The sequence below is a fragment of the Schistosoma haematobium genome, chromosome ZW, assembly GCF_000699445.3.
Source record: "Schistosoma haematobium chromosome ZW, whole genome shotgun sequence".
Taxonomy (NCBI): domain Eukaryota; kingdom Metazoa; phylum Platyhelminthes; class Trematoda; order Strigeidida; family Schistosomatidae; genus Schistosoma; species Schistosoma haematobium.
The window spans coordinates 63,210,400-63,340,740 of record NC_067195.1 but is presented as its reverse complement, the minus strand read 5'-3'; the positions used below and the strand labels follow the sequence as shown (position 1 = coordinate 63,340,740).

At 34.3% G+C, this 130,341-nt stretch overlaps 3 protein-coding genes across 3 annotated transcripts in view; 2 read left to right on the top strand and 1 right to left on the bottom strand.

Annotated features, from left to right (window-relative positions):
* The first annotated feature begins 22,665 nt into the window (after positions 1 to 22,665).
* Positions 22,666 to 92,527, top strand: PDZD2 (PDZ domain containing 2). Its single transcript, XM_051212002.1, has 10 exons — positions 22,666 to 25,787; positions 44,615 to 44,950; positions 64,481 to 65,120; positions 73,547 to 73,710; positions 80,822 to 80,972; positions 82,944 to 83,114; positions 85,964 to 86,334; positions 87,520 to 88,344; positions 89,397 to 89,536; positions 91,219 to 92,527. The coding sequence occupies exons 1-10, from the start codon at positions 23,880 to 23,882 to the stop codon at positions 91,319 to 91,321; spliced, it is 4,809 nt and encodes a 1,602-aa protein (XP_051072136.1). The 5' UTR covers positions 22,666 to 23,879; the 3' UTR covers positions 91,322 to 92,527.
* A 10,754-nt stretch (positions 92,528 to 103,281) lies between these two features.
* On the top strand, positions 103,282 to 109,521 carry JOSD1 (Josephin-1). Its single transcript, XM_051212001.1, has 2 exons — positions 103,282 to 103,614; positions 104,806 to 109,521. The coding sequence occupies exon 2, from the start codon at positions 108,333 to 108,335 to the stop codon at positions 108,912 to 108,914; it is 582 nt and encodes a 193-aa protein (XP_051072135.1). The 5' UTR covers positions 103,282 to 103,614; positions 104,806 to 108,332; the 3' UTR covers positions 108,915 to 109,521.
* A 17,552-nt stretch (positions 109,522 to 127,073) lies between these two features.
* The window catches only part of MS3_00004116 (uncharacterized protein), a 7,257-nt gene continuing 3,989 nt past the window's right edge, over positions 127,074 to 130,341 (bottom strand). The window contains exon 2 of the mRNA XM_051212000.1: positions 127,074 to 127,529. The gene's annotated coding sequence lies outside the window, so the exon portion shown is untranslated. The remainder of the gene's footprint in view (positions 127,530 to 130,341) is intronic.

Below are 130,341 nucleotides of genomic sequence, written 5' to 3'. Positions count from 1 at the left end.
AGCATTATAGCTGACAAGCAGAAATACGTGGAAGACCGAGCAACGACAATGGAAAAGCTGCAACAGAAGGAAATATGAGACGGCCATATGACTCAACGAAGAAACTAGCAAGCAACACATGGCAAGCCAGAGAGACCGGTCAAGGACAAATAACGCAAGCCAACAACAGATTGAGGAACAGAGGAACAGATGGGGGGAACACTTTGAGGAACTCTTAAATACACCAGCTCCATCGAATTCACAAAACATCGAAACAGCTCACACAGACATCCATATGACTGTTACTCCACCAACGACGAAAGAAATCAAGATGGCTATAAGACAAATTAGGAGTGGGAAAGCAGCAGGACCTGACAATACACCACCTAAAGCATTGAAGTCACAAATAGAAGCAACTGCAAACATGCTCCACGTTCTATCCATGAAGATTTGGCAGGAAGAACAAGATATCAAAGAAAGGAGATCTGAGCAAATGCGCAAACTACAAAGACATCACACCATTATCGGTAACAAGAAAGGTTTTCCACAGAGTGTTGCTGAACTGCATGAAAGATTCAGTAGCCATCCAGCTTCTAGATCAATAGACCGGTTCCATTAGGATTGGTCGTGCACAGACCAAATCGCGACACTACGAATCATCGTAAGACGATCAGTTAAGTGGAACGCGTCACTACAGATCAACTTTCTTGATTATGAGAAACAATTTGATAGTGTGGATAAAAGAACCTCATGGTACCTTCTTCGACTCTAAAGAGTGAGTAGTTGACAAGATCGTCAACACCATCCGGAATTCATACGACGGCCCACACTGCAGAGTAGTGCATGGAGGACAGCAGACAGATGCGTTCAATGTGGGGATCGGAGTCAAACAAGGCTGATTACTATCCCCCTTTCTTTTTCTTCGGCTGGTCGATTGAATTAAAAAGACCTCCACATCTCAGGAAAGCACGGAATACAATGGACAGCTTGGAAGAAGCTAGACGATTTGAACTTCGCGAATGATCAAGCTCTTTTATCCGATACAACCAATAACTGAGATAAAGACAGTCAGTGTATCAGTAGCCTGTGCAGCACTAGGTCTCAACATCATAAAAACGGAGAAAGCGAAATCCTCAAATATAACATGGTGAACACCTACCTAGTCACACTTGATGGAGAAACTCTGGAAGAGATAGAAAGTTTCATGTATCTGGGTAGCATTATCAATGAACAAGAAGGATCCGATGCAAATATGAAGGCATGGTTTGGCAAAGCAAGAGCAGCATTCCTACAGCTGGATGGCATGTAGTGACCTACTTTTATGAAGAGAACGCGTTCGGTATAGTGGAAACAGTTGTTATTACGACCAATTGTACCAGTGATTGTTTGGCTGTACCTGTTTGTTTAAGTGTAGTAGAAACACACATTCCTCCGTTGTCTGTGACCTGAAGAAGTATGGTCTACTATTATATTAGTACTGCTCTAATAATAGACCTAATCCTATAACTGTAGGTTTGCCATGCTATAACTGCTTAATCTATAAGATCATACATGGAAGCCACATCGTCGTCTATACCAACTCACTGCATCGTAACAATTACCAATAAATGATAGAGGAAAATCTTAGGCTAGAGATGGAACAATATGTTTAATATGGATAAACGATATGAGATAACATTCAGCGGGGACCACGCCTGCATGGCCGAGTCATGATATACGATCAACTCCAATTAACTCAACCCATTATTCCCGCCTTTTCCATCGTTAGGTATTTCTCCGCGTTAAATATTGAATATCTAGTTTCCGAGTAGTCTCGTGTTTAGCTTTGAGGATTGTGTGGTTATGGTCCAATGCCACTACAGACCTTGCATGAACTCGTGTACGCTCAGTAGTCCCGCTTGTAAACTTTGGCGCGATCTCGGCATTCTTTCGATACCATGAGATTGTCAACAAATACATCTTATAACAGTCTTCAATTACCTCCTGATATTTGGTCTACGGAGGGATATTACCTCGTAATTGGCACTTAGTATTCCTGTAGTGGTGATCATAGTCAACCGCGACTCGACGCCACGCTACAAGCATATGGAACTCAAAACAACCATCTAGAATGCAATATCAAAGTCAGAATCTTCAATACGAACGTCAGGACAATTCTACTGTATGGGGCTGAGACTTGGAGAACGACGACAGCTATCATGAAAAAGTAGAAATATTTTTTGACAGTTGTCTATGCAAGATACTCAATATCGGATGCCATCAGCAACAACCTACTGTGGAAGAGAACAAACCAGCTTCCAGATGATGAGGAAATCGGTGAAGATGCCGCAGGTATTCGGTTAGTGGTTTCATAAGTGATGTGCATTTCGGCATGAACCGCCTATAGAAACTCACAAGGCCGTTAAACGTGCGTACGTGCTTGATGGTAGTCGGTTCTGGGTAATCCAGAATGGCCACCACTTTGCTTCTAGGGGGTCGAATGACTTGCGCATCTATAGTGTGTCCTAGGAAGTCTAATGGATCAGTTCCCATTCGGCATTTCTGAATGTTTACATGTTTTTGTAGTCGGTCGAAAATAAGATTCAGATTTTGGAGGTGCGATTTCCTGTCCAAAATTGCTGTTAGGCAGTCGTCAACATACGCATGTACGAAGTTGAGACCTTGAAAAACGTCATCTATGAACTTTGGAAAGTTTGGGCAGCGTTTCTTAGACCGAAAGGCATTCGCTAAAGTTCGTAGAGTCCAAAGGGGGTTGTGGTAGCGGTTTTCGGAATATCGTCAGTAGCCATAGGGATTTGGTTATACGTTTTAAAGACAGTTGTACCTTTCAAAGTAGCTGTCAAATGGTGAATGTGAGGCAACAGGTAACGATCGGGAATAGTTTTCGCATTCAATCGCCGATAGTCACCAGTTGGACACCAATCGTTGGTGTCCTTTCTAGGGACCATGTGCATATGGGGTGCACAAGGGCCGTTTGACGGTCGTATGATTCCTAACAGTATCATGTGACCAAGTCCGTTTTCAGCCAACCTGAGGTTTTCGGAGGCTAGTCAGCGTGCAGGTGGTCCTGTAGTCGTGGTGTGATGTGTAACGTTGTTGGTTACACACGGCAATTTCGGCTGTGGTTGGTATATCCCAGAAGACCTATCGCATGGTGGTTGATAGAATGGGTCTGTCGTGTGCTTAATTGTGATGAGATAGTCCGAAACGGGAAAAAGAAGTTACACGGACAGATGAAGTGGTATTTCCGTCTACTAGTCTCCGTTTGTGCATATCGATGAGTAGATTGTGGTGTTGTAGGTGGTCTATACCAGTGATTAGCATAGAAACATATGCAACAACGAAGATCCAGTGGACGGGTTTGAGTAAACCGACGTAAAGGTACCTTTTTACCATATGTGGTGATAGGCTTTCCGTTTGCCGTCTCTAAGTGTAAAACTGATTCGTGAAGCCAGTCGCTAGAATTTGCAGAAAGAACGCTAACTTCTGAGCCAGTATCGACGATGTAGCGAACTTTCGTTATCACATCTGTGACGTATAACAGACGCGTATATTCGTCGGCTACGGCTGCCGTTGATACGACCCGACTTGGAAGTTTCCCGAATTGTTTTTCGTGTCGGTCGATTTTTAGTTGAAAAAATTGCGGGGTTTTCTGCAATTTCTTGAGGACTTTCCACACTGGTTACGATACCTGTACCAGTCGGGGTTATCAGTCTCCCACAATGGGACGAAACAGCCGTGAAGTGCTTCCAGGTTTTCCACGCTGGTCTAGCTTCAATTGACTCATGATCTCAACCGTTGAAATAACGTGTAAGTGTATGACATAACTCTTTTATGTCATTCTGGGTCGCTTGATGCTTTTCTTTGACTGAAAAAACCTCGACGTTAAAGGATTTCGTTATTTCTAAGATGCGGTCGGCAGATGCAGCCAGCTCGTCTACGGTGTTGTTTTGAAGCGAGACCAACACAGCTTGCACCTATTGAGGAAGTTTGGATAAGATCGGTTGTCTGAATCGGCCATCGTCGAAAGTTCTTTGGCCAATGACCTCTCTCATTCTTAGCAACATGCCTGTCGCAGAACCGTGATGCAAGTCGATATTAGTTCTAACCTTAGTCGATTGGTTGGATCTCCGAGCTATAGGATAGATCGTTTCAGTGTTTCGTAGGGTTCCGTAACATCACTACTAAACATGCTAGGTGTTACGTACCTGTTGAATCCGCGCGGCAGTGCCTTGATTACTGCGAGGAATTGTGCACGTGTGTCGTTCACGCCGTGCTCGTGGAAGTCGGCTTCTGCGTAGCGGAACCAGGCATCGATGTTGTCTGGCCACAAGGGCGTTAGTTGAAACGAAGGTGGGGACGTAGTCTTTAGATTAAGTACCTTGGGTGTCTGTTCTGTCATGGTGCAATATCAAGTACGAGAATGAACGAGTGAAAAAAATATCAAAAACACGGGAAAAATATCACAATATATAAAAAATTAATGTAAGGCAATTAAGTACAGAATTCCAAAAAGGAACAGACTCACAGTTTATAATTTGGTGTACCAGATCACGTCGGGTTCATCAATTAAAATGCCACAGGTATTCGGAGTTTGACAATGCCTTAACCAGTATCACCTAATATGAATCGTACCCACCAATTGAAATCAAAAGACAGAAGCAAGGAGGTTCGAAGACATATTTGATAGGCTATCAATATATCGAGGATCGTCTGATCTAATCTGGCTAGTGATTGCAGGGGTTGTTGAACACGGCGTTCCCACTCGTGATCTGGTGCGGATGTATAACTGAGCGCCTTCAGCTAGCTAGTCAGCATGCAATGTCCAAGACTTACAGAGCTATTTATTTTTGAGATTTATTTACCGTTACATTAGGAACAGACGTTGGAAGTGAATAAGACATACATTGCGGAAATCACCAAAATGCATCACGAAGCTAGCTCTAACTTGGAGTCCGAAGGGGAACGGAAAAGATGAAGGCCATAGAACACACTGCGTCGGGAACTGAAAGCAGGTATGAAAATGATAAATAATACCTGGGAACAACTGTATTCCGTATTCAGGTTTTGTGTCTTTTTTATTACTATTTTAGAGATGCCACAAGTGTTTGAACTTTGACAGTGTCTTTACCAATAACACTTTTATGATGGAAGTATACCAAACCACTCAAATCAGAAGTCAAGAGTGAAGAGTTTGGAATCAATATTTTATGCCTAGTACGGAGTACCCACTCATGATCTGGTGTTCATGCGTAACCGAGTGCCTTCAGTTACTCTGTATCCAGTAAAACTAGTGGGGTCAGCATCAATGTCGAAAACTTACAGAGCTATTTAATAATGGGGATCTGTTTACCGCTACAATTTCCTTGAAATGACTGCTTTTGTAGTTGCATTTGTTCCTCAAGTGGCCATGCATACAGTTCCGAATAAGTGATATTATATTTGAATTTACTATCAGGTACTAATATGATCCTGGGGTTGAGGCGAATCTTGAAATGGATTGTATCGAGATTGAATTTTATATGTGCCTCATAACATATCTTGACCACGAATTTCATTTCGAGTCTAGATCGAAATTAAAGAAATGGAGAACAATGGGACCAAATGTAAACGTTTCTGTAATTCATAAACTGGAGAAAACCATTGTCATTATGAACAGCCTGGTTCCTGATTGTTGATAAAGAGGTTGAGAACTTATGTATCTCGCTCTTCTTCGTCTTATCGTCTATAGAAAAGGTCACATTACCGTCTTTAAAGGTTCACTAATGCTGCTCGTGTATCAGCCACTACTGGGTTACCAATCAGGATGCAACTAGTATTCCGAAGAATGATAGTTAGAAAGTTAAATATTTCGAAGTGACTTCTTATCTCGAATATGTAGCATATACTCCGAAAAATTCATGGGTAATGATGTTACTTCAGCAATATCAACTTCTTGGGGTAAGTAATTGACCATCTAAAAGCCCAGGCAACGAATTAAATTTAATCTAATCAAATGTTCCTTAGTTTAATAAATCACATAAAATAAAGAATATTCAGCATCCACTGTCATCCTTAATTATCAAGAGGAAATAAAAATAAATGGATTTTACTAGCCTATTTCAAGCCTGTCGAATATTAGTTTAGGTCTTAGAAGGCCACGTGGTGGTAAATTTGACACTGATCGATGTAATTGCACCCAAAGTTTGTTTCGCCGGTTGATAGTGTATTTCTTGTGTATATATCTTGTGTATTGTCCATTACTTTATTCTGCCTTCGTCTATTAATTGTGATACCTCCCACGTTCCACTTGAAATAGACTATATTTTTCAATGTTTTTTTTACAGATAGTTTGATTTTCTCGCTCGACTACTGAGCAGTGAACACTCTGAATACATATAGTTCTACTGAGTCGTCGTGTTAATTACTTGCACGCATAGATTTCGTTTTAGCAATGGCGTCTAGGGTTGGTCATAGACCTGAAGGTACAGATGGTGCGGATTTTCGTCATAGAGAACGAGTTTGTACTCAATACAGCTTGAGGTATGTTCATTTGTAGATATATTAGTACTTGAATAGCCCGTTATTGAAACGTCGCATCAAATTCGTTTATTTACTTCACCTAATGTTGTGGGTGCTCATGTTCGCTCGCCTGCTACCGGAACTATGCTTAAGACTTGGATTCCGAACAAGGCTTATGGTGGAAAAGGTAATAATAAACTTCATTCTGAGTACCTAATATAGTGGCCATTTCCTCAAGGTGAGTTATGGGAGTACGTCTGGCTTTTCGGTAGTATCTTCCCTACCCTATTCGGATATATCTCATTACAAAGAAGCCGAGCTGGATTGATGCGAGTTTCTCTTACTGGAACTGTCATTTTTGGTCTTGGCACTGTAGCTGTTGGATGCTTCACAAACGCATTCGAGCTGATGACATATTACCAAAGTCGTGTGGCTAAGCACTATTTCTATGAATTTCCCGTTGTCGTCTTGACCTACATATTTTTCTCATTATGTGTTCAGGTACATGGCTTCTCTGTCTATTTCGGTTACAAGTTATACTGTATCTGGTCTGTTAAGGTGCGCAAAGTGCGGTGATTGTTGTTCTCAGGCTCGTTCGCTTCACGGTGATCAATGGAAGCAGAAAGTATCCCCGCTTTCTGCATTACTTTTGTCGGGAACCTGACTGTTTTGAAAGGCCGAGTCTATTTCTTAAATGAATACAGTAGTTTCCAAATGTTTGTGTACAGTTCCTCATTAAAAAGTATTATTCAGTCTTTGTAATTATTCTCACATTACCTTAATCAGTCGTTATCAACTCTTTCGTATGTACATAGCTTTAATATATATGACATATTGACAGCCTCTGGTCAACAATCTTGTTTATTTCGCTACGGCTTAGTTCACGAATGCCTGGCTCCCATCCGAAAAGCATTGTATGACAACATATTTAAGTCATTCAAATTCATTTTTGGCGAACGGATTTGTAGATTACAACTGTTAGTTACTAGTGTTTAATGCTACTTTTCATCGACATAATGGATTATTGGCTAGCAAGATTAATTACTGCTTAGTTGTTCGTACTATTTCACTTGTGACTTCATCCTCTATGCTTAGTTTGGCATGAACATACCTTAGATATTTGAAAACTGCAGTTTGTTTTTCTGTAAATACATGGCAGTCCATTGTAGCCGATTAAATCACTATGCCACATAATAAGCACCTCTAGCGTTTTTTGAGGTTTCCTAACTTCAAAACTGTTGTGTATATGAAGTAGTTTGATCGCATCCATAAGCATGAGTCAGTCAGTCAGCTAAAACGTAGGACCAAGGCACATATATGCATAGGTCCAAGTTGCCATACCTCATTAACACAGCAAGATGAACACCGGATTCATAGAAGCAGTTAATTCAATGGTAGTAATATATAAACGAAAGATTGCATATAAGGATATAATACAGGAAGGAAGAATTAGTTCGTAGAAAGAAAGATATGGAGTGATTTTAATCTCTTAGTTTAAGAGAAGGCAGAGAGTGTATACACCTACGCCATTGTGATCGATTCTGAGCCATGTCACCAAGAGTCTCCAAACATTAGCTACGATAGTCACGTGGACCCCAATCAAATAGTCTGCATCTGCCAACATGGCTCCGACTAGAAGTTAGTGACTTCAAGCATTGATGCCACGTTTTGGTTTGGCCGCCCCTAACTTTCTTCCAACCATCTCCAACACCGGTTAGCATTGCACGTCGTGGTAATCGGTGTTCAGCCATACGTAACACGTGGCCCAACCATCTCAGTCGATGAAGAATCACAACCTCATCAACTGATTTACCATCATTCCTTAATACCCTGCACGTCTAACCTCACTATTACTTACCCGGTGATCCCAGCAGATGCGACCAATATTTCTAAGATATCTGTGGTCAAATACTAGGAGCTTACGAATATCTTCTACTCTTAATGGCCATGTTTCGCTGCCGTAAAGTAGAACAGAACGAACTAATGCACAGTATACTCGTCCCTTAATTGATAGACGGATATCTCGCCTTTGCCATAGGTGACGTAAGTTGGTTAAAGCCAACCGAGCTTTTCGAGTCCGTGCTTCTGAGGTAAACCATTCAATGATAGACACTGCCACAGAACCTCCCGGTCAACAGTCGAATGCTGCTTTTAAGTCAAGAAAGACCACCATTGTCGGACGCCGATAAGTATGTCTATGTTCTAGAACCTGACGAATGGTAAATATATAGTCGATGCAGCCACGACCAGATCTGAAGCCAACCTGATTTTCTCGTATTTGCAGTTCACGTGTCATAGGCGTCTTATAATTATTGAGGCTAGTATTTTAGATACTATATTAGTTAAACTAATCCCTCTATGGTTGTCACAGGATGATTTTAACCCTCTCTTATATATTGGGATGATAAGTGATTGTGACCAGTCAGATGGAATTACGTTCAACTCCCAGATCTTAGCTAAAATATTAGTCAACCTAGTCGATAAAACTAGATCACCATCCTTAAAGAACTCTGTAGCCAATCCATCTTCCTCGTTTCAGATTAGCTATAGCTCTTTGAACTTCGATAAGAGTCGGGGGGGACTACTTCAGTGTTCCATTCAGGCTGTTTGGGAATGGTAGGTAGCTGTAGAGTAGCTGAAGGCCAGCTGAACGGTTCTCTGAAATGTTCCGTCCATCGTTCTAAACGTTTGGGCTGAAAGTAGACAAATGTCGTCGTTTTAGGAGATCGTCTCACCTACACTTGACTTATTAATTCCAGTTTCTTTTATTAGTCTGTAGAGCTGTTTGGTGTTACCTACAGCCGCTGCCTTCTCCATCTCTTTTGCTTTCGTTGCATACCACTGCTCACGGTCGTTCCTTAGACTTTTGGTTAACCTAGATCTGATCTGCTTTCGTTCGTCATCGTGTTCGCAGCCTGATGGGATCAGTTGAAGAGATTCTATCAATACAATAGACTCACAAGAAATCCATTTGTTTAAATCACTAATAGATGTCACTGCTGTTTCCACAGCTGTTTTTACATCTTTGCAAGCAACATCTTGGTCAGCCTCGTTTTCAGAACTACCTAAGTGTGACCTCAGTTGTTTCTGGAACCTACTTTTGTCTTTCTCGTCAGAGTTCAACTCTAATGGGTCTTCTTAATGTGGTTTTTCTGCGTTCAGTGAGGCGCAAGCAAATGCGCACTCGTATTAAAGTGTGATCAGGGTCTAAACATGTACTCCATAACGAGCGGCAGTCTTCTGCCGAGCCTCTCCGACGATGTCTGAAACACTCACTTTGTGTAAGTCTGGTCATTTATGAAACCTATGTAGAAACTACTGTAATCGAGTAAATTTTATTGCTGATGTTAAACTATAAGCTTTACCACACAAATGAATATTCAGACAATAACTAAGTAATTATTTTTATCGAGATTCCTGCTAGATATTCCACCAAACAACGCATTTAAAGCGTGAATAAACGAATAAAGTTGGTAGTCTGACTCAGACTAGAGGATGTGATACGAATGATCAATCAAAGCATAAATCTCTCACAGTATGTAGAAAAAAGTTGATGAAGTACTTCGTATAAACCTGAGATAATTAAAACACATTCTTGTCTTCTACAGAAACATGAATATGAGCATTTACACATATATGTACACGTAGAACAGTGAAAATCATAGCATAATGAAATAACAAAGGGACAACAATAATTCTAAGTTTGTTTTCAACGCTGAAGTTATTGGTAGAAAAGCTCAGTGATTATAATAATTTGTTTAGTTCCAATTAACTAGAAAGTGTATTTAATAATGAGTGAAACTGTTGTTTTTGGCGAACACACTAAATGAAAAGCGAAAATTATTATGCTTACTATTATGGAGTGGTTTTGACAACAAAATGTCTATTAAATAGATACAAAAACTAATGCCGCAAACAATCATCTTAAATTACAACTTAAAAGTGATTGTGATGTATATTAGTCATGTTTAGTGAAAGGTGGATGTAGGAAGTAATTTCCTACACATGCAATTCTAAACTATTCCCTAGACTGTCGAGCAAAGTTTCAGCTTAGCTAAAGTCAGAACAAGTAAGCTATTTGGCTTGATAAACTCTATCTGTTTCTAAAACGTAAATTAAGACTTAGTATACAAAATAATCAATTAATCCAGATGTGGCATCAGTGCTTGAATTCACTAACTTCTAGTCGGAGCCATGTTGGCAGGTGCAGACTATTTGATTGGGGTCCACGTGACTATCGTAGCTAATGTTTGGAGACTCTTGGTGACATGGCTCAGAATCGATCACAATGGCGTAGGTGTATACACTCTCTGCCTTCTCTTAAACTAAGAGATTAAAATCACTCCATATCTTTCTTTCTACGAACTAATTCTTCCTTCCTGTATTATATCCTTATATGCAATCTTTCGTTTATATATTACTACCATTGAATTAACTGCTTCTATGAATCCGGTGTTCATCTTGCTGTGTTAATGAGGTATGGCAACTTGGACCTATGCATATATGTGCCTTGGTCCTACGTTTTAGCTGACTGACTGATTGAATACAGACTATTAAATAAGTAAAATGAGAGACACAAATAATATAGCGAACATTAACTAGAGCATAGGAAATATGAGTCAATGAACTTAATATGGTTCATGATAAACATAAAATTATGATTGATGAATAAGCAAAGCATAGTCAAACAAGGTCAAAGAAAGTTGATATGATGGTGGTAATTTCATGTTATCATTTGTAAGTTCGTTTATCGATTACACTTTACAGTGGACATATCGTATTTTTTACTATTCACTCATGTTTCTGATTTTTGATATAATTTCATGTCAGAATGGGTTTTGTGGAGATTTTTAGAAATTTCACAGGTTGGAATCATTAGTCAATTAGAGCTAGACCACCACGGAAAACCTGGAAGCACCGGACGACCGTCTCGTCCCAGCATGGGACTCCTCAGCAGCGCGCATCTACGATCCAGCACCCCGCGGGATTCGGGCTCAGGACCTACTGGTTTCGCGCGCGATCATTAGACCACTGAGCCGGTATCCAACGGTGTTAATGTCTAACCTCAACCAATCCACGAAGTTTCGCCACCGTACACCATTGTCTTCAGTGAGCTGATATCTCACATGATACTAGGACGAAACGGTCGTCCATTGCTTCCAGGTTTTCCATAGTGGTCTAGCTTCAATTGACTCATGATTTCAACCTGTGAAGTTTCTAAAAAATCTCCACAAAACCCATTCTGATAATAATAAACTGCTCACTAGTGACTGACTTCGGGAGATACTTCTGGAGTTCTAGTGAGAAGCCGTTACCAGTGGAGTTCAACCAGATCTGTTGTGAGATATCAGCTCACTGAAGACAATGGTGTACGGTGGCGCAACTTCGTGGATTGGTTGAAGTTAGACATTAACACCGTTGGATACCGGCTCAGTGGTCTAAGCCAGTACATCCTGGGTCCGAATCCCGCGGGGTGCTGGATCGTAGATGCGCACTGCTGAAGAGTCCCATGCTGGGACGAAACGGCCGTCAAGTGCTTCCAGGTTTTCCATGGTGGTCTAGCTTCGATTGACTCATGATTTCAACCTGTGATAGTTTCATGTGTTTTTCATAAATCCTTATCTATTTTTACTTCCTAGTTCGCTTTATTCCTTCCTGTAATGAACTTTTCCCCATCATTTGCAATAACCTTAACTTGTACAAACAGTGAAGACGGATCAGCATTTCCACTCGTGTGAAATTCCATGTTGAGACTTTTATATCCCTACCCTAAATCAAAACATAATCTAATAAATGAAATGAACAGGGATACGTACTAATGTCCGCCTACATATTTTCAATACACTTAGAGAACACCACTACTAAAAGCATCCACCTACACCGCAAATTTCATTTATTTCAAAATAAGACACTTCTTACCATTTCATGGTGTAATGATACACCGCAAATTTGAGTCCATACTTGGTCATAAAACGGAGGTTAACATTTTCCAATGTCTCGGTTACCACAATTAATCGAGTAGCTGTATTCAACTAACTACCGTGTAGGATGAATACAAAATAAGACTACATACACTAATTCCACCAATTAACACAACTACAAAACCTATACTAACGAATTAAGCGTTGACCATACAGTATAAAGATTCAGTTCTACAGAAATTTAGTGATAAAGTAGTTGTAAAATGTATACATGATTTCGTCAGTATTTGCTCACCTGTTTTGTAGGTACTGTCTACATCTGGTGAAATGATAATCATACATACTTAGCATCAGATAGAAAACTTATCGGAGAGTTAATCATCAAAGACTATTTGGTATCCTGGCACACTTACATCAAGGATCACTGGAAAATGGATTGGCAGGGCAAGTAGTGGTACTTAACCGAATAAAATGCTGTTTTATTTCGAGCCATGTCATCTGTTAGACATCAAGTGAATAGATTTCCCTTTTTTGAAAACTATCAACAGAACTGTTAGATAAGATACATTTAAGTCCATATGACGTGTACATTCTGTAAACACTGTTTCGCATACACTGATTTTAATCAGTTAATTACTGAAATTGACTGTTCCCCAAGTGGATGTACTGAAACAAAATTCAGAAACAATTATAAAGCTCTAAAAGTTTCTGAAATCTTCCAAGTCCCTTATTAAACAAAATGAATTGGCAGTTTAATAAACTTCGAGAATAGTTTCAAGGATAGTGTCCAGTTAAGATTAGGACTTTGGAGTGTTCATGTTTAACAGCTATTTGGAAAATGAAAAGTCTCTGGTTACATGACTGTTTACAGGTAAAGTGATGGCTCCAATCAATAACAGTTTTCCTGAAAAATTAAGGATATCGGTAGGTGGCCCACAATCTTTAGTGATTTTTTCAATGTTGTTACTTTCTTGCTTGCTTTTTCTACCCAAATTCAGTACGTAGTGTAACATTACGAATATAGCAACAATTTTTACTGTCTCTACTATTTAGTACTGGTTGGCCGATATACATCGAATTTCAGCTGCACCTAGACGGTTGCAACACTATATACTATGTACAACGCTATTTCCTCACGGAACAAGTAAACTAGACGACTGTACATTACACTTATGTTAATCCTTGCAAATTATTCAAGTGGTAACGAGACATAATGAAGACCAACCCAAAGTCAAAAACCTCAGACTTCGAACAATATGATTCGTGAAAACACTGAGCGTGAAGATGGATATTAGAAACTAACTTTTTTCCATTTGATCCAAAAAATGATAATAATGGTAAAGCTACTGTCTAAACAGAATTCAAATCCAACCACTCAACCATTTAGTGTGCTAAAAACTAGTGTAAACATTTTGAGTGATCTAATTTTATGAAGAGAGCGCGATTAGTGTAATGGAAATATTTATCATAATAACCAACCGTACCAGTGGTTGTTTTACTGTACCTTTTTAAGTGTACCAAAAAACAGAATTTTTCCCGGTTTGTGACCTTGAACTTACTCACATACGGTAGTTTCGCCCGTAAAATTTGGCACGATCTCAGTATTATTTCGATACGAGATCACCAACAAATATATCCTAGCTACAATCTACAACTGTTCTAATATTTATTCTACGGAGGGATTTAACCCAGAAATTGGCAGGTAATCGGTCTGTAATGGTGATCATAGTAAATTGAGACTCGACATCACCACATCTGCTGAGCCTGACGTGATGCCCTGATGTCGTGTATGTGGGGGATAGGGTATCTATCAAAACGTGTAACTACGTTTAATTCTCGGTAGTCGCCGCATGGTCTCCAGCTAACCCCATCCTTTTTGCGCACCATATGAAGAGGTGAGGCCCAGGGACTGTGAGAAAGACGAATAATATCAGTAGCTAGTAAATTGTCGAACTCACGTTTAGCGAAAGCTAATTTGTGCGGTGCCAGTCGGCGAGGTTTTGCCGTGACTGGGACTCTGCGGGTGATTATGCGGTGTACCACACGATTAGTCACCTATGGGATGTCCTCGATAGGTTTAGTTAATTGGGGGAATTTCTGGAATAAAGCGTGAAATACATGGTCACGCGAATGAAATACGCCTGTGATTCGGTACGCGTTTGTTTGAGCTTTAAAGCCCCTGAATTTACTGTTCGACGAATTATCGATTAGCTGCAGCCTACGTGAATCGACTAGTAATTCATAGTGTTGTAGGAAATCGATACAGAGTATGGCTGTGGGAACATCGGCGATGATGAACGTCCACAGGTGCTGTCGTCGGTTGCTCAGGTTGACCGTAAGCTGTCGTGTACCATAAGTAGAAATGACAGCCATTCGCAGCGCGTAGTCGAAGCATCGTAGCTCGAGGCTTACTGTTACCAATAAGGTACGACAGAAACTTGGGCACCTGTATCTACTAAGTACCTAGCTTTAGTGCGATAGTCGTGCACGTAAAATAAGCGACATCACGGCATCGCTCAAGGGCACTACTATTTTTTCTAAGATCGATCTGGTACGAGCATATCATCACGCCTATACTGATGATCTGCTAATCGTATCATCAAAAGTTGATGAACCTTATCAACACCTAACACTCCTATTCCAGCGCCTTTCGGATAATGGGATAACAGTCAACCCGGAAAGTGTGAACTTGGCAAACCTGAAATAAAATTCTTGGGTCACATTGTTAAGCAAGAGGGTATTTTACCTTGTGAAGACAAAGGACGTGCAATAATGGAATACACCGTACCGTCCACACTCAAAGAACTGAAAGTATTTCTCGGTTTGGTTAACATCTACCGGTGTTTCGTCTCATACGCGCAAAAACGGTTACGACTATTAACAGATTTACTTCGCGGTAATCCACGCGAATTGGAATTGAACGAGATATAGCGCTTTTGGTCGAGAACTGCAAGCAGCCTACTGTGCCACCAAACATTTCTGATACGCAGTAGGAGGTCGCGATTTCATCTTAATCACCGACCGTAAGCTTTTAACGTATGCTCTCCATACCAAGTCTGACTGCTACTCACTACGAGTGCGGAAATACTGAGTATATCTCTCAGTTCACGACAGACCTTCGTCACGTCGAACTATGTTGCCTATGCTCTGTCACGTATCCAAGTGAATGCAGTTGCTTTACCGGTGCTTGATCTCCCTGGTATGGCTGCCGCCCAAGCAAGCGACACCTCTTGTACAGAAGCACAACATTCTACATCCCTTCAGTGCCGGGAAGTACCCCTAGCTACTAACTCAGGTACTATCCTGTGTGGTGCTCCTACTGGTCTTCCCCGACCCATCGTACCCTTTGCTTACCGTGGTCTCTTTTTCGATGCTCTCCATGGACTGTCTCACCCAGGTATCGCAGCCACATTATGCCTCATCGCCGCACGATACGTCTGGCCGTCCATGAATAAAGATGTCCGTATGTGGGTAAAGCAATGCTTACAATGTCAACGACCAAAAGTGCACATGCATGTAGCTGCCCCCATGGACACATTCGCTTAGCCTAATGCTCGCTTCGATCACGTTCATATAGACATTGTGGGACCGTTGCCACTATCGAACGCGTATGATCACATACTCACGTGGATCGATCGTTTCAAAAGATAGCCCGAAGCTATTCCCAACACATCTATTACGGCGGAGACAGTTGCTCACCATTTCGTAGAACGATGGATAGCGCTGTACGGTTTTCCCTCGACTATCATGACTGACCGAGGACAACAATTTGAGTCCGAATTTTTCTCCTCTCTGACCCGGCTGCTTGGTACAGAACGCATACGCACTACCGCCTACCACACCACGGAGCACGAACTATTTTGGTAAATCAGACTACGTACAACGACTGTCTGAATATATGCGAACACTGCCTCCGGTGTCAACTCGAATACAGCATCGACAGGTCGCTCTCCCTCGAGATTTATCTACCTGTTCACATGTTTTCATACGAGTAGATTCGGTGCGCAAACCTTTGCAACACCCTTACGAAGGACCTTTTCACGTGATTCCCCGTCATGAAAAGACCTTCAAGGTTGACCGACACGGCCGCGTCGAGGTAGTCAGCATTGATCGTCTCAAGCCAGCACACGTCGATGACAGTGTCCTACCTGATAGGTTGAGACCCAATGCTAGACCCATCAAAGCTACTAGCGAGATCCCTATAACTACTTCAACAGACATAAGTAGCATAAATCACAATAGTATTGAATCATTGTCAATAAGCTCACATATGTTGGTGATCTTTATAAACCAGAAATCTCATCTCCCAACCGTTGTTGCTACCTTGACGTGGTGGTCGGGCTTGCCTATCCTGATGAAGCGACCGAGCTATACTGGCTGGAACAACCGTTCCTCAACGTCCTGCCATGTCAGACAGGTCGGTTGAAGAGCGGTAAGACTAAAAGCAACAAACCCAAGGTTCGAAAGCGAAGTCGTACTGATGACTGTACAGAGGTGTGACAGCAGTAAGGTGTTTCCTTCAGACAACCGGCATGACAGCGATGCTGCCTTCCCACAAGGAGGGGTGGGGTTAGAAAAGGTCGACCCTAAAAATGCACACCTCGCCCTATCCCATGGATATCCGTCTCCGGCGGTAAGGTCTCAACAAGTACGGAGCTAACACAAAGATTACCCATAAAAGGGTCGTGTGTGACCGACCTCAAGCAGTTGTCCATTGGGCACTGCACTGCGTTCACGCTCTCAGGTCACTAAGACCACCTCTAATCCAATTTCCTTTTCAGGCACCTCCAGAAGAGCCCTTTCACGGTGTGGGCAACCGGGAAGTGATAACCGCCCTCATACCTCTAACAGCACTCAAGACTACTGTATCCATAATCAACCTCCGTCTTCACTTCCTATTATTCCTCCTACATCGACTTTCACCTCTAAACATCCTTTTTCGGCTTCCCTTTCAAGTGTCACCATAGCCAACGATTCTGGTGCTCAAAACACTGTCCCAGGTCTACTGAAACCTCGCTCCATTGGAGCCTTCAACGTACGCACCCTATGTCAAATCGGTCAACAGGCTTCATTGACTAGAACCCTAGAATCTCGTACCATTGATGTATGCTGTGTCTCTGAAACACGCACACAGGATCCCAGTGTAGTCATTCACTTGAACTCACCTCAGCAAAACGGAGAGCCAACGAGATACACCCTCCGTGTATCTGGTGTCCCGACGGCCAGCTCTCGTGGACTGGCAGGAGTAGGGATAGCACTAAGAATGAGGACGGAACAAGCACTGTTAGAGTGGATCCCCGTTAACAGTCGTTTATGTGCTGTTCGGCTAAACGGCTCCGTAAGAACTCGGAAGGATAGGGACACACGTCGTTACCTTTTTGTCGTTTCTGCCTACGCTCCCAACGACTGCAGCTCAGATGAAGTGAAAGATGAATTTTACAGAAGGCTATCTGAACTTCTTCGTTGGAGAGGATCGGTAGAAGATTGTCGCTCATTCTGGAGTACCTGCTTGGACTCCGACCGTGCCCTGATACGGGCACGCATCTGCTTGAGCCTCACTGGACGCGAAGATGCCACACTAAAAAGACCCCTTAGAACTTAATTGAGTAGCGAGAAAACCAAAAGTAGGTTCCAGAAACAACTGAGGTCACACTTAGGTAGTTCTGAAAACGAGGCTGACCAAGATGTTGCTTGGAAAGATGTAAAAACAGCTGTGGAAACAGCAGTGACATCTATTAGTGATTTAAACAAATGGATTTCTTGTGAGTCTATTGTATTGATAGAATCTCTTCAACTGATCCCATCAGGCTGCGAACACGATGACGAACGAAAGCAGATCAGATCTAGGTTAACCAAAAGTCTAAGGAACGACCGTGAGCAGTGGTATGCAACGAAAGCAAAAGAGATGGAGAAGGCAGCGGCTGTAGGTAACACCAAACAGCTCTACAGACTAATAAAAGAAACTGGAATTAATAGGTCAAGTGTAGGTGAGACGATCTCCTAAAAAGACGACACTTATCTACTTTCAGCCCAAACGTTTAGAACGATGGACGGAACATTTCAGAGAACCGTTCAGCTGGCCTTCAGCTACTCTACAGCTACCTACCATTCCCAAACAGCCTGAATGGAACACTGAAGTAGTCCCCCCCCGACTCTTATCGAAGTTCAAAGAGCTATAGCTAATCTGAAACGAGGAAGATGGATTGGCTACAGAGTTCTTTAAGGATGGTGATCTAGTTTTATCGACTAGGTTGACTAATATTTTAGCTAAGATCTGGGAGTTGAACGTAATTCCATCTGACTGGTCACAATCACTCATCATCCCAATATATAAGAGAGGGTTAAAATCATCCTGTGACAACCATAGAGGGATTAGTTTAACTAATATAGTATCTAAAATACTAGCCTCAATAATTATAAGACGCCTATGACACGTGAACTGCAAATACGAGAAAATCAGGTTGGCTTCAGATCTGGTCGTGGCTGCATCGACTATATATTTACCATTCGTCAGGTTCTAGAACATAGACATACTTATCGGCGTCCGACAATGGTGGTCTTTCTTGACTTAAAAGCAGCATTCGACTGTTGACCGGGAGGTTCTGTGGCAGTGTCTATCATTGAATGGTTTACCTCAGAAGCACGGACTCGAAAAGCTCGGTTGGCTTTAACCAACTTACGTCACCTATGGCAAAGGCGAGATATCCGTCTATCAATTAAGGGACGAGTATACTGTGCATTAGTTCGTTCTGTTCTACTTTACGGCAGCGAAACATGGCCATTAAGAGTAGAAGATATTCGTAAGCTCCTAGTATTTGACCACAGATATCTTAGAAATATTGGTCGCATCTGCTGGGATCACCGGGTAAGTAATAGTGAGGTTAGACGTGCAGGGTATTAAGGAATGATGGTAAATCAGTTGATGTTGTGATTCTTCATCGACTGAGATGGTTGGGCCACGTGTTACGTATGGCTGAACACCGATTACCACGACGTGCAATGCTAACCGGTGTTGGAGATGGTTGGAAGAAAGTTAGGGGCGGCCAAACCAAAACGTGGCATCAATGCTTGAAGTCACTAACTTCTAGTCGGAGCCATGTTGGCAGATGCAGACTATTTGATTGGGGTCCACGTGACTATCGTAGCTAATGTTTGGAGACTCTTGGTGACATGGCTCAGAATCGACCACAATGGAGAACGTGTATACACTCTCTGCCTTCTCTTAAACTAAGAGATTAAAATCACTCCATATCTTTCTTTCTACGAACTAATTCTTCCTTCCTGTATTATATCCTTATATGCAATCTTTCGTTTATATATTACTACCATTGAATTAACTGCTTCTATGAATCCGGTGTTCATCTTGCTGTGTTAATGAGGTATGGCAACTTGGACCTATGCATATATGTGCCTTGGTCCTACGTTGTAGATGATTGACTATGGATAAAATTTGATTAACATTACGGACTGAACAAAGTACACATTATTTGGTGTTCAGTGATCAGTTGGTTGATGATTTTATGTTACTTTCGTAATATTCACCGAAAATTTGGGAATAACTCCCATGAAATTTTTTAAAATATGTATTGAGTAACTTTATGTTGTATCCTTCTATTTCTTTACGTATGAATGATTTACAGTCCATGGATTTATGCTTAATTAACTGTGAACCTTTAATTGACGGATCTGTTTCTGTATTTAAAGCCCTGTTTCTAACTTGCAGTATTTTGTCTCAACCAACTGAGTACTTGTATCTTTTAGTTTTTCATATTATGATCTATTTGTTAAAGGGGATGGCATTATTGTCTTCCTCAAAAAGACTTCCCTTCACGATAAAATGAAAATAAAGTCATTCACAGAGGTTTATTTCAGCGGAAACGCGTGTACAATATCTTCTTAAACTTTGCAGATTAAGTGATTGTGAACCCTGCCAACATTTATGATGTATACTGGCAAGGATTATTCAAATGTGAGTGAGATAGTTTTAGAGCTTATATAGTTGCATAAACTACGATATGATGTTGATTAGATCCTTAGAATTTTTCTTAATTTCACTAATTTTGACTATGTAACCTGCATAACTGATAAATTTGTAGAAGTTTACCGTGATGTTTTCATAGAGAGGTATTGTCCTTTTTCATATTCAAGTTCTCTATAAACTGGATTTAGTAGTATTCTAAATTAGCCTGACTTATCTATCACACACATCAACAACTTAAATTCATTTGCCCACAGTTGATTTAAGCTTTCAATAAACAATAAAGGGAAATATGTCTTCTCTGACTGTCAAGCAGTAAATTGTTATAAAACCTATACATTAGTCATTACTTTATTATTGTGCATAATTAATAATCTTAAAATGTTAATATTTATTAAATTAATTTTGAGAATTGTTTGTTCATTAGACCAAGTTAAAATGGAATTATATTTTGAAACTTCACTATGATATATTTTTTCTACTCACAAGTAGTATAATATCTTGCATTACAATACCAATAATTTATTGTCATCAATATCTATTAATATACTTGTAATTTGAATGTCAACTTTTTGTTTTATATATAGAACTGTATATCCAATAAAGTTAATTAAAGTAATACTATTTTGATATGACATGGTATTACATAAAACAACTTTTTTTAAAGCATTATTTTCATCTTTCTCTTTCACTATACGGATTTTCAAGTAAAAACTCAATAAAATTGTTATACATTATTAGTTGAGTAAGCTCTTAAGTAATTTTTATGTACATTAATCTAATAGTTTGGATCTTATATTTCAATCTGTTTTATTCAATTAATTATATATTTACATAAATAATTTTTTCGAGTACAGTAATATTAAATAATAATAATAATAATAATAATAATAATTTATATATTCCGAAAATAATAATTACAGGATTCACGCCAGTTTACAGGCATGATCAATTTGATATAAATAGTAACATTAGATGTACAGAACAAACATGTGATAGAAGGAAGTTTTAAGTATACTAGTTCAGTAATTGTTTAGATAGTACATGTATTACAGCGATCCAATGCATCAGCCGGGAGTTTTTATTATTTCTTAAATGGACAGCCTGTTGATTTATGAACGGAGTAATTAAGATCATTTCGTGTACCAGATCGAATTAATGATAATTATCTACAACTAGAGAAATTAAAACGAAAACAAAGAGCACGGAACAACAAAGCAGTAATTACCAAAATATATGAATCAGGTCTACATAAATGCGTGTGTCATGTGACACAGTGATATACTGTTTATGTTATTCAAATTAGTTCAAATTGCTAGGGACGGTGTTAACATAAAGTGACAGCAAGCAGGTGGTTTTACTTACAGAATGAACTAATAAAGATGGCTAAACATTTAAAGATCCTATAATATTACTTGTGGAATGAGATACACTTACAGGTGCTAGACCATTCAATGCATTTTCAGAGGAGCAATATGCATCGATGCAGCGAACATTTGTTATTTCCTTTTAATTTGTTTAATGAGCTATATTTTGGGTTACAGATATTTAGGTTATATACAAAAAAATGACAGTTAGTTATACCACATATATTAGGATCTATAAAACAAGTGACTAAAAGAATCCTTGTGTTGATTGTTTTAGGAGTATATCCTGTAGATCATTTAAATGTGTCTATGAAAGAGTCTTTTATACAGAATATTCTGTTATGTAATTTATCCCAGCATAAGGATTTAATTAAGCGATTAAAATTAACTTTCAAATAAATAATTTTTTAAATAACTTATATTGGTTTAATCTATTTAATTCATATTAGTTGACTAGACATTCAAAACTTTGCAGTTAATCTGATGTAGATTGAAACTGTTTATTTCAAATATAATTTTTCCTCCTTTTCTTAATCAGAACCTTAGTTAAGCAAAGAGTAAGGATTGTTGAGAATTCGTAATGTAGGACAAAACTGATATCTGACGAAAAATGACTTTCAATCGTTCTCTAGTTGAAGTAACGATGCAAAAAATGACTTGCAAACGACTTTACTATTAATGTAGACAATAGTTTTCAACTGCACTGATAAAGTTAGTCTTTTCGTATGCGGTTATTCCAAAAATGTAAGAAAAATGTAATTGTTGATTTTTCAGCACAACCGTTTTTAGTGAGAATTCTTTCCATAAGATATTCTGCTAAATAGAATTTGTAAGACAATAAACTTACTTTTCCATTCTTCAAGACCAGCATCATGATAACAGAAATTAAGTTTTGTGATTGAATTCGTATTTATTAAGACGATAAAGTAACATCAATACACGTATGAGACTGTTTGTATATGTTGGATGCGTATTGCATTTAGAATAAAAAAACTGATCAACTTAGGTAATTCTAATTTTGTGTTTCCATTTGGTAAACTTATTTTGATGTTTGTGTCAAGTAAGTGCGATTAATTTTTGCTTTTGAGAAATGTCGATCCCTAGATTCACATATTAACATTCACCACCTAGACGTATATTATCGAAATACTGAAATCGACATCTTGAATTACACTTGATGGTTCGAACCTAACTATTTAAAAGTTACTAAACCTTCTGTATTTTCGCTACAACGATTATATGCATTGAGGACTTGTATGATGTGGAAGATGTGGATTACTTTTATCCCTAACATTCTCATAACTAATTACCATTGTTTTCTATCCGTATTCGAGTAAGCTATCAAAATGTTAGATTTCTGGCTTAGTGACACAAAGCTTTTTTGGCTGATTCAATTTTAAGAGTTTCTGTGATTGACACAGTGAGATTTCTAATTTTTTCCTCTGTCTTAACTAACAACTCCGACGTACAAGTAGTTCTAAATAGCAAACTATTTTCAGTATATTGACCATAACTAGAACAGTGTAAATGTTTAAGTAGTAAAGATTAAGGACTGGGACATTTTTTTTGTCAAATGAACCACTTAGTTGATTATGGTTTCATGTATAGGAATTTTGTGGCAGTAACAACACCTATCCTAAAACAGAATAATCTTTCCAAATTAAAATGAGCAAATATTTAATTGTGACTTTTTAGAATAGATAATTACTTAATTTAATGAAATAGAAATTAGTGACTAGACATATGCATATGTGTTTCTTAAGGGAGTATAGTTTTATGAGTAGTAAGTACAGACAGACTATGACGAAATCGATTTTTGTTGTTGTGTTGTTAGCCAATGAGAGAACAACACCTAAGACCATACATACATACTGAAAATAAATATGTTAATGCGTAGGATGAACCATTTGTATTGTTTAATCACATCTTGACTAAAAGAACGCACATAAATATTTGGACAATTTGGTTAACGCCTGATTTATTGAAATTTATTACAAACATGGGCATAAAATAGCTTGTACATGAGGAATTTTATCAAAATCAAGGGACGATGTTCGAAAATCCCGCACATATGATATGGTCATTGATTCCAAAACTATTAATTGATTGATTTAATGGATTAGTCTTTTAATCATGTTAAACAGAGTTGCAAACCTTGGCTCGAACTCCCAAATTCCCCGTGGTAATACTTTAACTAACGAACGAAACTCAGAAAAAAAGAAAAGGTCGATTTTTCGCACATCTCGTTCAGCATCGAAATCGCGTCAAAACATATCATCATCTGCTATATGGAATAATCATAGTAGTAGCAACATTAGATATGATAATAGTAATAATAAAGACAATGAAATTTTTTCATATCCAAAGGACTTATCCTGGGAACAAATAATAACGAATGATGGCTTTAAAAAGCATTTTCTTAAAATATTTTGTGAAAAAGTACGTGAAGGAGATCATTTTAAAACTATAAGAATTAATGGTTCAACAACGGCAGGATCAGTTGTTAAAGAGTTAGTTGACAGTTATTATTTAAAATATGGGACACGTGATGATTTTTGTTTATATGAAATTATTGGACATATTCAACCAGTTCCATCCCCTCATTTATCAGCTACACCGATTTGGTCTTTCACTGAACGTAATACTCGTCAAATAGATTTAAATGAAAATATTATCTCATTATTACAAAACACTATTCCAGGTTACGGATTATGCCGGAGATTAGAACTCAGACCCGTAAACAATGACTATAATACATCTGGATCCATGTTTATGAAAGGAAGTAGAAGTGTAGATGGTTCACAGGCTAGTTTACGAGGTTCTGTTTCAACTTCTCAAACTACATTAAATTCATCAAGATCTTGTACACCTGTAAATGGAATTACACACTTCAAAGATTCTCGACGAGGTCGCGCATTTAGAGGACTACAAATTCCACATGGACCTTATTTCCTTTTATTACGTGGTAATCAACCAGATCGTGATGTTCTTTTGCATGATGTTACCAAGTTAATCATTGATAATGCAATGCAGTCATATATGACTGTTGGTTATGGGAAACACGTTGATATTCGGCTATATCCTACACCATCTGAAATGAATTCATCTGAAGGGGATTGTATTATTGCAAAAGTTGTAGGTTATAATGTACTGAACACATCAAATAATTCATCTAAGGAAAGCTTAGTATTTCTTGAACCATGGGATCAGGGTATGGATCCTACTGTTAGTTCTAGTGGTTCCGTGACACCTAATAGTTTTCATCGTATACAAGATAATATTGAAATTTATGTTAATGATAACTTGGTCAAACCATCTTGTTCACTAAAATTCCAAAGACAACAACTTCGTCCTGGTGATCTCGTCTTTTTTGGTTCACGTAAACGTGGTTATGTTTATTTATTTAAAGATCCAAGGTGTATACCTGACCATAAATTAGAACTTTCATTTACAAAAAATGATACTGGTAGTATTAATAATATGGAAATAAACAGAAATGTGAAAAATATCAAGACAAATGTATCCAGTGATAATGATATCACTCCGCGTTCATCAGAACACGACAGTTTGAGTGTTTATTCATCCTCTGTACTCGAAGATATGAAACAATACAAAGCAATTCCAGCATTAAATGAATTGGAATGGATAATTGAGCCATTGCTAGTTCCATTGAGAATTTCTGATTCAACATTATCAACTTCGGTGTCAACCTCTTCTCTGTCATCATCCATTTCACAGAAATTAATAAGTTTAGATGCATTAGGTGTATGGGATATCGAAACCGATTCAATATTAGAACCATGGAGATCAGCATGTTTGTTAAGTTTATTGATTAGAGCTATTGGATTGGTTAAATTACGCAATGACAATACTACTGTTACTACTTCTTCAGTCAACACTCATAAAAATATCAATAATATTGTGAAGAATGGTATCAATACTAAAAATCCAGGATTTAACAAATTGAAGAATAATTCTATTGAACATCTTTTTAAACAAATTACATCAATATTATCCAATTATCAAAAACGGGTCGAGTTGGTGAGTATTATGAGTAATTTTTTAAAAAAATTAATGATAGAAAATCGTTTGTTGGCAACATAAGTTCATTGTAGTTGTTAACCTAATGTATAATAATTAGTTTTTTTAACGTTTTGTACGTATTACAAGAATCAATTTAATAGTTCTTTAAGCTATTCATTCAATAAAAAGCAGAAGTTTGTAATAATAAAAATTTAAGCTTTAAGAGTAAACTATTTTGTGTAAATTTTTTCATTGAAATCTTTTGTTTGTTGTTGATAGAATTAATTCTTTCCACTATCGTTTTAAAGAAATACATTTATCAACAGTATTCAAAGAACAAAGTGAATACATTTCACATTCAGTAGTAATTTCATAGTCTAAATAAATAAATCCAGTTTGGATGTAATTTTCATTAGAAAACTATACCTAATGCAAGGAAAATTAGATTGAATAGTTGATGCTTTTGGTAGTGATGATTTCTTTGAGATGAATAGTTTAATTACAAAGCGTCTAATTCTAGTAGAAATGTATGTTTTAATTTCGTTACAAGCCATAAGTCAGTTGGTTTCGATAAAGATTATATATCCATATAATTGAAAACTATCAGGACTGACTCATATTAGGAAAATTAGTTAATTAACATGTTATAATCTGTAGTTTCAAGTAGAAATTTCAATCGTTAAGCTACAGAGAAAGATATAATGGTAAGATTTTAGGATGCTACTTAGTAAGATACTAATTTCAAAAGTTTACTGAATTTGTATTTATATATTCCTTTACTCTTCAACGACCATAGTTACGACTCCATGAATTATTTAATGGGATCGAACCCCTCATAAACATAGATTATCCGTACAGTTACTTGCTACTTGAAGTATGGCCTGTTTTATCAACAACTTGGATTTCAGCAAGTGTTTATCATTTGAATACCAGTCTTTTTGTTAGTAGGTAAAATCTGAAAGGAATGTTTATATGCTCTGTTTGAGTGGTGGGTGTATTGAAGTAAACAGTAATTTTCCGAGTAATCTTTATTTATTATGGAAACAACATTACATTTGTTCAGTAGCATCCTAAAAAACAGTAGTTTTCGTGCTCTAATCATAAAAAAGCGAAAAATAAATAAAAACATGGTTTAAAGAAGGAAGGTTAGTGTTTCGAAAATCAGGTTTCGCAAAATGTGGGTCATAAAACATTTTTAGGATTATGAATGGTTGTGAAATCTGAGAGTTCTTCAGAAACAGGTCAAATAATTTTCTTGGTTTGTTAATTCAGAAGCATAACAAATTTATGCATATTGAGATGAAATATAGAGAAATCTTACTTGTGGAAGGACTTAACTCATCTGGTTTACCGTTTTTGTATATTAACTTCTGCTTCAGTTACTGTGAGTCTTGCATGACCATCGCTTAGTTAATATTTACACAACTAACCGCATTTCAGCACAATGACTGTCCAGTCAGCTAATGTCCTTGTTTAGAAAATCCGATGATTTGATTGATCTTAAATTGTACTTTCTGAAGTAAAGCTGGTTGGAAGACTGTTTCTGTATGATTAAAAATTAGATATTACTTAGGGTTGACAAAGTGGATTGGATGTTTATTTTTACCAAATTTCAACTATAGCATTGTCAAAAAATCGTCAGCGGTACTCGATAAACGAACACGTACTGCTTACTTTGAAAACTAACTATAGTAGATTTCGAAAACATTTAGCGGAAATAGCATTTTGTCTCCGATATACTGAGTGTAAAAGAAGCAATCAGATTTTGTATACACTCTCTGCACACCATTGCAATTCAGTTCGATAACTCGGAAGAGTGAACTAATGGGAGATAAATCAGTTGGGATAAATTTTTTATTTACCAATTTCAGTGTGATGTTTGAAGACATTCGAATTACTGAAGATTCATTGGCAGAATTGTCTAGGATCAAGATGTCAGCTTCTCATTAATAATACTTTTTTTGACATTTTGGTTGGTAGTTGTTGTTCAACAAAGCTTTTCCTGTCTAACACTGTCATACAGTATTTTATGATTGTTACTCGATATCAGTGAAATTTCTGAGTTCGGTAGAGCAAACTAAATGAATCAGTCAAGTATATCCGTGGGTGAGTTACTATTTTTGGTAGAATTTTTCGTTACACAAGGTCATCACTTGAATGTCTATATCAAGGTCAGTGTGTCTTCCAATGAGTACGGATGAGAAGTAAATATTATTTATTTAAAAGTAGGCTATGCGGCCTGTTAAATCTTCTTGTATTCTTCTGTTGTCTTATTGAGTTGGTTAGATTTTGAATCATCCATGGTGCCTGAATGGATAGCAAATTATGTCAGTTTGTTAACCACAATATTACTTCAACTTATACCAAAGTTAAATACATGTTAATTTGTTTGAAATACCTCAGTAATTTGGATTTAATGTTTATTAAGAACAGATTGCACAAATCGATTATTATTTACCTTCATTGTATACTATAGATAATCAGTAATACCTCTCAATCTTAATATTGACGTATATTTTCGTTTAATCACGTATTCACTAACAAACAAAAAATAATAAATTCTGGTTGTTTCTTTTAATTAATAGTAATACACATAACATATATACTAATTTCATTTCTTTCTTCAATTAAATTGAAACATCTCACTTTAGTGAACTTGACATTTAATTGAAATACACAAAATATTACAATGTGTATTGTTCAGTAGCACATGTACACAAGTCTATGCTATAGAACATAATGAATTAAACATGATTTAGATTCTGACATTGTGTTTTGATGTAATAACCGAAATATATATATAATCTTATTTTATTTAGAAACGACTTATCAGACTTATTTTGATACTTGAGCAAGCTTAATTCTTGAAACGTCAGTAACATTAAACTATACACAAACAAGTGGTTGTGGAGATCAAAGTCAAGTTGTAAACTGTACTAGTCTCTTTTTTTTCCGAAGTAGTTGACCTAAGTGAAACGTAACATTAAAATAAAGACAATTTATTAAAGTGTATGATGAAATTAAAGAATGAAATATTTTAATGTGGTTGAAATGGGTGTTATTTACAAAGTAGTAACCGATCTTGTTTTTTTAGTTCTTAGCACTAAGTAAATATTATCGTCGAGTTACAATTAATTTAATGTACTAGAGAATGATAACAGTACGAATTTTTTGGAAAATATTAGTTTTCAACAAAACGTCATGTATTACCTGCTGAAAAATGTCATACAGAACAAAATATAAGTTAAGGATTTCCGGTCAATTAATTTCAACAGATTTAACATCAAGACAAAGTGCAACAATATATCAAGGCTAGTACTCGTACTATAATTTTATTTGTATAATTTATTAAATATTAAGGAGTAGACAGTGTAAAATTGTTTAATATTTAGTAACCAGTTGATGTATATAGACATTTCATACAACGCAGTTTCCATACTGTTTTTCCTTTTAATTGTTTGAGACGAATTTAAACTAAATATATCCTCAAGACAGTTGTGTATTTTCAATGCTTCTGCATACATTACTGTTATTCTGCTAAAAGCCTTACATCTTTTCTATTACTTACATATTTTACATCTGAATTGATGAAGCATTACTTTTCAGATAGATAAGTTCCAATATGTTGTATTATCGGTAATATGTTTTCCTGTTTTCAGAAACATGATAATGTAGTCATTTAACTAAGTTACCTATTTTCTTTAGATAGGTACGTTTGTATATACTTCTGATATATTTTTGCCTTACGTGACTGATAGGGATATATAATTTATAAATAAGAAATGCTGATTAGTTGTATACATTTATTATCTTTTTTTCTTATAACTAATGGACTTCACTAAGTTGAAAAAGTTTATTTTAATACGGAAATTTATAGGAATGAAAAACAATCCCAGAAAATTATCAAGGTCAATTTTGTCTACTTTGTAAATCGCATTATCAAATTTTAATAACATTCATTTACATTACAATTTGAATTATTTTATTCTCTCTTATTATAGCTTAACAGATAAAATATGTATGTTTTTGTTTTGAACAAGTGCTGATAACAAAAGACACATTTAAACAGCTAGATGATTCAATACTTACTTTAAATAGGAGTTAACTTTTCAGAGCTATCATCTTTAAACCTGGGTTCACTGGGTAAGTAATAGTTAGGTTAGACGTGCAGGGTATTAGAGAATGATGGTAAATTAGTTGATGTTGTGATTCTTCATCGACTGAGATGGTTGGGCCACGTGTTACGTATGGCTGAACACCGATTACCACGACGTGCAATGCTAACCGGTGTTGGAGATGGTTGGAAGAAAGTTAGGGGCGGCCAAACCAAAACGTGGCATCAATGCTTGAAGTCACTAACTTCTAGTCGGAGCCATGTTGGCAGATGCAGACTATTTGATTGGGGTCCACGTGACTATCGTAGCTAATGTTTGGAGACTCTTGGTGACATGGCTCAGAATCGATCACAATGGCGTAGGTGTATACACTCTCTGCCTTCTCTTAAACTAAGAGATTAAAATCACTCCATATCTTTCTTTCTACGAACTAATTCTTCCTTCCTGTATTATATCCTTATATGCAATCTTTCGTTTATATATTACTACCATTGAATTAACTGCTTCTATGAATCCGGTGTTCATCTTGCTGTGTTAATGAGGTATGGCAACTTGGACCTATGCATATATGTGCCTTGGTCCTACGTTTTAGCTGACTGAATGACTGACTCTTTAAAGCTTTACCATTGATAAGTTTATTTTTGCGACTGACACTATTTTTCATAATCAACATCTCTGCTTTGTTTGGTTTTATTTTTTCGAAACATTTCTAAAAACCATTATTAAAAGTATCCTTTTATCATAAATAATAATGTTTCTGATACATAATCCTTTGAAACCTTTGCTTAATCAATTATTGTATAGTTTAGTTATGTGTATGAAATCCCAAAGAAGGTCTATTAGCTAAAATGTGATCGGTTATTTCTCGTATTGTACTATTAATCGATCAATAGAAAACTTTACCTATTAGTGTTAAGAATTTATTAAGATAATACAATAAATATTTGTATATTATGCTTTATTCACTGGTTAAATAGTTTAAGGATAGAAACATTTATAATTTTTCTAATAGTTTCATTAGTTGAAATGTTTATTTATTTGGTAAAATTCTTATACATTTACCTTTCAAATTATTGTAATTATTATTAGTAATTTAATATAAATAGTGTTAAACTGAACTTTTAATTTTTCTTAAAAGTACTTTAATTAGAACTGATAGAATTGTGAAAACATATAAAGTGCTTATTTAATGCTTGAGTTATGTTTTCGTTAACTGTTTTTGTAGATAAGTATGGTAAACTATCAGATAACAATTGTAGGATGGTCTAAAGTCTCATGAAATATTTAGGCTTTCTAATAATGTTTGATAAACTTAAGCAATAAACTATTAGTAACAAAACCCTATATCCAATCATTCAGGGGGTTTTTCTTATACTATTATCAAAAGTAGTACTGGCTCAAGTTCACAGTAGTATAGTAGAATGCAGGATTGTGAAACGATAGTTAAATTAAGTCCTTGTTTGTGTTTCAGACGTTGTATGGTTGTACTATAGACGTAGTTATATTTCTTGCTAACTCCTGTTACCCCTCGTGGGAGCACAGGCTGCCCACCAGGATTCTCGCGTAGACAACTGTCCATAAATTTTCGTACTTTTTGATGATGGTTGTAATGGTACTCCAAGTTTCAGCTCCGTACAGTAGAACTGTTTCGACGTTCGTATTGAAGATTCTGACTTTGATATTGGGTTCTAGATGGTTGTTTTAAGTTCCACATGCTCTTCAGCTGTACGAATGCTGTTCTTGCTTTGCCAAACCATGCCTTCATATTTGCATCGGATCCTTCTTGTTCATTGATAATGCTACCCAGATACATGAAACTTTCTATCTCTTCCAGAGTTTCTCCATCAAGTGTGACTAGGTAGGTGTTCACCATGTTATATTTGAGGATTTCGCTTTCTCCGTTTTTATGATGTTGAGACCTAGTGCTGCACAGGCTACTGATACACTGACTGTCTTCATCTCAGTTATTGATTGTATCGGATAAAAGAGCCTGATCATTTGTGAAGTTCAAATCGTCTAGCTTCTTCCAAGCTGTCCATTGTATTCCGTGCTTTCCTGAGATGTGGAGGTCTTTATAATTCAATCGACCAGCAGAATAAAAGGAAAGGAGGATAGTAAGCAGCCTTATCTAAATTCAATCCTCACTTTGAAAGCATCTGTCTGCTGTCCTCCATGCACTACTCTGTAGTGTGGGCCGTCGTATGAATTCCGGATGATGTTGACGATCTTGTCAACTACTCACTCTTTAGAGTCGAAGAAGGTACCATAAGGTTCTTTTATCCACACTATCAAATTGTTTCTCATGACCAAGAAAAATGATGTATAGTGACGCGTTCCAGTTAACTGATCGTCTTACGATGATTCGTAGTGTCGCGATTTGGTCTGTGCACGACCGATCCTAATGGGACCGGTCTATTGATCTAGAAGCTGGATGGCTACTGAATCTTTCATGCAGTTCAGCAACACTGTGGAAAACCTTTCTTGTTACCGATAATGGTGTGATGTCTTTGTAGTTTGCGCATTTGCTCAGATCTCCTTTCTTTGATATCTTGTTCTTCCTGCCAAATCTTCATGGATAGAACGTGGAGCATGTTTGCAGTTGCTTCTATTTGTGACTTCAATGCTTTAGGTGGTGTATTGTCAGGTCCTGCTGCTTTCCCACTCCTAATTTGTCTTATAGCCATCTTGATTTCTTTCGTCGTTGGTGGAGTAACAGTCATATGGATGTCTGTGTGTGCTGTTTCGATGTTTTGTGAATTCGATGGAGCTGGTGTATTTAAGAGTTCCTCAAAGTGTTCCCCCCATCTGTTCCTCTGTTCCTCAATCTGTTGTTGGCTTGCGTTATTTGTCCTTGACTGGTCTCTCTGGCTTGCCATGTGTTGCTTGCTAGTTTCTTCGTTGAGTCATATGGCCGTCTCATATTTCCTTCTGTTGCAGCTTTTCCATTGTCGTTGCTCGGTCTTCCACGTATTTCTGCTTGTCAGCTATAATGCTGCTCTTCACTTGCTTGTTCGCTCTAGTCTATTTTGCTTGTGCATTGACCTTCTCTGTTCTTGTAGGGCTGTTGTTAATTGCTGTCTTCTTGTTCTTTGTTTCTTGAATGTGGTACATGGTTTCGATAGAGATCCATTCCTTATGATGATTCTTGTTGTGGCCCAGTACCTGCTGATATGTTGGAGTTGGTGCTTCGTCGATAGCGAGACTCTAATTTAGGGACGAGCCAATCAGAAGTGTTTGAGCAATTACAATTATTAGCCAATCAGAAGACTGCATAATGTGAAAATATATTAAAAGTAAGTAATAAAATACAGCTGATATTCTTCTTTTACACGATTTAAAAACTCGTATGTTAGCATCCTAACCCTAACTTAACACTAAACCCTAACCTTAACCCTAACCCTAACCGTATGCTAGCACCCTAATCCTAACCCTAAACCCTAACCGTATGTTAGCACTCTAATCCTAAACCTAAACCCTAACCTAACCCTAACCTTAACCTTAAACCCTAACCTTACCCGTAAACCTAACCCTAACCCAATGGACGAGTTTCTATTCCATATGCATTGTGAATTCAGAACCTCTGAACCTTAATCAAACCTTAACAAGTTTTTAAATCATGTAAAAGGAGAATATCCACTGTAATTCATTACTTTCATATAATATATTTTCACTTTAAACTAACTTTCTTCTGATTGGCTAATAATTGTCAAGGTCACTTAACATTCGTTCAAAGGTCGTCCTTAAATTAGAGTCTCGCCTCGTCGATCACTTTCTGATTGTCCTCCATCCTAATTTCCTCTTCTTTCAGTAGATCTAGTAAGGCTTGGAACCCGTTGTTGAGAGTTATATTGAATTCGTTGAGTTTGTTAGAATCTTGTGTGAAGGTTGTATTGAATCTTTGTAACGTTGTTTGTCCAGTCGTCTAATGCTTCTCTAGCTTCAGTTTCATTTTTTTAAACCGCCAGTTAGTGGTGATCTGAAGCTCTCCTGGTTCTCACGTCTTCCAATTACTTTGTGAACAGCTTACTGATTCAAATATGATCTATATTGTTCTCTGTGGTTTGGTCCGGCGCGATCCATGTGATTGTGTGTATTCGTTTGTATGGAAATATTATGTCGTATATAACTAATTTGTTGAATGCACATAGATTTTCAAATCTGTAACCATTCTCATTTCTTTCTCCTAGTCGGTTTCGTCCTATGGTATCTTCATATGCAGTGTTGTGCATTTCAACTTTGGCATTTAGGTCTCCCATCAGGATGGTGCGATCCTTTCCTGGGCACTTCGCTATGATGTCAATAAACATTAAAAAAGTGGATAGTTGCGAAGATAAGCTCACACAAAGTAGACATTCGAGGTCTTCTCTTTGTTATGGAACCATTGGTGAGGAAAGTTACACTAATTCAACGTATGTGAACAGTATTAAACCAGACGAATAGATCATGTTGAATTAATTGTTACCAACTAAGTGTTTTTAATAAACAAATTATAATAACGAATCATGAATATAATAGACGGTGATTTTGCACATATTATTAGTGTTGTTAGCATGAATTCGTACATTTTCTTGTTTATTGAATTATGGTACTTTGTGTATTTAATCAATGAAATTAGCATTGAGAAAACACTTATCAGTCATAGTTACAATGAATTTCAATATAAAATTTGATATACAATGAGAAATTGCTACAAATTGCTAAAATTCATTGTTGTTTGATATGTTGACATCTATAGCACACAGTGTTACTTTATCCATAGTCATGGCAAATAAACACGAGTTATTTCTTTATTCAGTTTATGTAAAATTTATTTCATTTATGTGTATTAGAATTTCTATGGCGAGGAAATGCACTGAATTTTTGCACTTGGGTGTATTCATAGGTGATTAAAATATTTATGTTAATAGTAAGATCCTAAATATAGCTTTTTAAGGTCAGATAAAGAGATGAGGCGTAAAATATATGGACACTGATGAGTCACTATAATGAAAGGAATGAAATTTAGACGAAGGTAACAATGGTATAGAGTGAAACGAAAATATTTTGTCATATTTTAGGACAAATATTTTGCAAAATCTTATGATTAGTCATTTTAATTAATAACTGTTATGTTAAGCAAATCACGTTTATTATTACGTGATCTGATATGTTTTATCAAACCTAAGTTTCACTATTGGCTGTCTTATTAAAGAGTACAAATAAGTCTGGTTGCTTAATTTACAACCGATCTTATTGTGTTGACTCTTAAGTCAACAATACTTTGTTGTTCTTTTTTAAAAGTTGACAGTTGTAATATGTAAAAACTTTGAAGTCATATGTCCATAGGTAATTGTACTTTAATCGACATTGAAATGACTATGATTATTTATAACTAAGATGAATACATTTGTAGACATAAAATTCCTTAGACTGAATGACCTTATTTTGAAGTACTTATTGTTTTAGCTCAAGAAACGAAACTAGCAAAGGACTGAGGAATGTAATTTTGAGCGTGTAAACCAAGAGAAATCTCAAGTTCTAGATCGTCTTCAGTTGAAGATTTTTTCATTCTAGAGTGATGTCAACTGGAGAACCTTTGAAAATTAGGAAGTTGTAAACAAGATTGTTGTTCGTACTATATTATGATTTGACTAAGAATGGAACAATGGATATTGAAAAGTTGGCTTAATGGTGGACTGTATTTCGTAAAACTTTAATGTCTAGGGTTGCCCATGCTCATTGCTGGAAGAACTAGAAAGGGATGGCTGAATTATATAGTCTATTTTCCATTGGTTCTCTGGTTGATGTTATTTCATTACGGAAATTATCTTTGACAGAAATACATCTTCGTAGTTAGAATTATATTTTGTTTTATTGGTGCTTTATGATACGCAAGTACTATGGAGGAATTCGCTACTCTTACTGTGATAAATAGGAAGCTTTTTTTCTGAATATTGTTGTATGAAATAGTTAGTTCATTAGTCATTGTATAAAATTCATTAAAATTTGAAATGGCTTGGATGATTTTTCCCATATTTAATTCTTTGTACTTGTTCCCCTATAATTATCACAAAAGTTTGATTTCATATTTGTTAATCTGTTCATGTCACTACAAATTAGGAATATAAAACCAATTTATTTGAAAAATATAATATGGTTATAAAATGTGCATAATCTATCTATAACATTATTTGTTAACTACAAAAATTTCATTTTGGAATTGGACCCACAATGATCATATCAGTAAAATATAATCGTCAACTAAATAAATTGAGTGGTGAAGAAGTAGTTTAAAACCAACAAATCATTATCTTAGTTCAACCTTCAGCCAATGGGTCTCAATTTTCAGCCGCCTTTTCTAACTACTTCGGTTTAGAAAACGGCGCAGTTTATCACTAGCTCACATATTTAGCTTGTGTACCAAAACCATGTATGTAAATTTGTACCCGGTAAGTGAAAATCGTTATTCTGTTGTTGTCCTAGGTGTAGTGTAATAGAATAGCAGCTTGGAAATTAAATCAATCGCTTTTTAACTAGTAGATAAAATAGTTTATTGCCTCCCAATATCTAGTTTGGTTTGGACAACTGATTGTGGTCATCAGACGTCTTTCACATACACACCACCATTGCGACTTGAAGCCGAATACATGAAAGTGGGCTTCATAAATGAGTTGTGCAAGCAGTGTGGATACAAAAATAGAGAAAAGTTGCGTGACACTATTTCAAAAGGAATGCTAATTAACAATATGAATCATCTCATTCTGATGCCGTAAAATGACACATATTTCACTGTGGATTTTTATTTTTCTCATTTATCTCTTTTATCTTGGTTTGCATCTCCTTTACAAACTTTGTTTCTTTATGAAAGGTGATAGCTAACAATCACTGTATGATTGTTAGTAAATTCCAAGCTGATTCCTAAATTATCAATAACTTTCGTATTAAATTATCATAATTTATGGTATGCAACTATTTTATACTTTTCAATGAATACTCTCATTTGGGTTAAATAATAAATTCACTAGTTTATAAATCTATTTGTTCAATACTATCGTATTTTGAAGTAAGGCAAAAAATTCATCAGTATTAATAACATTACAATAGAATACATTTAACTCTACAGTACCCTGCCAAAATGTATTTCACTAGGTTTATAATTATTGATTAGTAAATCTATGTGAAAGTACAAATGAAGTCATTAAAATGAAAAATTGAAAACTGAATAAAGAAAAGCAATACTTCGTCCTATCCAGCCCAAATGGTTTATAAAAAGTTAATCTCAATCCGGATAAGCTCATAATACATTTGATATCGATAGCAATATAAATACTATTTGGGTATCCATTGGATTTATTTGTGTGAATACCGAAATAAGCAGAAACAAAGCATCAAGGATTATATCTAATCATTAATAATTACTGATTATATATATATATATATATATATATATATATATATATATATATATATATATATATATATATATGGATTATCTGCCTTTCCTGAACCTCAGAAAGTGACAAAAATATACCCAATAATCACATTTGTCTATAATTATAAAAGTTTTCAAGTCTGTTTCAAGAAATAATTCCTCGACGATGAGCAGCCGGTGTTTTACATTATTTTTAATTTCGTAAGCTTTTAAGATGTATGCACACGGAAATTTTTATCAAATATAACAGAAATGAAGATTAACTCAAGACTTCCTTGGAGATTTCAAAACATACATGATTCTTTAACTATTTTTCTATGTCTCACATCTTTGGATTTCTACGGATTCCTTCAAAATGAACAGTATTTTACAGTGAGGCTTCTTTGAGCTCACAACTGTGTAACCCGAGTATGCTTAAAGTTTCTAATGTGAATTTATTCACTGCGAGGTTGAACAGGTGATTAATTATTCAACTGAAATGAGAAACATTAGTAACTGGCTTCGAGTCCAGCGGTTCAGGAGTTTAACAATTTGGGACGAAAACAGTATGTTGTGTTGTATTAGAGTGAAAGAATATTTGTCTATGAGAGATGTAGAGGTTTCAAAGGTAATATTCATCAATATGGTAACCGGTTTTTGCTTTGGAAGGTTAAAATAAACTCTTACAAATATATTAGTTCTATGTCGCTGATAGTTTATTCTTAATTTACATATTAAAAGTCATCTTTGGCTATTTCTGAGCATTATAATTTTATATGTCCAGGGAAACAATTAGAAACTAACATAAATTTTATGCAACTGATGTTATAGATAGATGTCTATCCTGATTATCTTCAAAAGGGATTCATAATTTAACCTAAAATGTTTCAACGTTAACTATATGTTCATTTTCATAATTGCAAGATAGATACGTGCTGATAGGGCAAGTATCCGTGTTTCCAATACAGTTACATATCCAAAATATATTATTATGTACGGAACCAACATTGTTTGTGACCATTCATACAGAATAATTATGTTATTATTGTTAATACCAGTAACATAAGTCTGTGTTCCTCTTCTTTTCGGTTTAATATTCAACTAGTTTTAGTGGAGTTTTGTTCTCTCGGCTGGATAGTTTGGTCGTGGTGGTGGTGGTAGTAGTAGTAGTCTACTTGAAGTTTGTGCTGATGATGTCATTCAGAAGAACGATGAAAGCTCCACGACCAAACCATCCAGCTCAGAGAATAAAACATAATCAAAATCAGCTACCTGAGCTACAAATCTTCATCATCTCGATATATATAACATAATTTAAATAAAACTTCTCACCATTTATTTAAATTGTTTGAAAAATACCAACTTTTTGAAATATTTGATGAAAATATTAAAAAAGATTATCAAGATGAAATACAGAATATACTATTTTCACTTCTAGTTTTGTCAGTATTAATAATAGTAAATAGTGACATTAATATGAATAAAATAATGGTTATTTATTCACTGACTGAAAACCTTTACTATCTAAATATTCACACATTTTTCTTTACTTTTACTATGAGTACATTTAGATTTATTTTGTGATAAGTTACATACAAAAGACAGTATTTGTATATAGTCGTCCTAGAAATTATCCATCTATATCATGTTTATGACTGATTCTTAAATGAAGTGAAATAACTCATTTTCCTGTCCATTCTATTTCAATCTATTTGTCTTTAATAAATCTATGCACATAATCATAGGTACGCAATTAGTTTACTATCAATGTGTGTCTTTGTTGTGTTTGTTTTTGTTACTGGAATAAAATATTTGTTAGATTAATTTCAACGTGTGAATTCTTACGTATTTCAGTCTAACTATTCATGACAATTTTAACTGTTAAATAATTTTGTAAAATGTTATTTTTTTTTTTAAAAAAAATAAAGGTATTAAGTTTTTTTATTTTCACTACAAGTTGATAATGGTTGTGTTAAATAAAATATGTTGAAAATATAACTTAATAAACTATGTCGTTACTACTTTTAAACTCCTCAACGATATCTCTTTAAACTGCTTGTGGGGATTTCAATTCATACCATTATGTTTTCTTGGGGAAAAAAAGAGAAATTTATCGTAGTAATCAATGGTTGTTGTCAGCATGACAACAGAATATGATGCTAACAAGAACAATCAACGTTAAATGGTTACTAGTGAGAAGCATTCCATCGACATCTTGATAGAGTAATATCTTGTAGGTGAATATGATAGTATTTATGTTATGGTGCGTTAATAAGCTATTGTGACTTGTTATTGATTGCAGAGTGGAGGATGAAAATACATCCTCTTTCTACTGAAAATGTTATTAGATACCAAATTTAAGGGTTTTCGACATTCCCATATACTATTTATTCTACTGAACAATCCGTACAAACTTGGAATACTTTTCGACACAAGAGAAAAAAAACAAGTGAAAATTATTCATTAGATTAAAAATAATATTAATGAATGAATTCATGAATTGATCTAAGCTAGGCCACCATTGAAACCTGGAAGTACTGGATGACCGTTTCGTCCTAATATGGGACTTGCCAACAGTGCACACCCACAATCCCGCATACCGGACTCGAACCCAAGACCCTCAGTTTTCCGCGCAAACGCCTAACCTCTAAACCATTGAGCTTGCCGGCATCCAACAGTGTTAATGCCTAATTTCAATAGATCTATGACCTTGACAAAGTACCCCCCTAGATGTCTTTCTGTTTTGTTTAAGCTATCTACCTGGGCATTAAAGTTACCTGACACGAGTACTATGTCTGGGAGTTTAGCTTTATGAAGAAGTACAGAAAGCTTTCTGTAAAATTCACCTTTCACTTCATATGAGCTGCAGTCAGTGGGAACGTAGGCGGAAACGACGTGTGTCTCTATCCTTTCGAGCTCTTACGGTGCAGTTTAGCCGAACAGTACATAGGCGACTGTCGATAGGGACCATTCTAATAGTGCTTGTTCTGCTCTAGTACTTAGTGCTATACATACACCCACCAGTTCATGAGATTTAGCCATCTGATCGCCAGATAAGCGGAGGGTGTATCTGGTCAGCTCTCCGTTTTTGTTACGTGAGGTCAAGTGAATGTTCAAACTAGGATCCTGTATGCGTGTTTTGGAGATACAGCATACATCATTGGTACGAGATTCCAGGGTCTAATCCAAGGAAAGGTGTTGGCCGATTTGACATTGGGAGCGTACGCTGAAGGCTCCAATGTGTAGTTCAGAGTGAGGTTTCAGTAGACCTGGGACAGTGTTTCGCATACTAGAATCGTTGGCTAGTGCTATTAGAGGTATGAAGGTGGCTTTCACTTCCCGGTACCTGAAAAGGAAAATGGGTTAGAGGTGGTCTTAGTGACTTGGGAGTGTGACCGCAATGCCCAAGGGACAACTGCTTGTGGCCGGTCACACTTGACCTTTCTGTGAGTAATTTTCATGTTGGCTCGGTACCTGTTGGGACCTTACCACTAGAGATGGGAATCCATGGGATAATGTGAGGTTTGTATTTTTAGGGTCGACGTTTTCTAACCTCACCCTTTCTTGTGGGAAGGCAGCACTGTTTTTATGCTGGTTGTCTGCCTTACTGCTGTCACACCTGTGTACAGTCAGCAGTACGACTGCGCTCTCGGACCTTGCGTTTTTTGCTTATAGTCTTACTGTTCTTCAACCGATCTATCTGGCATGGTAGGACCTTGAGGAACGATTGTTCCAGCCAGTATAGCTTGATTGGTTCATCAGGATAGGCAAGCACGACCACCACGTTAAGGTAGTAACAACGGTCGGGTATTCATTAATAAAATCACTACAATCTCCACAAATTCCCATTCTGATAAAAATAATATATAAATACATTCATTAGTATACAATTTTAAGTTCATTGATCAACAATGAAATTTGAGTGATTATGATATCTATCTGTCAACTGGTTATTTCATAACTCAATACGAACGAATGTCATACTGAATCGATCCGTAACTCGTCATGGTAACTGAGTTACTGATATGATATTAATACGAGACCATTATTTAATAATAAAGTAGTTCACAATCAGATCAGAAATTTATTTTAAATGTAAACACAATCTGGTAATAAATTTAGTTTCAAGTTTGAAACCGAGTTTTTGTTCTGAAAATGTTTAATGAAATTGTATTTAAAACATGAAAAAAATGTTAACTTCATTATTATCAATTAAAAATTATAAATAACTAATGATTCTGAATGAAAATTTTGAAGTAATCATGTGTTATTACTTTATTCTATTGGTTATGAATTCATCATACTTTATTCTATGTATTTAGTTTTACGAATGATAGTTGTTGTTCTCTATTGATCAATTTCTAAATGTTCCGATGTGTAAAATAAATGCATCGTTCTAAATAAAAGTAATACATTAATATTTTGGTTCAAATTCAAAATGCTGGATGCAAAACGATATATTTGTTCAAATAATCATCTCACAAATCACTTATTATAAACATTTAACGCCACCGCCAAATTCATAATTTATTGCAAATTCGTGAAATAAGCCTAAATTTGAGTACTTGACTCATAGCGATATTATTCATTCATAAAAAGTTTCCTTAGTACTACTACATGGGTGCCTAATTTGAATTAATTGAAGCAAGCTTTTGTGGTGTTTTACTTACTGTTTAAAAGTTGAGTGATTTAAAGCATCATACTCAAACCTTCTATAGTTTTGTGATAAAAAAGCCATATCAAGTACAGTGTGATGTATAATATCCTGGTCTCTTATGAACAAGGAAACAAGTTTATCATAATATGCTGATGAGGCAACAAATAATATAGGCTTATATCGATGCAGTCGGTATATACAATGTTAAAAGATTTTTGATAGAACTTATTAAAGAACATTCACAAGCTTTAAATAAAAGTGATGATGTGGAATACTACTGTCGGTGGATAGGCTTAACGGAATGAGTAATAGTTACTTATATGGAAGAAGTATATTTTAATTTTAATCAGAAATCTTATCCACATAAAGGTCAGTAGATTCTTTGAATTATTTAACATGTATCAGTAAATGTATCTAAATTTACTCTCAGTGAAAACGCGAAAAAATTCATTGATCCAGTAGGGTAAATGAAATAGTTCTTGTTGATTTTTGGAAGTATATGAAAAATTTCGCTTTCCATATATTTAAATTCTAACTTTGTTCGTATGTGAATCTTTATATGGCAGCCATCTTGTTGCTTTACATCTTCTGAATCAGTATTTTTTCACAGCAATGAAGCATCTACGTTTGTGAATATTCTAGGTCCTGAATTAATCTTGTGTGATCATGGATTGGCAAGTTTACTAAACTGACTCAGCTTTACTCAAAGTCATTTACCTATTGATTAGCTAAATGGTAGTTAGATGAAAGATAACATGTTCTCCACGTGGCTTGAAAGTCCTATGTTAGACCTCAATAGAGTTGTGGGTGCACATTTTCAGAGTCTCACACTAGGATGAAATAGGTGTCCAATGCTTCTGTTTTCACTGATTATCTAACTAAGATCAATTTCTCATATGGTAACTTTTTTAAATAAAGGGTTTCAAACCTTTCAGGATATAATTGTTTACCAAATCTGTGGAACTGTATTCGTAATGAGCGTCATTAATCATGAATTCCGTGTTCATGACACTGTCTTTGTTAGATTCAAACGTCTAAGATTGAAACTATGCTGTGCTATTAGTATTGTTCCATAGCATTGTTAATGCGTTTACTATTCAGAAGATTTTGGTTACAACTTTAGACATTCTATAGAAACTAGTTATCATCTAAATACTAAATGGAATAACTTTATGGCGACATTCTTTCATTTCACCAGTTAGGTAAAAGAAAATAATTTAGTGTTCTATGTTCAGGATAAAATAGCGTGAATCGATTTAATGATGCTGTCATGTGACGCTTATTAGTTAGAGTTCAAAAACTATAAGTAGTTAGTGGAAACTAAAAAGAGTTATTTTAAGAAATGGTTACCAATATCACATCAATAATCGTGTAGCACACCTTCAGAGTATCACGTGTGCTTTTAAAATGATGTTTCAATAAAGTCATAACAATACTGCATTATTATTGCTATCTTTATTGGGAAAACGTTATATTATCAGTTTGTTTTTTAACAAGCCATTTTGTTGATTTTTTTCCATCGTATACTAGGAAACTGTAATCATTCATTTTTTCGTATGTGTTTGACTAACATTCATTTTATAGAAGTAGGTGTAAAAAAGCACTTTTATCTCATATTATTATCCCTTTGTTTTATTTTCTACAGGCCTAGATACATTTGTCTTATGATCATTATTTATGTATTCTGTTCGTAAATATAGAAAAATATTCTATCATTAGCTAGCTACAAATCTTTAAATGTGTTTTTCTTATTGTATTCTGTTTAGTTTCAGCTAAATTGATATTTACATATATAAATTATGTTGCGTTTATGAGAATGGTAATTTTATTGATTAGTTTCTTAATCAAGTGTTTGATTTGTTTTTGTCTTGTAGAATCTCATCATGTAAATTGATTGATGGATACCATGTACTTTACATAGTTTTAAAAGTGTTTTTAACTTTGAAAATATATTAATCCATTTAATCATCTGTATGTAATTTCATAAACTGGAATTTTGTCACTCAAAAGAAATGAAACGGAGCACTATGAAGTCACATACATAATTGTCCTAGTGTGGGACACCTCAACAGTGCACATCCATGATCACACACACGTGACTCGGACCCAGGACCTCTGGTCTTTCGTGAGAACGCTTAACTTCTAGCCCACTGAGCTGGCCGGCATCGAACAATACTAATGTCTAACTTCAGTCGATGCATGGTCTTGTGCAACCATTCATTGATTGTCTGAGGTGAATAACTGTGAGCCATCCAGTACTTCCAGGTTTTCAATGGTGGTCTAACTTACATTGACTCGTGAATTCAATTGTTATAATACTAGAATCTCCACAAATTTCCAAACTTTTCTAAACCTAATTAGTAGATTATCAATTTGAAGCAGTAATATTCCTCTACAGAACATTATCACTTAACAAATAGCTCAATCTTAATCTACTGCATTTAGTATAATGCAATATAGTGAACTGTTTTATATGATAATGTGATTTCGAAAAAATATACAAGCTTTGAAGTCAATAGATATAAACCTAGTATTAAAGTATTTGGAATTTCTAACGAAATCTAGATATTCGTATCTGTCTGTTATGTATGTGTTAACTGAAGGAATCATATTTTCATTTTGAATCAATTTCACGATTTCAGTTTTCTTATCTACCATTTGTTTACAACTTTTTTTCATATAGACTGAATCTGGTCGAATAGTCTTCCAATTTTGGCTTAGTTTATTCTTCTACGACTTGGCTGTCTACCTCACACCCAATTGGCTTACACATGATATTAAATGTCCTTCAGTTGGTACAGTAGATGTTAAAGATAATAAATCCTCTTTGTTATCACAATCGACCACACCTAGTTCAGAAAATCGTCATCAGAATACTTTCAAATCAGATTTATCTTTAAATCATTTGTTCGGTGAACTGTCAGCTCCTGAAACGTTGGCAGAAATCGAAGAAATTAGAAAATTATCGTATACACTAGCTGACCAAATAATTGATCAATTAATTAAAACGACATATCATGTAAGTTGAAGTTAACTGTTTAGTGTTTTTCGTTTTGAGTGAATTTTTTCTTAATTAACTGGGTTTTTTAAAAAAGTATGAATGAAACGTATCCATTGGTAATTAACTTAACGGACAACTGAGGTATTGAAAAATGGATGTTTCGGCAGTATTTTTGTTTTTAATGACAATATACTTGTTAGAAAACTTTCAACTGTATTGCGCATGTATATTTCAATACGGACGCATGAGAAGATTTAGTTTGCATATCCTTCATGAATAATAATATAGTAGAGATTATCTCTGGAAGACCGAGCAACAAGAGACGGTTGGTTCATGTTTATTCTTGAAAACTAATTTATATATTTTTCAATTAGATATTTACTTCATGAGGTTTTCAGTAAGATCTAATAATTTAGAATGATATACTGTTATTTTAGTTACTTTATTAATCTGATGCTGAAACTATAATAGTTTGAATGGTAGTGAGCAAATATTCTGCAATCAAGAATGTATAAATCAATTTAATAAAAAAATCAGCTATTTTGAAATCATTGTAAATTGTACGTGACAAATTGTTTAAATATAAGGAAATATATAAAGGGTTATTACAGAAGGGTGCCATGAAATACATTGATCAAGAACAAAATGTACATGTTATGAAGAAATAGATGCAGGAAACCACGTATAAAGAAATAAGAAATACTAGACGATACAGTTGAGACAAAACACAATCTAGCCTGATTTCATTCAGTTAGAACATATGTTACCCGGTTTATAATAGAAATCCATCTGAAGACTGAGATTAACATCTTTTCTTCAACATTTTTCATAAAAAATTCCATACAGGTAAACTTAACTATTTCCTAGATATTATCCATAGAGTTAAGAAGAATAAGCAGATTTTAATTTGAAAAAGATGTTCAAATAATTCAACATAGTAAATAATTCTTTCAGCCATCCCACTTAATAGAGCTGTATTCACGTTGATATAACAAACAGAGTAGTAGTCTGAATTCACCTGGTATTGTTTGGCTTGTATCTTTCCATTGAGGTTTAAGACTGCAATTGATCTAGTCTATTGAAACACATAAATAGAAATATACAATTTAAAGTGCAAAATAGGGCTACGTAACGATTGCAAAGTTGAAGAACAAATTACAAGATGAAACCAAATGAATAAAAAATAGACTACTTTAATTGTTCAGCCATTATAAATACGATTGTATAGATTAAGAAAATGACATCATTAAAAAGAATATTTTCTGCGTTGAATTATCATTAATTCTTTTTTATTGACACAATGAATTGCTTTTATTATTTAAAGATTTTAATTTTTTGGATTTATTCTTCATTTTACTGACTATCTCTGCACCTTTCTTACGTAGTCTCCACTTCTGTAGATGATGTGAAATACGTGAATGCTGTTTTAAAACTATCGAAAATTGTATTTCACTGTATTTCACTGTGTCTGAAATACTTTTCATTCGATTGGTTCCTCATCTGAAGGTCACTCAATTTCAACAGATTGTGTACATTTTTTGACCGTTTAGAAAAAATATTAATTATATTTTTATAAGGTCAGTGTTGAAACTAGTAAAGTGTAATTTTTAAGATTATAATTGATTTTCTTTTCTGATTTTAGGCGCTTTAATAGTTCTACATTCATAGTCACTCCAATAACACACATACATACGTTAATACCAAGTTTAATACATTTCATTATAAAAGAATTGAACAGTACTTCCAACTAGTTAATATAGCAGTTAAATTTGAGAGTACGTAAAACATACAAGTTGATTCAGCAATTCTTCTAGTGTTTCGTTCACCGTTAATTTATAATTTGGACAATATACTGAGTCCAGTTCATGTTTAATTTAAAGTAACTGTAAAATTTATTCAACCCGTATGTTGGTCGAAAGTGAAAAAATAATTTTATCTCAGTTAGATCTTTTAGTCTTTTGGCAGTTGAAACAACATCAATGGGTCCTTTTAGGATTTATGGAAAAAACAAGTTTTTACCATACTTCCCCAAATCAGTACGAATATATATATATATATATATATATATATATATATATATATATATATAATATTCATTCGAGTCAATGAGGAAACCTGTAAGCCTGACCCGAATCATCCTCAAAGGGATTAGCGTTTTGAAAAATCAATTTGTTTAGACAGCTTACTTTGACCACGCCTAGCTCTTAATTGATTTTCAGGTATACAGACATAATAATAGTCCTGAAAAAAGTGTTTTATGTAATTTGATAATGACGGAAAGAAATACACAAAGTATACACGTTAGTTCGGTTGGTCACAGTCTAGTTTCCCATACTCCTATACTTAAGTTTATCATTCTGTTCTCTTTACCAATTCTGTCTTTAACGTTGAATCCTTCTATTTTTTATTGTATTATTTCATTATTGTTATTTCGGTTAAAGATGAGCTTAATTAAAATACAAACTATTGTTTAGTCAAACAGTCTTCCTTATTTACCCATTTTACTTTAATTCTACACTTTAGTATGTGTATGGTAAAAAAATGCATACGGTGTGAAATAGTATTAATAATTATCAACAATTATACTGACTTAAATAATTATATTTTTCTAGACGGATTGACTAACAGATTAGCCTAGTACAACAGTATCACTTGTAACTAGAATTTACTAGATATAATATGTTTGGGTAGCATTTAGAAATATTTATTTCATTATTCTGTTTACATCACTCTGTAAAGGAAACTCTCTGGGAATAAACGATAATAATAAATGTGTTGACGGTTGTGAAACTTTTATTATTCCGTCACTTTAAATATAACTCAAAACAGATTATTGATACGTATTCATTAAACATGATTCTAGTATCATACATTTTGATAGCTTATTTGGAAGCAAAGTGAAATTCTTGTTCATTAGTACTGACCGTATTAAATTTCGGTTTGATTTTAATAATCTCCATAGTTGATTAGTCTTACACCTCTATTTAAAAATAACTGACTTTCCATGAATGTTACTCAGTACGTGAATTCTGGAAACTGGATGACGTGGTTTAAGTAAACTTCCATTTATGTGATGGCTACCAAACTTGATCCCTATCAGATATTCTTTAAGTTTCCATCTTTCCCATAAACGTAACCCTGTTGACTTTCCATCAGTCCTATGACTTGTGAATTCTGTTATTAACTTATACAGAATGAAGTATAATATTAGTTACAATATAAATATCCATGTGTTCCCTCTTGAAGTTTGTACTAATTATGCTATCCTGGAGGAAAATGGGATTTTTACTATGAAACGACTAAACTAAGCAAACGCATCATCTACAAAATACGTTTATCATATTTGGCAAAACTACAAATCACCCAGAGATTGTAGTATTTATGTTATTCCATACTAACTGCACACATTAAACTGACTCATATCACATTGTAAATAATATATATGTAATCGCATGGTTTGTTTACTCATTTAAAAAGGTCACGTTTATTTGAATACCACATGTAGTACTGAGATAGTGATAAAGAACTTTGTACAATTAAACTGGAATATAAATCAAAAATTAAGTGAATTATTCAGATGTGTTACTATCTTGTGAAATTTAAAGAGCAAGAAACAAGAATTCTCAATCAATAAATACAGATATGAGATTAAATAAAACTAATACATAATTACTACAATCTCCACAAAACCCCTTTCTTATAATAATACATAATGATTGCAAACTTTGATTGAGATAATATTCAACTACGAGAATATCAAACAAACTGTTTAAGTCAAAGTGTAATCGCTCAATATTTACAAATGATGCATAATAATATTTAAAACAAACTTATATAGGTTTATTTTTACTATTCTTAATTAATTTAGATAGTTCTAGTCCTCATTAAAAGAAAACTTCTAATTGAATTCATTTCACTGATTGAAATTTGAATAATTTTAACTTTACACCGGGTAACTTGATTAGGGGTTTATTAAGTAAATAATCGAGATCAAAGTTTAAAAAGTTAAATGTGTTTTGTGCTATTTGTTTAAATTTTTCAGCGATGTTTAGGACTTCAATTGATCAGTCTTTTATTGGTATATGCGTATTCTGTGCAGATTGTCTCGATATTGCTTTAAGTCACAAGCATGATAAGCAAAGATGGATGGTGGGTAGCAGTGGAATCCAGGATGAGCATTTAGTCCTATTTGGAACTTGTCAGTTGGATGTACCTGCATTCCAGAGTTGATGTTCTCTTCGGGACTCGAACCCAGTACCGTTCGCTTTAAACGCCATCGCGTTATGAGTGTGGTCGAAATTAATTCTTTAATAAATGCTTTTTCATTCATATTGAAATTTTATATTTGTTTGTGTTCCATTTTATGTGAAGTGTGTTCAGAATTAACTTATGTTGTTCCAGAAATTGTGCTTTATCCAAAATCATATCTGGGCACTAACTAGCATGCTTATCTAATGGCAAAAGATCATTCAGTCACTACTTATATTTTTGAATATCTGGTCAAATCTGGTTAACTTTCTCCAAGAGAATCTTCATTGAAAGTTATTCATGAAGTTAGAAAAACTGGTTCTAAAGGAGGCTGGATAAGAAACTTAAGTATAACGGTCTAGGACTTCAGAAACAGTAAACTCAGTCCCCCTTCATTTAACGGTGGTTCTGACACTTTTTTCTTATGTTGTAAGTTTACGGCAACTCTCACATAATCGATTTCGATTATGGCTAGTTTTAGTTAAGCCTTTTTATTAACTTAATAGACAATGTTATCCGAATAATATTTCTTTACAGTATTATGATCACTGCCATATCTGTATAAACGTATACGATTTATCACATGACAGACTCTAGCTAAAATGCTGATAGCTTAAATATCGCCCGATGAATCATTCTCTTCCCCATGTGTATATGTACGCAAATCCTATTATCAGCCTTTGCCTAGCCTAGCTGCGCCTTGGTTCGATTCAACTATAAATTTGCCTCTGTATTCTCTCGTATACCCATATTCGCCTCTCTGCTTCAAACTCGCTCAATTTGCTTGCAGTCTTGTGATCTGTGCTATCCGCTAATAAACTCTAGTTGCCGCTTCTTATTGCTTTCTGATTTTAAACATCATCAAGGTTTATATTATAACCATTATGGAGGTAATTGATTAACGAAACAAAGTCACTACAAGTTGTTTTAAACATGTGCCTGCCACAATGTTATCTTCTTTATATTCATCAAATAGACAATCATATCTCTCTTTTATGCGATATTTTGATTTTTATTACTCTTTTAGTTGTTACATAACTTTCAATTTTCGAACAACGTTTGGTACCTTTGTTAAGAATGCAACCATTCACTTGTTTATTAAAGGCTATTATTTCTGAAATAACTATAAATACAGTTACAAAGATGTAGTAAATAATAGCGTCCCATAAGCGTTTTTGATCAATTTTGACTCGATGTATCCCTGATAATTTGAGTTTTAGTCATTCGAAAGATTTTAATTGAATTATTGAGGAACATGGATGTGTTGAAATTTCAGTCTCTGAAAATGTCATATATAATTGTGGCATATAGTATCTTTTGCATAATTGGTCTCCAACTTTTGTCATATTTCTGTCCAAAGTTTGAAAAATATTCACTTAAATGATTTCATTTTCTGATAAATAGTTTGTACAGATTTAATACTAGATTCATCAACCTGTTTTATTTAAACACTCCATTTTTGATAGTGTTAAATAGATAATGAAAGTCGAGTGATTAGAAAGTTATATTCAGCTAACAAAATGGTAGACTGAAAACGAAAATTGTTTGTCAATTATTCACCAGCAAGGTAAATAAAACAGAATTCATTTGACAAAGTCGACAAGCTACATGCTACGTAGATAGAATATAGTTTATATAATGATAATAGGTGATATGTTATATGCTTGTGGATATCTGAACACTTACTATATATGTTAGTTGTTGATTTACAAAAATATCGTGAAGCTGTTCGAATGGTTTGTACTTCATAGTTCACAATGTAACTGGAAAATAGATCTCAAAGGTTAATTTCACCAAAATTCACAATTTATTGGAGCAACTTACATTTTGCATATTTACTAAAGTAAACAAATTAAGTTCATGGTGTTAGCATTTATAACTGGTACAGATTCAGAAAGTTCAGTTTTTTTTGCCAACTCATATCACATGTAACGTATACAAGATATCGGTCTACAGAGAATTGGACAAGTTGACTGCTAAGCATTTCGTTCTATTCTACGATATAAGTATGAAGCATAATCATTTAAAAGTGGAAGACTCTGTTAGGTTACCGAAATTCGATAGATTCTTCTTGGTGGTGACCCACACTGTCACCGTAACCAGAGGTTGGTGACTAACATTGGGTGACTTTGCCCAAAATCGGTTGCAATAGATCAGGTGTATTTACTCTTTGTCTTCCTACAGATCCTGGGTTTTGAAGTCTTATAGTCATTACTTAATTTTTGAAGCTTCTATTGATACTGTTATTGATTGTTCTGTTTTGGAATTAAACTTAATAACTTCATCTCGCTATATCAATGTGCTATAGTAATTTGAACCGATACACATATATGCTACGTCTTGGGTTGCGAATGACTAACCAACGCTTGCGATTAATTTTTTATAGTGCAATAGTCTACAGTAGAGTACACTGTCGTTGTTTGATTGGCTAGATTTCAGCATACCTAGATCAAAGTATCATCGAGATGGAATCTTGAAGTTGAAAATAAAAATTAATGAACTCATCAAAGCACTATTTATAACAGATAATTTCATTTAGCATTCGTTTATCATAGTACCAATTTATGACTTGAGTACAACTGGAGATTTTTAACTACAGAATTTAAACTTAGCCCTTTGTACAACTTCTCTTGAATATGAGCTTTAAAAATTTGGTGAAGCAATTAATGTCTGTTATCCAGTTTTTAGTAATTATTTAGCTTTCATCACTTATGTTGAAAAAGTGTTTGAAGTTAATCAGAGTATCTAAAATTACCAAATTGCCATTTGATTCAACATTTATTTCATCTTCAATATATATATATATATAATAACCTTAGGTTGTCGAAATCATCATTTTCATATGGATTTTATTTCTCTAATGTCTATAACGATGTATACATGTTGTAAGCCATATATACTGCGCCATATTTTAAATATTTAGGTACATTGTTTTGTTGTTGATACACGCATATTGTCTACGTTATTATTTAGCTGTTTATTCAGCTTCAGGTATGTACACTTTTCAAGAAATCAGTACAAAAATGTCTACAAATGGCTTAGCTCAAGCTACACCTGACAAGGAATTATTATGAATTCGATTAGTAAATTGTAGACAATTAATAACCATTTATTTTTTCACTTTGATAACATCATAGGATAATGATTGGTATTAAAGCGAAAATAAGTTGAATGGCAATTATTGATATTTCCCATAATTAAGTTACGTTTGATTAATGCAATATCGTATGACGAAGAAAAAGATTTCATACCAAAAACTAAAGTTTGTTTATTGATTAATCAGTCAGTTAGTAGTTAAAGAGAGCAAGAACAAAGATTGGTGCAGAATAATGTGAATTCATTTTATTTCGTTAGGTTCTCATCAGCTGCTTACAACCTAAAATATTTGAAAATCCGTGTTATTTCAGTTATTGACATACTTATACATAAGAGGGTGATTAAGGATGAATATATGTATCATGATGTAGCGAAGATTTCGATAGAGTTAATGAGGTCATAAAAGTCGTTTGTTTCAAATAAATAAAGTTTAGGAGGGAAGGTTACAGAACATTGAAATAGCGATTAGAGCTCATGGAATTAAAAAAACACATTAGATGATTATATAATGCAGTAACTGAAAATAGATTAATGGTAATAAATAAGGATATGAATTGAAATCAGTCAGTTATGAATGATGTAATTTTAGACTTCAGAAGGAGTTGGAATGGTGAATGACGTAATAAATAAATGAATAAAGAGGGGGGTTAATGTTCCCAGGACAAAGAAAGATTTATTACTGTCTTTTTTTATACATAGATCTGGTTTTAGACGTTTGATTGCTATCGCTTCGGCAAATTTCAAAAGGCTTGAGTTTGATTTTTTGTTAATCACCTTGAAGGACTTCAGTGTATCGACTTCGTGTCCTGTGTAAAGGAGATGTCTTGCGATGCCACTGCTGAGTGCTTTTAGTCCGTTTGATCTTAAACTCTTCGGAATATGTTCCTTGAATTGGATGTAGGCTCTCCTTTTTGTTCTACCAATGTAACTGCTTTGGCAGATACACTTAAATTTGTATACACAGTTGGTGTTAGTAGTTAGTTAGTAGTTAATTATGATAAATTAATTCTGTATTTCATTTTGACTTATACAGGATCACTTTCCTGTGGGAGCATGTTAATGATGTATGTGTATATCTGAATTGATAATATAGAATTGAGATTTTTTAGACTCAATGAACAGTTCTTTATTTGACAGTCGGGGATAAATTTTCAAAATATTTTATTCATAATTAAATTATTTGTAAAGATTTTTTTAACCATGAACTGACATCAACTTAAAAAGTACTGAAAACTATGGACAGATCGAAATGAATTGAACATTTCTGAAGATTCGATATCAACTTTTCATGATTGTTACTGTTTTCAAAATATGAAACAACTCATTGTTGCAATAAATTAAGATCTAGTGGTTGGAATTTCGTAGCTTCTACTTTATTTATATGATTCTGTTACCCTTCATTTCCTTTTTTGTGAAAAATCTAATAGCTGTATGGAAAATATCTTTCACAAGACACTAATTTGTTATTTTTTGAAAATACATTAGTTGAGTAAAGAGCAATTAAACAGCTCCGTGATAATTCACAACACAGTGCGATAAATTAATAATTATCTGGAAATATTATTGTGATTTATTTTATATGATGATTCTAACACAAGTTTTATTCATTATAGAATAATTATCCATTCAGGAATATACAAATAGAAATCAGTTAGGACTAATATAGTTCACTTTCGTCCAATAAATAGTATCGTGAAATCTGGATTATAACAATAATTAAAGGAATTCTTTATCATTTTAAAATAGTTTACTGAAATAATGAATACGACATAAGACACAGTAATAAACATTAGAATTTGTTGTACTTTAGCGATGAACACAGAATAACCGGTAAAGATGAACTATCCATTTAATACAGGTAAATATGAAGTTAACATGCTATACAAAACAATACTGGTCACATTACGTGAAATAACACTAGATAATTTCATGTTTACGGAATTAACGAGATCTACAGAAAGTTACGGAAATAAGAATAATAAATAGATGTAGTAGCTTTTATTTAACGAAAGATATTTGAATTATGATATGTAGTAATATTATTCTAAAAAATAATTATTAATCAGCTATGAGGATCTGACTTTTTAGTGTAAACTAGTGAATTTATTAGATTTTTATACGGCATAATCAATCAGTTACAAACAGTCAGTCAGTCAGCTACAACGGAGGATCAGGAACATATTTCCATCGGTCCAAGTTGCCATACCTTATTAACGCAACAAGATGGACACCGGATTCATAAAAGTAGTTAATTCAAAGGTGGTAATATATAAACGAAAGATTGCATATAAGGATATAATACAGGAAGGAAGAATTAGTTCGTAGAAAGAAAGATATGGAGTGATTTTAATCTCTTAGTTTAAGAGAAGGCAGAGAGTGTATACACCTACGCCATTGTGATCGATTCTGAGCCATGTCACCAAGAGTCTCCAAACATTAGCTACGATAGTCACGTGGACCCCAATCAAATAGTCTGCATCTGCCAACGTGGCTCCGACTAGAAGTTAGTGACTTCAAGCATTGATGCCACGTTTTGGTTTGGCCGCCCCTAACTTTCTTCCAACCATCCCCAACACCGGTTAGCATTGCACGTCGTGGTAATCGGTGTTCAGCCATACGTAACACGTGGCCCAACCATCTCAGTCGATGAAGAATCACAACATCAACTGATTTACCATCATTTCCTAGTACCCTACACGTCGAACCTCACTATTACTTGCCTGGTGATCTCAGCATCTGTGGTCAGATACTAGTAGCTTACGAATATCTTCTACTCTTAATGGCCATGTTTCGCTACCGTAAATTAAAACAGAACGGACTGCCGCGCCGTATACTCGTCCCTTAATTGATAGACGGATATCTTGCCTTCGCCACGGGTGACGTAAGCTGGCAAAAGTCAAATGAGCTTTTCGAATCCGTGCTGAGATTTCGTCAGCACACCAACCTATTAGGGCTGATCAGACTTCCAAGATAAGTGAAGTTGTCAACGCGTTCGACTACTTCACTACCTATCCTTAGTTCAGGTGTTGACGCAGACCAGTTCTGAAGCAACAACTTGTATTTAGAAAAGAAGGAACGCATTCCAAACATTCTGGCATTGTTGCTTAGTAGCTACCAAAAGACTGCATTTTATCAGCGTATTCAACGAACAGGACTATTTCAACTGCGTATTCTAAGTTGGTAAGTGGACCCTCCGGAAGGAGATCAGTTGTATACAAACCACAGTAAATTAATTTAGTAGAGGATTTAAATTGATGACAATAGATTCAGTTGCTGAAGTTTATTGCAAACACACTTATGATAGTCCTGAACATAATAATTTATTTGCATATGATTTTTATTACAAAATGATATTACCTTGAAATCCATTGAAAATCAGGACAAACAGTCTGTTTTACCCCAAACTGTAATTTCTTACTTTCAACTTTTTTAATTAAATAGTTCCTGGTTATCTGAATAACGATAGCTTGTAATAAAGTTATCGTTCATTTGTATGAAATTCCTATGAAAATCACTTTAATCAGGTTGAATTATATGCTCACTTCACGAAGTATACCTAACCAGAAATGAAGTCATGTGGTGTATGCTACTTATGTTCACAGAGATAAGTGGTATGTAACACCAATTAGAAGTGGAATGCCTGTCAAAAGAGGATTGAGAAAACTGAACTGAAGAAAACCGAAAAGGAAACAGAAAGAGATTGGTCTAAAAAACGGAATTAGAAGAATCTTGAAAGTTGTAAAGGACAACTTATCGAAGTTGTACAAATAAAGTCTTTACTGTATGGTTTTCGTAATTAATGAAGTCAGTCTGCAGTTCCGCACCAAACAAAAAATAATCTTCCTCACCTGAGTATTCATTCACTATAATAGTAATGTAGGACTGGTATTATTCTATAAAGTCAATCAAATTTAACTTGATATAAATATTAACGCGAAATTATTTCTATGCTTTTATGAAACTTTTTTTGATTTTTTTTATCCAATATGCGAAATGCATTTCAGATATATCATTTATTTAACTCTAGTGGAATTGACAGGAATATCATCATTGAGTCAATTCAAGTGTAGATCCAAAAAAATTGTTTTACTGATTCTATTTGGAATGTTTTATGTTTTTCATTTATTCAATATAAATCACATTCTTTTAAATATATATAATTTCTTCTGGAAAGATAACTGACATTTCAAATCATTCATTTCACATTTGGTATCGTATGACTAATTGTATATGCACATGATATACAGCCAAGTGTAAGCATTGTGACAACAAAACTAAACATTAGTTGTTTTTTTTCTTTCGTATATATATCTGGATCGACAGTGAAAATATTCAAATGATAACTGAAATCTTATGGGTTTCAGATCATTTATTGCATTGTTACTTCATGTTTATTGATTAACTTCAAAAAAAGTCTTTTTCAATGCCTTACCAACCAAATTAGAATAAACGTGTATATATTACATGTTTTTTTTTTAAAAATAAAGGACATAAGTGTAATCAACTGCTGTCTATTAAGTATACTGCTATGCAGGATAGGCAGGATTTTTAGTGAACATTGTCAAAGTAATCTATTATTATCAATGTTATAATGGCAGTCATTACAATGTTATTATTTTCTGCATCAGTATGAAAGTTCTTCTTAAAGATAGCCAGAAAATTTCCTGTTGGCTTTACTAACATTGTCAAGTAAATGTTTATCTAAGCTGCACTCAAATATATAAAAAGTGTTTCAGCTATATATGCAGTTTTAAGAAAAGAGAACAACTCAATTGATGAGGTTGAGAACTTACACTGTCTGAAAACTTGGGTCATAAATCTCTGTCACAACAGAGTTCCGAAACTTTTAATGTTGCCTGGTGTAGACACAGGTAGGAGAAATATGCTGTCAGCCTTTAAGTTTACTGAGTACTCGTCTGAGTCTTAAGGTTTATGCAAGCTTGATGGCTATGGTTTTGAGTTGTTGTTAATATTAGGAGATTTAAGATCCCAAATGACAAATTAAAGTTGATCATATTAGTATGTATAGATACAACATGAATGTTCATTTTATATTTTAACAACACTTTCTTCTCTCCCATATTTATATTGTTCTTGCACATAATGCCCTTCTTTTGTCAATTATCTTATCCAGTTTGTATTTATAGGGACTTTATGACGTGTTCATATTTGTACTACCTTGTGTGTTTTCCTGTCTATTGGTGCACTGAATTATAGAGGACTCACTACAGACAGCAAAAGCTTTTAATAACTTTGATTCATATGGACAAACTTATTTGCCTAATTTTTTGCTTTTCTTATTGTGCACTAAGAACCAGTTAAGAGATAATCAATAATCAAAACTGATGACTTACTAAAACTATTAAAGGATAAAACTGCCTCTATCATCAAAATCTTAAGATTTCTCTTTGTATTTAGTTTTTTTTCGGTTAAATATAATTTAAACAACTTGATTCAGGATAAATTTATATAACAGAATTCGTCATTAGTATTTATTCATCTTCTTATTATATGCAATTCTCCTGGTGATTGACTAGATCATTAAGACGTCAAAATCTAAGGGGTAGCATGGGATACGGTGGACATCTAGGATCCAGCTGGACGATCTAGACTTCGCCGATGATCTGACTCTCCTATCGCAAACGCAACAAAAAATGCAGGAGAAGACGACCAGTGTAGCAGCAGCCTCGGCATTAGTAGGTCTCAACATACACAAAGGGAAAAGCAAGATTCTCCGATACAACACAACATCACCGATCGAATCACACATGGCGGAGAACCTTTGTAAGATGTAAAAACCTTTACATATCTGAGCAGCGTCATTGATGACCATGGTGGGTCTGATGCAGATGTGAAAGCTCGTATCGGTAAAGCAAGAGCAGCATATTTACGATTGAAGAACAGCTGGAACTCAAAGCAAATGTCAACCAACACCAAGGTCAGAATTTCCAATACAAATGTCAAGACACTTCTACTGTATGGGGTGGAAACCTGGAGAACTACAAAAGCCATCATCCAGAAGATACAAGTGTTTATTAACAGCCGTCTACGCAAAATACTTCGGATCCGTTGACCAGGCACTATCAGCAATAACCGACTGTGGGAGAGAACAAACCAGATTCCAGTGGAGAAAGAAATCAGGAAGAAGCGCTGGAAGTAGATAGGACACACATTGAGGAAAGCACCCAACTGTGTCACACGGTAAGCCCTTACTTGGAATCCTCAAGGCCAAATCGGAAGAGGAAGACCAAAGAACACATTACGCCGAGAAACGGATACGGACATGGATAGAATGAACAATAATCGGATAGAAGTAGAAAGGCAGGCCCAGGACAGAGTGAGCGGGTTAGAGAATGCTGATCGGCGGCCTATGTTCCATTGGGGGTAACAAGCGTAAGTAAAAGTAAAGTAAAAAAAATTATATACAACTTTTAAACTTTTTGAAAGCTTAGTATTTAGAATTTGTTTAAATGATAGTAAATTACGATTGTACCCTTAACTTTAAAAAAACGTAAATGAACTGTTCTGCAGTATTACTTACGTATATTTTTGCTTAGTACATCACCATTTTGTACTTTTTATTCAAGGTGAACCAAATGACTTTATCACTCAGCATGTGGTTCAATTGGAATCCTGATAATACTACTATTTATAGAATAAATTCAGTTCAATTACTTATTTCGACATTAAAAAGATGCATAATCAAATTATTAAATTTAGTATGTTAGATCGATTAAATAAATCAGAAAACATAATGATGATGATGACGATGACGATTATGATATTGTGTCATCATTCACTTCAAATTGTTACTTTTCAGCGACTTAAATGTTTAAATGTTATATACTTTGATCGACATGACTAGACAGCTATAAATCTACGCGTTTTCAAGTTTGATTACCTAGTCGAATAATACAATGCAAGGGTTGCTGTTTAAAGATATCAGTAGAATGCAGGACATTGAGATCAATTTTGCACAATTTAACATTCCAATATACACCATTGGTTTTTGATCTGATAAAGTAGTAATGTAATTAAAATAGACTGAGGTTGATGAGTACATTTGTTCTTGGAATTCGAACACTGAGCGGCACAGTACATACACATAGGTTTATATCGACCAAGAAATGTGAGTCTCATTATTATCTTTCAACATTTCATTTATCCCATAAGCATTCGCTACTATTATATCGAATATGTTACACAGCTTTCACAACTAGTATATTTATTCTGAAGCAGTTAAAGTGATTATCTATATATCATTAAGCGACACTTTGAACAAATATTGGATAATATGTAGGATACTCCGTACTTTAAATCGTACATTATTCCCATAATTCAAATTGGGGTACAAAAGAATCATGGATTAGATATTACAATCAGAATGCTTGTGAATCCCTGTATGTCGACTAAAACTAGTCATTAACTATTTAGTACTTCAATGTAATTATAGGAACAGATTAAAATAGTTAAATTCAATGTAACGACGTGAATTAATGTAATCGAATTATATTAAATGGACGTTATCATACTTTATTTTATTTATCTGTTACTTGGTTTACAAATGAACGCCCATTATTACTTACAACACGTTGATAATTCTGAGAAAATCATCTTTAACCTATATAACATTTTAAAACGGATATTGTATAAGCTGATTGACATTTCAATTTATTTATGCTTTATATTTATTAAAATTGCATGTAAATAGTCAAAATTAATAACAATACTGATAATGCTGATAATAATAATAATAATAATTCAGAATTAAAGATAAGAAATACAATCATGGCCTAATAGAATATTTATCCTAATGACTGATAGAAACGCATAGACATAACATAGAACTGCACTGAAAAGTATATATCCTCACATTATTAAACTCCACAACAACATTGGAAAAGTACGAAAATGAAGAAGTAGAATATACTTCAATAGGTGAATAAATAAATGAGACAGGATAAAAATGTTTGAAATTTGAAAGGTGAAAACTGATTGTGTCTAAGACACTTTGATCGCTTCTGAGCTATTACATTATAGTTCTGTAGACATTTATTTCTGTATAATTTCAAGAAAGTTAATACCTTATCAAAAGCAGGCTGACAGCTAGTGATTTGCTAAAATGAGGTCATGTCGTTGTCCTGCTATCTGTAACTTTTTAAAACCCATCACTTTGTTCAACCAGTTTTGTATGCCATGATAGAAAATTAACGTGTATATCCCATAGCTATTTCCTTAATTTTCGTGATGCCCCAATTTTATGTAAATGCTCAATTTCTTTGCCAACAGTATTAAGGCTTTTTTCATCTTTACGTGGTGGTTTTATCACAATCGATGGTTCAAAGACATCTATGATAGGATACATGCTATTCGCACATAATCTTCATCCTTTAGGACAATATCTACATACCGTACAATAATACGTAGCACACTACTATGCAATATACTTTGTGGGACCGAGTACCAAACGTACAGCAAATCTTTTGGATTTGTGTCAAAATCTCATTGGTAACCTGACTGAAGTGCGTTATGAAACTTAAATGAACTAAGTGATTGAAGTGTAGCACGTGGTGTAGACAAGTACTAAAGTAGGTGCTAGGCCTATAAACTTTTCTCACATTGTCAATCAGGGTATTTTAATAAATTCTGCATCTTTTCAAAATTTTAAGACAAAGTTATCTCGCTTCTTCACTCTACGCTTTTCAAAAAATCTCTGAGGAATATATGAGTTCAAGATAAATCAGACATGAATAGAAGTAATTCCACCAGTATGTTATTTATAGACGTTCCTTTTAGTTATCACTTAAAACAACAATCCTCTGTGAGCTGTTGCACAACCTTATATTTTTAGGGGTGCAATGATTTTTTCGGTACTTATTAACTCAGAAATCTCTCTATAGCAAACTGCCCTGCTAACAGATTTCCAGTTAAATTTTAATGCTTCTTTGGATTACATGAAATTTTAATTCAATCTGTTACTGAAATGCTAAGAAATGTTGTATTTATTAAACTTAATAATCTATGTCTTTCAATGCTTATCTGGTTGAAATGCTCACTGTTTTTCTGTCATTTTCTGCAGTTTCATTGTGTTTCTGCTCACTTAAAAGAAGTTTACAGTAAATGCGTGCCAAAACAATAAGAATAAAATTCTAGACGTAGTGGATAAGATTGTTCTAATATTTGATCAGTTAAAATGTTTGACTTAAGGATGATGATATAAAGTAATTATATGCTCACTCTGAATGAGAATTACTATAAATATGGGTAAACGTCAATACGATGCCAATATACTAATAACAATATACTAGTAACAATGGGAACGATTCGGCTAACAGTTTAGTCCTTTGAATTCTGTTGCTACTAAGAACAGATAAACGTAAATTTAGATTTTATTAATAAAAATGTTGACAATCAAGTACATGGAATTAACATTAAATACAATAAAGCTAAAAAAGTAAGCTAAAAAAATAACTTACTAGATGAACTGTCATTCATTCATTGTGAACAGTATAATCTATGATAAAAGAAATGTAAACTTTGATCGTTAACTCATTTTGTACTGTGTTTTTTTGTTTATCATTGTAGTGCTTGTCAATATTTCATTAAAACATTATTCTTAGATCACAAAATTTTGTAGTATAACTGAATTATTCGATAGACATGATCAGTTATATCTTGTACGCTTTTAACTAATTAGCTTATATTAGTGTCTTAATTTTGACTTATCTAATCAGACTCATATAAGTCATTTTAAAGTGATTTTACTCAGTTGATGGTAACAATTCGAAATTAAAATAATATAATATGCAATTTGAAATATGAGTTGATTTCCTCTTATGTAAACTGCTTATTTTACTCCTTTTGTTTCTATGTTATATGATAAATCACTTTTTTTAATTTATGGATCCGATGATATTCGGATGAATTTCATTTTAAAAAAAGGCAATATTTAATACATTTTGTTAACATATATTATGTCAATAATCTGAGTTATACAAAATGTTATTCTCGTAGTCAAGACGATTTTCCTATAAAGAAAATTGAACGAATGAATTTACAATTTTTTTTAAACTAATCTCAAGATAATGCCTGTTAAGATGCTTTTCAACACTGAAAGAAATTGGTCTTCAAAGAAGTAACATGGACATTTTTAATCAATATATTAAGAAAGAAAAGAAATGTAATATACTCTACCATATTTGAAATGTTTTCCAGTATTGTTCCGTTGATTATAGAGTGTAATCGATACTAAAGTACACATTCTAATGATGCACTAATGAACGCCAGTAATATAATCTGTTACAGGGTTTTCTATATTATTACGTTAGTAGATTATATCTCTTTCAATATTTAAGAGTATGCATATAAGTTACTTGAAGTGAACGAAAATTTAGGTGTAGGAAATCAATTTAATGTTTACTGCAAAATTACAAAGTGCCTTGTTAAAATAATGAGGACCGTACACTAAATACATCATCTGCACATCTTCCTTCAATTGTTCTTTGCATGCTTCATGATTCTTTCAATTTTGTTTTTATTACACTTGTTCTCTTTCTCTTTCTGTCCCTTTTAATCCAATCTTCTGCTGGTAGGAGTTTCACTTTCGATTACTGCTACATGCTACTTATGTCTGTCAGCATAAGTAACGTGCACCACATGTAAAGAGGATCTAGAACTGATAGATCATATATAGAAGAACTATAACACATTCAATCATCTAGTGTAATTTTATTCTCAATAAATTTGCCTGGTTTTACTATTTTGCCCATAAATCTTGGCTATGGTTAAACTAAATACGTTTAGATTAGTAACTTTCAAATATTTTCATTAATGGATTAAATAGGATTAACTGATAGAAATCTATCTACGAAACTTATTAAGTTACTTTCGGAATGCAAACTGCTCATCTTTATCAGCCTATAACCTATGCGATACAACAAAAACTAACTTGAAACATATAGTGTACCGCAGACTAACATATCAGGTAGAAAAATATAAATATCATGAACTTTATGGAATAAATTTAAAATATCATTGAAAGAAATTTTTTGACGTGATTTGTTCGACCGCCAAACGAACACAAAACTACTATATATAGCATATTATGTTTACACCATACCATATGTTTTTCTTCCATTGATGAGTATTGGGCAAATAATTTCGTATGCATATGAAATCACTTTAATTGTTTTGTATTACTTGAAAAATTTCGATCAACTCTGAATGAGATTCATTCTTAGTATTCGTTTATTGAAATCCAAATATCATAGCGTATTAAACAAAACAAAAAATGTTTCACACAAAATTCAAATCTATTTATCTTGATCAGATCCATAATCGTAAATAATTTTCGATGATTATTGTCTTTGAAATTATCTATGTATAAACTAAGATTTGGTGAAGATTAACGATAACTAGGATCCAAGTGTCTTATTATCATAGACAAAGAAAAAAGTGTGAATATGCAATACTTTTCATAATATTACTTCTTTTAAGTTGAATACTTTTATTATGAAAAATTAATTCGCGTCTAGGACAATATTATCATATTTGAGCGATCGTAAATTTCATAATACCCAAAAGTCCTAGGTACAGATATTTTCTCATTGTTTACTAAATATTGTGTATAAGTAATTTTATAAACTTAGATTTTTGGGACCAAATAGAGCTATACAATAAAAATTTTCTATAACACTATCAATAGTACCGACTTCTAATTCCAGATATTTTTTTTATTTCTAAAAGTATCCGTAGACAATCTTCCTTTCCAATTTTATACTACTAAGAAAACCTATCGAAAAGTGTACAACAGTTGATTAAATGTTTTGTTCTGGTAAAATTTACAGTTATTATGTTTCATTGTTATATTGTAGTATTTTCGAAACACCATCATCAGTAGTTACTATCATTCTTCGTTATTTTTTGTTTTAACTAACAGTTCTTAAAAACGTAATTGAGATTATTTAGATTAATAGAATCATATCAGACAATTTTGTTTATTTACGAGCAACCAAAGTAATTTTATTGTCTTTGAATACTTAAATTTTCGTTAGTTTCATTTGTCACAATATAGAACAAATTTGTATATGTTCTGAACTAATATGTGTAGATAGATTAGTAATCCCAATTGTTTCGATATTGTTTCCCTAGCTTTATTCATTTTCTAACACAATCTTGGAATTTCTTATTTTGCTTTTTTTTCAGTCTATTTCACCGTACATTTCTGCGTTGTATCAATCCTCTCCACATGATTCCCCACTTCGTTCACAACCTGACAGAATTTATTTTACGTCACCAACTGAATGGACATGTAGTCGGTCTGAATTATCCAAATGGTTAGATCGATTGGCTTCATGTTTTGATGCAGCTTTCTATCCATCTGGTGGTACACCAACGTCTGTATTAAATGACAATGAAAATTTGTCTACCAATTCTGACTCAGCACATTCATTTGTAAGTAATAAAAGCCACAATGGTATATTGTTCAATAACAAAGTAAACAATCAACAACAATATCGTCGAACGTATCAACAATCGAATCAATTAGTATCTAATTTACAAAAATATTCAGAAACTAGTGATTTGAGTATGTCAGGTGGTGACTCAGATATGGATAATGAATATTATTCAGGGTATAATAAACCAGTACAAATGAAAAACCTCAATGTCCCAGATGATGAAGTATTCTCAACAGATTGTTCAAAAAATAATTCAATGCAATCTGTAGACCATAGTTTTTCACATCATTCAATGAATTCAACAATGAATCGTATAGAGGCAATATTTTGGCGTCGACTATTAGCTAATATTTCTTATGAAATACTGAATACTATACTTTTCACAGGTAAATTGGTAAATACTCATTTTTGTATTTTCGAAAATATTTGTACATTAATAAAATGTTGTGAGATTTTTTACATTCAAATGTATCGTGCAAGTTGTTCATAGGACCTTGAAAGTAGTTTGGCAGTTGATAGATAACTACTAAAAATTGTATGAACATATTACTATTTATATCGCTTATTTCTCACGTTAAGATTATTAGCTAGAATGGCCCCCAACTTATTAAAAATGTAATGCTTTCTATCACTTTGATTTTTACGTGATTGTTTTATAAAAAACATGATAACACGTCTACTTTTAGGTAGTTTCTTTAATTTTTTTCAGACATTTTATAAGATTATAAAATCTTAATCCTCTTAAAGATCCATATTTTTAATGGTCATTTGCCATTTGGTTATGAAAACAAGAATAGTAAAATATTGGGGGTTAATCAATATCACTAACTTTCAACAAAATTGAATCGATTAAAATGTTGGCAAACATTGGAGAAATATTTTCTTCGAATTCACTACTTTTTAACCCTGCATTCTGTACAGAATCAAACTCACAATCTTTAAGACTAGCAATGAGGAAACAACTTTAAACCGCAAAATTAGTATGTAATATACAGTTATTTATAAGTCAAGGCTACTTGGGCTCTAGGTGATTTTGTACTGAAAGTGATTAAAACTAAATCAAAAACTTTTTATTCATGTATGCTAAGGTATTACTCTGTTTCTTCCTAGAATTATTAATAATTTGAAAACTAATTATGCACTATAAATATTTTAGAAATTTCTCAACTATTTAATGACGTTTAGTTTTCAAAATTATAAGGAACTAGTGTTATCTTAGTTTCAAATCTTTAATTCGTAGTGATATTTGTTGTTTTAATCCAGATAGGGTTTCCGTGTGAGTTATATGTTTCCGTGGATTTCAAATGGTTTGTTGAAAGTCCATCCAAATAGTGGGAAGCTAACTGAACGGTAAGCCATATAGTGAATTAGAAGACGCAACCTGCCAACTCACTTCATGGTTCCATACCGTTATTTGTGACATACATGATATGCTAAGATCAAGTATATTGTTTATGTTTACGAATCAAATTACGAGGAGAAGAGGTTGAACCTTTAATCTGTAAGCTTGAACTGCTGAAACATTAAGCCATAGGCCTAGATTATGTCAACACTTTGATGAACATTCCATGGAAAACAGTTTGAATATGATATTCGATTTGGACGGAATGTCAGACAAACGAATCCATGTTTTATATTCAGTAATGAAAATAATTGGTACACATATATCAACTACATATGGTTTAGATATTTAAAATCAAGTACACACCACTCAAAAGCCTACAAATTTTCCAAAATGTAGAGTATAAACCTAATCTCAATCCTTCATTTGTTTGAACCGTGAAGCTTCTAGTTAGAAATTTTTGCATTCTGCATTGCTACAAGTGCATTTTTAACGTCAGTGTTTGAACAAATGTTTAAATTATGCAGCATATGTTTGCTTTGATCTGCAGCATTTTACAATAAACCGCACGAACCTACTGTAGAGTTATTTCATAGTTCTCTAAATAAATTATGAAACTTTTCAAGAGATATGTTACGAATGCCTGGAAATTTATATGTACACATCAACAGTTTTATTCTTTACTTTTCACATGATTACGTTGATTAAAGTATCGTCTAAGTATTGATCTCAGTACTAAACGTGTTGTGCGAAAAAACGTGAGATTTTCATAGTTTTCTCTACAATATCGAATTAGAACTGATATTCATAATTACCCTCACGTTGTGATATATATATAAGCCATGACAATTGATTATCAATCTTATTTTTACAGATGAAGAAAATCGCTACATAATTCATCCTACACGTACATTTCATTGAGTACTATCGATAAAACAAGTTCAGAATTGATTTATACATGAAATCAGTCTATGCTATATTTATTCACTTATGAGCATAAAATATTCATGTTAGGTTTTTAATCATTATACTTTAAGTCTAATAAAGAAATAAGCATTCAAAAAATTATGGAGGAATAAAAACTGTTTGTAGTGTATTCATGAAAACCAAAAAAACTTAGCCAATTTGTGATTTCGTAATCGCAAAAACTGCATTTTAATCTGTAAACATTTGTGCAATTTGTGTGGTCGAGAAATAGAAATGAATTTGTTTTTTGATCCTAATTAAACCTTCCAAAAAGTTAATCATTTAGTTAGTCGGTATTAATCCCTGTGGAAACTGACACCATTGTGTATCAGTCTAATTCATTACATGTTGCGTTATTTTGGCCAAAGGGAATGAACACTCTGAGAAGCAGAAGAAAGGAAATAATTTTAAGTGTAGTGAAAACCTAAACAAGTGAAATACATTACGATAAAAGTATGGGATATTTGGAATGACATTTGACTAATGAATAAAAAAATGTAGATAATGAATGCTACTGTGCCATTGTTACTTCATTTTGCATGGTAACGCCTTCAATATTACTTACTTTATTCTATCTCATACATTTATCAGTGTTCTCAGCTGTTTTCGTTTATTTTAAACTATATATGACGGTGGGTCACTGCAAAACAGTAAAATTTGCTTGAACCGGAATCTGAAAAGTTAATATTCTTGGGAATATCTTTGCATCATATCAATTAGTCAAATAATTTTCACAGTCGAATTCACGAGTTGATCCAAGCTAGACCATCACTGAAAGCCCTAAAGCATTGGATGGCCGTTCCGTCCCAGTATAGGATTCTTCAGCAGTGTGTATATACAATCCTGCACACGAGACTCGGACCAGGGACCTTCGGTCGAGCGCGCGAAGGCTTAGCCTCTAAACCACTAGCTTTGATTGACTCGTGAATTCAACTGTGAGAATACTACAATCTCCACAAATCTCCATACTGAAAATAATTTTCAGTCAACTTTCGTTTTTCGTCAGTTGGTATGTGAATACGTTTTAGGATTAACTTACTTAGTTACGCCTGTTATTCCTCGTGGAGGAGCATAGGCCGCCCACCAGCACTCGCCATCCAACCCTATCCTGAGCGATCCTTTCCAGCTCCTTCCAGTTGTTATTCATACTTTGCATATCTGCCTACAATTCTCGACACAGTAAGTTCTTCGGCCTTCCTCTTTTCCTCTTCCCTTCAGGATTCCAAGTTAGGGCTTGCCTCGCGATGCAGTTTGATGATTCGCATAATGTATGTCCTATCCATTTCCATCGTCTTTTCCTAATTTCTTCTTCAGCTGGAAGTTGGTTTGTTCTCTCCCGCAGTAGGCTGTTGCTGATGGTATTCAGCCAATGGATGTTGAGTATCTTGTGTAGACAACCATTTATAAATACTTGTACCTTCTTGATGGTGGTTGTTGCAGTTCTCCAATTTTCAGCTCCGTACAGTAGAACTGCCTTGACATTCGTATTGAAGATTGTGACTTTGATATTTGTTGAAAGTTGTTTTGAGTTCCATATGTTCTTCAATTGTAGGAATACGACCCTTGCTTTGCCAATCCTCGCCTTTACGTCTGCATCTGAGCCTCCTTGTTCATCGATGATGCTTCCCAGGTATATGAAGGATTCTACATCTTTCATAGTTTCGCCATTAAGTGTGACTGGGTTGGTATCCTCCGTGTTATAGTTGAGGATGTTGCTTTCTCCCTTGTGTATGTTGAGGCCTACTGATAAAGAGACTGCTGCTACACTGGTTGTCGTGTGTATGGGAAAGGAGGGCTAGGTAATCTGTGGAAGTCCAAATCGTCTAATTGGTTCTGATCTGTCCATTGTATTCCGTGTTTTCCCTCAGATGTCGAGGTCTTCATAATCCAGTCGACCACCAGAAGAAAGGAAGGATAAGAGTAGACAGCCTTGTCTGACTCCCGTCCTTATTTGCAATGCATCTGTCAGCTGTCCTCCATGCACTACTTTGCACTGTAGACCGTCGTATGAGTTCCGGATAATGCTGACAATCTTCTCAGGAACTCCGTAGTGTCGAAGAAGTTTCCATTATGTTCTCCTAAGTACACTGTCAAGTGCCTTTTCATAATCAATGAAGTTGATGTACAGTGACGAGTTCCACTCAACTGATTGTTCGACAATGATCTTGAATATAAGGTGAAGCATGTTTGTGGTTACTTCGATGTCTGACTTCAGTGCTTCAGCTGGTATGTTGTCGAGGCCTGCTGCTTTCGCGCTCTTGATTTGTCTGATGGCCATTCTGATTTCTTCCGTCGTTGGTGGATTGACATATATAGAAAGATCTGTGTGTGCTGGTTCGATGTCTGGTGGATTCATTGGAGCTGGCTTATTCAGGAGTTCCTCAGAATACTCTGTCCATCTGTTCCGCTGTTGTTGAATTTCAGTGACTGGCCTGCCTTCTTTATCCTTGATCGGTCTATCTGGTTTACTATATCTCCCTGCTAGCTTCTTCGTTGAGTCATATGATCATTACATACTTCCTTCTGTTGCACCTTTTTCCACCATCGTTGCTCGGTCTTCCACGTATTTTCGCTTGTCGGCTTTAATGCTCTTCTTCACTTGCTTCTTTACTTCTATGTACTCAGTTTGTGCTTGAATATTCTCTGCTCGTGTTCGGCTGTTGTTAATTGCTGTCTTCTTGTTCTTCCTTTCTTTGATCTTGTCCAGTTTTTCTATAGTGATCCATTCTTTATGATGATGCTTCATGCGGTCTAGAACATCATGACACGTTGGAGTTAATGCCTCTTTGATACCTTTCTAGTTGTCCTTCATAGTAGTTTCTTGTTCCTTCAGTAGATCCTGTAAGGTTTGGAACCTGTTGTTGATAGTTATTTTGAATTGGTTGAGTTTGTTGGTATTTCGAAGGAAGGATGTATTGAACCTCTGTAATGCTGTTACTCCAGTTGTCCAGTGTTTCTTTAGCTTCGGTTTTAAGTTGGCTACAACTAGGTGGTGATCCGAAGCTGTGCCAGCTCCTCTCCTGGTTCTCACATCCTCCATTGTCCTTCGGAATATTTTATTGATGCATATATGATCTATCTGATTCTCTGTGGTGTGGTCTGGTGAGATCAATGTAGCTTTGTGCATACGTTTGTGTGGTGACATTGTGCCACCTATAACCAATTTGTCGAATGCACATAGATTTGCAAATCTTCCTCATTTTCGTTTCTCTCTCTCTCAGTCCATGTCGTCCCATGATATCTTCATATCCGGTGTTGTCTATTCTGACTTTGGCATTTAGATCTCCCATTAGAATGGTGAGGTCCTTTCTTGGGCATTTCCCTATGATTGACTGCAGCCGCTCGTAGAACTGATCTTTAATGTCGTCGTTGCTATCATTGGTGGGTGCATAACATTGGATAAAATTCATTGTGATCCCCTCCTTCTTTGTTTTGAATGATGCTTTGATGATTCTGGATCCGTGAGATTTTCATCGTACAAGTGCATTTCGTGCTACTTTGGACAGCATTAGAGCAACTCCTTGAGTGTGTGGAGCATTTTCCTCTTGGTGACCGGAGTATAGCAGCATCTCTCCCGTATCTATCCTTTGTTGTCCAGCTTGGGTCCTATGGTTTTCACTGATTCCCAGTACTGCTAATTTGTATCTCTTGATTTCCGTTGCTATTTGGCTGGTCTTCCCGGTCTCCCACATTGTCCGGACGTTCCATGTACCTAAAACAATTGTTGCTGTGGTTGTTAGAAGGAGCATCGGCCTCGTAGCTTCTTAAGGAGCTCGGCTTTCACCATGAGGCGTCATATTTCTCCTAAATGAAGACCATCTAACTCCTACGGTAGAGTTTAAATGGTTTGAATTATTTTTTTCTGGTTAGCGTTTTTAATTTTCTATAGGGTGGGGTCGCTAACTTCATGCCCAACCCTCCTCCTTTACTCGGGCTTGGGAGTGGCAGTAACTCTAGAAGAGCTACAGGCGGAGTTGTCTTAGGTTTAAATTTTACCGAAGCAATATATGTATATATAAATATGTATTTGGCCGTAAGTAGATGCTATATTATTATACTTTGCTAAGAAAAAACTCATTTCAATGCAAATTGAGAAGAGAAAACCGTATAAAGATAAATTGTTCACCAAAATACTTTCAATTAAATGATTTAAATTTATATTCTTTTGTGATATTTACAAAGATTAACTTAAATCCTAATGAATTAATTTACTCTTGATGAATGAATGAAATTATGAAATAAACTAAAATGAACAGTAAGCAACTTAGTGTTCGTTTAATTAATTAAGCAATAAAAGAAAACACTATAGAATTCAGTAAAACAACATTGAAGTGTTTATCAAAATATTTGTTTGTTCTTTTAAAGAAACAATGAAATATTTCTGGCCTCACATTGGGATTATAAAATACAAGAAAATTTTATTCACATTAACAATTTCTTTACAATGTAAAGATCAGCTCTGTTTTTCAGTGTTTGAATTAGTGATATAATGTTCCCCTCTCTCTCTCTCTCTCTCTCTCTTTCTTAGAAGAACCCGGTTGTTGTATTATAATAATTAAATAATATTATGGATAATCATTTACTTCATTTATCGATTAGTATCTAACGCACATAACTTATCTATCCAATATTTGTGTTAAAATTGATATAACAGTGTTTATTATTTAAATATAGAATAGATTCACATATTGAATATGATACAAGTGTAGGGGAATTTTCAAAATATTCTATTCTATCATATCAATATAAATTGGATAATAGTATAAGTCAGAAAAAAATGTAGCTTCATATAGAATAACTAGTTGACCTGATTCTAGTTTCTTATTACAATCGACTAAATTTATAATAAAGTTAAGCTTAGTTTATTGTTAATTAAATAATTCAGTATTATTTAATTAATAATAACTTAATACGCGTAATGATTTAATAAATTTTCTTTTCATTCGAATAAATTACATATTCAGTATATTTTTTAATGTTTTGTTTATCATAAATCTAAGTAGAAGTCTTCCTAAAACGATTAGACTGTATTTTCTCTGCATTGCCGAAGCAATAGCCATACATCTGGAAAAATCAGAATTGTGTGTGTAAAAGAGACTGGTACAACCTCTTCTTCTACCACGGTCTTAGTGTATTAAAATTTTTCTTTCTTTTTCATACTCTTATTCCTTTACAGCCATCTGCTACACCTTCCATCTTCCCTTTAAATCTTCTACCCCCAAATGTGTTTGTTTTTATTTCCACTATCATTCCGATTACGTTTCATCTCTGTTTCAACATTTTATTTTATCATGCTGAGCCATCCTTTCCCAATGATAATATCCCTATCTATCTTTTGATGAATACTTAAGCCAACAACAATCAAACGATTACTAAACTTTCCTTGTTTTAAAATTTTTTTAAAAATATTTTAATACCTTTGTTTAGTTAACCTCACTGATACCATGTATAACAAGTTTTATCATTGTAATCCTGTAAAAGTAAGTATATATATTTGCGACTGTACAGCTTTGGAAATGAATTCGCCGAAAAGAGAACTCTTCGCTGAACTAATCTTTTTTATTTAAAAAATCCAGTCATCTGCCTTGAAGAACATCACAAGACATTGTCAATTTGTTTAAATTATCATATTTTTTTGTATTTATCGGTTTAGAAATTTACTGTTACTATGCTTAATTATATGGGAGTATGTCATTTTGCACTTTGTATTAATCTGTATTTATCAAGTGCTTTTGTGTAAATCAAATAATTTTCACGTTAATTTCTTCGGTTTTAGAAAAGATAACCAGTTTAACAGCTTTTTAGCTACTTGTATATTAGATCCTGACTTATGAATGTTAAAGAAACTGCTCTTGCTTTTTAAATGAAATAGTTGTACTTATATTGCTCAATTTTATACTTTCTTTCTCCTCTAATCCGGTTGGTAAACATGAAGAGGTTTGCTTGTCGAAAAAAATGATTAAGTCTGAATAAGATAATTTTCAGTAATTATTTGTTTTTGGATGATATCATCATATTAAGATAGATGTCAGCAAATCGAACCTTGACGAATAAATACAGGATTGTTTACTCCATTATGAGTAACGCTGTAAATAGTTTTTGATAGAGAACTTTGGCAAACTTTAGATCTATTTGACTTCGTGAGGAGGTATTATTGAATATTAAGGAAGATGAGACAGTTGCTTCATTCTAGTTTATGATTTATTGACAGTGTGTAATCGCATCACTGCAGAGTTTTGAACCAAGGGCCTTCAAGTGTCGCAAACGAAGCCTAATCACCGCACAGCTGAGCTAGAACCAAGTGTTCCGCATTATCTAGTTTGATCAATATATGACAGCGCGACCAAAAGGTTAGCAATTAGATTTGGAGTGAGTGGTTAAGACGTGCTTGTATAGATCATATTCAATAAACATTTTAAATTGTGTATTGATCACCCTAAATTTCCATCAACAAGATCATAACACTTGCTATCGCATTATTAAATTTTTCTAATCTATTTTAAGGTACTGTTAAAATTGATCATGAAACTGGTACACACTTACTCAATGGAATTAATTGGTTAGATAGTTGGCTAAGAATTCGTAGACTGGATAAACATAAACGTCCGTTGAATATATTAATTCAAGTTGCAAATTTATTAGCTACACCTAGAAAACAACTTCTAAAGGTTAGTTTACGCTTTTTTTTTAAACAGTATTTTTATTATTATTTTTGGTGACTTTGATAATTTTAGATTGTTTGAGAAACGAAACAAGAACAGTTACCTGATATCATTTTTAGGAAGATATGTTATAGTTCTTTAGCAAAATGATGAGCCAACAATATAACACCTATCCCTCATTAACAACGTCAAGGACTTAATAGATGTTAATTAAATGTTTGGACAAGCTATTCAGTTATTTTTAAAAAAATTCGCAGTCGTTTCTGGACGAATAAACACTTGTCAAAGAAGTAATGGAAAATAGTGGAAACTGAATATGTATCTGTGTTTATCCACTGTAGAAAATAAAATACTATAATTTTTCAGCTTTTTAACGTTTGTTTGTCTTCATTTTGTTGTACTTAAGCTATTTCAATCCATTTGTTACCCTTTCAACAAATTAAAATGAACAAAAATTTTGTATCTAGAGAATTTTCTAAAAATTTACAGTACTTACTGTTTTCTAGTAACAATGATTTGTTCGCACATTCTGAAGAAAAGAAATATCTGAACTAGAGTTTTGGCTAGTTCACTGTTTCAAATTTGAAGGATGTGTGCATTTGAGTGGCATAATAAGCTGTTAACGCGTCATAAAACGGTCACTACTTTTCAAAGCATTTCAAAACCCATGAATTGTGTAGTAAGGTGATCAGTGAAAATAGGGTTGATTTGATAATGTTTGTCATTATGAATTGAAATTAACCCGGGAGTTACTGAGAGCCATGAAGTAATAAGTAGCTGTAATCACTGGTTATCTGCGTTAAAATGATTTCTCGACGTTCTATCAAAACAGTCTCAGTGATTTTACCTACTGACAATAATTAAACAGTTATCACTCATTACACGGAATGAACAATGAACTTTTTTCGAAGGAAATGAAATTAGAAATGTAAACCTTTGGATTTCAATGTACCAATCCAATGATACTTTGCTCATAGTTAAATCTGAAAGTTCTGAAGTTCTCGTGTTGAATCGTGGTGTGTACTAAAGGGAAATTTTAAAGTAGAACAAAGAAAACTTCTGGTGACTTTTTTCCATTCATGGATATTCAACTAATGTTTGTCCATGAAGTTTTACACAAATTTTCATCCTTGATAGTAGAGTATATAACTGTGATGAAATTAGACTGTCACTTCTAATGAAATAATGATATGAAAATATACAAGAAAAAATCACTTTTGAAGTATATGTTTAGTATTTTTGGATTAGGTTGCTGGTTTTTCTACTGTAACTACTTTATTGTCAGTAACACAACAGAAAACTATTACCATACAACTGTTTACCAGTAAATGCCTAACTGATGTTGCCCAGGTGACGGCCTAATTGTTTAGATTTCTCTTTTTTTTAATGAATATGAATTGGGTTTTGTTATTCGAGACTTTAAAGTGACGCTAATTCCTGATTTTAAGTTACCCAATAATACCTCTGAAGGATAGCACAAAGTGGTGTAAACAATTTAACGTCATGATGTTTTGTTAATTGCATAACTGAAGTATGTAGGTAAAATAATTTACCCGAAAAAAGTTTAGCTCAAAATATCTATCCTTGTAATTTTAGCCTAAGTGATAATTAAAATTTATATGGTGAAAACTGATAAAATCAGTATAGTGTAATAGATACACTTCTTATGTTATCACTTACGTTATCTTACATTTGACATTGCCCCTTCGTTAGGTCTAATTTTAGTCATAGCAAATTTGAATAACATTGTATACACCAGTAATTGGTATAAATAAATATGTACATTTAAGTAAACAAAATTTCAGTGCTTTTAAATTATTTTTGAAGAAGATTGATAAAATTCTTGATGAAAAGATTAAATATTAATAATGTCAAAAGCTAGGTGGTTGGCCAGTTGTCTACCTCCTCCTTCCCAACCATTATATGATAACTTTGTAAATTGATCGAACTGAAGTAATGTGCATTTACGATCAAAGCTTGTTTCAATTTAGACAAATATTTAATATATGTGGGTGTAATATTTTAGTTTACTTTAACTGATACTTTTTTTAACATAAGATTTTTACTTTTGTGGATTTTTCTGAATCATTCGTCTAGAATCGCCTTGGATTCACGTCTAAAGTATTTTGTACATTGTACACCTGTGTACAACCAGTACAACGTTTAAGTTTAAACAGTTTTACCTAATCCAAGAGCCAATCAAAACGTTCATTTTAATTGTTGTATTGTTTATATATAGAACCTAATGATGCTGAAGCATTTTTTTTGTAAATTCAGTGTTAGATACAAGTTTTGACAACTTCATCTTCAAGAAGTAAGCGTTTTGAAGATAATGCTTCTAGTGTTTATGATATTAGGTGGAAGTCTTACATTGAAAAATCTTAAGTGAACAACATCTCTGAATGGGAAGGGGTAAAACCATTGATGAGAAGTTAGGAATAACTTATGAACAAAGTCTTACTCATATTAGACTATTTGGTTTACATAAAATTGTTTGTTATAGGGTTTCTCATGATAGGAAAATAAACACTCTCTAACATTTAGGGGATTTTACTAAATTTCAAATGAAAAAGAAACAAATATTTTCAACAGTTAACCCTTTTATTATTTCAAAATAAATACTACAAATTATAGTTACTTCAGAGTGCTTTATTTAAATGTAGAAAGTTGTAATCATTTATGCATATATTGATTCTGAACACTATCTAACTAATTAATAAACTGAATTCCAATAAGTGAATTATTATTTCAATTCTAATATAATCTTCATTAGTTATCTGACTAGATAATCTATATGTTATTCTTAATTACGTTTGCTTAGCTTCAATTAGAAACATTTATAACTTTTAAAATGTTTCTAAGTATTCTATAAACACTTATCTGTTTGTCAATAAAACTGTATATTTTGAATTAAACTATATTTTTAAGTGTTTCATATTTTATTGTGTTCCTATGATTTAAGTATAGTATAATAACATGAACTGAAGAACATGAAACAGTGTACGATTTATTGATTAATTTAAACACTATCTGATATTCTTATATTTTGAAAGTGAAAACAACAACCATAAATAATACCTGAACTTAAGTACTGAACTATCATTCAGTGAAGTGATAGATAGTTTCAAGTGTTGTATAGCTTGTCTTAGATTGTCTGAGTTTAGAAAATATCTTTTTTTTCATTCATTTAAATTACACTCATGACGATTATATATATATATATATATATATATATATATATATATATATATATATATATATATATATATTACTTACGCCTGTTACGCTCAACGGAATATAGATCGCCGACCAGCATTCTCCAACCCACACTGTCCTGAGCCTTCCTTTCTGGTTCTATCTAATTATTGTTCGTTCTTCTAATGTCTATCTCCATTTCTCCACGTAATGTTCTCTTTAGTCTTCTTATTTTCCATCGGCCTTGAGGATTCCAAGTGACGGTTTGCCTTGTGACGCAGTTTGGTGCTTTCCTCAATGTGTGTCGTATATATATATATAAAACTTGATATGTTAGCAGATTACTTTTTGAGACATGAAACATGAAATTTTCGTCGAAATAACATTTTACTCTTGGAAATTACTCAGTAAATTTCATATACAAATAAAAATTACAGAGTATTCAATTAGTTTTAACTTAGTCTTTCATGTGACAAAAACTATACGGTTTGTAGTTTTTTTGAAAGAATTAATAGAATGAGTCTAATGTTTGTGAAATTGACTGAAGTAAGAACAAAATGTGAGGCAGAAAGTTATGATTTCATTTTATATCATCGGTTTTCGTCAGCAATGTGTTCATATGTACGGTCATTTGGAGATAAGCATTAAAAATACAAAACAGTTTAGGCATTCAACATTTAAAAACTAAAAATTGACAGAACAGGTTTTTTATAGATTATGAAACTATTGAGAATCTTATATACCTAATAAATGAGAATTTAATTGCAAAATGGATGTAATTGCAGTTTACCTAAGCGAAGATTGAATAAAAATACAGAAAATGTTGCTACGGATAACAGCAATAGTAACTGGAGTGGATGTCATTAAAATATATCAGCTTATCATGCCGATGTTAAATTTATAGGTATCTATTTTTAATTGCAGAATATGATTCGACATTTTAGGTTGATACAGTTTCCGAACAGCTTATTGAATTAGCATTCTTTTCGCAGTTCATTATTTCGAGTGATCAAAAAAAGCAACAAAACATACATTTTTTGTTGACTAATTGTTGAGCTACTTCACTGTTTAAGATTGTGGCACCTTTGGTTTTCTAGTTCTTTAATACTTGATTCGAGATGCGTCAACGGATATTTCTCTTTATTCTCCTAATTTATACGATTTTGCATGTACATTTACGTCCATAAATACAGTTGGAGGTACAGAAAGAAGATCTGTTGGTTTTTGTATATTTTAGGAAGCATTTCGTCTCACATTTCATGGATAGCATTTCAAATGATTGAGCATTCTTTAGTACGGTATTTATTATGTGATTAACGTTTTAAACAATTTCATCAGATGAGTTTAATTTATCTTTCTGTTGATAGTGTGCCTGAGTTAGTTGGTAGGTGCAACTTTACTTTGAAAAGTTCAAGAGTATAAAACGGCAATCATATTCCAAGTCAGTCTGAAAATTCCCTTGTATACTCTTTTGAAAAATCAAATGTTTAAATAACACATTTTGATTTCCATGATACCTTTAATAGAGTCAAGAATATCGACAGCAAGTTTTACATTATATATTACTGACTAAATGAAGTTCTTGAGATCAACTTATTTCGTTCTTCTGTTTGCATATTAAGATCTAGATAATCTGAGCAGCTTGTCCAAAGTCGATCTCACATTTTTCAACACTTTATTCAGTAAAATCACACCAGTAATCTAACTTGTATGAAGTGAATTTTTATCCTTAAGTTTGAATACCTTGTTGCGGAGCTTCATTCCAGATTGGTAAAACACTCTCTTGATAGATAAATCAACATAACTTAATCATTGAGTATGAAGGGGTTGGTACGGTAGGTTTAAACATAGATAATAATCTTTTGTACATACCATAGAAAATTATTTTAACATTGTTTACTCTGTGCTAGTGAGCAAGCACTGTTTTAGCAACTAAAATTAGTGAGTGGAGCGAAGTAACTATGATGGTGTGGATCATACTACTTCTTGTTATTTGTAGGTATTTAGTTCCGTAATGTAATCAATGTTTAATAATACTAAATACACTTGTTTGTGAATAATTTCAATGTAGTTGTTTCATTTTCTCAATGAATAACTTAACACTGAAAAGAATTTTCTTAACTAAACTGTGTACAAGAACATGTTGTATATAAAGTGGAATAATTCACTCTAGCTTGCCTGTGTGTTCATTCATTTGACCCATGACCTTAACGTTAAGTTAATATTTATGGTAAATGAATGCATGTATGTGTGTATTATTGTTTATATATATATATGAAAATAGGCGCGAAACTTCAAGAAAATGTCTTTTTCTCATTGATCAATAGATGTTTTATTGGACTGAATACACTATTGATCGATCGCGCTAATATTGAACTGATATGTTAATTTGGCATGAGAAATGTTTACTAAAAATAGTCTATTCATATGTATGATTTATTGTGTGATCTTTTTTTTAATATCAACAGAATAGTTTAGATACTGACTCATATGAATTAAGTGTAAGAGAAACTTCTTTATTAATCTGTTGTTATGGTTGCGACTAGGAATGAATTTTTTTGGAATCAAGACTTCGTTTTATTCTCTGTCAGATATTTGTTGTCTTGCGATAGTTGTCAACGTATTGGCGTCTACAATCTGCAAAATATGTGTTTCTTTAATTCGATTTATACCCTCCTACTAAATTAGAAAATGAAATAATGTTATAGCATTATGGTTGGTTGTTTACAGTGCAATCAACTTATTAAAAGATTATTTATTATAAAACAGTAACCTGGACTCAGTTGGTATTTTGCGAATCCTAGTTTAAACGATATTTAGATAAACAAATAACAAATTGCAAGTTTTTAGCTGAGTAGCGCGTGACAGCGGTTTTATGTGTACTACTATCATGTTTTTATTTCATTAATGTATTATTAACTTTAAAATTTCAGCCGATTGGGAATGTATTTGAGCTGGATTGCAAATTGATAACAGCTGAAGAATATCAATATACATGTCAATATTCATACACTTCAAAATAAAGTTCTGTTGAATAATCCCTAAATATCATAGATAAAACTAAACTAGGACTTACTACAAAAAATCTAATTCGACACAGCTTTCTATAGCTTCCTCATTTAAATGATTTCTTAATCAATATTAGATCGCGATGAATTAATGAATAGGAATTTTTTTCGAAAATGAGATTACAACCCATTGTAATCGAACTCTAAATAATTGTTGAGAGTAATTCGCATTAAAAACGGAAATTTTGCTAAACTTAATAGTTCTAGTGTTTTGATTATTTATTTACGAGGAGATATTTGGTCTTTTGCTCGATTGCCCTCTAACTGAGCATTATTGACTAAGAGACAGCTTCCAGACACTAAGCTTGTTTTCGGAGAAATCGGATTGCAATTTTTCTATATCTACTGATAATTGATTACTGAACATTTTAACATTTAACTATATTCAATGTCGAAAACCGATCATCTTTGCCAGTAGAAATCGATTTCATATCCTGTTCAGTGGATTCATAAAACATAACGGTTCTCTATCGAGAGTTAATATATTTTGTGGCTGTCTACTTTAAGCACCACTAAATAATGTTAAGGTTTTCAAATAAAATGCTGAAAAACCTCGAACAAGACCACTAAATTAAAATCCAAAATTATTCATTCATTTAATTTCACATAAAACTACTTCTGATTGATCCTTGAAGAACTTAAAATGGTTATATGACTATGTCGTAATTTTGGATTACCATACAAAGGAAGTTTCGACTGAAGTCATAATCTTTTATTTGAGATAATCGTGATAGTTAGAAATACCATCATCAGCTCTTATTTGGCTATGTAAGTTTGAATTTACGTCTACTGAAAATAAACCCTTTATTTGAATATTCGGAAAAAATTAGTCTAATATATTTCTCTTACTTCAGATGACTTGGAATGAAATGCGAGAGGCTTATTCTTACATCCCACCTGCTCTGTTACGATTTTTATTGGAAGAATATGAGGAAGGATTCGGTGCACAGAATGCAAACAGCTGGAGTATTGATGAAAAAGATGCAGCAGTGGTAGACGAAGATCGTAAGCAGTTTTTGTTTTAATATCTGATATAAAAATTTTGTTACTCCTTATATGACTATTTATCTTCAAAGTGGTGTTGTGTAAAAGCTTTGCTAGAGTCAGATTAATGAAAACTAACAAGCAATTATTTTATCCTTCAATATTCTCTTGAACCTTTGACAGTTCGTTCTAACATATTGTAAAATAACAATAGCAATGAACATTACGTTTGTCAGTTTTGTCAACCTTGATGGTTAGTCCGCAATTAGTCACAACTTATTATTAATATGGTAATAAGTGGTGACAAGACTTAGTGAAATTACGATAAGCTTTTAGTATGAGGGCATAATTTTCTATTTTTGATATTCCGGAATACATTTCATGATTTTTTTATTTTCATCTGTACGTCATGAGTAGACCATCTTAACATAGTGCTACGCTAAACATTATCTTTCTAATGCCTTCATCCTCGTTGGATAAGTTGATATTTATCTCAGCTCAGTAGCTTAGCAGATTACACGTTAGCATTTAGAGCAAAAGAAATTGGTTTTCAGTCCCACTATAAACATTAAAATTAGGATTCAGTAGTATCCAGATGAAGGGGCTCAGGTGGGATGAAACATACATCCTGTATGTAACCAGTAAGCACGTTATGAAACATTCAATGTCAATATTTATAGTCTCATAAAATACTGATACACAAGAATTTTAAGTTTCTGCTTACCTTACATTGCAAAATCTTCAAACGTTTACAATAAATAGTTATTTATACAGAAGCAGTTTGATAAGTCTCTCTCTTTAGCAACTGCTTAGTTCCATCATATTTTTCTGTTCATGTTTTGTGAATGTATCTTTATTTTGTCTTACTGTTAGTAAATATATTTTACTTGTAACTTTTAATCACCACTCATATTATATGCTCTTCACTTCAAAATTTCCGTTGATGACAGTATTTCTAATCGGCTTTCTATAATGTGAATAAATAGTTATTATTTTGCGGATTCTATCTTCTGTAACCACTTACCTGAAGAAATGTAATCAGTTTCTAACCACAGATTTAAAAAAATTAGATTTTTAGTTGGAAGTTTTTACACAAATTAGACTAATTTGTAGTTCGTTTCCGTTAGGGTATAATATCAATTACGGTACCATTAAAAACTAGGTAGTGGTAGACATCAGTTTTGACCTAATGTGACACTTCTTAGCAGCTACCATCTACTACTTCGTTAGGTAGCAAATCTAGAAGAAGTAGACCTTATGGAAGAGATTGACTTTTGGGTCACTGAGGTGTAATTCCCTGGTTTACATCTTTAGCTTCTGGTGGAAGGTCATGATGGCTGGAGTTTAGCTGTCATTATAAATGTCCAAATAACAACCAAATTTTTTAAATGACTCAATTTAACACATACTTGTACTATTGTGAAGGATTGAAAATGCGGTGTGTTCGAAAGTATTTCTTCTCTGAATCCTTTATTTTCAGAACATGGAAGTCAATACTAGATAGTTTTCTCATAAGAATACTTTTATCAAACAGAATATAGGATGAATTTTAGATGAACAGTAGCTTTTATTTTTACTGTAAACCAAATAAAGTTGATGGTGTCTTTTACATCTAAAAAGTCTGTTATATACAAATTAGACTAGTATTATCTTTTGCAGAAAAATGGCAATTCATTACATTAATGGTTCCTAATAATGTTACCTTTAATTTCACTTCGTGACAAGCATTATATTTTAGAATGACAAAATTTGCAATCATTTTCAATTGATTCCATGGGTAAAAAAGTGGTGACAGATTTTAATTACATCTAGTTCATGCGGTATATAGGTTACTTCTAGTTATTACTAAAACATGAACGTAAGTCGTTTTGAAGATCATTGAATTTGATAGTAGCTTACAATATTTGGAATGAAAATTAATTGATCGTTTTTATGCTTCTTATCATTTATTAATCGGCTTGTTTTAACGTTTCACATGGCATTTTTTTTCAGCTACTGATTTAATCGAAATAGCATTAAAAGGATGGAGATCTAAAGAGCGGTTACTTCCAGGAAAAACATATGCTAATCAATCACCTATTTATAAACCTGTGGATCCGTATGGCTTGTGTAACCAGAGTGCTATGCAGACCTGTATTAATCAATTAGATGGAAAATTATCTGGTATGTCCACATGTTTAAGAAGTTACTAAATGCTTTCTTTCACTTACGATCAAAGTTCTTCGTTATTAATGCAGAAATATTTTATCAAAAGAATGGTCGTAAATGTCACTACTGTTTTAATTACGAGCATTTTTCAAAGCGTTGGTGGCGAGACTATAATTTATGGACGAACCAATCGGATTTAGGATAGCGAGTCATGAATTTTCGTGAGAAATTCAGTCATCCATATGATTAAATAGCATTTCGGTATTACACATCATGTTAGTTGGTGATGGAGACTCTAAGTCTAATTTATAACCCTAACTTCTAACTCTAAATTATAATTCCGATTTCTCACAACAATTGATAACACTCTCTAGAACCTAGTCGGTTGACGAATTTTCTCAACGTCATCCAGATTTCGTCAACAAATTATCTTGTAAATCACTGTTGCTAACAGGATACTTGTGACCAGTGGCTGAAGACCTGAAGTGGCATAGTTTCAAACTGACCTCAGTAATTCAGATGAATTCATTCATTTTTCACCTAGAGATCCTGAGTTTTAGTATTATTCGTACATTTGATTCCTTTATTTCACTCCCTAATTTTTAGTTGTATTCTTCCATATTATTGTTGATATTACCAATATTTAAAATCTCTTATAATTTTTTCTGTGAATTTTATCATACTATCCCGATATGTTCCAAGGCAACTTGAAACGATGAAGATAAGTTCTAGGTCACACATTTGCTGGTCCCGATTATTTTTTGATGGACTATAAAAAGTCACGTAGATTTCGTATCAAGTTTTCTATGGGTCTGATGATCTGTTTTTACAGCTTTATAAACAGTAGGTGTATTGGTAATTAGACATAATTATGATACTGGGTACTGGTGAAACTGAATATTAGCTTTTGGTCATCTGTTGGCAGATTATCAACTAAGGATTCACATGTTAACATGAACCTTCGATTTAAAAGTATGGTAATAAAATGATATTGTAGCCGTTAATTGATCTAGAAGTCATGAATCATAACTAAGAATGTGTTGAAAGAGTAATTTTCAACTACATATTATCTCTTACTGCTCAACAATCAAGTAACCTGTACAGAACTACGTAATAATGATATCAAATATAAAGAAAAAAATGAGGGTGATAAAAAGGTAACTACTCACAATAATAAGTTTTACATGTTGTAAGGAACTTCATTACTATAAATTATAATAAATAACAGGAATACATGGGAAAAATCCATTTCATTTTAGATGTGGTAAGCCAGAATAGTGTGCTTACGCTAAATACATGACAACTTTAATTGAACGAACGAGGTTACACTGATTAATAGAGACAAACTAAAAACAGCAAAATAGATTATTTCAATAAGATCAGTAATAAATAAAGTAGGACCTAACAATAATTGAAATCGATTCAGGTTACGACTCTGCATCATTACTATAAGAGAAAAACGAATGATTCATTCAAATTATACCACTGGTTGTAGTAAACCAAACTTTTTAAGTATAGTTCAGAAGAAACTAATGGAATAGGGAATGAGAAGTATGAAAAAAACATAATATGTTTAAAATTTAGTGTAATATAAAGATTGAATGCAATCACATTACTGTGTTCGTTTTCAGACCATGACACATAGAATCTCTAAGTAGAGTAATGTAATACAACAGGCTAATAGACTGAAGATTTATTTACTCAAATTTGAACCATATTTTCCAAATAGAGGTTCAAACGAAGTCAGTGGGTTAAGAATCTAACCTGTGACTAAATGGTTGAAATATAGATGCTTGATGCCTCAGTGGAATTTTAAGATAAAATAATTCATTGAAAACGAGACTAATATTCTTTTCCTTTTCAGACAGTAATAACACATCATTTGTTATGATTGGGTGGAAACAATTTAAGGATTTAGAAGAGAACACTGAAACACAAGTAATGAAATGGGACTTGAAAAATAGGTGGACAAACCAATCAGATATACGATAACGGGTCTTGGATTTTGGCGCGCAATTCTTTATCCATTTGGCTATATAGCATCTTGGCATTTTAGCTTATGTTAGTTCGTGATGAAAACGCTAAATTTAATCCCTATCCCTAACCATCAACTGTAAATCACAATCCTTATTCTTCACACAGGCTTAAAATCTTCATTTAGCCTTAGTCAGTAGGTGGACATTCTCAAGGCCACTTTAGCACTGCCCAAAGGTCGTCCATAAATTATAGTCTCATCCAATAGGTTTCATTCTGCTGATATTAATTGATAATACAGTTTTGACTTTATAATCTAAAAACCTTACCTCACAATTTAAGGTGACATCAAATGAAATCCGAAACCATAATCAAATATTTGTATTTTTAGAAAAAGCCACACCTTTAAAACTTTGGCATGGACACTAAATAAACTCATCTTTTCAAAATACTCATGTACTCATAATTCATGTTATGTACAGTTGGTTAGGTACCATGGTGTTATAAATGAAGAGTAACGCTAAGTAATTATAGAAATACTACCCAAGGTAGATCTACAAATGTATAAAAGTTGTCTATTTTCTATAAAGATCTCCAACAGAATAGATTATATTTTGATCTAGTTTGAAACAATTTAGATTTGTGTTGCAGCCACAATCCCGTATTAGTTTGCCCTCATGGATTATAATAAACATGATCACTTCAAACCAAAATACCCAACATCTTATAACCTACATTTTCATTTGAAATCATCTAGTTAACATTTCAAATTACAGATTTTGATTACCATAGTAGTTTGTTGTCCTGTTTTATAATTTATAATAATAAATTTACATTATTCGTCAATATGTGTAATAACAAAAATAATTATTCATTTTATAATGATTTAGCTATTCAATCACCTGTAATTTATTTTCGATGGCAAGAATTAATGCGTGGATTTCCTCCACCGAGGGTTATGCCACAGATCCATATAAATCATAACCATCCATTTAATCGATCAACAATACGAAATAAATTAGCGATTGCAAATCGTAAACGATTACCAATACGATCTAACAATGGTAGAATGAGTATATCACCTTCAGTGATGAATCAAAATACTACTCTTATAGAAAATTCAGAATTCTCGCCTTTGCCAAATAAGACACAAACAAGTCAATTTGACAATTCAATGAAATCAATTGATAAAACTTCTAAATTTTCTAATGATATGAAACCGAAACCATCGAGTGGTGAACCAGTATGGGGTGGTAGTCATGTAAATTCAATCTTGTTAAAAAATTTTGTTTTAGATTTGTTTATATTATATGGTGATATACCTGGGTAGTAATTTCACTTAATTCGATTGAATCATAAATTCGAATGTTTGACTGAATACATTAAGTAGTACTATTTTTCTTACATAATGACTAATATTAGTCAAGTAATTTCACTAGGCTCAATATTATCATTTGTTCAACATACATGAGAGAATTTAACAAAATACCAAGCCACACCGCTTTCAGTTAATGAGTTAGCTATAAGCAGTACCTCATTATAAAATGAATTTTTCTAAGTGGTACAAGTAATTAAATCTAACAAACTTAAGTCTCTTCTTTTATTAAACACCCTGGAAAATAATAGTTGAATAAGTTAAAAGTCCCAGAAAATGGCTCAGTTCTTTGTTATAATTTTATTCACTTGAAATAAGTTTTAGACTTAGAAGAAACACTCGCTCAATGTCTCCTGATTTTAAATGATTCTACAGTGGATATCATTTTCTGATATAAACTAACTTCAAATTGAACTATATAGATATATAACTGTTATGACTTTATATCCGGCTTTTTATCACGTGATTTATCCACCAATCAAAATACAATCTTAGCACTGTGCCAAACCAATGACTTTCGACCGGTTTGGGCAGCTTAGCGTCCTTATTGGTCCTATGTCCGCCTAGCCCGTCCACTTGAGTCCAGAACACCAATACCAGTTTCCACTATGCGAATCGAATCAAATCATTTATTTCGGACATACTAGGTTTATATATCAAACAGACAGACCGCAACGCACCATAAAATAGGAAATAACATTTGTACACAATAAAGCCAAAAAGTGACTGTGAACGTGGGAGGCAGTAGTCAATAAACTGAACATAACTCAAGAACAGTAAATCGTACAATAACAAATTATAGGTCAAAATGAAGCTTATAATAAGAGGAATATAAATGTACATAATCTAATAATAATTATACCGTAAGAATGTATAGGTAATATTAGTCAATTAATGTCTCAGAAGTTACTCGTGATTTAATCTTCGCTCGGATATAACAATACACATATATATTCCTTCAAAGTTTGTGACAAAATGGTTTACGTCTTATCATAAAATTACAACAATATTGCAGTCATTATGATAATATAATTTTATAAACCAACGAACTAATCTTCTCGAAATTTCTAGTCTTCAGGAATGAACAACCCACAAGATACTAGTATGGATAGTAAGCAAAAAGCATTATACTATCTCAAAGGATTGGCTGCTTCAATTGGTGGCATAGATTTGATTGCTAATGCTAATGGTGATCAAGATTTTTTATCATCTGAGTCGAAATATTCGAATAATCTCCAAATGGGAAGTAAAGTTAATGACTATCCACAAGAAAATGTTTACCATAGTCAAGTGTTTAATCGAAAGGTTACCAGCCCTCATTGGCAAAATCAAATGTTAGAGACTAACAGGACAGAAATTCCAGTATCTCCTTGGTATCATGATCCTCGACTTCAAGTTCCAAATGGATTATCACAAAGCCTAGGCGATTTTAATAATGGTTTCAGACCCCCCTCAAATGCTCCTTCACTGAGTCGTCTAAACATGGATCAATTAAATGAAACAGCTAATGATTGGAAACAGTATCGAATGTCGTTACTGGGTCAAGGATTAGACAAAATTAGAACTTCAAAAGCGGGATCTAGATCAGTTACTCCAAGATTGATATCCAATCGTAATGTGAGCAGTAGCATGTCAAATTTGCCAATAAATCAGTTTAAAATTCCAGATATGATTATTCAAGAGGCAGCAGATAATATTTCAGAAGTAGTTAGCGAATTAGATCGAGGCAGAGATACAGACTCTGATGCTATGAGTTCTGTTAATTTATTGGATATCAATCCCGAACGAGAACTTAGTGATGTATTAACACGTAGTGGTTTGGGAAATTCTGTTTCAAATGTAACACTTTATAAAGAACCAAACTCTGGTTTCGGTTTAGTGTTAGTTGACGGTGAGGTGAGTTATTTTTGGTGTAAACAACACACTTCACGATAAGTTGTTTTTATCTTAAGTATTGTTGAGATTGATAAATTACATTTAAAATGAACTCTCTCTCTCTCTCTCTCTATATATATATATATATATATATATATATATATATATATATATATAATATGCACATAAATAATGCTTCATTATAGGCCTATCATAACAGTTTTGAGTTCTATGAAGATCAATATGATATTAATTTGTAAATTACTTGTAAACAATGCTTGTTTACACTCCATAATTGAAACTTTGTCACTACATTTTACTATTTATCCGTTGTTTTATTATCTCATGTTTCCAGAATAAATTGTTTCAACATTAGATATGGGGCTTTGCAAAATCGTTTCAAACACCAAGAATCATACTACCGAATAATTTGTACCTTTTACCTTGTGCTATAGCTATATCATTTATATTAAGCTACTAAATAGACACTACAAATGGAATATGTATTTTTTTAAACATTCATTATGCTCCTATCATTACTTAACAATTTCGAAAGCAGAAGCATTGCACGTCGAAACATTTAGTTTTTCAGTAAGCTTAAAAACGGGCCTCAGTAATTATTGTTAATAATTTTTGTTAATTGGTCAGTTTGAGACAAAAATGTTTTCAAGTCTTAACAAGCCTCATATTAGAATGAATATGTACTGGAGGATTGCCCAATAGTAATACGTTCTAGTGCTAAGTGTCTTTGAAACATGCTTACTTAGCAAAGTAACTCATCACCGTAGTCATAAAAAATTAATTTTGAGTTGTTGGAGTCAGTCAATAAGGTATATTTAGATTAAAATTCATACTTAGAATAGGTAATAAACAATCTGTTAAACCTCTTACGAAGTTCGATTTTTATCGAATTGAACAAAATAAAGTTTTCGGCTTATTGTCTTCAGCCGTTCAATGTCAAAATGAAATTGTCATAAATTTCGAGCATTTTGTTGTAATCATAGCTAACCTTCAAATAATTTTTAAAGTTTTTCTTGTTTATAATAACTGACCTATTTCAATTTGTTAAATAGCGTACTAGCCTTGATCAACCAGGTATATTCGTCAAATCTGTTGCTCCCAACAGTGTGGCTGAAATGAATGGAACATTTAGACTAGGCGATCGTATTTTAGCAATAAATGGACGTGATCTAACAAGCATGACGTATAAAGAGTGAGTTTTTGACAGATATTTTTTTTCGAAAGACATTGTCGCTCTTCTTTATTCTAGGCGCAAATTATTCATTCAACCAAAAATCATATATAACTGAAAGATAAGGCCTTTTACTTTATCAATCATTCGATTTTAAAATGTAGGCTTAAAGAATAAGGTTCCAGATCATTTCAACCATGAAACTAACACATCTTTCTGTAAATGAGAATAATTTATTTATTGTTCTATAACTTATAAATCTTGTGTAACGAAGCAATCCTATAGAGTTCACCTTTGAGCTGCAGCTCATCTGTATACTTCTTCGTATCAATACTTTATAAGTGTATATCTTTAGACTAATACCTTAAAGACTAAATATATTTTGTATTGACTTGGTGTTGTTTACTTGTATCTTCCCATTGTTATTTAGGACTGCAACCAATTAGTCTCTTGTTAGCATATGTGCATCCTGTGCGGACTGCCTCGATATTGCCTAAAGTCACAAGCTTTATAAGCAAAGATGAATAGGATGCAAATATGCCAACAAGAGACTGATCAGTTGCAGTCCTAAATAACAATGAGAAGATATAAGTAAACAACACCAAGTGAATATAACTTCACCCGATTACACAAGCAGGCGGCTATCAGGACTCATTAGCTAAGTGGATAATGCGAAGGCGTTTGAAGCGGACGGTGTTGGGTTCGAGTCCCAGGGTGAACATCAACTCTGAGATGCAGGTACATCCAGCTTGAAGAGTACCAAAAAGGACGAATCGCGCGTCCTGGATTCCAGTGCTAGCCACTATCCATCTTTGCTTATAAATATATTTTGTTCCTTATTGTAATGAAATTAATATACTTCGACAACAACTGGAAAAATTTACTAAACTATAAACTTGATGTTGTAATAATACAAGAATAATTATCATCAAACACTTTATTAAAGGTAAATGACACCACACAAGATTGTTTTTACCAGAATTTCGATTTCCTTTTATAGTAATGGGTTACATAATTCATCCATTCAATTATCGATGTTAATGATGTTTTATTAAAACCATTATCAGATATTCTTATTTAGAAATAGTATCATTTTATATAATAACATGAATGTCAAGAGTTGATAATGTTTGCAAAGGAAATTTATTAACGAAGTTTTCTTATTCTGTTACAAGTAGGTCTTGGAAAAAGTCGTTATATTCAGATGTATTCTATTATTGATATTATTGTTTGGTTTTCTTAGTAAAATCAATTTGTCACCAAAATGAACTAAATTTTTTTTCGAATTGTTAGTTTTATGTTGTTATTGTATTCAAACAAATAGTGAACTTATAACTAACGTCGATTGTGAAGGAGAAAAGTGAGAATTATGCTCTAGACTATTCTCGACAAAATTGTTGACCATTTGGCTGCATCACAATTAGTTAGTAATCTTTCATAAGGGAATTCTGATTCAAATGTATTCAGATAAGAATCTTTACTGTCTATATACAGAAAGAAATTTTCGACAAGGTTTAGGTATGGAATATATTGAGTAATCAATGGTCTGCTTATTTCTATTAACTTTTGTGAAATTTATAACATATGGATTAGCTAGAAAACATTAATCAAATAGAAATATCTAGACATTAGCATACATTTTTGTATAGTTTGTAGCGTTACTGATGTATTAACGTTTTTCATCAACATTTATTCATTTCCAGTGCTCTAGCTCTCTTACGGCAATGTGTCAATCAAACAACTTTCACTGTTCTTCGTTGTAATCTGCCTGACCCAGAAGCTTTGTTGAAACGTAAAGAGATATGAACAGAATATGTATGAACAGCTATTGTAACAAAAGCGACGAATTCATATTTTCCTGTAAACTATACATATATATGGTTTCTTGGAATTCATTTGGATTTCATTACAGATTCTAGTACTCAGTATTATTTTGCAAGTTAATTTCAATTTTAACTACCGGATAAATTCAGAAGATATGAGACGTAGGAAAATTAAAATGAGAGCATCATCTATACATTTCTTTTTTCGTTTTTATAAAATATGTTGAACCATTCCTTTTCTTCAAAAAAAAACAAACAATTAAACACGCCAAAACTTCCTTCAAATATCTATCTGAACAGAGTACATCTTAAAGAAATAATTTTTTCCCTATTATTATTATTATTATTATTATTATTATTATTATTATTATTTGAATTTGGGATTAAACGATAGTAATCCAAGTTGAGAGCATCTTCTTATTGACTAATCTTTTTTCTTTATACAATCTTTTCATCGTATAAAATTTGTTTGAAGTATGAAAGCCTTTTTTTCCATCTTAAAGAAGATAATATTTCACACATGAAAGATCTTCATATCTTTACATTGTTTTTTTTAAATCCTTATATTAACTGTTTTATAAAACCCAAATAACTAAAGTTTACTGACATAAATTAATAATCATGTTAAAGAAAAGAAACAAATCTACATATAAATTCATACATATAATCAACAAATTTATTTATACATATCGTTTATGTATGTTTGATTTCTTTCTTTTATTTAACTTTTATCTCATTTCAGATAATCGACTTTTTTTTCTTAAAGGAATAATTTTTTTAGGTATATTTTGATCAGTTTACAAATTTGTTTTATATTTTTACACCTTTATATACTACTTAAATATTTTTTATTATTACATATTTCAAATAAATTAAAAATAAAGAGTTCTATTAAAAAACGTTGAAGATAATGTTGTAAGTCCCCTATACTTATTTCATTAATGATCATTGACTTCGTATATAGTATTCTGTTCAGTTGTGGACAGGAACCAATATGACAGAATCAAGTCCGTTTAAAGATTGCCTTATATATATATATATAAAATTACCACTATGAAACTCGCATAGTTTATTAGTTGCCATCAATTTACACGCTACGTAATGGTCTCCGATTTCCTGAATTACGGTTTCTAGGGGGTGTGACTGAGCATTTCCGTGGTAATTTAAAACTCATTAGCTTAGATTGGGCTATTCTCAATGAGAATTTCTGGGTTTTTTGGTTGGTATTTTAGTTCAGTTAGGGTTGGTGAATTGATGACTTTTCTAATTGTAAGGCCTGTATTATTCGGTAAATTCTTTCCATGCATTTATCTACTTTACTCATATTCATACAGCTCATTTACATGTGTTCGCCGTTTTTAACTGCTTTCAATTACTAGTCCACTTGAGACTTCCAGAATATGTTTTCAATAGACTTAGAAGTTCCTAACTCTTTAATCACAGATACTAATATTATTTATTTCACCAGGCTTTTCTTTCATTTATTACATCCCCTAAATTCCTGAAATTCGATACGCCTTTGTAAGTTACCTGGATTCATGATGTGCGAAAACAACAAATCACTGAACCCAGCCCAAGAGTTTTAAGCGATTTTACTGATAATAGTTTATGAGAATATGAGGAGATTTTTCCAATTTTCTGTAACACTAACATCAACCACTTGCAACATTCTTCTCTCTTTGTGCGAGCAGAATAAAGGTTTTTCAACGAAAATTAATTTTTTTATGAATTACCCATGATAGAACACCAGTTAAAATATGACATCACATTAGTGGAAATATCAAAGGAGGAAGAACAAGAATAAGCAGTAACGAGTAGTGTATTTTAGTTTTTATAGTCACTGGTGTTGATCCCCTTCATCTATTATGTAGATTCATTCAAGTTATGTAAAATGCGGTAGATAAAACACTGAAGTTTGTACCAGATTATGTTTTCGGGTCGTGTTATTATAAGAACACTATCTCAGGAACTGATGATGATCCATTAAATACTTATCTATTTTGCTGTATCCTAAGTTGGACGTACTTCGACCTTCCCCAATCAGTCTTAAGATTGTTAAGTAATAACTTTTAGAAGGCTTATCACCAGATATTTTTACAATCGCAAACTTATAAAAAATTTGTTGAGGATATTTGCACAACTGGTAGCAAACTAATTAGGTGTAGTTTGTCGCAAAGAAGAAAGATAAAGTGCGCCTCATGCGTGATAGAGATTTTTATCTAGTTCACCCACCAATGAACTTAAGTTCGAATTCTTAGAAGGTATTTTTTAATTATATAAACTGATAATTGTGTTTATGTATAATTGTACGATCATTTCATGATTTAATACAATACATGGCAAAAGTGTAGCGTAAAAATGAACCCATCATAGTCAATAAAAAGTCTTGCGTGAATTTTAAATATTCTATGTAACAAGAGATTGAAATACCTTTGTGTACTTCTATGTCAGATAATATATGCGGTTTTAATTACGATCTATTTCTCAACAGCGTTTTAAGATTCAGTTAGCCCACTGATTTACACGTCTTTTAGTGAACATAGCCCATCCCAACGGACCAAATTTAGTCTTAACTTAGGGAATCGCAATTACTATTGGTTTGTAAAAGATATAACTGCAAATTATGGAGTAATCAGTTCTTTCAGAACCTAGATGGAACCTGTCCTGCTTTCTGGGATTGATTTCACATAGTCTACAGAAAACAAGAAGAGCTAGTATTTCAGACAAAACTAGTTGGGAAGTTGATCTTAAAAGTTGTCATGCACACAGAATAAACCATCTTGGAGAATGGTATCGAAAATAATTGTATTCTCTCAAGTCCTCAGAAGCCTTAAAATGGTCACTCCGAACAAGGGATTCTAATTTAAGCATGAATAATCCAGAGTGGGTAAGGTGTGCTTGTTTACCACATTCGTCTTTTAATTCTGATTTATTTCCGTCGGTTTCATTCGCTGGTGACATCTTTGCCCATCATCTAATGGATAAAGAGCATTCGTGCTAGCCAGTTAAAGCTAGTGTAGCGGTAAATAAATCCCCAAAATAAATAGCTCTGTAAGTTTCCGACATTGGATGCTGACCAAATTAGTTTTAATGGACTCACCTAGCTGAAGGCACTCGGTCATGCATCCAGACCAGATCATCAGTGGGAACGCCGTGCTCAACATCCCCTGAAATAGCCAGCCAGCATTTGACAACTCTTAAGGGGTAGAGGTTGTGTCTACAGTCCGTTCTTCTATGTTGTATCTCTAGTTTCGGAGTGTTACCCCTTTTATTTGTGTTGGAGGTAAAATTACGTAGGTGTTTAAGTGGATGTCCAGAGGTGTTAAGGATACTGTAAGCCATTAGAAGGTCACCTCTAAGACACCTATACGCTAATGTGTAAAGGGTTAGTGATTGGAGGTGCTCTTCATAAGGTTTGAATTTGAATCTATGAACTAATTTCATGGCTCACCGAAATTGTAAGATCCATTTTGAATGTCTTGTGTGTTTGTGAAAATCCCTCCATGTATATACTTGCACTTTGTTCCTATTGATCCCCTTACTTGTACATTGTTGTCTTTTGATTACATTTGAATTGTTAATACTTGTATTTTTTATTATAGTTTTTGTTTTTCTTACGCATTCACTAAGTTTGTGTTTTTTCCCGAACTGCATCTGTGTTGTTTTACTTGACACTTGTTCTTGGAGGTAGCCATATTGATTTGCTCCTCCTTTTGTGTGTTCTATCCAGTTAGGATAGAATAACGTTCATTTGTTGTGACTGGTAATTTTCCCTCATCTTTCATCAACTACTTTATTTATTGTAATTTAGATTTTATTGATTGAACAGTTATTGGTTGAATAGCCGGGTGGTAATATTTGTTTAGGTAACGATTTACATTTAAATTTATGATGAATTATAGAACCGCTATTTACCCGATTACTTGTTTTGATTTCGACGGGAAAGGGCGCGTGTCTAATGTACCTGGAAGGCTATTCAACAGTCCAAACCGTAGTTTGGATCTTACAGAAATAAGTAACCCAAAAATACTGGAAGTGGTTGGGAGACTGACGTGGACGTCCAGCATGCTTTCGATAAGCCTTGTAGAAGCTGTTGTTAGCTGAGCCCTCCGTAAACAGTTTTGTTTGGCCATAGTTCCAACGACGACACAGTTTGTAATGTCTGTGAAGTTTCACTCCTGTTGCATTCTAAATGAAAAAATAGTAATTACTTACTTACTTACTTGAGCCTGTTACTCCTCGTGAAGTAGCATAGGCCGCTCACCAGAATTCGCCATCAAACCTGTCCTGGGCAGTCCTTTCCAGCTCTTTCCAGTTGCTATTCGTCTTTTTCGTGTCTGCTTCTATTTCCCGACAAAATGTGTTATTTAGTCTTCCTCGTTTCCACTTCCCTTCAGGATTCCAAGTTAGGGCTTGCCGCATTATGCAGTTTAATGGTTTGCGTAATGTATGTCCTATTTATTTCCATCGTCTTTTCCTAATTTCTTCTTCAGCTGGAAGCTGATTTGTTCTCTCCCAGAGAAGGCTGTTGCTGATGGTATCTGTCTGCATCTGAACCTCCTTGTTCATCGATGATGCTTCCAGGAATGTGGAGGGTTCTACATCTTCCAGAGATTCTCCATCAAGTGTGACTGGGTTGGTGTTCTCCATGTTATAGTTGAGGATGTTGCATTTTCCCTTGTGTATGTTGAGGCCTACTGATACAGAGACTGCTGCTACACTGCCTGTCTTCATCTGCATTTGTTTGTGTGTTTGCAGTAGGAGGGCTAGGTCATCTGCGAAGTCCAAATCGTCTAATTGATTCTGGGCTGTCTATTGTATTCCGTGTTTTCCCTCAGACGTCGAGGTCTTCATAATCCAGTCGACCACCAGAAGAAAGAGGAATGGGGAGAGTAAATAGCCTTGTCTGACTCCGGTCCTTACTTACAATGCATCTGTCAGCTGTCCTCCATGCACTACTTTGAACTGTAGACCGTCGTATGAGTTCCGGATGTTGACAATCTCCTCAGGTACTCACTCCATAGTGTCGAAGAAGTTTCCATAATGTTCTCCTATGTACATTGTCAAACGCCTTTTCATAATCAATGAAGTTGATGTATAGTGACGAGTTCCATTCAACTGATCGTTCGACGATGATCCGTAGTGTCGCAATTTGGTCTGTGCATGACCTATCCTTACGGAACCTAGCCTGTTGACCTGGAAGTTGGGCGTCTACGGCGTCTTTCATCCGGTTCAGCAACACTCTGTTAAAGACTTCTCTTGGCACTGACAGTAATGTGATGCCTCTGTAGTTTTCACATTTGCTCAGATCTCCTTTCTTTGGAATCTTAATGAGGTGTTCTTCTTTCCAGTCCGTCGGCACTTGTTTCTCCTGTCAAATCTTCTTGAATATAAGGTGAAGCATGTTTTTAGTTGCTTCGATGTCTGACTTCAGTGCTTCAGCTGGTATGTTGTCGAGGCCTGCTGCTTTCGCGCTCTTGATTTGTCTGATGGCCATTCTGATTTCTTCCGTCGTTGGTGGATTGACATATATAGAAAGATCTGTGTGTGCTGGTTCGATGTCTGGTGGATTCATTGGAGCTGGCTTATTCAGGAGTTCCTCAGAATACTCTGTCCATCTGTTCCGCTGTTGTTGAATTTCAGTGACTGGCCTGCCTTCTTTATCCTTGATCGGTCTATCTGGTTTACTATATCTCCCTGCTAGCTTCTTCGTTGAGTCATATGATCATTACATACTTCCTTCTGTTGCACCTTTTTCCACCATCGTTGCTCGGTCTTCCACGTATTTCCGCTTGTCGGCTTTAATGCTCTTCTTCACTTGCTTCTTTACTTCTATGTACTCAGTTTGTGCTTGAATATTCTCTGCTCGTGTTCGGCTGTTGTTAATTGCTGTCTTCTTGTTCTTCCTTTCTTTGATCTTGTCCAGTTTTTCTATAGTGATCCATTCTTTATGATGATGCTTCATGCGGTCTAGAACATCATGACACGTTGGAGTTAATGCCTCTTTGATACCTTTCTAGTTGTCCTTCATAGTAGTTTCTTGTTCCTTCAGTAGATCCTGTAAGGTTTGGAACCTGTTGTTGATAGTTATTTTGAATTGGTTGAGTTTGTTGGTATTTCGAAGGAAGGATGTATTGAACCTCTGTAATGCTGTTACTCCAGTTGTCCAGTGTTTCTTTAGCTTCGGTTTTAAGTTGGCTACAACTAGGTGGTGATCCGAAGCTGTGCCAGCTCCTCTCCTGGTTCTCACATCCTCCATTGTCCTTCGGAATATTTTATTGATGCATATATGATCTATCTGATTCTCTGTGGTGTGGTCTGGTGAGATCAATGTAGCTTTGTGCATACGTTTGTGTGGTGACATTGTGCCATCTATAACCAATTTGTCGAATGCACATAGATTTGCAAATCTTCCTCATTTTCGTTTCTCTCTCTCTCAGTCCATGTCGTCCCATGATATCTTCATATCCGGTGTTGTCTATTCTGACTTTGGCATTTAGATCTCCCATTAGAATGGTGAGGTCCTTTCTTGGGCATTTCCCTATGATTGACTGCAGCCGCTCGTAGAACTGATCTTTAATGTCGTCGTTGCTATCATTGGTGGGTGCATAACATTGGATAAAATTCATTGTGATCCCCTCCTTCTTTGTTTTGAATGATGCTTTGATGATTCTGGATCCGTGAGATTTTCATCGTACAAGTGCATTTCGTGCTACTTTGGACAGCATTAGAGCAACTCCTTGAGTGTGTGGAACATTTTCCTCTTGGTGACCGGAGTATAGCAGCATCTCTCCCGTATCTATCCTTTGTTGTCCAGCTTGGGTCCTATGGTTTTCACTGATTCCCAGTACTGCTAATTTGTATCTCTTGATTTCCGTTGCTATTTGGCTGGTCTTCCCGGTCTCCCACATTGTCCGGACGTTCCATGTACCTAAAACAATTGTTGCTGTGGTTGTTAGAAGGAGCATCGGCCTCGTAGCTTCTTAAGGAGCTCGGCTTTCACCATGAGGCGTCATATTTCTCCTAAATGAAGACCTTCTAACTCCTACGGTAGAGTTTAAATGGTTTGAATTATTTTTTTCTGGTTAGCGTTTTTTAGAGAGTTAGGTTTCTGGGGTATGAGGTCGCTTATCCCATGTTCATCCTCCTGCTTTACCCGGGCTTGGGACTGGCAGTGCTACAGGCGGAGTTAGTTATAACTTTAGGCAAAAATAATGAAAAGGTAAATAAACAAATCACATGTTTTTAAGCAAAGCATTTACACAGTTGTGATTTACCCCGAGTTTATGAATATCAGATCAGGTCACCTACAACAGCTTGTGCAAAGCATAACATGTGCTTAGTATTGTATCATAAAGCTTTTATTTCTTTACTCTCATTTAAATATTCCACTGCATCTGCGTCTGGTTTTACAGGACGATATGCAAGTATATTTAGTGTCTGATAAACTGAAATTCCCAGTTGTCAAAAAGATTTTTAATGTTTATCCACAGATAGTTGCATTTATCTAAGACGCAGAACACCCTTCATTCAGGAATAAATACTGCTTTTTTGCAGAAAAGTAAGAGCACAGACACTGAACTATCCTGCTAGCGATGTAAACTCTGGGCAAATTGTTTAACGACAGTGATCTTGAAATTTGGTCAAAGCTGGACATACAGTTCGCAAATAAACACCAAACATACTTATCTCTATCTTATAATACATGACAGCAACAGAATAAAAAGCTTTTTTTTTCCTATTTCCAAGAATATTGATTTGAATCAGTATACTCATAAGAAGCAGGCAGCTCTACTTACTAAGCTGATCTGCTTCATTACATGCCTCAAACACTGTACTTAAGTGTAGCAAAATTATATAAAGTAAAATTATACGATAATAAAAATACTAAACTAAGCATGTGTCATAATCATGGTTTTATTTGCACAGATATGTTACTCAAGTTAGTTAAATGTAGGTAATTAAGCTAACAAACCTAAAACACGAACTATATGCCACTAAGACTTACCTAAGAGAAGACAAACCGTATTGTTTTGAGACGGAATACAACAGTCACTTACTCATAAAACATAGTTTACAGCACAGCGAACCTTTCCTCAGTATCATTATTCACTGACAGTCTTTGTGAAGAAAATCAAAAATGTAATTAAACATACTGACTTAGGATATCATCCCAGCATGCAGTGCACGTAAGGCGTAACGCTGTCGAACGTGGAAAATAAAAATTACAACCAGAGTCAAATTCATAGCATCATCTAGTTCTTTGATAAAAAAATACATCATAATATGATAGATTCTATGACTAAATGAACGTGGACATAACCGTCGTTGCGCTGGGTGATACATTCAGTTAACGTGGAAACGTTGCGCCTAAATCCACCCCATTCAGTGACCCAACTGCCAAAAAATTTGGCTAGAGCCCAGTGATATGTCAATGGCCCTACATCCTGAAATGAAGTGAGAGGGTAGGAATAAAAAAATAAATCCCAATTAGATTGCTTCTGAAGCCTAAAATTACATTATATAGAGTACGAAAATCTAGAAAGAGATACGGAGTTGCTGTTTCATACTGTCTACCTTACCTCACTTGCATCAGACCTAGGGCTGAGTACTTTGTATATCATTTTCGTGCAGCTCATTTTACTGGTATTTGATACTTTAGTTTTCAGTCTTCAGTAATGAGGATAGGTGGTCTATCAACCTATATTAATCCTTGCAGTTTGTAATACTGTGGAGGTCCAACCTCGTTTTGAATATATTAAAAGACGGTGCTGATATAACATGTTCCGGTAGAGAATTCCAGTAATTCACTACTCGGTGCGAGAAACGGAACTTTAGACGTAAACGGTTTTTGAACTTTCTTTGAATGTCCTCTCAAATGGTCGGTTCTAAACGGAAGCAAAAGATAAGACATGTTAATACCAAGGTCATCGTTCAGTATACGATAGGCCAATATTAGATCACCCCGTACTATACGGTAAGATAACGGAAATAAGTTAAGGTGTCTCAGCCTGTCTTCATAAGATAGGCCAGATGGACCTTGTTCCATCTTAGTAGCTCGTCGTTGGACTCTTTCTAGCATATCTGCTTCATACTTGAAACAAGGGCTCGCTGCTTGAATCCCGTATTCTAAATGTGGTCGCACATAAATCGGGTATAGTAATCCAAACATTTCATCATCTAAATACTGAAAAGACCTACGAATTGACCATAATACCCTATAGCCTTTTGCAGCAGCAGCCTTACAGTGACTAGTCGTTTTGAGATCATTGCTTAATATAACTCCTAAGTCTTTATAGTTTCTTGCTTTGGGTAGCACGAATCCACGTAGTGTATAGTCATACGATTCATCAGAGTTATTTAACTGCATCACTACACTCTTATTAGGATTTACTTCTAGTGACCACCTGTCTAACCATGCCACCAATGAGCTAAGATCGTCCTGTAATACTATTCTATCCGACATACTATGTATGGGTCTCCAAATCTTTATGTCATCAGCGAAGAGCAGAACGGATGATTTTGCTACAGTTGGCAGTTCATTTACATAAAGTAAAAAGAGAAGAGGTCCTAGGATTGTACCTTGGGGAACCCCACTTTTTACAGGTACCCACGAGGAGAGAGCCTCATTAACCCTTACCCTTTATCTCCTGTCATGGAGAAAGTTATTATTATTATTAATGGCTCTATTCAATATTATATTTCGGTACAATATAGAATTCTCAGCACAGGGTATTTCAACAAGTCACTTACTGAACAACGAACAAGAAGGCAGTAACAAATACAAAAAGAAACAAAAAAAGTTTTTTTTAAAAAAAGAAAAAAGAAAAAACCAAAAAACTGTACAAACTTTTTAAAATTAAAGACATGTTAAGAATGCAAGTTATTGACTAGGTTAATTCTAACAACCTGTTCGTCACAGAGTATCTTTGCTACGTAAGGTATTATAGAACTTTTATACTTTTACTTGCGTGCATGGATTTTAATGCAATTACGTCTCGTTCTACCAGAAGATATACAAGGAGAAAGATAAGAGTGAAGGGGATGGCTAGTATCTGATAAAATGACACCTGCCAGGAGTTTGCATGATTTTAAATGTCTATCCACAACCATATTAATTATGATCTCGAAAGATTCACCACACATCTTGCTAACTGCCTTCAGCACTCTTCGCAATAAAGCGAAGTCTTTTCTCAAAAGCCCGGGAAAGAATAATGGAGAACAGTAATGAATAATAGGTAATATGCAAGAATTGACAAATTGTAAGAGTAAATGACGAGTAATTCCAAGAGCATGCAATCTCTTTATGTAGTAGGTCAGACGGAAAATCTTCTTCGATAACGATAAAACGTGGGAAGACCAAGACAGATCAGAGGAAAAGGCGACACCAAGATAATTGACTTTCGACACTGAGTTTATCAAAGAGTCTCCGATGGTACAAGCATTATGGGATCTCAAAATGCTGTTTAGATGCCGTTCATGTCTCATGTTAAAGTTAACAGCTTAACATTTAGACGGATTAAGTACGAGACCATTACCAACAGACCAACAATCAATACGAGACAAAAACTCATTCATTTCTATGGGATGTAAAGAGGAAGATATAGGCATACATACAGTGAGATCATCCGCATATTTCACAAAAGTGTTTTCTGTGGAAGATGGCAGGTCATGCAGAAAAAAAGAGAATAGAAGAGGTGAAAGAACAGCTCCTTGTGGTACACCTTCATGAGACAGTAGAGACTCTGAACACTTTCCTCCAAACACAGTGTACTGTTCCCTTCCAGAGAGGTAGGAACATAGCCAGTTGGTTATCCAGCTGTCAGTGTTGATGCTGATTAACTTGTTAAGTAAACGTTGTCTTGGTATAGAACCAAAAGCTGAAGTATAGTCCAGAAAAGCACATCGAACATACTTCTTACCCTTTTCTAAGTTGAACACTATGTTGTGATGCAGAACTGCAACAGCATCTAAAGTTCTTCTTTTGCGCCTGTATGCAAACTGGTATGGGTCAGTATGCTCTATTATCGCAGGCTGAAGTGGAAGTATTAATAATTACTTATCCAATCCACGACTGTATAATGGATTCCAAAACGTTCCAGTTTGAATTTAAGACCAGAGTGGGAAACCTTATCAAAGGCTTTACTTAGATCTATGAAAATCACATCCACAAGAGCATTCCGATCCTTTGCAGCAGCCTAATCTTCTCGTGCAATGACAAGATTTGTCAAGCAAGATAGGCTTTTCCGAAAACCATGTTGTGCCCTGGAGAAAATATTTTGCTCTTCAACATAGTTTATAACAGCTATCCGAGTGATTTTATCCATCAGCTTTACAACTTCACCAGTTAAGCTGACGGGTCTATAGTTACTAACTAAATACCTATTCCCAGCCTTATACCTTGGACTTATTATAGCATCGTTCCAGTCTCTAGGATGTCTGGACTGTCTCAGAGACATGTCGAATAGTATCGCTAATGGTTCAGCAATTTCATCTGATATGGCTTTCATAATCCTAGGATGAATATCATCAGGACCACTGAACTTATCAGGTTTGAGATGCTGAAGTAGCCTTAAAACAGTATCTTTCTCAATGACTACAGGATCCATCAGCGAGCCGTCACGGTCACGATGAATCGTTGGTCGTTCCTCATTACCGATAAAAAACACTTTACTAAAATATCCCGATAAAGCTTCAGCTTTTTCGGCATCATTCTCTGCTAAGATTAACGTATTTTCTTGCATCAAAAGTGATGAAATTCCATCGCTTCTCTGAGTTCGCCTTTTTAAATACAAGAATAACCGTTTCGGACTATATCTAGAATCCCTAACCAATTGTTTTTCGTATGATAGTCTAGCCTTGCTTATTAACGCTTTACAGGCATTCCTAATCTCACAGTAACTGGATCTGTATTGTTCTAAGCCAGTAGAGATGAATATATTCCAGTGATTCTTCCTTTTTCTAAGGATCCAGCAACAATAAAAACAAAGGTTGCGATTCGCAGAAACGACGAGCACTACCGTGATTATTGCGATATAACACTAAATCACCAATTAACAAAACCATCGGAGCAAAGTTTTAGGACCATAGTTGCTTGTTTATAATGCTCACGTTCTCAAGGTTACAGCGACTGCGACGATTCGGAATGTAAAGAATTAACTGTAGTGTTACATGTTTGGATTTTTCACTCTGAGAAACTAATTTTCATGACCTTTTTTATTGGCTTTCTCTTAGTTACCTTCAATGCTTACGTCCGTACGTTCCAAACTTTTCAGGGTTAGTAACACAGGTTTTCTCTACTAATATATGTGAGTATACTGTATATGTTGCTCTGTCTATATCAAAGTTACTCTATATCTCCTGAATACTTCATGGAGGAATGCTCTCAAGCTATGTAAAAAAGCAACTTTACCACTGATCCTGCTCGGGCTCCCAAGTTTAAGCTATTTTGGGGAAACTCCCGAAGTCAAATGACCTTCACCATTTTTTGGAAAGTTCGGGGAACTTAGAGGAATTCTGGGGAAATCTCCAAGGTCAAATGACCGTGATTAAGGTTAAAGGGAAATTTTCGGGGTTTTCATGCCATTTCCCCAAACTTTACTATGGCGGCTTTCCCAAAATTTCCCCAGAATTGGTCAAATTTTCTCCAAAATGGGGAGATTGGGTGAGATCTCAATTTCTATGGAAACGGATTAATTTTACGTGGGGATTAGATATTTTTGCTTGTAAAAAGATGATCTCGATTATTCTTCATTTTTTGGGAAACAAAAATGGCGAACAATGCGACGAAAGTCCTATTACTTATCGGCCGAATTAGATATTTATATTTCAAAAGCGCTTATGATAGATAAATATGTATGATCATTACAAATATTATTTAGGACTAGGTGTATTATTTGTGAAAATATAGTTGTTTAATTGACCGTATGTTTTCGGCATTCTGGAGCTTTCTTAATATACAATAATATGACACTAACAATTCTTACTAAGTCTTCCTTTCAGTTTGCGATGAGCCATAGTAAATTCACTCCGGTTTTGGTCACTCGTTAATGGTTGTCTGATGATAGTTTTATGAATGTACAATAAGTCAAAGGTATTTTTAATTTATTCTGTTACCCAAATCTGTGTGAGCTGTTTGGGACATCAAACTTTTTAAGAGCGCCATTTTTCACGTGCTCTATTCTACAGTTTTTCCAATTAAGCATTTTTAAATACCAAATTTTCTTTCATGTATGCACCACGTCACTGATAAGCACCAGTGCAATAGATTAACACGTCTCTCAAAACTGCTCATAATTTCATATTAAAACTGCCTTAAGCCGTGAAACCTTTCGGCCAAGCGGCTTTATTGGACAGAACCTAATTTTACTCATGGATGTATTCAGTGTCAACTTACACACAACACCCGAGTGTTTTAGACTTAAAAAAACTATTTTTTTATTACTTGTAATGTTTTTTTCGCTTTAGAAGTCAATGACTTGTTGGGATTCCCAAAAATGCACTTTTTGACCAACGTTCATGGAGAACTCGGCCAGAATCTTTTTGTTTAACTGGTCTGATGAAGAAATTCATGGGCAAGATAACCTCTGGTTTTCTGGATTCTGAGAATAGCCCAAATGAAAATTTCACCAAACCTATTTTCTGAACGGAAGTTAAAAACTTGGAAGAACTCGTAGCTAAGTCTAATTCGTTACGTTACCTTGAGTACTTTTGTAGCCTTAAGAGATGTTACTCTCTTGGTTGCCTGCACTTTTAAGGAACACTTCTCATTGAGGAGTGTGAAAAGGAACTCGAATTAGCAGTCGTCCTGGCACAGGGGTGTGGCTTCAGAGTTCAGAAAACAGCTGCTGTATATCGGTCACGCACTGCTTTTTTGTAACCAGTTGTAGATCTGTTGGCCCCATGTTCTTAAACTCTGCCACCAGCAGCGAAAATCTACGGGCGGGATTTTTCTATTTCTAGGGCTGATCTTTCCTAAAGCCCTCATTCTATCGACAGGAAGCAGGACCTCTGTAAAGAAATGCCTTGCCTCGATTTAACCCCTGTACCGCCAGTAAAACTACTCTCGGACCTTTAGTTTACCGCTTTTAGATCAACCACTCTTTGAACAACATGCTTGAAATGATAGATTTTGGAAAAGGTAGTGTTCCAGCTAATATAGATCAACTAGGTCATCACGATATTCAAACCAGATTACTACGTCAAGGTAGCAGCTATTATCGGGGTTCGTCACTTTCAGAAAACGATGGTACGGGATTGCTGTTAAGGCTATAGCATTAGAATATTTTAGTCATCATTTTATCTGGTTCATTACTGATTTTTAATCTTTCCACTACATAAGCGGCAGTGAAGATCGCTTTATGACACAGCTACAGAGTAGTTAGCTCGAAATAGTCTCCAGTCATCAGTTTCCCATTCATTCAGTGCTTAGTTCATGCCGATGAACACTTAATGCAGGTGCTTCATTTTTATATCAGTCTTCGTGTAAAGAGGTAGATCAGTAGCCAGAATGTTCAACTTTAAGATGCTAAATTGAAGGTTTAAACCCTACTACACTTTTGGTTTGACCAGATAGATAGTATCACTAACCCTCACGCTTGAAGTGCGGATCAAAGTCAAGTACATGAATCTGTGCATGGTAAATCCGTTATTAAGAAGCGAAGGAAATGTCCGTCTTTATTTATTTTATAAAAATCAGATACTTATGCTTAACTACAAAATAATAACCGAATATTGAGTTAAATTAGTGTTCATGAAAAATTGGCTTACGAGTTAGTTTCAGGTCGGCAACGTTGATAAAGCGGTTTACTTCGTAAATTTTACGATGAATGTTCATCTGTTTTGTAATTATTGTTATTATCAATTCCGTCTTGAGTGTTGTTAGAGGTATGATGGCGGTTATCACTTCCTGGTTCTTCTGAAGGTACCTGGAAAGGAAATTGGATTAAAGGTGGTCTTAGTGACCCGAGAGCATGACCGCAGTGCCCAAGGGACAAGTATTTGAGGTCGATCACACACGACCTTTTTGTGAGTAATTTTCGTGTTGGCTCTGTACTTGTTGAGACCTTGCTGCTGGAAACGGGAGTCGATTAGATTAGGCGAGGTGTGTATTTTTAGGGTCGACCTTTTCTAACCCAACCCCTAATTGTAGGAAGGCAGCATCGTTATTATGCTGGTTGTCTGAAGGGAACGCCTTACTGCCGTCACACCTCTGTACAGTCAGTAGTGCGACTTCGTCCTCAGACCTTGAGTTTGCTGCTTTTAGTCTTACTGTTTCTCAACCGATCTGTCTGGCGTGGTAGGACGTTGAGGAACGGTTGTTCCAGCCAGTATAGCTCGATTGGTTTACTAGGGTAGGCAAGCCTGACCACCACGTTAAGTTAGCTACGACGGTCGGGCTGGCCTTCGTCAACACCTGAAATAAGGATAGAGGGTGAAGTAGTCGAACGCGTTGACAACTTATCTTGGAAGTCTGATCAGTCCTAATGGGTTGGTGTCTGACTAAATCTCAGCACTGACTCGAAAAGCTTGTTTGGCTTTTGCCAACTTACGTCACCTATGGTGACGGAGAGATATCTGTCTATCAATTAAGGTACGAGTGTACTGCGCGGCAGTTCGTTCTGTTCTACGGCTGCGAAACGTGGCCATAAAGAGTAGAAGCTAGTCGTAAGCTACCAGTATTTGACCACAGATGTCTTAGAAATATTTCCCACATCTGCTGGGATCATCGGGTTAGTAATAGTGAGGTTAGACGCAGGGTATTAGGGAGTGAGGGTAAATCAGTTGATGAGGTTGTGATTCTTCATCGACAGAGATGGTTGGGCCACGTGTTACGTATGCCTGAACACCGATTACCACGACGTGCAATGCTAACCGGTGTTGGAGATGGTTGGAAGGGCGGCCAAACCAAAACGTGGCATCAGTGCTTGAAGTCATTAACTTCTAGTCTGAGCCATATTGGTAGATGTAGACTACTTGGTTGGAGACTCTTGGTGAAATGGCTCAGAATCGACCACAATGGAGAACGTGTATACACTCTCTGTCTTCCCTTAAACTAAGAGATTAAAATCACTCCATATTTTTCTTTCTACGAACTAATTCTTCCTTCCTGTATTATATCCTTATATGCAATCTTTCGTTTATATATTACTACCATTGAATTAACTGCTTCTATGAATCCGGTGTTCATCTTGCTGTGTTAATGAGGTATGGCAACTTGGACCTATGCATATATGTGCCTGGTTCTACGTTGTAGCTGATTGACTTTCAATTCTTCGGGGATCAAAAGTTTGATAAAGTTTAAGTCAAATAATTGTATTTAGTGTTTATTCTGACAAAGTGCACTATTTTTAATGTGTATAGGGACACAAATTCGGTGTAATCCTTGATTCTAAAAACATATTAATGTACGGTAATGTTTCACAATCTTGTAACTGATATTATTTTGCAACTCGAAAGAAATAGCCGACTTATTAGGCTTGTCAACGATTTTATGTGGACTTTGTATGTTGAATTAAGTTGTTGGGAAATAAATTGTTTGGCATTTCCGGTACATTATTGTTCATCAAAGGCTAGACAAACTCCTCGGTAATATTATTAACTTACATTTATGTATATGAGAAACCGTTAAGTGTCACTTAGTTGTTGTAGTCGGTTTATACGCCTTTAACTTCATAATATAGCAAAAATATAAAGTACTTTAAGGACGAAAGCAAGAGTATCAGGTTGTTAGTCGAATGGAAGATTATATAGCTTAGTGTCATCATTGTTGATAATTATTTAGTTTTGGTATTACTGTTTTCTGATCGGTTCAGATTATTTGAGTCATATTTATTCAAGATTTCCAGATTAATCCAGTCTTGTAACTTATTCAAATTTTACATAGGTTGGACTTTCTTTTTTGTTTTATTTTCCAGATAATCTTTTGGAATTTTTCCGTATTATACACTACTTTATTTGAATTGTGCTTATTATCCTGGTAAATGACATCTTGAATGAATTCAGTGACCAATTCAAATAAAATTTACCATGAACGTCAATCTAAAATGTTTTGTGCATTGCATGCACTGAATAATGTATTTCAGGATAAAATATTTTCAAAGCATTGCTTAGATAAAATAGCTGATAATCTTAATAGCAATTCATTTATTAATCCACATAGAAATGTATTTGGACTGGGGAATTATGACGCAAATGTGTTAGTTATTGCTCTTCAACAATGTGGTTATGATATTGTTTGGTGTGATAAACGCAAAACAATTGCTGCGCATAATCTAAATTTTGATAATATTTTTGGATATATATTGAACACATTTTCTAATCGTCGTATTTTTAACTTAACATTACCATATTCAGGAAGTCATTGGATTGGTTTACGAAAATTAGAGCATGATGATAAATATTCATATTTTAATTTAGATTCTAAATTATGCGAACCGGTTGTAGTTGCGTCAACGGATGATGAGTTTGTTAACTATTTAGAAGGACGTCTTAGAGAGTATCCAGAGACTCAACTTTTATTTGTCGTATCCAATGAAGTGCTTCAGCAACGATCTTGGACGCATAATAAACAATGAGCACAATTAAGGACGATCTAACTTTTTGTGTGTTCACGGTGATATTTTTTGATTAATACTATACATTTGTTTAAAACTTCCTTCTTTCTTAATTGCCGTATTTATAACAAACAACAGCCATGGAAGTGAACAATCTGTTTGATGAATGTTAGATCTAAAAAATCAACGCTAATCAACATCTGACGGTTATCCTGAACTCATGATCATCCATTCAAAAAAGTCTGTCTGTTTCCAGAGTGAGGCCTTGATTTATCGGGCTAATTTAAACCGTTTTTTTAATTTTTAGAACAAAATTCTGGTTATTAACTTACATCTTTCTCAGACTTTGTGGATTAAACATACTGGTGATTAAAATAATTTAAGAAGGAAACCGATTATACTATCGAAAAGGAAATAAAGACAATTTAGCAAAGAAAATGTTTTCATAAAATCATTAACTTAAGCTGTAAAGTCGTATTTATAGAGCAGTTCAACAGATATACAAATTTATTAAAAAACAAAGTGATTAGTTTAGGGTCCGAAACCTTCATGCGTCACAAGCTGGTTGTGATACGATCTAAAGGTTAAAGGCAAACAATAATAAGCAAACGAAGGTAGGAGAACTGAGTGTCCACTTTACAAATACAAATAAATTTCATCGCCAAATGGCTAGTTAAAATTCTGTTACCAGTCAGAAACCAACTCAATAGATACATCACTGCTGATTCGTTTGATTAACTTGATTCAGTGTCAACGTAACGTAACTTTGATGACGTCACTAGATATTGCAGCTATTTTTACAAATATACCTCTAACGCAAACAATTTATTTACTATGTGATTACATTGAATGCAACAAACTCGATGCTGGTGTTCCGATACACTCCCCCAAATGCCCTGGTAAGGCCGAGAGTCCGCTCTCCCTCTCGAAATGCTCTCACATAGCCACGCGTATATAGCCTCTGCTAGGGACGTCCTACTCACTGCCTTCTCGTGGCGGGGGTGTCGTTTACGAAATTGAGAGGACGAAAAGCGAATGGCGCTTTAACCGGTTTAGTGGACATGGAGAGTCCACCTAGGGGAGTTGGAAAACCCTGATTCCAAACCAATGGTGCACATGGGTACCAGGATTCTGAAGGAACATACTGCGTATGAACCAGTCGTTGGTCACCGGCTACCATGGGAATGCATCTCCTTACGATGCTCCACTGCCTTGTGGATCAGACCTTCAGGTCGAAGGCTCCGGGTGTGACCCCCTTAGAAAACCACCTGCTTCGGTTTGGGCACCCGGGCATTATCACAGCCCTCACATATATCAAATGAAATCTGTGTGGCGCATATGTATTTGGTGCCTCCTTCTACCAATATCTATGTGTTAAAAATAAGTAGATAAATAAAATCCGATACACTATTTCAAAAAACTACTCCGATGCACTTCCAACGTCCAATTCCAATTCAACAATAATTTCTATATCGACTAACGGCGTAGCGACGGCATTACTGCTCGGTTCACTTCTAGCTGACCATTTTATTGCTAATCTCGAAAACACTATACTTAGACCAATAAGTGACAGCTTCTATCTATACAAGAGATAATTAGACGACACTTTCATTATTTGTGAAATCAATTTCAATGACATCCTTAACGCTTTCAATAACTGTCATCAATCAGTTAAGTTCACAATGAAATCAGACTGGAGTTCAGGATTCCACTTCTTAGATGTTTTGGTAAAAAAGAGACCTGGCAGTTCTCTACAAAGATCGATATATAGGAAGCCAATATGGAATGGTTGGTACACTAATTTTCAAATTTGGGTCCCACTTAAGCAAAATAGGGACCTGATCCATTGTCTCAGTACGAGGGTTGGATGTTTTTTTGCTGAAGATACAATCGATATTCAACTTGGCGAACTAAAGCAGATACTAATCAACAGTGGATATCCACCTAGATTCACTGAAACAGATCTGAAGCCAAAACAACGACGCGAAAAATTATCCACAGCACCAAAAAAGACTTTCTTCATGGACATTCAATTGAAAGAAGATAATACAGCAGTAATTTTGAAAAACAAACTTTCAAGATCTAAGAGAAAAACGCGCTATTCGATTGAACTTCGCATTATCTTTTCTAGGCGGCCTGTGATTCGAAGTTGTGTGAAATATAAGCTCCCTCTTTGGTCCAGATCGATGTGCATCTATTAGTTTACTTGCTCATGTGGAGGAGGTTATACTGGTCACACAAAGCGAGCTCTTTCAAAATCCATCTCTAAACATTACCCTGACTGGCTCTCCAAAGCGTTACAGAGGTTAGTCGAAAACTTAATCTTTGAGCATCTAGTCAAGTCCGGTCACTCCACTTCACCAGAAGCCTCCTTCAGAATCATTTATACAGTCAGAAGAGTTGGATCAGTAGTACAGTTGGAAAACTCACGTACACCAGAGTCTATTGCGGCCCACCAGTTTAAGCCTAACCTTTGTGTACAAAGACAATATGTTTAGTCCCTCATTCTTCCAAGGCCCTAACCTCCCTTTCTATCTTCCATAATCTATCACTTATATTTATTTTATTCCTACTCCTTTCCAATTATTTTCACAACTATTAATTAGCAGTTATCACAACTTTTAAGAATTCTATTCTTAATAGCTATCTGGTGGACAATTATTTCACCTTACCACTTTTTACTAGCCGATTAGTACATAACTTCCTCTCAATATCTGTTTTTCAAATTTTGACAACGTACAACATCAAGCTTTTTAAAGAATAAGCACCTCCCTATCCTGCTATAAAACACTATTTTGGCAAATAAAATTAACTATAAATGCGATTGCGCAGCTTAAGTAAATGAAATCTCCGAAAAAGAAATTTTCTTCGTTGAATCTCCTTCCTTATTCAATGACACAATGGGGCGTTTTCGTTATTTAAATATAAGGTTAAGGAGTAATAGGGAATGTGAAGGTGATAATAGCTGATTGATAAGTATGGGACATTAGATGATATTAATAACTAACTTCCGATTATGAAAAATCAAGTGGTATGGTCTTAGTAGATTGAGACACTGTACTTGCTTCCATTACACGTAGATTTCGACAGTAAGCCTTTGGTTTGCTGAAACCAATTTAGTACATACGTCTTCAGTTTGTGTTCCCCTTGAGCACAAATGTATGTATCGGTGATTTTGGGTGATATTTCTGATAGTACAATGTAACAAGGATTAAAAAGTGTCCTTGTATTGAGCAGTCGATTGTTTTTCTTCTTTGAAAGCCATTCAGAGTTATGCTTTTAGATGCGTTTACAAACGCTAAATTTGTGCGGCTGATGTAACCTTAACAAATAATTTCACATTGTGACCCAAAGCAGAAGTTTATCCTCAACATGTTCAAGAATCAGAGGCTGGGTGGAGAAGGCAGTACATAGCTTATCAAAGTAAAATGCTTTCTTAAAAGATTTCGGAAGTCGTTTTTTAGGATTTCGGTTACATTATTTCCCTTAAATTTAATATTTTTGAAGTGAGTTAGATCAAACCAATTTCTCATGTATATACGACACATTATGATCTAATATTACTTAATAGAATTCGCTTTACCTTATAATTTTGACGTACTCCCTTGTTCGTCTTCTTAAAAGATAAGATATTTTTATGCATATGTTATTCGAAAATTTTGAGTAAAAGAAATGCCACATGACAATCAAGTAAGGAGAAATGAATATTTTCCGGACATGTTATAACTGGATTCGATAAACAGGGTCGCTGGAAAGGCGATAGTGTAAGAAACTATCATTGTGAACATAACCGTGGTTTTAAATTATTTACAGCTAAAGTTTCCGCTGTGTAGGCTATGTTATTCTGATAATATTCTCTAAATGATATCGATGGAAAAAGCTGGAACTGAATGTTCTGGATCTACTTCATGGCACAGCATAGAAGTTATAATTGGTCCGCCATGGCCCTTCCTAAGCCATACTGGCGGATGCTCCTCAATCGGACGAAAAATATTCTTTGTTAATTGGGTGGTTTTGATCCAACGTTGTTTGAGAGAGGGTTTTAGGCGCCCGATTGTGGTTGTATTGTGGGACAACAGTACACTATGAGTTAATGTAAGTATCCCAAATTAAGGAAGATCATATCCGTATTTCTCACATAAATCTGAACATACTATTAGATTTTTGATAGGAATTATTTCTTAAAAACCATTATGTTAGGGAGTTCAGTGGAACCTGTCTTTTCTTGAAATCAATCAAGATGTTTTGATTTAGTATTTAAAATTCCTTGTGTAAAATAATTTTGAATTGAATACTACATACATCCAAATGCATTTTTATTTTCCATATTCTATAATTCCCTTGTGAGTTTGATTTTCTAGATCCCCTTTTCATAATGCAAAGCTGAATTTTAGGCTTAAAACTTCAGATATTCTAAAAAGTTTCTGTTAACTTAATTCCACACTTATAAGTTGCCATATTTACGGCTTCCTCACGTGATCCACTCATCTGTCTTCAGATACGATTTTTTTTCATTTTGTACCATACTTAACAAAAAACTAAACTTATTAATTCAAGGGTTTTGTAAACTATCTTATTAACAAAATATCTACGAATCCAATTTCTTTATATACTGGATTAAATCATATTTGTCTGTTTAATAACTAGTCTGAACAAAGAGATAACGGATACAGTAAAAATATCACTCATTTCAACTAAATGAAATAGAGAACATAATGACGAACGTACTGATTAGTGAAAATGTCAGGGTTTTATTGATATGGTTCTCAAACGAATGTCTCATAACCTCACTCCATCAACTTTCCAGAGATCCTTTTCATAAATATCATTAAATTTATACGAAATCGTATTAATAACCTGAAAATTGACCTAAATGTACTCTAATGCTTTTTAGAGCCAGTCCTATTGAAAACATCAGTATAACTAATATGTTACTGAAAATCAGAAAATACATTAATGCCTCGTTACTTTTTTAATGACATATCCTTAAATTTCTATGATCTCTGGGTTTACTAGCCAATATGAGGCATTAAAATTTCAAAGTTGTCTCAGGTTTTGCTCAAATTTTATCTGTAAGACATATATTACGACAAATTTATTAACTATCGACATTTACAGAATAGCCTGAACAAACTGTACATTATTTTTTAAATACACTGTTCAATTTAATTGATATAAATAGATTTTCGCTCTTTTACGTTCATTGGTTTTAGAGTAGGTTTGGAAAATTCAGCCACCTATCATTTTTTAACAATTGGAGGATCGTTTTTTAGATGTTTGAATATCTCCAACATCAATAGGATAGTTACTAAATCCAACACTCTAAACTATGGGTCATTTGACCGATAAATTTTCGCATTTTGCTGAAGTCTTCTGTAATTAAGATAATCTTCGGCATATGGCAGGATTAATTGCTGGACTTTGGAATGCACTACTACTGCTATATATATATATATATATATATGCATATTCTCTGATCTTTATAATCATTCCCAGCAGTTAGTCGGTTCAATTCAAACTAAAAGAGATTTTCACTGGATTAGCAGAATGAATGTTGTTAGTACATGAGTTAACTTATTTTGTAATATATATAAAAATGTATTAAATAAATATCAATAAATTATGTGATGATTTAATAACATATTTCATCCTAATAAAGTTTAATGATTAGCGAACATGCAGATGTACATGTCTTCTGTTTGATGAAAATCATTCGTAAGGCTCATCTATTGAAATCACTAATCATTTAACACTTCATTTACTGAGTTTCAAACCACATTTATGATGCAAAATGTAAATATATTACCCAGTCTCTTAAAATTAAGTGGATGCAAAAATATTTGAATATGTAATTCTATGATTAGAATGTTTAACTATGTATGGACACACTTCCCTAGTACATAAAGTACTCTTACGACTGACGTAAACATGGTAAAAACTGAACATTACATATACATATATATATATATCCACTGTGGGTATTTGGATACCTTTTATTCAATCAAAAAAAGAAGATTTTTTTCCATTTCGTTTTATTCATTCTCATGTGTATATCTTTATTTTCTGATTAATTTATTTTATTCTTTTATCATGTTAATCTGATCGTCTAAATTCGCCAAATGATAATGTCAGTTTTAATAACTAATCTACACGCATTCTAAAATAATTAATTTTCATGCATAATTACATAGTAATTCTCTATATGCCAATATTATCATTTTTCATTGAATAAATAAACAAGTATTAACTCATTTATTTTCTATATTTATTGAAAATAATAATGAAAGATTTTTGCCAGTTTAAACAAGTTATCCATTGATATAGTATGGTAACATGTATGATTATTATTCTAAACAACAATAATAAAAAATGGAATTATGGGAAAAAGGATAATACTCCATTTTTATTCATAAATTGATTGGTGAATTAGTCATGTGAAAAAGTTTGTTGTTGTTGTTTTTATTTATAATAAGCTTTTGTTTTTTTTTGTTATTATCGGATAATGTACAGAATCAATCGAATATACAAATGAGAAAAGATTGTTTTGATAAAGACTTTAATATGGTTTACTTTCTATGATATAAACAAGATAAAACTACCTTGAGTACAACAAATAACTAGGTATAACGGAACGAAATGTTTCGTTTTTTTTAAAAAAATAAAGATAAGTATATCAGTTTTGCAAAGATACATTGATCAAACGTAAATATTATAGAGTTCTGTCATTAAAAATATTGAATGAAATTACGGTGTATTGTAACAAATTCAGTTAATTGGTTCTAAATTTGAATATTACTTTGTTTTACTTATGCCTGTTACTCCTAATGGAGTATAGGCCGTCGACCAGCATTCTCCAACCCACTCTGTCCTGGGCTTTATTTTATAGTTCCACCCAATTCTTGTTCATCCTTCTCATGTCTGTCTCCATTTCCTGGAGTAATGTGTTCTTTGGTCTTCCTCTTTTCCTTTCGCCTTGAGGATTCCATGTGAGGGCTTGTCTTGTGACGCAGTTGGGTGCTTTCCTCAATGTGTGTCCTATCCACTTCCAGCGCTTCTTCCTAATTTCTTCCTCCGCTGGGATCTGGTTTGTTCTTTCCCACAGTACGTTGTTGCTAATAGTGTCCGGCCAACGGATCCGAAGTAGTTTGCGTAGACAACTGTCATTAAACACCTGTATCTTCTGGATGATGGCTTTCGTAGTTCTCCAAGTTTCCGCCCCATACAGTAGAACTGTGTTGACATTTGTATTGAAAATCCTGACCTTGGTGTTGGTTGACAGTTGTTTTGAGTTCCAGATGTTCCTCAGTTGTAAATATGCTGCTCTTGCTTTACCGATCCGCGCTTTCACATCCGCATCAGGTCCACCATGTTCATCAATGATGCTGCCCAAGTATGTAAAGGTTTTTACATCTTCCAAATCTTCTCCGTCAATTGTGATTGGATTGGTGCATTCTGTGTTGTATCGGAGAATCCTGCTTTTCCCTTTGTGTATATTGAGTATAGGTTATATAATTAATTTATGTCAAGTGAAAGACTATTAGAAATCCATATAGTAGTGGACAAATATTTCGTCCCTCAGCGGTATACACTTCAGATTTTTAAATGCCTTGTTAAGTACATTATCATTGTATCACTAAGTTAGAATCCACCAAAACCCATATCATATTTTAGATTTCGAAGCTTATTTTTAAGAGTATACAAACTAATTATCAACTGATAATGATTATAAATATAATAGTTTAATTTCTCTACACAATCTCAACAACTATTTAGTCATTATACAGCTCAGCATTTTTTTCGGAAGTATACAAATCATTACATAATTGTCTGTTGTTGTAACTATAACCTAATTTTCTTTCAAGAGAGAACGGTTGTCTTAGGTCATTTAGTTAAGAGAAAGTTCTTCTAGTAATCAATGTTATCACCTTATTTGATAAAATTAGAAGGTAAAACAAGAATAACTGAAGACAATGGCCTAATACATCTGTTCTAATAAAACGTTTGTGTTTAAAGTGAATGACATTATGAAATAAATTTGACTAACTTTTTCGTTTGGGGACTGTTTTTTCCTGTGGAATTATCCCAGCGTCATTGGAACTATAATCGGTAACGCTGGTCCATCTCTCACAAGAAGTAGCAGTTCCCGAAATAATGCAAGTACGTCATGCTGACAAACGCTGTTACAAAACCTTAGTTTAAGATTGGGTGTCAACTACTTAACATCAAATAGATAATATGATTACAAGTCACAAACAAGTGGTTACATTTCAACTTGATCGATGAGTACTGAAGACCTAACAATATAACACTTATTAATATTCACTAATGAATCGATAAAACTGTTTTATTTCATTACTTTCCTTAGTGAATATAGATCACTATAATAATTGTCTTGAAAGTTAAATATTTTTGCAGATTATGCACTCATAAGGGAGTATCGACTAATAATTAGTATATGATCAAATTTGAATTAATGTCAGAATATTGAATTAACAGTTACGTAATAACCTTACAATGGAAAATAACATGATTTAATGCCACTCTAGATAGATAGAGTTCAGTAGATTCAAGCAACTACCGACATATCTAATTTAATACCATCGGTAAAATATAATAAGCATATGTGACTTCAAGTCCTATCATACAACAAAACACATTTTAACTTAGTAATTGAAATCTACTGCAATATAATGTTGTGTATGAACAAGTAAACGTATTCTTTAACACAATCCAACCAATTAATTATTATCATATGAATAGAAATATCGAATAAATTAAGTCAATAGCTTCGGTTTATATCAAGAAATTATAGTGAACAACTGGTTATTTTATTTTTAGAAATTTCTATTGCAAAATTCTGAAAGAACATCCAAATCCAATTAGTAATTCAGTCCACTTGATTTTTATGAATACACAGAAATAAAATGATGAAAAGAAATAATATGTTTCTGTTGTTAATGAATACAGTATGCTACTATACCGATCTAGTGACTTTGCTGGAAATTTTTTATAAAATTTAGTCATCACTAGGGACTATACATTATGATAATAGTTTTAAATAGTTAATTGCTTAGGCCAGTTTCTGTCACCATAGATTACAATTCTCTTAAGTAATTTAAGCACTTACAAAACTTTCTGTAAAATTACAAAACATGGGATAGGAGGAAACCAAATTTCCCACTAACTCTTCACACATAATTTTTCTTACCCACTTTCTATAGGACACAATAAACAGATATCCGTGTAGAAATCGGGCATAGTCATAATAGAAGCATTATTAAATTATGAAGTTTAATCTTGTTAAGTAAAGTAAATCTCTCTACCATACATGTCATACAATAGAACAAGTAGGCTTAGAAATTTATTCTCAGTAGTCCAAAATATGTTTTTCCTTCTCTAGCATTTTTCAAACCAATGTACCGTTCCACTTTCTATGTTTGGATGAAAGCTAAATGAACATTTCTTTTAATAAGTGATGATTCTACGTATCTGCAGCTTGATTTTTATTTGGTCAAATTGCATAATCTCAACCACTGAATATTACAGAACACAGTTAAATCCCATAAATTATAACGGATGTTTATTTATTAACCGTTAATTCATTCTTGATTGTCTTACTATTTACTATAAGTTTTCGGTAATAAAAGAAACAACTTTATTCAATACTATACACTTTTTTACAGTAGAGAATTCTTAACATCAGTTGTTCATTATTTTAACAAATGTCTCTTTAATATCCATTCAAATTGTAACTATTCAAACGTATTTTATAAACACTTTTCAAAGGTCACTATGTGTCAACCATATTCAATCATTAAATCTTCCTATCAGTTCAGCCATTATAATCATTTTTCCATCCGCTATACATAAAGTAGTCGAATTCCAATATATTTTCCTCTTGTTCTTTCAGAGGATAAATAAAAAAGAAAAAAATATCCCAATAACTGTAGCGTTTCTCTTTAAGATTCCCAGTATTTAGAATAGCAATGATTATTAGCCCACTGTTCATTTAAAAGATTTTGATTAGAGAAATATTACATACTCTTATTTTTAAAGAATATCCTGCAAGACTATAATTTATGGACGAACCAATCAGACTTGGGATAACAGGTCTTGAATTATGGTGCGAAATTAATTCATTCATTTGGCAAAATAGAGTTTTGGCATTAAAGCTGATGTCATTTCGTGATAAAAACCCTAAATTTAATTACCAGCTCTAACTATCAACCACAAATATTAATCCTAATTTCTCACACTCGTTTATAACCCTCATTTAGCCGTAGTATCTAGGTGGACATTCTCAAGGTCATTTTAGCGTCGCTCAAAGGTTGTCCATAAATTATAGTTTCACCGAATCTTCATACAGCTGACCATATAATGGTGAACCGATTGAATAATCTGTTTCGCTTCTTGAACCAGAAAGATCCTGAATCTTTAGAATTGTTTTAAAATTAATGTTTTGTTACACTAGTTAAGAATTCTAGAAAGTTTGTTTTAAAATGCTACACTATCTAAAGACAATTCAAAAATAGGGTATGAGGAATTAACTGAAAGCTAACATCCATGAAAAGATTTTTAGATGTGGATTTCAACAATTTGTTCTTCATTATTTCCATGTAAATGTTTGGCCAGTCTACTACAACGTCACACCTATATGGGTTATTTCTTATGCACACTATCAGTCTTATGTTCATGACCGGAAATGTTGCTATAAAATGTTTAAAAATATTAGATTTTTAAAAACTGAATATGTTTATATGTGAATTGTATTAGACAGTAGAATAACATGATCATTTTCATTAGTTACTCAAAGACAGAAGGTAGACTGAGAATTGATGTCATTTTATTTATGTCATATTTTCACTATTTTTTGTTTCATATTTGATTTTGTAAGTAAACAGATAATGTTACAAATCTTTAGAATGAATACTCCACGTTTGTTGTGCGGTTTTTTAACAAATGGTTTATTAAGATCTTACTAGATGAATGAACACAGACTTCCATTTAGGTGTATTCCTTTTCCACTATCTATTTTTGACAGTTTATCTACGGTACATATATCAAATTTGTTAAAATTATCAAACATTCTAAATGTATATTTCAAGTTAATAAAAAATCTAGAAACCTACCAATTTTTCTCTCGCTTTTAACTTTTTGATTCAAAGTATTCGAAGATAACTTCACACTAACCATGAATAGCCTGCAATTGATTTATATTCTTAAAATAGAAATGTATAATACATTATCTTCTTTATCAACTCTTAAATAACTTAAGCAAAATAAAATGAATTTATCATATTTTGTTAAGTTTACGTCATTTTCTGCCTACAACTTGTGATTTTTCTATCTCAAAATTACAAATAAACTTGAACGTAGCTACATTGGATTCAAATAAAACTAAAGAAGGTTGATTAGAGTTTTTTAAACATACACAGAAACCCAAATGAAGGGTCTGGAATATTAATTAAGGTAATAGCAAAATTTCCATAGAATGAAAGTTGAGTTGTTGACTAATTTAATAATGGAGCACAAGTTGACGATAACTATGAATGAGATGAATTAAATTCAGTCAGTCGAAAAGAAGATAACGAACTAGAAAAGGATGATATAATGTTGTAATCAAACAAGGGAATAGGTTGAAAAAACAATATAACAAAATAATAGTTAAGTTACTAGGTCAATGAAAAACTGGCAACTATTTTCATTTATACATATGGATCAGAATCCAAGCGTTTGATAACAACAGTTTCAGCAAATTGAGGGACCCAGAGCTTATTTTCTAATCACATTTTTTGAATGATTTTAAAGTACCTACCTATACAGCGTGACTTAGATGCCTGGAAATTGTAATACTGAAGTCCTTCATTTCTCTTTAATAAAAAGCTCTTGAAACTTGTTCGTGAAATTTGAAGTTGGATCTTATTTATGCTCTGACAATGTAACTGCCCGGGGAACTATATGTTAGTTAGTTTTATACGAAATAGCCGGTTCTACTGTAGGATATATTTTGGTCGGTGCCATGTTTAGCTTTATACTGGTTTTCCCTTATGCATCATCTAACTTTGAATCTGGAGTGAATAAAAATTGAATTACTGTAAGTTGTGGTTCCTTTAAACTTTTTACATTAGGTGTCTTATTGGCAAAAGTTTACACCTCAAGAGGATCCTTTAGGTAATATCGCATTTTTTAGTTAGATAGTTCAGTTATAAAACTGGGTTATTATCCCAGGTTTCTATTTAAAGTAGGTACTGTGTTATCTAGAATGACATTGAAATCTTCAAAACTAACCTATGCATTTAAGGGAATGCCGTTCGATCAAAATTCAGTTATAAGTTTTACTTTTATTTGGTATTTTTGTCATTAATTTTTCTTTTAGTTGTCTAGTGAATTCAACGGTTTTTCGAAATTTTTTTTGAATATTATTCTTATTTTTATTTATTAATGCTTGGGAGTGGTTCGCTTAAAATATTTTCCGATTCATTAGAACTTTTCTTTTCATCTTTCTATCAATCAACATTTCGTAACTTATTTGAATTTTAATAGCTACATAGCTATATAAAATCATTATATTACTGCTTCAATTTAATGTGACTACTTTTATCTGAGGTCAGTAACAGAAAAACAGGAGGAACGTTTGAAATTTTCATTCTAATATGTAAACATTAGAGAGAGAGATATTAACCCTCGTGTTAATATGTGTGATCTGTTGAATTTTGAGTAATATCAACATAGAGATTAATGAGAAATTAAATTTAGCTATTATTGGTCAATAATGAACTATATTTAAATTAGTGATGTACATATATTGAAAAGCATAGGTTCTTACCTAATATAAATCATATTATGTAATTTTTCTCGTCGTTTTTTTCTTAATATAGATGGATCCAACAGTTGTCTTTCAGTTCAATAGTGTTAATTTAAAAACCATTCATGATTAGTGATTTATATCTAGTTGATATAATCGAACTTCAGTCAGTGCTACTGAACATGTAAACAGTATTATAAGAGTTCCTTTTTAATGTAACATAGATATACCATAGATTTAATTGAAAAGATCGAACAAAGTAAAAGATTGTCAATAATTGTCAAAGTCATTTGGGTTTTGTAAACTGTGGGACAGGCAAGTCCTATGATTCACAAGGATAGTTAAATTATCTAGCAATAATGTGAAGATTTTAGTGGTCCTCATGTCTGACTCCAATTAAATCGTTTGTTGATTGTTCACGAAATAAACATGCAGCCAATCCTCGTTTACAATTATCGACTTAAATCGTGTTAGTTAATAACGGAATAAAAATAAGTCAACTATGAGAATGAAGTTTGGATACGTACATTCCGTCTACTCATTTATACAAACAGACAACCAGAGAAACGAAGCGAAACGAAATGAAACGAAGTGGAGTAGGCGAGTGAGCCAACTCGATTTGACCAAGCGTGACGCAATATTTATAGTCAGACCAACAATAAGCAATTAACACACATACGGTCATTAAAAAAAACAGTTAATTAGCGAATAAGTGACAAGATAAAAATGTGGCTTGAGAAAAATGAATAAATCGGTCTGTCCAAAGGCTTAAATAGCCCATGTGGGCTTGCCATAGTATCAGCTACTACAAAATTCATTTTCAACACAGACATAATTGCAACAGACAGAATACGTCTACTCAGGTAGCTTATTCAATTTTCTGGAGAGAGAATCACATTGAAAGATAATAGTTTATAAATTCCCTGGGTAAAAATATTTCTTATTTATTTGGCATTTATCAACAATTACTGCAAAAATATTTCACACGGATTTGAGGTAAAATTCAACAGGGAATAAGTGTGAGATGGTTTCGAGAAAAAAATGGATAAACCAACCCAGTAACTGAATTCAAATAATTTGCACTTATTTACGATCACGGAAATTACTGTTACCTTTGTGATCGCTGTATCAAAAGTGGTTCACTTTTGACTGCGAAATCGTGATATTTAACTGTTGAAAAATAAAGCACAATTAAATTTAATACGATGGCACATGAAGATGGTACTGAACAGATCATCAATATATGACAATAACAATTAGAAAAACCAAATAAAATAGATAACAAAGAACTGAATGGCTATATTGCGAGAAAGATTGTGGTATCTTCATCGAACATCTACCAGTTAATTCTACATCTATTTTAATTTCGCAGCACGTAGTGTAAATCAGTGAAACAACAACTGAATAGTAAATGAACCAAATGTATAAAACCGCAATGTCTAGATTAATTTAACTTAAAATCGATACATCTGAATATCTAAAGCTTTCTGGAGCTTTAAAACTGTCGAAAATATAGAACCTAAAGGGAATGGATTGCTTTACAGGTGACTACAGGCTAGCCGATCATAACAAAATAAATGTATGATAACTAAAAATTTGTGCGTATGGTAGTTTCACTATTACAGTAATAAATCACATAGTTTCTAGATCAAAAATATATCGACCAAATACAAACCCCTTTCGTTTATTGCTGTCACATACAATTATTTCATATTTTATGACAATCATTGATGAAGAACGAAGCGATTATAACCTACAACTGGATGTTTCCAAGGACGTTGGCCTTACATTATAACAGTCAGTCAGTCTGGAGGAGGAGGAGGTACCTGAAAAGGAAATTGGATTAGGGGTGGTCTTGGTGACCTGGGAGCGTGACCGCAGTGCCCAAGGGACAAGTGCTTGAGGTCGGTCACACACGACCTTTTCATGGGTAATTTTTGTGTTAGTTCCGTACTTGTTGAGACCTTACCGCCGGAGACGGATATCCGTGGGACAGGGCGAGGTGTGCATTTTTAGGGTCGATCTTTTCTAACCCCACCCCTCCTAGTGGGAAGGCAGCATCGCTGTCATGCTGGTTGTCTGAAGGAAACACCTTACTGCTGTCACACCTCTGTACAGTCATTAGTACGACTTCGCCTTCGGACCTTAGGTTTGTTGCTTTTAGTCTTACCGCTCTTCAACCGACCTGTCTGACATGGTAGGACGTTGAGGAACGGTTGTTCCAGCCGGTATAACTCGGGTGCTTCATCAGGATAGGCAAGCCCGACCACCACATCAAGGTAGCAACAACGGTCGGGTGGGCTTTAGTAATTGATTTGATTAAAATTGGTGTCTTTTATGACATCCGATAGATCAATTAAGATAAAATAATGTACAATATTACAATTTATACTGTATTCATAGGTATAAATTCACTAAGTCTTAAAATATTCTAATATATTATTCCTCATATATCTGTAATGAATTGTCATTACCAGTCATTTTACTCCAGAAAATAGTTCCTAGAGTTGTTCACGAAAAATAACATTTACTTCAGAGTATAGTTCACTACTTTTTCAACAGAGTAGCTATCGTATCCTCATCAAAACTTGCAATACTGTTAAAACAAATGATATCACTTTTGTTATATCCTAATGAAGATTAAACTACGGGTAACTTCTGAAAACTATTTATGGAATAATATTACACATATATATTCTTATTGTATAACCATTCAGTAACTAGATTATGTATATCTATATTCCTCTTACTATAAGCTTTATATTGACCTATAGATTATTATGATATGATTTACTGTTCCTAAATTATGTTCAGTTTATTAACTACCATCTCCCACAATCACAGCCACTTTTTGGCTTGACCACGTACAACTGTTATTTACTATTTTATGGCGTGATGTGGTCTGTTTGGCTGATATATAAACCAAGTATGTCTGAAATGAATGATTCGTATAATGGAAGCTGGTTTTGGTGTTCTGAACTTAACTAGCAGGGCTAGGATGAAAAGGGACCAATAAGGATGCTAAATTTTTCATACCGGTCGATACGTCATTGGTATGGCACAGTGATAAGATTGTATAAGTCGTATTCTGATTAACAAATAAATTACGTGATATTAAACCGGGCTTAAAGACAACAACTTTAGGTTGACTGATGAGCGTATTCATGTTTTCTTCTTATTTATAAGACTTTACTTGTTACAGAGTAGAACAGACAACACTCTAAAAGCACTGAAAATCTGTCCATTGTTTGTTATTCTCCAAACAACGGGCTGAGCATGAGCTTTGAGTTACAGCATTGACATGTTACGTGCAAGTAGTGTAAGTTTAAATTTTTAAGAATATCAAACCTTCCAATTTTTCAATTAATTTTATCGGAATGTTACTTTCAATACAAGCTAACTGAATTATAGTTATTCACACAATATGCGCCTTCGTAACAATAGAAATAATTATTTCATATCCATTTGATAAAAATAATGAAAAACTAATGAGTTAAATCGCTTTTCATCTGTTTAAAACTGAATGCCGTAACAAAAAGTCGGGAACAAATATAACATCTTGGCTGAAAATAATTTTCGTTTTCATATTTAGTTAGTATTTTAGGAAACATCCAAAATTTAACGGAAGTTAATGATGAGAGTCGGTGATGAAAAGTTAAAAACAAGTATTCCTATTCAGAAGGTTAGATTTAAAACTATGTCCAACTTCATTTTAAGCTTAGAGAACCTTTCCGTAATGCCAATAAGCCAAATCGAAGAAATTATCTAGTTTAAAATAGATATCTGGCATAATTTTAATTTATATTAGCATCTGAGACTTGAGGGATGTTGACTAGAACTGGACAGTTATTAAAAATCAAGAAGCTGTGATATGAAGATGCCACAGGTATTCGGAGTTTGACAACGCTTCAACCAGTGACACCTAATATGAATCGTACCCACTAAGTAAAATGAAAAGATAGAAGCGAGGAGGTTTGAAAAGATATATTTGATAGGTTATCAATACTTATCATCAAAAGTACTTTGATCTTAAGATAGTAAACATGAGAGCAGTCTGACGGTAGTTTGACGTATAATGAAACTTGACTCTGTTATGGGCTTAATACGGCATCTTCTCACTCTAAAAGCGCCCTACTTTTCGATGGGTTTTTAGTAGCTTATAGACTAACATATCCCAGCCTTCAGCGCTTAGAAACAAAAAGTGTGGCTTGGATGATGTAACCTGAAGAATAACTCATTACTTTAAGACAACAGTCTAAGCATGTCATTATCCAGTAATCAAACGGTCTTCTTAAAGGACTCCTGCAATTTCGCCTCAATAAACCTCTAAATAAAGTACTCCTGTAGATTGTCTTGTCCATATAAAGTTGCAAACACTTGAAAACAATTTTAAATTGTGGTGAGTAAACTGAGAGCAGTAACTTCAGCTCTATTCAGTAGTCTATGATAGCTAATAACATTGCTTTTAAGATATAAAAAAGTTGTATCAACTACGTAACCGGTTTAATATGAATCGGTATTTTACATAATCTACTGTTAATAAACTAAGTCTTATCCAATAGTATCCTATCACTTCATATCAAACACCGGATTTGTGAGCAACGAAAATTAATTCGCAGAAAGGTCTATTGTGGAAATCTTCATATAGGCTTTTGTCCGCTTTGCAGTGAGATTAAATTTTCTTACAACTACATTAGATTTCATTTGTCATTACATATTTTAATAGGATGAGACAGATTTTGGCCGTGAAGATTAAAGGCTGTTTTGACAGAATAATTTTTTCCCAATGACTCGGTAGTTTGGCACGATAGATCTTTTTATCACCATCGGAAATACAAGCGATTTTTCACAATGTCCAAAGTGACTAAATGACTGAAATTTATGAGGTTCCTGGGAAAACTGATTTATTTGACAAGCATTGAGAACACCATGTAACCTAACCTATTGTTCTATTTACCGCATTTCATTTTATTTAGAGATGTTTTGTTTCATGGTATCCACCATCCATATATATATAGGTATAATATGAGAACCAGATATTAATTACTTCATTTTAGATTCTTCCATCAATGGTCCTTTATATTCTGTATGGTTATTCCAATTCACAATTCATTTCTATTTCAATTTCTGCTTTCTCCAAATCAATCTTCCTAGCCTTCTGTTGACATGCATTCAACTCCTGACTGGTCTTACATACTAATTATGTCGAAAGACATATATTTAAGAGAAAAATTGAGACGAAACAAAATGTTAACTAGTGTCTTGCCCGCAATAATCGTGAAGATGCCAAAAATATTCGGTGTTTGACAACGCTTCAACCAGTAACACTTAATATGAATCGTACCCACCAATTGAAATCAAAAGATAGAAGCGAGGAGGTTTGAAAAGATATATTTGATAAGTTATCAATATATCAAGAATTAACTGATCTACACTGGCTAGTGATTGCAGGGGTTGTTGAGCACGGCGTTCCCACTCGTGATCTGGTATGGATGCTTGACCGAGCGCCTTCAGCTAGGTGAGTCCATTAAAACTAATGTAGTCAGCATCGAATGTCGAAGACTCGCAGAGCTATTTATTTTGGGGATTTATTTACCGCTACAGATCGCTCCCCCATACTGGGGTAGTGATGACCCTAGGACGTGGCCAGCCAGAAGTTTAAACCCAACGAGTTTGTCGTTGGTAAACACTCTTCTGATAGCTTGCTAGGTTTGGCAGCATCTGGTCGTCCTTCCTTACTATAAGTGACCATGAAGTACAGTATAGTAAAAAAATAATGTACAATGAACATTTTCGATTCCTCGTAAACCTCATCGTTCTTTCCAGCCGTCCTGGAAAAGAAAAAAGAAAATGTAGGTGCATGCTAAAATAAACTCGTACGCGCTTTAAGAAACAAAGTGGGAGAAAAAAGGAAAATAAACTCATGTACATGTGAGAGCGTAAAACGGGATTTTTACAAATAAATTTTCGGTTTTTAATAAATATATTAGCAAAATAATAAATATATATAAATATAAGCATATATAAATTGATTTGTTTAATATTATATATAATGCCATGGAAAATCGAGATGAAGCAAAATGTTAACTGGTGTCTTACGTGCAATCGTGTTGTTCGATTGTACCGAAGGAAAATCGATTTCGTAGGATTTACTTCTAAATACGCTGCTTTGAGACGATCGATGCTGATGGTATCGTTGGTTCCGTTCTTATCGACTATATAGAACTTAGGTTCGCGTTGAAGAACTTTGAAAGGTCCTTCCTATGCTGATTCGAAAGGTCGTCGATGCGAGATTCAACGTACGAAGACGTGTGTACTATATCATAACTCAGGTCTAACGAAAACATCAGTTGATTGCGGCCGAGTGGAAACAAGTTTAACTGAATGCATTGCGTTTGTAAGCCTGCTCGTGAAGGAGGTTAGATCCATGTTCATTGAAGATGAAGGATCCACGAATTCCCCTGGAAGTCAAAGTGTCGTTCGATAAACCAGTTGAGTTGCAGTAAATCCAATGTCAGCTTTCACTGCATTGCGAATACCTAGTAAGATGAGTGGAAGAGCATCAGTCCACTGAGAAGTGTATGTTCGACGAAGGCGCGGGTCCTACCAAATCCAGATGAACATGGTCGAGACGAGCGTCAGCAGTTTCGAAAGAGCCTAAGGGACATTTGTTGTGTCTAACCACTCTAGATTTCTGGCAGCTTACACAGGAGCCTGCCCACTCCTTCGTCTTTATTCATATAGCGCAAGCAAAATCGTTCTGCTATAAGCTTAATGGTTGCACGAACATCTGGATGGGAAAGTTTGTGCAACGTATTGAAGACGTTGCGTCGATAATGTTCCGGCACGATTGGACGATCCCTACCTGTAGATGTGTCACATAGTAGGGTTTGCTCCAAAACTGTGTCGTATATCTGAAGTAAACTGCAAAACGTAGTACAGTTGTCGAGACTCACGTGGTGAGTACTTGTCTGGAAAGGCGCTTAAATAGAAGGTAAGAGGTTTTTAATCAGTAAGAAGGGTGAATTCTCAGCCTTCAATAGTGTTGAAAATGCCGTACAGCACAATACATAGCTAGGAGTTCCCTATAGGATGTGCTGTATCACCATTCAGTGTCTAGCAACCGTCTCGAAAAAAATGTCAGAGGTTGTGAGGAGCGGTTATTCCATTGTTGTAGGACTCCTCCAATTGCTGAGTCAGATGCGTCTACGGCGATATTAATGGGTGCTTGAGTGTCCCGATGTCCAAGCATTGTTGCTTTAGCGATAAGTTACTTAATTGTGGAGAATGCTTTTCGCGCGGTATCGTCCAAATAGATGGATTTTGCATTTCCACGAAGTTGGTCGGTTAGTGGTTTTATAAGTGATGCGCATTTCGGTATGAACCATCTATAAAAACATACAAAGCCGTTAAACGTGCGTAGTTGCTTGACTGTGGTCGGTTATGGGTAATCCAGAATGGCCGCCACTTTGCTTTTAAGCGGTAGGATGCCTTGCGCATCAATGGTGTGTCCCAGTAAAAGATTCGGCCTCGATTTGGCATTCTGTACGCACTTTGAACGATTCCTAACTCTATCATGTGATCGAGTTCGTTTTCAGCCAACCTGAGCTTTCGGGAACCAGTCGGTGCGCTTTCGAGAATATATGTGGCCCGATAGTCGTGATGTGCAACATTGCTGGTTACACACGGCTGTTTCGGTTGCGCCGATTCGTGAAGCCAACCGTTAGAACTTGCTAAAACAGTTTTCTGTGCCAGTATCGATGAGATAGCGAACTCTCATTTTCACGTCTGTGACGTATAACAGACGGCTATGATCGCCGTCTACGGTTGGCGTTAACGCGTCCCGGCTTGGAAGTTTCCCGAATTGTTTTTCGTGCCAGTCGATTTTGAGTTGAAAAAATTGCAGGGTTTCCTGCAATTTCTGGAGGACTTTCCATACTGGTTATGATACCAGCACCAGTCGATGTTATTCGTCTCTCGGGATCTAGAGACAGATCGCCTACGTGTAGTGCTTCTTCGCGGAGTGTGTGACCGTCTACAGTCGTTACGAAATCTAAGATAACGTGTAAGTGCATGACATAACTCTTTTATGTCATTCTGGGTCGCTTGAGGCTTTTCTTCGACCGAAAAATCCTCGATGTTAGAAGATTTGCTGATTTCTAAGATGCGGTCGGCAAATGCAGCCAGCTCATCTACGGTGTTGTTTTGAAACAAGATCAACACAGCTTGCACCTGTTGAGGAAGTTTGGATAAGAACCGTCGCCTGAATCGGCCATCGTCGTAAGTTCTTTGGCCAATAACCTCTTTCATTCTTAGCAACATGTCTGTCGCAGAGCCGTCATGAAGGTCGATATTATTAAGGAGTTGGTCTAACCTTAGTCGATTGGTTGTTTCCCCGTGTTTAAGGATAGATCGTTTCAGTGTTTCGTAGGGTTCCGTAACATCACTACTAAACATGCTAGGTGTTACGTACCTGTTGAATTCGCGCGGTAGTGCCTTGATTACTGCGAGGAATTGTGCACGTGTGTCGTTCACGCCGTGCTCGTAGAAGTCTGCTTCTGCGTAGCAGAACCAGGCTTTGATGTTGTCTGGCCACAATGGCATTAGTTGAAACGAGGGTAGGGACGTAGTCTTTAGCTTAAG

Bases quoted from the DNA above. Each gene is read 5' to 3' on its own strand.
- PDZD2 (XM_051212002.1), top strand. From the start codon at position 23,880: ATGTTAAACAGAGTTGCAAACCTTGGCTCGAACTCCCAAATTCCCCGT. The intron at 65,121-73,546 runs GTAAATTGGTAA...ATCTATTTTAAG, and splicing joins GAATACTATACTTTTCACAG to GTACTGTTAAAATTGATCAT. The intron at 89,537-91,218 runs GTGAGTTTTTGA...ATTCATTTCCAG, and splicing joins ACAAGCATGACGTATAAAGA to TGCTCTAGCTCTCTTACGGC.
- JOSD1 (XM_051212001.1), top strand. From the start codon at position 108,333: ATGAATTCAGTGACCAATTCAAATAAAATTTACCATGAACGTCAATCT.